General features: G+C 46.9%; 1 protein-coding gene and 1 pseudogene across 1 annotated transcript; both read right to left on the bottom strand.

The window, feature by feature from the left end:
- Positions 1 to 20827: 20827 nt before the first annotated feature.
- On the bottom strand, positions 20828 to 98852 carry slc7a14a (solute carrier family 7 member 14a). Its single transcript, XM_070882436.1, has 7 exons — positions 98549 to 98852; positions 57595 to 57831; positions 52175 to 52392; positions 48492 to 48638; positions 33796 to 34004; positions 30018 to 30895; positions 20828 to 21159 (listed from the first exon to the last, which is right to left on the bottom strand). Exons 1-7 carry the CDS (start codon positions 98850 to 98852, stop codon positions 20828 to 20830), a joined length of 2325 nt encoding a protein of 774 aa, XP_070738537.1.
- A 10038-nt stretch (positions 98853 to 108890) lies between these two features.
- On the bottom strand, positions 108891 to 109009 carry LOC139266391 (5S ribosomal RNA; annotated as a pseudogene).
- Positions 109010 to 144179: the final 35170 nt, after the last annotated feature.

The raw sequence follows: 144179 nt of genomic DNA on the forward strand, positions 1-144179 counted from the left end.
AGGACAAAGGCAGCAGGTGCATGGGAACAATATCACCTCCAAGTCACACACGCCATCCTGACTTGAACATATATTGGCCATTCCTTCATCGTCTCTGGGTTCAAAATCCTGGAACTCCCCACCTAACATCACCATGGGAGCCTGTTCTCCACATGGACTGCAGCGATTCAAGAAGGCGGCGGCTCACCACCACCTTCTTAAGGAAACTAGGGGATCGGCAATAAATGCTGGCCTTGCCAGCGATGCTCGTATACCAAGAACATTTTTTTTAATGCTTGGGTCCAGTTCCATGGGTTCTGGTCATCTTCTGATGCCTTCGCTATTCTTTATATGCTAGCTCTTCCTTTACCTAATAATGTACAGACTCATGAAATCCAATCTTTGTGTTGCCTAATTGTTGTGACTAGATTTCCCTCCTACTCCAAATTATGAGCCAAGATAATTATGTTCCCATTAGAAACCCTACAGGAATTTACATGGATTACATCGAGCAAATGTCATGTCCCGATGAACACTCAAATTGGTGTGATAAGAACTTGCGGTTATTATTTCCAGGCCCTCTAGAATAACAAACGCAATGCAAGAGAGACCTTGGTGTATAATTGCCACAATGCACTTACTCCTAACAGGAGGCCATCTAGTGTGCAATTAGGAATTTGCAAGTACCATGAACATCAGCAAAAATGACACATGTTTGATCCTGCCAATGTCCCACTTGTTTGTTGTTTTTTTCTTTTAAAATGAAATAACATGCGCGCAACAGCATCAAAAACCAACGGCGGGACACAGAAACAGCACGATGACAGTGGCATTGACACTCAGGCTGCACAATACAAATAGCACAACATATCAGAATGGGCAAATCTCTTTCAAATTACCTGGACATGTGACAACCTGATAAGTGACAATTAGATATACTTTTCTCTGGTCATTAACGTGAATGAAAATGTTGGTGCGAGTATAAAATGGATTTGCCTCTTCCACCCCCACACTCAATTTCTTTTGGTTCCTGAGCCAACATGCTTGTTTATTTTAAATGTTAATTTCATCTAGAGAATGGAATATATTTTCAGGTAAATACTTGTAAATTTCAGGCTGAGAATTGCCACACACTTCGTATCACTTAATCAACTTGATGTACAATGTGCTGCGACACATTAAAACTATTTCATGGTAAAATTAATCATTTATCCCTCGACCAACAGCTCCATTATCTCGTCATTGGTTGAGTATGGGGAGATTTAATTGAGGTATATAAAATTATAAGGGGCCTAGATAGAGTGGATAGAAAGGACCTATTTCCCTTAGCAGAGAGGTCAATAACCAAGGGGCATAGATTTAAAGTAATTGGTAGAAGGATTGGAGGGGAGTTGAGGAGAACTCTTTTCACCCAGAGAGTGGAGGGTTCTGGGACTCACTGCCTGAAAGAATGGTAGAGGCAGAAACCCCCATAGCATTTAAAAAGCACTTGAAGTGTTGTAACCTACAGGGCCATGGACCAAGAGCTGGAATGTGGGATTAGGCTGGATAATTCTTTTTCGACTGGCACAGACATGATGGGCCGAATGGTCTCCTTCTGTGCTGTAAATTTTTAATGATCCTATTTATATCATTGCTGTTTGTGAGAGCTTGCTGTGCGCAAATTGGCTGCCGCGTTTCCTACATTGCAACAATGACAACACGTCAAAAGTATTTCATTGGCTGAAAAGCGCTTTGGGATGGCATGAAAGGCGCTATAGAACTGCAACTCTTTCATTCTTATGACCTAGAAGTAGCAGCTATTGGAGAAAGATCCTCACTATTTTGTACCTTGAATTGCACTCCTCTTTTAACCCAGCATCTTTTCTTTAAAGGCAGATAAAATGAAACTCTGAAACAGCCTGACCTTACAGAGGCACAACCCAAACAGAGTGAGGTTTGGAGGGGAGGACATGATCAGCACTTTGTGGTTACGTATAGATGTGAGTTGATAAGATGGATGCAGAGAGAAATATTATAAAACAAAGAAGCTGCAAGCTAAACATAAAGAACATAAGTTTTAGGAGCAGGAGTAGGCCATACGGCCCCTCGAGCCTGTTCCATCATGCAATAAGATCATGGCTGATCTTCGACCTCAACTCCACTTTCCTGCCCAATCCCCATATCCCTCGGTCCCCAAAAGTCCAAAAATCTATCTATCTTAACTTTTAATATGCTCAACGACTCAGCATCCACAGCCCTCTGAGTAGAGAATTCCAAAGATTCCTAACCCTCTGAGTGAAGAAATTCCTCCTCATCCCAATCTTAAATGAATGACCCCTTATCCTGAGACTATGCCCCCCTAGTGGCGCTACAGCCAGGGGAAACATCCTCTCAGCATCTATTCTGTCAATTCCCCGCAGAATCTGATATATTTCAATGAGAGTATAGGCCTAATCTATTCAATCTCTCATAAAGTGAAGAATATATTCTTCATGTCCATACACCATTCCGAGTGTAGTCTCAACATCTCAGGCAACACTGTAGCGTCCAGGAGATATATTGCCTGCATCTGGCAAATGGTCACTGCCATCAAGTCTGCCCAACCACACAGACTGTCGATGCTACTTCTACATTTTTGAGCTGTCTTTGCCCTCCATAGATGCTGGCAATGGTCCACATTTAAAATCAGAAAGTCCTATTCATTGCATTTTGAAGAAGGACACTGAGGGAATTGCCCTGCCCCTGCCAAATCTGCAGCATCAGTGAAAGATTGGCACAGCGGGATCTCACTGCCACTGCAGAACCTCTCCAAATCATAGAATGATACAGAAGGAGGTCATTCAGCCCATCTTGCCTGTGCCGGCTCTTTGAAAGAGATATCCAATTAGCCCCACTCTTTCCCCACTCTTTCCCCACAGCCCTGCAAATTTTTCCTTGTCAAATATTCAACCAAATCCCTTTTGAAAGTTATTTGAGAATCTGCTTCCGCCATCCATTCAGCAGTGCATTCCAGATCATAACAACTCACTGTGCAAAAAAAAAATTCCCTCATGTCGCCTCTGGTTCTCTTAACTTTTGCTGCTCTAAGGAGAACAATGCCAGCTTCTCCAGTCTCTCCACATACCTGAAGTCCCTCATCCCTGGTACCATCCTAGTAAATCTCCACTGCACGCTCTCTAACTCCTTGATGCCCTTCCTTAAGTGCGGTGCCCAGAATTGGACACAATACTCCAGCTGGAGCTTAACCAATGTTTTATATAGGTTTAGCATAACTTCCTTGCTTTTGTAGTCTATGCCTCTATTTATAATGCCAAGGATCCTGTTGGCCTTTTTAACAGCCATCTCAACTTGTCCTGCCACCTTCAAAGTCTTGTGTATGTACATCCCCAGGTCTTTCTGTTCATGTACTACCTTTAAAATTGTACCATTTAGTTTATATTGCCACTCCTCATTCTTCCTACCAAAATGAATCACTTCAAACTTCTCTGCGTTAAATTTCATCTGCCCTGAGTCTGCCCATTTCACCAGTTTCTCTATGTTCTCCCGCAGTCCCATAAGCACATAAGAAATAGGAATAGGAGTAGGCCATTTCGCCCCTCGAGCCTGCTCTGTTATTCAATAAGATCATGGTTGATCTGATCTTGGCCTCAACTCCACTTCCCTGCCTGTTCCCCGTAATCCTTGACTCCCCTATCGTTCAAAAATCTGTCTATCTCCAACTTAAATATATTAAATGACTCAGCTTCCACAGCTCTCTGGGGTAGAGAATTCCAAAGATTCACTACCCTCTGAGAGAAGAAATAGTTCCTCATTTCCATCTTAAATGGGCGACCCCTTATTCTGAAAGTACGCCCCCTAGTTCTAGATTCCCCCGCCACGAGGAGAAACATCCTCTCAGCATCTATCCTGTCAAGCCCCCTCAGAATCTTATATGTTTCAATAAGTTCACTTCATTCTTCTGAACTCCAATGAGTACAGGCCCAACTGCTCAAACTTTCCTCATAAGACAACCCTTCATCCCAGGAATCAACCTAGTGAACTTTCCCTGAACTGCCTCAAATGCAAGTATATCCCTCCTTAAATAAGGAGACCAAAACTGTACGCAGTACTCTAGGTGTGGTCTCACCAATACCCTATACAGTTGTAGCAGGACTTCTCTGCTTTTATACTCCATCCCCCTTGCAATAAAGGCCAACATTCCATTTGCCTTCCTAATTACTTGCTGTACCTGCATACTAACTTTTTGTGTTTCATGTACAAGGATACCCTCTGTACAGCTGCATTCTGTAGTCTCTCTCTGTTTAAATAATCTTTTGCTTTTCTATTCTTCCTTCCAAAGTGGATAACCTCACATTTTCCGACATTATACTCTATCTGCCAAATTTTTGCCCTCTCACTTAACCTATCTATATCCCTTTGCTGATTGTTTGTGTCCTCTTCACAACTTGCTTTCCCACCTATCTTTGTGTCATCAGCAAATTTGGCTACACTACACTCAGTCCCTTCATCCAAGTCATTAATTTAAATCTTATTATTATCCTCCTCACTCTTTACTACATTTCCGAGTTTTGTTTCATCTGTGGTTTTCTCGGGTATGGTAGTGTAGTCTTCACATTACTGGACTAGTAATCCTGAGTTTAAATCCCACCAGGGCAGTTTCACTTGAAAAAAAAGCTGGTAACTGTAAAAATGACCATGAACCTGTTGGATTGTCGTAACAGCCCAACTGATTCACTAATCTGCTTTAGGGAAGGAAACCTGCCGTCCTTACCCGGTCTGGCCTATATGTGACTCCAGTCCCAAACCAACATAGTTCACTCTGATGTGCCCTCTGAAGTGCATTATATCAGAGCAACTAGGGATACTACAAACACTTGTATTTATCTCGCACCTTCAACATCGTAAAACATCCCAAGGCGCTTCACAGGAGTGTAATAAAACATAACTTGACACCGAGCTACATAAGGAGATATATGGGCAGGTGACCAAATGCTTGATCAAAGAAACAGGTTTTAAGGAGCGTCTTAAAGGAGGTGAGAGAGAGGAGGAGAGGTTTAGGGAGGGAATTCCAGAGCTTCGAACCTTGGCAGCTGGGAAGGCACGGCCATCAATGGTGGAGTGATGAAAATCAGTGATGCTCGAGAGGCTGGAATTAGAGGAGCACTTGTAACTAGGAGGGTTGTGGGGCTGGAGGAAGTTACAGAGATAGGGAGCGGCGAGGCCATGGAGGGATTTGAAAAAAAGGATGAGGATTGTAAAATCGTGGCGTTGCTTAATCGGGAGCCAATGTAGGTCAGCCTTGCCTAAATTCCAAACATGAAAAAAAATCATAAGCAGACTCATTGACTTAAAAAGTTTACTCCTCCCACTGCAGCAAATACTAATTGAGCTGAATTTTTCAAAAGGGACCTGGATCAATTCTTGGTTCAGGAATACAGACCTTAGGAGAGACATAACACCCGGGCAGACAATGGCTGAAGATTTTCAACCGTTATAAGCAAACCCTTTGAAACACATTTGCTCATCCCATGTGTTGTTCCTAATGATGTAAATTGCATCATTTTGCATCATTATGTCACTCATAGAAGGATATCATTCTGATTAAAGTAACACATGTTTCTTCTCTTTTTCCAAGATTTTCCCTGCAATTTTTCCCATTATAACAATCGTACTCCATTTGCAACTCTGATGCATTCATTTTCATTTGGTTCCCCCTCATCTCCGTTTCTCTTGAAGCTTGGGCTGCTTTTCATCAAATGTATTCTTGTGTCCGATAATGCAATCAAAACCCTGATCCTTGCTATTCGTAGTGCAGTGTCTTATATCTGAGCCTTGGTCAGACCCCGTCTGAAGAAACTGGGTTCAGTTCTGAGCATCGCACCTCAGGAAGGATATACTGAGCTCGGAGGGGGAGCAGCGCAAATTCACCTGAACGCTACAGAGGATTAAAGAGTTAAATTATGAGAACAGGTTGCAGAGACGAGGCGGGAGAAATTTGGGCCATTTGCGCCTCCCGTTAGCGCCCCGGGGGGAGTAGCTAACGGAGCACAAACGACTTTTCGACTAGCCACAGCGCCACTAATGACTCCCGCTAAATTCTACGGGAGTTTGGGGGTGGCAGTAACCAGTAGCTCCCGTCATCACCGTGCGCAGCGACCTGTTTCCGTCCCGGAGTGAAAATTCGGGAGTGCCCCCTGAAGCTGTGCGGTGCGCTGACAGCTTCAGGGGGCATGCAAGCCGCTCGCGGGGTGAAATTTAAAGGGGAGGTGGCGCTTTAAAAAGAAAATCTTCCAACTTACCGGTTACAGCGTCGATCGCGGGATCCGTGCCGCAATCTTGCAGCCCGCCACTCCGCTGATGCCACGGCACCCCGCTCCGGGTGGTACAGGTAGAGAGCCGCAGAGTCAGCAGCTTGGCCCTCCTCTTTAATGAAGGAGAGAGCCCTGTCTACGCGACAGCACTACACGTCCCACCGCAAAGCACTGTGCCCCTCTCAGATTCCTTCCACCCTGCTCGCACCCCACAGAGCAAGTGAAATAAGTTATTTTGCACTCCACTTGCTCTCGGGGGTGGTAGTCCGAGTATAGGTCATGGGGCGGTACTTCCACGTCTGCCGCAGGAAATTCCGCCTCACAGCAGTTACCGCCCCGAAATGGGGCGCTACGTAATTTTCGCCCCACCCCCTCCCCCCAGGTTTGTATTCCCTTGAGTTTAGAAGATTGAGGGGTGATCTAATAGAGGAGTTTATAATGATAAAGGGATTTGATAGGGTTGATACAGAGAAACGATTTTGTCTGCTGAGGGAAATCCAGAAAAAGGGTGTACAATCTTACAATTAGAGCTAGGCCGTTCAGGAGTGAAATTGGGAAATTCTTTTGCACACAAAGGGTAATGGAAATCTGGAACTGTCTCCCCCCCAAAAACTTCCAGGTCAACTGAAATTTCCCAAAAATATAAGCACTGGTGCTTGTGCCGAAACCATGAAACCGTACTTGAAACGAGATAATACCAGTGGATTTGCTAACGGCACTACCACACTCAACAAACAGAGGCAATCATTTCCCCAAAGCTCTGTTCAACCATGGCGGTGTGTCTTGCACTGTGAGCGTCTATATTTTACCAGCTTCTCTCAAGAATGGCAAAACGAGGAGGACGACAAGCTCCGGGTATGCTTAGTAAAATGGCCCCTCGCTCCGTTACAGATACTGATCATACGTTAGCTTGTAGCCTCCGCCCCACTCTAACTGATTGCAAAGACAGAAGCAGTGGGTACCACAGTATGGAGGTTATATTATAGGACTAGTAATCCAGTGAACATGAGTTCAAATCCCACCATGGCAGTTTGAGAACTAGATTATAATAAAATCTGGAAATAAAAAGCTGCTGCCAGTGAAAGTGAACACGAAGTGGTCAGATTGTCATTAGAAAGCCAACTGGTTCACTAATGTCCCTTTAGGGAAGGCAACTTGCCGTCCTGACCCGGTCTGGGCCTATGTGAGCCCCCAGTCCCACACCAACATTATTGACTCCAAACTGCCCTCTGAAGTGACCTAGCAAGCACTCAGTTGTATCAAACCACGAACAATGGTTCAAGAAGAAGGCCCACCACCATCATTGCAGGGCAACTAGAAGACGAGCAATCAATGCCAACCTTGCCAGCGACTCTCACATCCTGAAAATTGGAGAAAAAAAACTTCAAGAACATCATAAAAAGCAAATATTTTTTTCTGTTCCTCTTGGTGCAGGACATTGCATGCAATTAGAACAATACAAAATGTGCACAGGGTTTGAAAAAATACAGGTGAATATAGATATACATCGCAATAACAAGAAACATATTTCAAATATTTATTGGAAAGACACTGCACAGGCATGCATTCTAGCAAGTCAATTCATGAAAGGGAGTTAATGCAGCAGGTCGCACCTGCGAAAGGTTTCGAATCTGATTAAAGTCAATGCTTTGAGGCCACAACAATGTACATTCAGATGCAAGAAGCAAGATTGAGCCAGGGATGCAGACCTGACATACCCTTTTTAGAGGTATTATTTTAGCACTGATAGTGTTACTCCCAAGGAAAGGCAAGGCAATATGCAAATAGTGAAATAAAACAGAACTATGTTCTTCTGAATTGCTCCATATTCCTAAAGAGAGGGGGACACTTACTTCAATCATTCTTTGCACACTATCCTCTTTTACCCTCTATTTTAACAATGTCACTCTTATTTTACCTGCCATTCATACCAATAACATCACACAACCACCAATGAACATCATTGAACTTATCATCAATCAGGATTGGCTGCCCTCAGTAGACTAATCCGGCTTCAATATTCAAATGAGATGCGGCCAGACCTCCAATCAGAGCTGCCTGCTCACATCCAGCATAAAGCAGTGAAGTACATCATAAGAACATAAGAACATAAGAATTAGGAACAGGAGTAGGCCATCTAGCCCCTCGAGCCTGCTCCGCCATTCAATAAGATCATGGCTGATCTGGTCGTGGACTCAGCTCCACTTACCCGACCTCTCCCCGTAACCCTTAATTCCCTTATTGGTTAAAAATCTATCTATCTTTGACTTGAAAACATTCAATGAGCTAGCCTCAACTGCTTCCTTGGGCAGAGAATTCCACAGATTCACAACCCTCTGGGAGAAGAAATTCTTTCACAACTCGGTTTTAAATTGGCTCCTCCATATTTTGAGGCTGTGCCCCCTAGTTTTAGACTCCCCTACTAGTGGAAACAACCTCTCTGCCTCTATCTTGTCTATCCCTTTCATGATTTTAAATGTTTCTATAAGATCACCCCTCATCCTTCTGAACTCCAACGAGTAAAGACCCAGTCTACTCAATCTATCATCATAAGGTAACCCCCTCATCTCTGGAATCAGCCTAGTGAATCGTCTCTGTACCCCCTCCAAAGCTAGTATATCCTTCCTTAAGGTGACCAAAACTGCACGCAGTACTCCAGGTGCGGCCTTACCAATACCTTATACAGTTGCAGCAAGACCTCCCTGCTTTTGTACTCCATCCCTCTTGCAATGAAGGCAAACATTCCATTCGTCTTCCTGATTACCTGCTGCACCTGCAAACTAACCTTTTGGGATTCATGCACAAGGACCCAGGAGGCTGGTCTGTCGGTCGCCTTCCTATCCCTCGACCAAGAGAAGGCGTTCGACAGGGTGGATCACGACTATCTGCTCGGAACTCTGCGCGCTTTCGGGTTCGGGACGCATTTCGTCGCCCGGATCCGACTTTTGTACGCCGCCGCGGAGTGTCTGATTAAGGTTAACGGGTCCTTGACGGCGCCCCTTCGCTTTAGGAGAGGGGTGCGCCAGGGATGCCCCATGTCCGGCCAGTTATACGCCGTTTGCGTGGAGCCTTTCCTGCGCCTCTTGCGGACGAGGTTGACGGGACTGGCTCTGCAAGGGCCGGGCGTGGAGGTCGTCCTCTCGGCTTACGCCGATGACGTGCTCCTCGCGGTAGAGGATCCCGCTGACCTGCGGAGGATGCGTGAGTGCCAGGAGATTTACTCGGCCGCGTCCTCCGCCAGGATCAACTGGGAGAAATGTTCCGGACTCCTGGTGGGTCAGTGGCGGGTGGACTCCCTGCCGGAGGAGCTCAGGCCTTTTGCCTGGAGCACGACCCATCTCCTCTATCTGGGAGTCTACCTTAGCCCCGACGAGGAAGCCTGGCCGGCGAACTGGCAGGAGCTGGAGGCCAAGGTCGCCGCTCGCCTAGGGCGCTGGACAGGACTGCTCCGAGTGCTGTCCTACAGGGGTCGAGCGCTAGTCATAAACCAGCTGGTGGCCGCAATGCTGTGGTACCGGCTGGTCACTTTGACCCCTCCCCCTGCGTTTGTCGCCAAGATACAGAAGAAGCTGGTGGACTTCTTCTGGAACAACAGGAAGCACTGGGTCTCTGTCGCGGTCTTGAGTCTCCCGCTTGAGGAGGGCGGTCAGTCGTTGGTGTGCGTCAGCGCCCAGCTCGCGACTTTCCGTCTTCAGACCCTGCAGAGATACCTTTACGTCGAGCCCCCTCCTAGGTGGTGTGCTCTGGCGAGGTATTTCTTCCGCCAGCAGCTCGACCTCAATTATGACACGCAGCTCCTGTTTGTGAACTTGGGGGGTGCCAGGACCGCCCTCCGGGAGCTGCCTGTCTTTTACAGGGAACTCATCAGGGTCTGGAACAAAGTCTCCACCAAGCGCAGCTCTCCGCCGGCTGGAGTGGCGGCCGTCCTGCAGGAACCGCTGCTCGGGAATCCGTACCTCCACGGCCGAGGCTTCATGTGGCGGTCGGAAGAGAGGGCTGTGGCTGGTGAGGTGACCAGGGTCAGGGACCTGCTCGATGGCGGAGGAGCGGGCTGGATGGCGCCAGTCACGCTGGCGCGGCGCCTAAATTCTGCCAACGTCCGCCGCGCGGCCGATGCCATCGAGTCGCTAAAAACAGCTCTGGGCCCTGACTCCGTTAGGTGTATCGAGGAGGCTCAAGCACGTGGGGAGATCCCGTCCGAACTGACCCCCGTCCGGACGGAATTCCTCATCGGCGCCAAACCCCGGAACCTCCCTCGGGGGCCGGCGCCTCACAACTTGAGCCGCCTCGGGGAAATCCCCTCCGTGCCTTTCAGTTCCGCGCGGAGGGGTTTCCTGTACGGGCTGCTCCTGCACACCCTCAACTTTGCCATCCTCGCCGGCCGTCCGGACACGCCATGGCGTACCATCTTGCCGTCCGGAGGAGGCGGGGGTCCCCGATGGAGGGCACTCTACGCAGGGGTCCTCCCACTATTCATCGGGGACTTGGCCTGGAGGGTGGTGCACGGAGCAGTGCCGTGCAACAAATTTTTAAGCCGGTTCACGGACTCCCAGGCCGCCTGCAATTTCTGCGGTCTGGAGGAGTCCGTGTTCCATGTTTTTATTGAGTGCACGAGGTTGCAGCCCCTGTTCCATTATTTGAAGGGGCTGCTCCTGAAATTCTGGCTGCACTTCAGTCCCACCCTCCTGATCTTTGGGCACCCTGTGCGGAGGGGAGCGGGTAGGTCCGAAGGCCTCCTCGTAGGACTGCTCCTGGGCACGGCCAAGGGTGCCATCAGCCGGTCCAGGCAGCGGGCGGTCGAGGGGGTCGTTCAACCTGACTGCCTGCCTCTCTTCCGCTCTTACATCCGGTCCAGGGTGTCCTTGGAGATGGAGCACGCGGTGTCCACCGGTACGCTCGCGGCCTTCCGCGAGAGGTGGGCACCGGAGGGACTGGAGTGCATCATCACGCCCGGCAACCAAATTTTAATTTGATTTTACGTTTTAAAGTTTAATTTGTTTTAATTGCCGGTGCTTTTAGTGTCCCCCTTCCCTTTTATAGGGGGCACTGGGGAAAATTGTTATTTTAGTGCCCAAAAAAAAAACAAAAAAAAAACAAAAAAAAAGAAAAACACAAAAAAAAACAAAAAAAAGGGGGGAAAAAAAGGGCCTTGAAAATGTCTGGAGTGTCACCCAGGTCGGGTGGCACCGTTTATTGTTTTTATGTCTTCACAGGTGAACTCAAAAGAGTTTCATGCACAAGGACCCAGGAGGCTGGTCTGTCGGTCGCCTTCCTATCCCTCGACCAAGAGAAGGCGTTCGACAGGGTGGATCACGACTATCTGCTCGGAACTCTGCGCGCTTTCGGGTTCGGGACGCATTTCGTCGCCCGGATCCGACTTTTGTACGCCGCCGCGGAGTGTCTGATTAAGGTTAACGGGTCCTTGACGGCGCCCCTTCGCTTTAGGAGAGGGGTGCGCCAGGGATGCCCCATGTCCGGCCAGTTATACGCCGTTTGCGTGGAGCCTTTCCTGCGCCTCTTGCGGACGAGGTTGACGGGACTGGCTCTGCAAGGGCCGGGCGTGGAGGTCGTCCTCTCGGCTTACGCCGATGACGTGCTCCTCGCGGTAGAGGATCCCGCTGACCTGCGGAGGATGCGTGAGTGCCAGGAGATTTACTCGGCCGCGTCCTCCGCCAGGATCAACTGGGAGAAATGTTCCGGACTCCTGGTGGGTCAGTGGCGGGTGGACTCCCTGCCGGAGGAGCTCAGGCCTTTTGCCTGGAGCACGACCCATCTCCTCTATCTGGGAGTCTACCTTAGCCCCGACGAGGGAGCCTGGCCGGCGAACTGGCAGGAGCTGGAGGCCAAGGTCGCCGCTCGCCTAGGGTGCTGGACAGGACTGCTCCGAGTGCTGTCCTCCAGGGGTCGAGCGCTAGTCATAAACCAGCTGGTGACCGCAATGCTGTGGTACCGGCTGGTCACTTTGACCCCTCCCCCTGCGTTTGTCGCCAAGATACAGAAGAATCTGGTGGACTTCTTCTGGAACAACAGGAAGCACTGGGTCTCTGCCGCGGTCTTGAGTCTCCCGCTTGAGGAGGGCGGTCAGTCGTTGGTGTGCGTCAGCGCCCAGCTCGCGACTTTCCGTCTTCAGACCCTGCAGAGATACCTTTACGTCGAGCCCCCTCCTAGGTGGTGTGCTCTGGCGAGGTATTTCTCCTGCCAGCAGCGCGACCTCAATTATGACACGCAGCTCCTGTTTGAGAACTTGGGGGGTGCCAGGACCGCCCTCCGGGAGCTGCCTGTCTTTTACAGGGAACTCATCAGGGTCTGGAACAAAGTCTCCACCAAGCGCAGCTCTCCGCCGGCTGGAGTGGCGGCCGTCCTGCAGGAACCGCTGCTCGGGAATCCGTACCTCCACGGCCGAGGTTTTATGTGGCGGTCGGAAGAGAGGGCTGTGGCTGGTGAGGTGACCAGGGTCAGGGACCTGCTCGATGGCGGAGGAGCGGGCTGGATGGCGCCAGTCACGCTGGCGCGGCGCCTAAATTCTGCCAACGTCCGCCGCGCGGCCGATGCCATCGAGTCGCTAAAAACAGCTCTGGGCCCTGACTCCGTTAGGTGCATCGAGGAGGCTCAAGCACGTGGGGAGATCCCGTCCGAACTGACCCCCGTCCGGACGGAATTCCTCATCGGCGCCAAACCCCGGAACCTCCCTCGGGGGCCGGCGCCTCACAACTTGAGCCGCCTCGGGGAAATCCCCTCCGTGCCTTTCAGTTCCGCGCGGAGGGGTTTCCTGTACGGGCTGCTCCTGCACACCCTCAACTTTGCCATCCTCGCCGGCCGTCCGGACACGCCATGGCGTACCATCTTGCCGTCCGGAGGAGGCGGGGGTCCCCGATGGAGGGCACTCTACGCGGGGGTCCTCCCACTATTCATCGGGGACTTGGCCTGGAGGGTGGTGCACGGAGCAGTGCCGTGCAACAAATTTTTAAGCCGGTTCACGGACTCCCAGGCCGCCTGCAATTTCTGCGGTCTGGAAGAGTCCGTGTTCCATGTTTTTATTGAGTGCACAAGGTTGCAGCCCCTGTTCCATTATTTGAAGGGGCTGCTCCTGAAATTCTGGCTGCACTTCAGTCCCACTCTCCTGATCTTTGGGCACCCTGTGCGGAGGGGAGCGGGTAGGTCCGAAGGCCTCCTCGTAGGACTGCTCCTGGGCACGGCCAAGGGTGCCATCAGCCGGTCCAGGCAGCGGGCGGTCGAGGGGGTCGTTCAACCTGACTGCCTGCCTCTCTTCCGCTCTTACATCCGGGCCAGGGTGTCCTTGGAGATGGAGCACGCGGTGTCCACCGGTACGCTCGCGGCCTTCCGCGAGAGGTGGGCACCGGAGGGACTGGAGTGCATCATCACGCCCGGCAACCAAATTTTAATTTGATTTTACGTTTTAAAGTTAATTTGTTTTAATTGCCGGTGCTTTTAGTGTCCCCTTCCCTTTTATAGGGGGCACTGGGGAAAAATTGTGATTTTAGTGCCCAAAAAAAAAACAAAAAAAAAAAGAAAAAACACAAAAAAAAAAACACAAAAAAGGGGGAAAAAAAAAATGGGCCTTGTAAATGTCTGGAGTGTCACCCAGGTCGGGTGGCACCGTTTAATGTTTTATGTTTTCACAGATAAACTCAAAAGAGTTTCATGCACAAGGACCCAGGAGGCTGGTCTGTCGGTCGCCTTCCTATCCCTCGACCAAGAGAAGGCGTTCGACAGGGTGGATCACGACTATCTGCTCGGAACTCTGCGCGCTTTCGGGTTCGGGACGCATTTCGTCGCCCGGATCCGACTTTTGTACGCCGCCGCGGAGTGTCTGATTAAGGTTAACGGGTCCTTGACGGCGCCCCTTCGCTTTAGGAGAGGGGTGCGCCAGGGATGCCCCATGTCCGGCCAGTTATACGCCGTTTGCGTGGAGCCTTTCCTGCGCCTCTTGCGGACGAGGTTGACGGGACTGGCTCTGCAAGGGCCGGGCGTGGAGGTCGTCCTCTCGGCTTACGCCGATGACGTGCTCCTCGCGGTAGAGGATCCCGCTGACCTGCGGAGGATGCGTGAGTGCCAGGAGATTTACTCGGCCGCGTCCTCCGCCAGGATCAACTGGGAGAAATGTTCCGGACTCCTGGTGGGTCAGTGGCGGGTGGACTCCCTGCCGGAGGAGCTCAGGCCTTTTGCCTGGAGCACGACCCATCTCCTCTATCTGGGAGTCTACCTTAGCCCCGACGAGGGAGCCTGGCCGGCGAACTGGCAGGAGCTGGAGGCCAAGGTCGCCGCTCGCCTAGGGTGCTGGACAGGACTGCTCCGAGTGCTGTCCTCCAGGGGTCGAGCGCTAGTCATAAACCAGCTGGTGACCGCAATGCTGTGGTACCGGCTGGTCACTTTGACCCCTCCCCCTGCGTTTGTCGCCAAGATACAGAAGAATCTGGTGGACTTCTTCTGGAACAACAGGAAGCACTGGGTCTCTGCCGCGGTCTTGAGTCTCCCGCTTGAGGAGGGCGGTCAGTCGTTGGTGTGCGTCAGCGCCCAGCTCGCGACTTTCCGTCTTCAGACCCTGCAGAGATACCTTTACGTCGAGCCCCCTCCTAGGTGGTGTGCTCTGGCGAGGTATTTCTCCTGCCAGCAGCGCGACCTCAATTATGACACGCAGCTCCTGTTTGAGAACTTGGGGGGTGCCAGGACCGCCCTCCGGGAGCTGCCTGTCTTTTACAGGGAACTCATCAGGGTCTGGAACAAAGTCTCCACCAAGCGCAGCTCTCCGCCGGCTGGAGTGGCGGCCGTCCTGCAGGAACCGCTGCTCGGGAATCCGTACCTCCACGGCCGAGGTTTTATGTGGCGGTCGGAAGAGAGGGCTGTGGCTGGTGAGGTGACCAGGGTCAGGGACCTGCTCGATGGCGGAGGAGCGGGCTGGATGGCGCCAGACACGCTGGCGCGGCACCTAAATTCTGCCAACGTCCGCCACGCGGCCGATGCCATCGAGTCGCTAAAAACAGCTCTGGGCCCTGACTCCGTTAGGTGCATCGAGGAGGCTCAAGCACGTGGGGAGATCCCGTCCGAACTGACCCCCGTCCGGACGGAATTCCTCATCGGCGCCAAACCCCGGAACCTCCCTCGGGGGCCGGCGCCTCACAACTTGAGCCGCCTCGGGGAAATCCCCTCCGTGCCTTTCAGTTCCGCGCAGAGGGGTTTCCTGTACGGGCTGCTCCTGCACACCCTCAACTTTGCCATCCTCGCCGGCCGTCCGGACACGCCATGGCGTACCATCTTGCCATCCGGAGGAGGCGGGGGTCCCCGATGGAGGGCACTCTATGCAGGGGTCCTCCCACTATTCATCGGGGACTTGGCCTGGAGGGTGGTGCATGGAGCAGTGCCGTGCAACAAATTTTTAAGCCGGTTCACGGACTCCCAGGCCGCCTGCAATTTCTGCGGTCTGGAAGAGTCCGTGTTCCATGTTTTTATGGAATGCACAAGGTTGCAGCCCCTGTTTTATTATTTGAAGGGGCTGCTCCTGAAATTCTGGCTGCACTTCAGTCCCACTCTCCTGATCTTTGGGCACCCTGTGCGGAAGGGAGCAGGTAGGTCCGAAGGCCTCCTCGTAGGACTGCTCCTGGGCACGGCCAAGGGTGCCATCAGCCGGTCCAGGCAGCGAGCGGTCGAGGGGGTCGTTCAACCTGACTGCCTGCCTCTCTTCCGCTCTTACATCCGGTCCAGGGTGTCCTTGGAGATGGAGCACGCGGTGTCCACCGGTACGCTCGCGGCCTTCCGCGAGAGGTGGGCACCGGAGGGACTGGAGTGCATCATCACGCCCGGCAACCAAATTTTAATTTGATTTTACGTTTTTAAGTTTAATTTGTTTTAATTGCCGGTGCTTTTAGTGTCCCCCTCCCCTTTTATAGGGGGCACTGGAAAAATTTGATTTTAGCGCCCCAAAAAAAAACAAAAAAAAAAAAAAAGGGGGCCTTGAAAATGTCTGCTGTGTCACCCAGGTCGGGTGGCATGGTTTTAATGTTTATGTTTTTGCAGGTAAACTCAAAAGAGTTTCATGCACAAGGACCACCAGGTCCCTCTGCACCACAGCATGTTGTAATTTCTCCCCATTCAAATAATATTCCCTTTTACTGTTTTTTTCCCCAAGGTGGATGACCTCACACTTTCCGACATTGTATTCCATCTGCCAAACCTTAGCCCATTCGCTTAACCTATCCAAATCTCCTTGCAGTCTCTCTGAGTCCTCTACACAACCCGCTTTCCCACTAATCTTAGTGTCATCTGCAAATTTTGTTGCACTACACTCTGTCCCCTCTTCTAGGTCATCTATGTATATTGTAAACAGTTGTGGTCCCAGCACTGATCCTTGTGGCACACCACTAACCACTGATTTCCAACCGGAAAAGGACCCATTTATCCCGACTCTCTGCTTTCTGTTCGCCAGCCAATTCTCTATCCATGCTAATACATTTCCACTGACTCCGCATACCTTTATCTTCTGCAGTAACCTTTTGTGTGGCACCTTATCGAATGCATTTTGGAAATCTAAATACACCACATCCATCGGTACACCTCTATCCACCATGCTCGTTATATCCTCAAAGAATTCCAGTAAGTTAGTTAAACATGATTTCCCTTTCATGAATCCATGCTGCGTCTGCTTGATTGCACTATTCCTATCTAGGTGTCCCGCTATTTCTTCCTTAATGATAGTTTCAAGCATTTTCCCCACTACAGATGTTAAACTAACCGGCCTATAGTTACCTGCCTTTTGCCTGCCCCCTTTTTTAAACAGAGGCGTTACATTAGCTGCTTTCCAATCCGCTGGTACCTCCCCAGAGTCCAGAGAATTTTGGTAGATTATAAAGAATGCATCTGCTATAACTTCCGCCATCTCTTTTAATACCCTGGGATGCATTTCATCAGGACCAGGGGACTTGTCTACCTTCAGTCCCATTAGCCTGTCCAGCACTACCCCCCGAGTGATAGTGATTGTCTCAAGGTCCTCCCTTCCCACATTCCTGTGGCCTGCAAATTTTGGCATTGTTTTTGTGTCTTCCACTGTGAAGACAGAAGCAAAATAATTGTTTAACGTCTCAGCCATTTCCACATTTCCCATTATTAAATCCCCCTTTTCATCTTCTAAGGGACCAACATTTACTTTAGTCACTCTTTTCCGTTTTATATATCTGTAAAAGCTTTTACTATCTGTTTTTATGTTTTGCACAAGTTTACCTTCGTAATCTATCTTTCCTTTCTTTATTGCTTTTTTAGTCATTCTTTGCTGTTGCTTAAAATTTTCCCAATCCTCTAGTTTCCCACTAACCTTGGCCACTTTATACGCATTGGTCTTTGATTTGATACTTTCCTTTATTTCCTTGGTTATCCACGGCTGGTTATCCCTTCTCTTGCTGCCCTTCTTTTTCACTGGAATATATTTTTGTTGCGCACTATGAAAGAGCTCCTTAAAAATCCTCCACTGTTCCTCAATTGTGCCACCGTTTAGTCCTTGTTTCCAGTCTACTTTAGCCAACTCTGCCCTCATCCCACTGTAGTCCCCTTTGTTTAAGCATAGTACGCTCGTTTCTGACACAATTTCCTCATCCTCAATCTGTATTACAAATTCAACCATATTGTGATCACTCATTCCGAGAGGATCTTTTACTAGGAGATCGTTTATTTTTCCTGTCTCATTACAGGACCAGATCTAAGATGGCTTGCTCCCTTGTAGGTTCTGTTATATACTGTTCTAAGAAACAATCCCATATGCATTCTATGAATTCCTCCTCCAGGCTACCCCGTGCGATTTGATTTGACCAATCGATATGTAGGTTAAAATCCCACATGACTACTGCCGTTCCTTTTTCACATGCCTCCATTATTCTCTTGATTATTGCCCGCCCCACCGTGAAGTTATTATTTGGGGGCGTATAAACTATGCCGACCAGTGACTTTTTCCCCTTATTATCTCTATTCTCCACCCACAATGATTCAATATTTTGTTCATTGGAGCCAATATCATCCCTCACAACTGCCCTGGTATCATCTTTTATTAACAGAGCTACCCCACCTCCTTTCCCTTCTTGCCTATCTTTCTGAATCGTCAGATACCCCTGTATGTTTAATTCCAGTCTTGGCCACCTTGCAACCATGTTTCTGTAATGGCCACCAAATCATACCCATTTGTAATGATTTGTGCCGTCAACTCATTTACTTTATTTCGAATGCTGCGTGCATTTAGGTAGAGTGTTTTCATCCTAGTTTTTAAACCATGATTTTTAGTTTTGACCCCTCCTGCAGCCCTTTTATATTCAGTGGCCCTTTTTGTTTCTTGCCTTTGGTTTCTCTGCCCTCCACTTTTACTCATCTCTTTTCTGTCTTTTGTTTTTGTCTCCTTTTTGTTTCCCTCTGTCTCCCTGTATTGGTTCCCATCCCCCTGCCATATTAGTTTAACTCCTCCCCAACAGTACTAGCAAACACTCCCCCAGGACATTGGTTCCAGTCCTGCCCAAGTGCAGACCGTCCAGTTTGTACTGGTCCCACCTCCCCCAGAATCTGTTCCAATGCCCCACGAATTTGAATCCCTCCCTGTTGCACCACTGCTCAAGCCACATGTGGAGCACAATCCTGTGAGTCCAGGCCATCATTTGTTAGACCAATTCCTTTCATCACACTATCAAATGGTCAAGGCTCTTCAAGTTAAAAGTATTATTTTCTGTCTAGCAAGCAATATTCAGCTTAATATTCTTTTTTCCGAACTTTGTGCTTCTATTTCTTGTCATTATTAACACTTTCCCCCCTCCCCCGCCCCAACCCCATTGAAACAAGTGCCTTTGTATTTAAAAATAAATCTTCCAACTGGAAAAAAAAATGGATCTGAATAATGCAAACTATTGGTTTCAAGAAGACTACTGGTTTTTCTGAAGTCTAGGCTGACAGAACTAACCTTTTTCCTCAGAGCTAAGAGCGCAGTTGTGCCCAGCAACTTCTGTTTTATCACTGTGGTTTGGAAACCGCTATTTTTCCCATTTTGTAAATACATTTTATTTTGCTATACAAAGAATGCAATTTTAGGGTCTTAAAAATGACACGTGTCTTTAGTTAGGCAACTTATGTCCCAAAAAGAACTAGACTTTCTGGATGCAACTGTGTCTCAAATTCTAACGCAAGGAAGTGATGCAATTAGACTTCCTGGCTCCATCTGCATCCCAATTTCTAAAGGAAGAGTACTGTTTGCACTACAGATCAAACAATTGAGCAGGACACATATAAATGTTGATAGAAAACCAGAGAGAAATTAAAACTAGCTCATAATGTAAGCTGTGTAACTTCTGCTCACAAAAAGAATTCATATTTGAACGGTTCGCCCATGTAACCCTGAGGAAAAGGACAGCACGCATTATTACCATCAAGGAAGTATTTGTTTATGAAACAAACTGTAATGGTAAGTTATCTAAAAGCCTTTCACCCATAAAATTAGTGAAAGGTGTTGATTCCAATGTCACTGACCCCAGTTTTTGTGTACAAGGTGGTGACTCATGCTGGGCTATAGCTTCAAACCTCCTCGTCCTCTTCCTCCTGCATTCGTTGTACTTGAGTCCAGGCAGTGAGTGCCACAGCCTATTCAACTCTGGGTGGCATTGCAACCAAGCCCTTTCATAAAGTGCATGCATAGCAAGGGGCCAGTGGGTTAACCAAAAGAGACATTAGTATTTATTATATTGTCTCTTGTTTAAGCAAGCACATTGAAACCAATTCTCCTCTGGCCCATCACCACCCTGGTGAAGCTCGCTTACCTCAGCACCAACTAAGGATTGAGTCCAGGAGGCCCTGGACCTGTATAATTCATTACCACACCAGAGGGTGCATTTAAACATCTGTGAGACTGCGTGCCTATTATCAGGTCTTAACTTGAAACCTTAGCCATCCAAGTCATGAACGTATCTAATCAGAATGTCCCCTCTCACTCTGCCGACACAACACTCAATCTCCTTGCAATACTCTCAGTTGTAACACTCCCCAATATAAAGTATCTTGACCTTTGCTTCTGACCTCTCTCACGTTAAATTTAGTGTAATTATAGAATATTCACAATCACGCCTCATTACAATGTGTCAAACGGCTCTCGAGGATTGATTTATAATTTGGGTGGAATCTATTTTGTTTTTTTTTAATCAAAAAATAATGTTTTTTGGCTAGAGTTACTGATTAAAGGGGCACTGCGTTAAATATCTGGCAAATCCCTTCATATGCTTGCAAACACACAAAACACCACGACATACTGAGTCACACAGAAAGACCTCATAACCTCATTTGCCCATGACATTGTAGTAACTGCAATCATACACAATTCTGACCCTCCTCCAAAGAATAAACGTTTGCCAAACATTTATTCATGAAAATGGCACCCCTTTAATAAGTGAAGGGAATGGAGTTTGAAAAAAAAAACTGAAATAAACTGCATATTGCCTTTTTACGTCACACAACTGCATTTTGTTTTTTTAAAAAAAGAGATCATATCCAAGATTCTAGCCCAAGGGTACGAGGGTCAGTATCTTTTACTCTGGGGAATAATCTAGCTCATCGTTTGCAATCAGTGCCTCTGATTTCTCAACATACTTCCCTTTGCTTTTGGGTTTGTTATTGTAGGTCCTGTGATTTCCCACAATGTCAGGCATTGCTTGCTGGGACTGGTACCCAGTCTGCTCTGCCGGTGGCCATTCTTCTGGGCGCTGGCTGGCCAGCTCCTCGGGGTAAGCGAAGCTCTCGTCCACCGTGAAGCTGTCGTCCACGTCGTAGCGCTGGTACGTACTCTGGCTCAGGGCCTCCTGGCGCGCTCCGATTTCCAGGCTGCTGTTCCAAATTCCGTATCCGAAATAAATAAGTAAACCTGAGTGGGGGGAGGAGGAAAGAAAGGGACATGGCAAGCCATGAGCAGCCAGAAGCAGATTTAACAATAACGTTCAAAAGAGAATTGAATACATACTTGAAGGGGGAAAATTTGCAGGGTTATGGGGTTAGAGCAGGGGTGGGAGGGGGAGGAGTGGGACTAATGAGATCGCTCTTTCAAAGAGCCGGCACAGGCACGATGGGCCGAATGGCCTCCCTCTGTGCTGTACGGTTCTATAAAAAACATAAGAATTAGGAGTTGGAGTAGAAATTGTGCAAAAGGACATAGACAGGCTAAGCGAGTGGGCAAAAATTTAGCAGATGGAGTATAATGTTGGAAAGTGTGAGGTCATGCACTTTGGCAGAAAAAAATCAAAGAGCAAGTTATTATTTAAATGGAGAAAGATTGCAAAGTGCCGCAGTACAGCGGGACCTGGGGGTAATTGTGCATGAAACGCAAAAGGATAGTATGCAGGTACAGCAAGTGATCAGGAAGGCCAATGGAATCTTGGTCTTTATTGCAAAGGGGATGGAGTATAAAAGCAGGGAAGTCTTGCTACAGCTATATAAGATATTGATGAGGCCACACCTGGAATACTGCGTGCAGTTTTGGTTTCCATATTTACGAAAGGATACACTTGTTTTGGAGACAGTTGAGAGAAGGTTCACTAGGTTGATTCCGGGGATGAGGGGGTTGACTTATGAGGAAAGGTTGAGTAGGTTGGGCCTCTACTTTTTGGATTTCCGAAGAATGAGAGGTGATCTTATCAAAACATATAATATTATGAGGGGGCTTGACATGGTGGATGCAGAGAGGACGTTTCCACTGATGGGGGAGACTAGAACTAGAGGGCATGATCTTAGATAAGGGGCCGCCCATTTGAAACAGAGATGAGGAGGAATTTCTTCTCTCAGAGGATTGTAAATCTATGGAATTCGCTGCCTCAGAGAGCTGTGGAAGCTGGGACAGAGAATAAATTTAAGACAGAAATAGACAGTTTCTTAAACTATAAGGGGATAAGGGGTTATGGGGAGCCGGGAAGTGGAGCTGAGTCCATGATCAGATCAGCCATGATAGACATTGAATGGCGGAGCAGGCTCGAGGGGCTGTGTGGCCTACTCCTGCTCCTATTTCTTATGTTCTTATGTAGGAGTAGGTCATAAAGCTCCCTCCAGCCTTTCAATAAGATCATGGCTGACCTATGATTTTAAGAGTGTCTCGATTGTCAGTGCCGTTGTTCCGAAATTCTTGAGCACCTCTCACCAGTATTATTGGTAGCCTCCCAAGAATTTTGCCTCGGTAACCAGATTTGTTAGTGAGCCAACATGTTCTGCGGCCCGAGAAGGGATTGTCATTGCCCCGCTTTGCGGAAGCTTTCATTGCCTATACTCTGAAGCCAGCTCCAATCTGCATGTATCATAGAATCATAGAGCACAGAGAAAGTCCATTTGGCCCATTGTGGAAGAGCTACCCAATTTGTACCACTCCCCTGCACTTTCCCCAAAGCACTGCTGATTTTTCTACTGAAGTTCGAAATGGTTAAAACAATTGTACATTCCTGTCTGGCATAGAAATAAAAAAGGGAAGGTGGCTCAACCGTGGCTATCAAGGGAAATCAGGGATAGTATTAAAGCCAAGGAAGTGGCATACAAATTGGCCAGAAATAGCAGCGAACCTGGGGACTGGGAGAAATTTAGAACTCAGCAGAGGAGGACAAAGGGTTTGATTAGGGCAGGGAAAATGGAGTATGAGAAGAAGCTTGCAGGGAACATTAAGACGGATTGCAAAAGTTTCTATAGATATGTAAAGAGAAAAAGGTTAGTAAAGACAAACGTAGGTCCCCTGCAGTCAGAATCAGGGGAAGTCATAACGGGGAACAAAGAAATGGCGGACCAATTGAACAAGTACTTTGGTTCGGTATTCACGAAGGAGGACACGAACAACCTTCCGGTTATAAAAGGGGTCGGGGGGTCTAGTAAGGAGGAGGAACTGAGGGAAATTCTTATTAGCCGGGAAATTGTGTTGGGGAAATTGATGGGATTGAAGGCCGATAAATCCCCAGGGCCTGATGGACTGCATCCCAGAGTACTTAAGGAGGTGGCCTTGGAAATAGTGGATGCGTTGACAGTCATTTTCCAACATTCCATTGACTCTGGATCAGTTCCTATGGAGTGGAGGGTAGCCAATGTAACCCCACTTTTTAAAAAAGGAGGGAGAGAGAAAACAGGGAATTATAGACCGGTCAGCCTGACATCGGTAGTGGGTAAAATGATGGAATCAATTATTAAGGATGTCATAGCAGTGCATTTGGAAAGAGGTGACATGATAGGTCCAAGTCAGCATGGATTTGTGAAAGGGAAATCATGCTTGACAAATCTTCTGGAATTTTTTGAGGATGTTTCCAGTAGAGTGGATAAGGGAGAACCAGTTGATGTGGTATATTTGGACTTTCAGAAGGCGTTCGACAAGGTCCCACACAAGAGATTGATGTGCAAAGTTAGAGCACATGGGATTGGGGGTAGTGTACTGACATGGATTGAGAACTGGTTGTCAGACAGGAAGCAAAGAGTAGGAGTAAATGGGTACTTTTCAGAATGGCAGGCAGTGACTAGTGGGGTACCACAAGGTTCTGTGCTGGGGCCCCAGCTGTTTACACTGTACATTAATGATTTAGATGAGGGGATTAAATGTAGTATCTCCAAATTTGCGGATGACACTAAGTTGGGTGGCAGTGTGAGCTGCGAGGAGGATGCTGTGAGGCTGCAGAGCGACTTGGATAGGTTAGGTGAGTGGGCAAATGCATGGCAGATGAAGTATAATGTGGATAAATGTGAGGTTATCCACTTTGGTGGTAAAAACAGAGAGACAGACTATTATCTGAATGGTGACAGATTAGGAAAAGGGGAGGTGCAAAGAGACCTGGGTGTCATGGTACATCAGTCATTGAAGGTTGGCATGCAGGTGCAGCAGGTGGTTAAGAAAGCAAATGGCATGTTGGCCTTCATAGCAAGGGGATTTGAGTACAGGGGCAGGGAGGTGTTGCTACAGTTGTACAGGGCATTGGTGAGGCCACACCTGGAGTATTGTGTACAGTTTTGGTCTCCTAACCGAGGAAGGACATTCTTGCTATTGAGGGAGTGCAGCGAAGGTTCACCAGACTGATTCCCGGGATGGCGGGACTGACCTATCAAGAAAGACTGGATCAACTGGGCTTGTATTCACTGGAGTTCAGAAGAATGAGAGGGGACCTCATAGAAACATATAAAATTCTGACGGGGTTAGACAGGTTAGATGCAGTAAGAATGTTCCCAATGTTGGGGAAGTCCAGAACCAGGGGTCACAGTCTAAGGATAAGGGGTAAGCCATTTAGGACCGAGATGCGGAGGAACTTCTTCACCCAGAGAGTGGTGAACCTGTGGAATTCTCTACCACAGAAAGTTGTTGAGGCCAATTCACTAAATATATTCAAAAAGGAGTTAGATGAGGTCCTTACTGCTAGGGGGATCAAGGGGTATGGCGAGAAAGCAGGAATGGGGTACTGAAGTTGCATGTTCAGCCATGAACTCATTGAATGGCGGTGCAGGCTAGAAGGGCCGAATGGCCTACTCCTGCACCTATTTTCTATGTTTCTATGTTTCTATTACTGGAAAGGAATTGGCCTGGTTTGTGCCTCCCATTAGGGCCTGCAGGGGGCGGTAATGGGTTCCGCTAAGCGGCTACCGACCGGGCACGGCGAAATCAGCAACACAAGCGAACTTGCCTAACTTGTTTTCGCTGGCGCTAACGCTTACCACCTCGCTCTCTTGCGCCCCGGAGATCGTGATGTGATCCGGTGCGCAGCACCCCGCTACCGTCCCGGATGTAATATTCGCTGCTGCCCCCTGCAGCATCAACAACGGCAGCTGCAGGAGGCGTTGTCACCTTGGCTGACTGCTTGGGGAGTGCTATTTAAAGGCAGTGATGGCCAGGTAGGGCAACATTTATTTATCTCCCCATGCTGGTGCCTCCTGATTTCATTTGCCCCCTTTAAGCAAGGGAAGGAGCCTCTAAAAATGGCAGCGCTGCACGGAACATTGTTCAGAGCTCTGCCGCGACTACCTCCTCACTCACTTTGCACTCCAAGGGAAGTGATAGCACTTGATTTAGCATTCCACTTCCCGCTTGCAGCACTAAAGCAGAAGTTCCCAGCAGCAGCAAATCTTTTTCGTCCGGCGATACTTTTGTGTTCCCCGAAAAGTTAATGTGCCAAACGGAGCGCTGCGCAATTTCTAGCCTTAATTACTTTGCCATGTTTGGAACACGGCGAAATTTGCAGGTGACATTGACCATCGTAAAAAGGGTATTTGGTGTCAGCCGTGGCTCGGTGGGTAGCACTCTCGTCTCTGAGTCAGAAAGTCATGGGTTCATGGGGTCAAGCGCATAATCAAAGCTGACAATCCCAGTGCCAGTACTGAGGGAGTGCTGCACTGCCTGAGGTGCCATCTTTCAGATGAGACATTAAACCGAGTGCCTGTTCTCTCAGGTAGACATAAAGGGGCCACAATTGCCCCTGCCAGAACGGCCCGTTAGCGCCTCTGGAGGGGCTAACAGGGTGCTAAAAGATTTTCGCCCAGGCACAGTGGCCAGAGCGCCCCCACCCCCCCGGAATTGCCCTCGGGGCTCCACCGGCGGAAAATGGTTTGCACCGGGCCCCACAATTAGCGCACTGGCGCGGCGCACACAAATGGCATCATCACCGCGTGTATGACCCCCTTAACGCTCCACGCGACCCCTTTATGTCACCTGGGGGAAATTGCTCTGTAGAGCATGAGGTCGGCGTGGGACAATGTCACCGGCAGCTAACGGCGCTATAATAATGAAGTTCTTAGTTTTTTTATATATAAATGCTAAATACAGATGGAAATTGGGCCCTCGCTGTAAAAGGTAGAAATCTGACTAATATATTGGTATATGATGAATTGAACTAATGTGAATTTCAACCGCTTAAGGATCTTAGTCAGTCCAAGAATTGATGACTGCTGTCATATCCCGAGACAATTCTTGCACCTCTGTTGAAGTCTGTGTTTGGTGCAAGAGAAGGCTTGCCACCTGATAGCTGCTGCTTTTCTTGCCTCTAGGCTCAACCTGTTTATCTCCATTACAATCTGCTGCATATTTCTCCATTTGATTGATGCCGTGATGGTTGCTACTTGTCTGCACTTTCCTCTCTCCAACCTCCTCAGCTCCAAATACGACATCCTACTTGCTCCAATCCTTCCCAACCGTTAAATCTCCAAACTATTGAATTCCTCAACCGTCCTCCTTTCTTCCTACAATCTACCGACATTTATATCCCGAACTTGGTGTTCTAGAATCAATTACAGAATGATGCAGAACAGAAGGACGCCATTCGGCCCATCGTGCCTGTGCCGGATCTTTCAAAGAGCTAGCCAATTAGTCCCACTCCCAGTGCTCTTTCCCCACAAGCCTGCAAATTTTACCTTTTCAACTATATATTCAATTCCCCTTTTAAATGTTACTATTGAATCTTCTTCCACCCTTGTTTTAGGCTGTGCATTCCAGATCAGAACTACTCGTTCCTTATATCCCCTCTGGTGCTTTTGCCAATTACCTAAAATCTGTCTCCTCTGGTTACTGACCCTCCTCGTTTATTCCATCAAAACCCTTTGCAATTTGGAACACCTCTATTAAATCTTCCCTTAACTTTTTCTGCACTAAAGGCAAGGGGTGACCTAATAGAGGTCTTTAAAATGGTGAAGGGTTTTGATTGAGTAGATACAGAGGGGGTGAAATTGTCCAGGCCCCCAATTGGGGGCGGTAACTTGCTCGGCGCAGAGGTCTCGCTTCGGCCACTGAATTGGGCTTACCGCCCCTCAAAGAAAGTAGAGCGCAACCTCGCACGCTCCACCTCCTGATGGGGAGGGACCAGCGGCGCTAATGGGTCGTGATCGGCAGCACGACATGGATACTCTGCGTGACACTGAAATGCTTCAATGCCCCTCCCCTTCGCTTAAAGGGAAGGGCCACTGCGCACTCTGCAAGGCCTCTGATGGCCTCCACTGGACCACCAGGGCAGCGTGGGACTGGGGCTGCAGCACGGCCCCCAAAACAGAGTGGCGAGCTGTACGATGGCGTGGTACATGCGCGGCACGCTCACGAGCAAGTATTGGAACCAACCTGGGAGTTGGCAAAGTTGGCAGCGCGGGTCACGGGGCAATACCCCCCCCCCCCCCGCTGGGCAGAAATGGGTCAGCGCGCGGGCAATCTCCAGGGAGCCGGTAGCAGCCCGCCCCTCCCCCACGACCCCCCACCCCCCATCTCCCCCAACCCCTGCCGAAAAATGTTTTTCACCCCGTTACCACCCCCGCAAAGGCACTAATGGGCATCCCCAAAGAATATGTTTCAAATTGTGATGAAGAGCAAAACTAGAGGCCATCAACATAAGATAGTCACCAAGAACTCAAATAAGGAATTCAGAAGAAACCTCTTTACCCAGAGAGTGGTGGGAATATGGAAGTCGCTACCACAGGGAGTGGTTGAGGTGAATAGTATAGATGCATTCAAGGGGATGCTAGATAAACACATGAGGGAGAAGGGAATAGAAGGTTATGTGGATAGCATTAAATGAAGAAGGATGGGAGGAGGCTTGAGTGGAGCATAAGCACAGGCATGAACTGGTTAGGCCAAATGGCCTGTTTCTGTGCCATATATTCAAATGTAATTCTATGTAAAGATTCTTCTCTAACCACTTTCTTTTCTGGCACTCTCCTGTATTATGGATCATGGCCCTTCATCTAGTGTAAGCTGGCTGAATCTGTCAGAACTGGTAGGACACAGCTTACAAAACAACAAACGATCATGCAGTTGAAAGAGGAGAGGAAAGTACTCAACAAAAGTCCGGCCTATCAACAACACTTTGCATCTGGGACACCTTTGCCATGTCTTTTGGGAATAAGATTCATCTTTGATTTTCGATCGACCTCCATCTCTTTTTCAAAACGGGGGCAAGAATCAGTGTTGGCACAATGGAATCTGGTCCACTCTTTGCCATTACTTCCTTCTTGGCAGGAGGGCAGTGACACTGATGATGATTGAGATGTCTGGAGTAAATTGTGTATGATGCCATCTTGCTTTATTTTAAAAGAGGTTAAAGAGCAGAGGGAGAACTTCAGACGAACCATGGTGTAACTTCAAGCCCTGTATTTTTTGCGGAATGGATTTTTGCACCCCACGATATTCAGTGCTGGGGATAGAACACTCTCTCTAGGGGTGGAAATTCTTTGGGCTTCGTTTTGTGCCTGAAACGGGTGACACTCACAGAGTGCCAGGAGGCCCGAAGCCTGCCCCCGAAATTGGGCCCCGGGCCCCGTTAACATTATTCGGACGAGCTGCGAACTTCTGGTCCCACCTCCACAGGCAGCTCGCAAGTTTTACACAGATGACCATCAGGCTTCTTTCCTCACGGGCAGCAGGCAGTAGGTTAAGGTTAAAAGTTCCGGGGTGGGACGAGTGGGGTGACACAGAGGGAAGAGTACAGTTGGGCGAACACTCTGCTCCTCCTGACTCCCGAGCAAAGATTTTTGAATTTATTTTTTTGTTAAACTTATTTTGGCCGCTGAAGAATCCCAAACACAGCAGGATCTCCACTCATTGCTACCCAATATTCCCGACTGGCCTAAATCAGGCCTTAGGCCACTCCTTGGCATACGTAAAGGGCCTAATGCCTGTTTTAGGCAGCTTCCAGGGGCACCCGAAAAATGGCCCAACCCAATATTGAGTCAGAAATCTTTGGGATGGGATATTGGCCCATGAAATTGGCCTGTGTGTGTCCATTTTACACCATGAAAAGAGCCACAACAAGGTCCAATTTCTACTCCCCACTCCCAGGGCAGGTATAGTACAGGTTAGAAGCACCTTCTTCTCTCTCCTAAGAAAATGGGCAAGTCTTAACCTCAGAAGAACACCCTCACAGCACCAATATAACATTTGTGTTCACCACAACAGCTATCCTTGTGGCCTCTGCTGGTGAGATCTGTCATCTTTTGGGCACTTATGTTTTTGTCATGGCCCATAGGACCATCAAATCAGCAGATCTTACAGCACAGACTGAGGCCATGTGGCCCATCATGTCAGTCCCAACTCTTTGCTACAGCAATCCAAAACTAATCTCCCTGTCCCTATCTACAAAGCCCCTGTATCTTCCACTGCTTCAAATATTTCTCCAATTGTCCCCCTAGAAGATGCTCTGCCTCAACCACCCCCGAGGCAAAGCATCCCCCACTCTAACATGCCTCTGGGTAATGACATTTCTCCTAATCTCTTTCCTCACTCTCTTGTTAGCCAATCTTCACAAGGAGCTGAGCTGAGACTGAACCACACACTTCATTTTTAGGATGCAGCAGAGAGAAACCCATCTGTCTGAGCTGGAATCACCCAAAGAACATTATGTATAACCTAGCCATTAATCTTCCACAGTTCCAATTACAATTGAGAGGGCAATTTTCCTCAATTATCAGTCAGAGCCCTCCATTCAAAAGTAAATTTGTTTCGAATTCAAACAATAAGTACTATAATATTCCCGCCTGGTTGGCACTAATTGTTTCATAGTCACGACTGATGAGTTTTATTCAAGGGAGAAAAGAGTACATTTAAGAACATAAGAACATAAGAAATAAGAGCAGGAGTACGCCATTTGGCCCCTCGAGCCTGCTCCGCCATTCAATAAGATCATGCCTGATTTGATCTTGCCCTCAGCTCCATTTCCCTGCCCACTCCCCATTACACCATAGCCCAATTCCAGCACCAACAAAGTATTCCAGTTTAGCAGTGTTCCACCAAAGCAATTAATCCACACTTACCCACAAAGCACCAGACAGCGAAGCGGATCCAAGTTATGGTGGAGAGCTTCAACATAAGGTACATATTTACCAACATGGCAAATGCGGGCACGAAAGGGACACAAGGTGCCATGTATGGCAACCTCTTGGGGTTCTCGGGCTGCTGGAGGATCACAAAGACCAGCGAGCAGATCAGCAATGCCATCAGGATGACCAGAAGGATGGCCCACCAGCTCCGATCGTAGACGTACTCCTCCCCGAAGATGACGAAGGAACAGAAGACGAACATCAAGACGAAGAGCAGCATCACGCACGTGGTGACTGTGCGGCCGGTGACGGTGGTGGGACGGTCCATCTTGCCGGGCAGGCCAAGCTGAATCCTCATGGTGTAGTACCGAGGTCCAATCAGCTTCTTGAGCTTTATTAAGTAGATGTTCTCAGATTCATCCGCCTCTATGCCTGAGCTCACGTCCACGGTGCCGTAGTTTGGATGGTTCACGCTATAAGTGGACTTGTCTGGTTTCCCAATCAGCATCTCATTGTCCCCCAAAGATGGCAGGTTCTTAGCTCCGCACGTGTTCTTCCCAAGTCCTGTGTAGTCTTCACCCTCGCTCAGCGGGGAGCTGGCCTCCTTCTCACACTCAGCCAGCACCCCTTCCTTCTTCTTGGTGCCTTCCTCTGACAAGAACTTGACGAAGCCATCGATGTCGCTCTCGGGCTGGTACCGCAGGAGCAGGACACACACCGACACCAGGGTGTAGGCGAGCAGCGTGCCGATGGACATCATTTCAATAAGATCCCGTAGGCTGACCAGCAGGGAGAGCAGTCCCGCCAGGAATCCCGAAACGATGCAGGCCACAACTGGGGTCTCCGTGTAGGTACTGATATGGGCAAAAAACCTAGACAGCCATAATCGTAAATGTTACAGCAGAGTCATAGAATTACATAGAATTTACAGCATAGGATCAGGCTATTCAGCACAAACAATCTACACAGGTGTTTATGCTCCACACGAGTCTCCTCCCACCCCTCTTCATCTAACCCCAGCATCATATCCTTTCTCCCTCATGTGCTTATCTGGTTTCCCCTTAAATGCATCTATGCTTTTCGCCTCAACCTCTCCATGTGGTAGCAAGTTCCACAATCTAACCACTCTCTGGGTAAAGAAGTTTCTCCTGAATTCCCTATTGGATTTATTAGTGACTATCTTGTATTTATGGCCCCTAATTCTGGTCTTGCCCACAAGTGGAAACATCGGTGCTGAAATTCATGTGCACCAGAAAGCTGGGGGAACTACAAGTTTTGGAGTGGTACTTACCGCTGGAACTCCTGGTGCGGTAAGAAGATCCATTTTCAGGAATTTGAAATTTTTTCAAAGTCCTACAGGAAATGGATCATAATGGGGGCGAGCCTTAGACGCAAAGCCAGGCTGACTGGCTGAAAATGGGTCACTCGGGGCCTCCGCCACTGTCAATCAGTGGTGGAGTCGTGGTGATGTCACAGCGCATGTGCGTCACCACGCTCTCTCCCCTCCGTTAAGGGGAGAGAATCTATCATTTTTTAACTTTGGCCATTGGGCCACCAGGGAGAGTTTCGGCTGGGCCAGCGGCCTGGCACCTAAGAGGGGGTGTGAGGCTGCCCGTTGGCGGCCCGGCCAAAACCGGCGGGCAGTATTTCACCGGCCGATCGGCAAGTCAGCTGCCAAAAATGTTTCCCTTGTGGCTCCTGCAGTGGGTCCTCCCCTTTAAGGCCAGCCGCGCTGCCGGGCCGCACTCAGTAGAGATGGTGCATCGGCAGAGAAACCTGTCAGGGGCACCGGTGGCGGGGGATCGAGGGATTCGGGTGAAAATCAACGGGTAAGTATTTTTATTGCTTTTTTATTGCTTAACATTGGCGTTGCAACTACTTGGGCGGGATGGGGTGCAGGCCGAAAAATCCCCGACCTGAATTTAGGTCGGGTCAGCCTGTTGACTCCAAAGTGGCAGCCATTCGATTTTTAGGAATGGCCACCGCAAACGGGCATTAACGGCCCTGAATTTTGGCCCCATCTTCTCTACGTCTACCTTATCAAACCCTTTCATAATCTCGAAGACATCAGTCAGGTCACCCCTCAGTCTTCCCTTTTCTAGAGAAAGGAGCCCCACCTGTTCATTCTTTCCTTCTAGTTATAATTTCTTAGTTCTGGTGTATTTCTAGTAAATCTTTTTTGCACTTTCTCCAGTGCCTCTATATCCATTTTATAATATTGAGAACAGAACTGTTCACAATACTTCAAGTGCGGAGTAAGCAAGGTTCTATACAAGTTTAACATAACACTGTCATAGAATTACATAGAATTTACAGCACAGAAACAGGCTTTTCAGCCCAACAAGTCTATGACGGTGTTTATGCTCCACATGAGTGTCCTCCCACCCTCTTTCATCTAACCCTATCAACATATCCTTCTAATCCTTTCTTCCTCATGTACTTATCTTCATTCCCGTAATGGCATCTATGCTATTCATCTCAATTGCTACACGTGATCACATATCAACAACAACTTGCATTTATGTAACATGGTTAAGATAGTAAAACGTCCCAAGGTGCTTCACAGGAGCGATTATCAGACAGAATTTGACACTGAGCCACATAAGGAGACATTAGCAAGGTGATCAAAAGCGTGGTCAAAGAGGTAGGTTTTAAGGAGCAACTTAAAGGAGGAGAAAGTGAGAGAGAGATTTAGGGAGGGATTTTCAGAGCTTAAGGCCCAAGCAGCTGAAGGCACGGCTGCCAATTGTGGAGCGATGAAAATTGGGGACACGCAAGAAGCCAGAATTGGAGGAGCGCAAAGATCTCGGAGGGTTGTAAGGCTGGTAAAGATTACAGAGTTAGGGAGGGGGCGAGGCATGGAGGGATTTGAAAACAAGGATGAGAATTTAAAAAATCGAAGCATTGTCGGACCGGGAGCAATGTAAGTCAGGAGCACAGGGGGTGCTTGGTGAACGAGACTTGGTGTGAATTTTGGTTGAACTTAAGTTTACACTATCAGGATTAGACTAAGATTGTAAAAATGTCCAGCTTTTGAACTTCATCATCCCTTTGAATTATAGGCTCATCTGTTTAAATGAGATACTGAATTGCTCACAACCACAAAATGTTATAATGATTATACACTTGGGATTACTCGTTGTTGCCCGCCTATTACCATGCTGAACTGTAACTTCGAGCCAGATCTGAGGGTAGAACATTTTTCCATGACTTCCCCCTGTGTGATTTCATGAAATTCTGCTCTCGTGATGTCACATCCTCGGATGCACTGTCTCTATTCATGGTGCCACTGGAGTGGAAGATCATAGACTATTCCAGTACCATTGACTGTGCTGCTGTTTTCCCTACGTCAATGACATAGTCTAATCCCACTACCTCTGCTGGCTCCCCATACCTCTTTAACCAACTATCGAATTCCCTTTTAAATGTACTCTGCATCAACACATGCTGGAGATGCGCCCATCGTGAGACGGCCAGCCACCACATGCTGCAGCGGAGGTTCCTGATGGGAGAACCCTGGCACTTCTGCCAAAATCACAAGGGGCGGCGGACGTTCGGGCCCATTGGGTTTGTTGGTGGGACAATGAAACGTCGCGAGGAGAGAGCTGGTGTACAGAGGGGAAGGCCGCAGTGGGACAATAGCTCTCTCCTCATCCCCCGACCGGAAGAAATCTCTAAACCGTTTCCCTTCACAGTTACAAACCTCTGGATCATAGGAAGCGGGACCACCCCCCCCCCCCACCAGATGAGGAGAGGGGGGAGAGACACCAACCTGAAGAGTAGACCATCATCAGCCATGGCATAAATCACCCTGGGCATCGGGAAGAGGGAGCCCAGCAGACTGACTGTTAGTCCCGCTACCGAACCAATTGCCACAATGTACTTGGCGGCGTGGAATCCGTGCAGCACAAACATCTCCATGAGCGGAGATTCAGTGTCGATGGCGTAGTAAGGCACCATCAGCGTCAGGATAATACTGACCTAGTGAAGGAAGCATAGGATTAAATAGGATTATAAAGGATATACGACACAGAAACAGGCCATTCGGCATTTATGCTCCACTCGAGCCTCCTCTGGTCTTTCCTCATCTAAATCTATCAGCATAACCCTCTATTTTCTTCTCCCTCATATGCTTGTCCAGCCTCCCCTTTAAATGCATCATGAATCAAGCAGAAACACATGTTACTGTCAGTAGCGCAGTATGATTCACACTTGCCAACACAGAATGATGTATTGTAGGCACAGTCCGAGACAACACAGCCTAATTTCGGTCTACAAAGCAACTGAGATAGGCCCTCAACAGCCGGCAGCGAGGAGACGGATGTCACCACATCATTCTCTTTTTGACAGGACTAAGTTACGTGGAATTATCAGCACAGGAAAAGGCCATTCGGCCCAACTGGTCTATGCCGGTGTTTATACTCCACACGAGACTCCTCTCACCCTATTTCATCTCAACCCATTGGCATATCAGAACATAAAAACATAAGAAGTAGGAGCAGGAGCAGGCCATTTGGCCCCTCGAGCCTGCCCCGCCGTTCAATAAGATCATGGCTGATCTAATCTTGGGTTCAGCTCCACTTCCCTAGCCACTCCCCATAACCCTTCACTCCTTTATCGTTCACAAATCTGTCTATCTCCACCTTAAATATATTCAATGACCCAGCCTCCACAGCTCTCTGGGGCAGAGAATTCCACAAAGTCTGAGAGAAGAAATTCCTCCTCATCTTAGTTCCAAATGGGCAACCCCTTATTCTGAAACTATGCCCCCTAGTTCTAGATTTCCACACGAGGGGAAACATCCTCTCTGCATCTACCTTGTTGAGCCCCCTCAGTATCTTATATGTTTCAATCAGATCACCCCTCATTCTTCCAATGCAATTATATCCCTGCTTAAATAAGACCGAAACTGTACGCAGTACTCCAGGTGTGGCCTCACCAATAACCTGTGCAGCAGTAGCAGGACTTCTCTGCTTTTATACTCCACCCCCTTGCAACAAAGGCCAACATTCCATTTGCCTTCCTGATTACTTGCTGATATTCTTCTATTCTTTTCTCATTTGCTTATCTAGCTTCCCCTTAAATGCATCTATGTTATTCGCCTCAACTATTCCCTGTGGTAGCGAGTTCCACATTCTCACCACACTCTGGGTAAAGATGTTTCTCCTGAATTCCCTACTAGATTTTTTAGTGACTGCCTTATATTTATGAATTTTGACCTTTAGTTTTGGAGTCCCTCACAACTGGAAATATCTTCTCTACATCTACCCTCTCAAATCCTTGAATAATTTTAAAGACCACTAGCAAGTGACCCCTCGGTCTTCTCTTTTCTAATGAAAAGAGCACCAGCCTGTTCAGTCTTTCCTGATAATTCTAACCTCTCAGTTCTGGTATCATTCTGGGAAATCTTTTTTTAACAGCTTATGCTGTACAGTGTATTATCGAGTGTGTGGTGTGGTATGCTACATGGGAACAAGAGGAGGCCCTTCACCCCCTCGAGTCTGTTCCACCATTCAATCCGATCACGGTTGATTTGTACCACAGCTGCATTTACCCGACTTTGCACCATATCCCTCGATACCCTTACCTCATGAAAATCTATCGACAAGAGTAAATACTTCGGATGCTGGAAGTCTAAAAATAAAAGCAGAAAATGCTGGGAACACTTAGCAGGTCAGGCAGCATCTGTGTGAGAGAAAGAGAATTAACATTTCAGGTCGATGACCTTTCGTCAGAACTAAAAGATATTACTAATGAACGGAGCTGCATTTGCTTAAAAGCTGTTCCTCTCTGTCATCTTCCAGTTCTGATCGAAGGTCTTCAACCTAAATCAAGAATTTATCGGTCTCTATTTTGAAAATTTCAACTGACCGCCCCAGCATCCACAGTCTTCTGGGGAGAGAGTGTTTCAGATTTCCACCACCCTTTGTGTGGGCCAAGTGCTTCCTGACTTCACTCCATATATTGTAAGATATACAGGTTGGCCCTCTCTGGTCCAGCACCCTTGGGACCTGACCGATGTCGGACCAGAGAATTTTCCAAACCACGGGAGGTCAACTGGTGACAACGCTGCTGACAACGACTGTCATGTATGTAACCACAATGTAACACCACTTTATTAATATATACACACAACCTAGATGCACACCTTGACCACAAGGGGTGAACTTGTGGGAGACACTCCTTACCTGATCACACAGGTATAAAAAGGGAGCTCTCACGCAGGGTCATCGCTTTTGGAGTCCTGTGAAGAAAGAGTTTATCCCCAGAATGTGCCTCGTGTGGTTTCATATTGTAGAGTAAGGACTTTACATTGGCAACGAGAAACGGGAATTCACGACCCACGAGAATGGCCCCTGGTAGCACAGAGGAACAGTACTGTGTTGGGGAGGACTGGGACGATTTTGTCGGGAGGCTTCAGCAAAGCTTCATTACGAAAGAATGGCTGGGGGATGCAGTGGCCGACAAGCGAAGGGCTCATCTTTTGACCAGCTGCAGACCAAAGACTTACGCGCTCATGAAGGACTTACTAGCACCCGAAAAGCTGGCGGACAAAACCTTTGAAGAACTTAGCAAATTGATCGAGGAGCACCTCAAACCAGCGAGTAGCATACATATGGCCTGACAAAGATTCTATACCCACCGACGTCATGAAGGACAGAGCAGACCGGACTTTGTAGAGGACCTCCGGCGTTTGGCCAGCCTCTGTAAGTTCACAGACGCCTGCAGGGACTTCTTTATCGAGGACATCGGTCATGCGGGAATTTTCCGCAAATTAGTTGAGACTAAGGGTTTGACCTTGGAAGCGGCGGCGTTGATGGCCCAAACTTTCATGGCGGGGGAGGAAGAGACGAAAATAATATAAGCATGCAATTCTGCCTCTAACGCGGCAATGGATCAGGGAGTCAACATCATTAATGCGACTCAGAGCCCCGCAGGCAGGCGGGGGCAGTCCGAAGCAATAGATCCCAGAGCAGGACTTCAACACAGACAATGGCAGGCTGAACGGACATTCTCGCCATCACAGTGGACAATGTGGCCCGGGATGGGGCCATTGACAACCACTAATAGGGTACTTAAGAGCAGTCAAAGGGATAGTCAGCGCAGAATGCCTGACCATAGTCCCCTTATTCCCAACAATGGAACCTTTAACTCATGCTGGAGGTGTGGGGGAAAACACTCAGCTAGATCTTGCAGATTTCAACAGTTTGTCTGCAGAAACTGCAATCTCAGTGGCCACTTAGCTCAAATGTGCAGGAAGGCGGATGGACCAGAAGAGGGTTCTTTGAGGCAGAATGACTTTTGGGACAAATTGATGGACGCCGAGGTTCAGCGGGTCCATGTGGCGAATATTCACAGTTCATACACCAAAACGTCACCAATGATGATGAGGGTTTTATTAAACGGTATCTCTGTACGCATGGAGCTGGACACTGGGGCCAGCCAGTCACTCATGGGCATTCAGCAATTTGAGAAGCTATGGCCACTTAAAGCCAGTAGATCCAAATTATCACGTATTGAGACACAATTACGGACTTACACTAAAGAAATTATTCGGGTGTTAGGCAGTGCAATGTTGGCTGTCACACACAATGCTTTAGTGAATAGGCTGCCGCTCTGGATTGTCCCGGGCAATGGTCCCGCACTGTTGGGGTGCAGCTGGTTAGCCAAGATGAAATGGAAAATGGGGGATGTTTACGCAATGTCATCTGTGAAGCGAAGTTCATGCTCACAAGTCCTACAACAATTCGATTCACTATTCCAACCTGGCGTCGGGACTTTTAAAGGCATTAAAGTAAGGATACATGTCACCCCGGACGCCAGGCCAGTGCACCACAAAGCCAGAGCGGTGCCGTATGTGATGCGGGAAAAGATCGAGAGCGAATTGGACCGGCTGTTGAGAGAGGGCATCATCTCGCCTGTTGAATTCAGCAAATGGACGAGCCCTATCGTTCCCCTCCTAAAAGCGAATGGCTCTGGCAGGATCTGTGGCGACTACAAGGCCACCATCAATTGGGTGTCCCCACAAGATCAATACCCGCTCCCGAGAGCGGAGGACCTCTTCGCCATGCTGGCAGGCGGCAAGCTGTTCACCAAGTTGGACCTCATTTCAGCCTATATGACCCAGGAACTGGCCGACGAATCTAAACTACTGACCACCATCATGACGCACAAGGGACTGTTCGTCTATAACAGGTGCCCGTTTGGCATTCGATCAGCGGCCGCGATTTTTCAACGAAACATGGAAAGCCTGCTTAAATCTATTCCTGGAGCGATCGTATTCCAGGACGACATCCTCATCACGGGTCGAGACACCGAGGAACACCTCCACAACCTGGAGGAGGTGCTATGTCGACTGGACCTGGTAGGCATGCGACTCAAGAAGTCTAAATGTGTGTTTTTAGCTCCTGAGGTTGAGTTTCTGGGCAGGAGGTTTGCTGTAGATGGGATTCGGCCCACCGAATCCAAAACAGAGGTGATTCAATGAGCACCCAGGCCCTGCAACACATCGGATTTGCATTCATTCCGGAGACAGTTGAACTATTTCGGAAAACTTTCTGCCGAACCTGAGCACGTTGTTGGAGCTGCTACTCGTGCTCCTGCGTAAGGGTTGCGATTGGTTTTGGGGGGACTGTCAGGAGCGGGTTTTTGATCGGGCGCGTATCCTACTTTGTTCAAACAAGTTGTTGACCCTGTACGACCCCTGTAAAAAAATTGGTTCTGACATGTGATGCATCGTCCTATGGGGTTGGATGCATGTTGCAGCAGAGCAATGCTGAGGGTCAACTGCAACCTGTGGCTTATACTTCCAGGTCGCTCTCTCAAGCAGAACGGGGATATGGAATGGTCGAGAAGGAAGTGCTTGCATGTGTCTATGGTTTAAAAAAAATGCATCAGTACCTCTTTGGTAGGAAGTTTGATTTAGAGACGGATCACAAGCCATTAACATCCCTGTTGTCAGACAGCAAGGCTATCAATGCCAATGCATCAGCTCGCATACAGCGATAGGCTCTCACACTGGCTGCTTATGACTACTCCATCCGGCACCGTCCCGGCACTGAAAATTGCCATGATGGTCATGGCTGTCGATGCCTTTGACAGCGCAGGCTCCCCGATCACAGCCCGCCAGATCAAAATCTGGACAAACAGAGGTCCCCTCCTATCCCTGATTAAGAAATGTGTCCTGACTGGGGATTGGGTGCCCGGACACGGCGCCTGCCTGAGGAGGTCAGGCCGTTCTACAGACGGATGATGAGCTCTCCATCCAAGCCGACTGCCTACTATGGGGCAGCCGGGTACTTATGCCCAAGTAGGGCAAGGAGGCATTCATCAGGGAACTCCACAGTGAGCACCCAGGCATTGTGCTGATGAAGGCAATTGCCCGGTCATAAATTTAGTGGCCTGGAATTGATTCAGACCTGGAACACTGTGTTCGCAGGTGGCCCATCAGGCCATGGTCACACATTCATGTTGACTACGCGGGCCTATTCATGGGTAAGATGTTCCTTATTGTGGTAGATGCGTACTCAAAATGAATCGAGTGCATCATTCTAAATTCATGCACGACATCCACCACCGTGGAAAGCCTACATGCGATCTTTGCAACCCATGGCTTGCCGGACATCCTGGTTAGTGATAATGGCCCATGTTTCGCAAGCTACGAATTCCGAGAGTTTAAGTCGGGCAATGGCATCAACCACGTCAGGATTGCGCCATTCAAGCCGGCCTCCAATGACCAAGGTATGCTCAGGATTCAAGGACCCTCCCTACAATGCCGCCTATCGCGTCTCCTGCTGGCCTATAGTTCCTGACCGCACTCGCTCACGGGGGGCCCGCCCACAGAGCTACTCATGAAACGGACACTCAAAACTCAGTTGTCCCTCATTCACCCAGTCCTGACCGACATAGTTGAGGGCAAGCGCACGTCACAAAACGAGTACCATGACCGTAATGCAAGGGGGAGATGTATAGAAATAAATGATCCTGTATTCATCCTCAATCATGCCATGGGGCCCAAATGGCTTGAGGGCACTGTAATTGACAAAGAGGGGAATCGGGTCATCGTGGTAAAACTCAACAATGGTCAGATATGCCGTAAGCATCTGTACCAAGTAAAAAAAAGGTTCAGCATCGACACGGAGGAACCTGAAGAAGACCATGAGATGGAGCTAACAACACCGCCAGTGAACGAGCAACAAGAGCAATCAGAAGAATGCACAGTCCCTGCGGTCAACCCGGACAGGCCGGAATCACCACAGGAGACAGACACTCACGTCAGTGTCCAACAACCAGAGCCCCAACTGCAGCGCTCCACAAGGGAGCGTAGACCACCTGAAAGACTAAACCTATGATTCCAAATAAGACTTTGTGGGGGGAGGTGATGTCATGTATGTAACCACCACGTAACACCACTGTATTACTGTATACACACAACCTAGATGCACATCTTGACCACAAGGGGTGAACTTGTGGGAGACGCTCCTTACCTGATCACACAGGTATAAAAAGGGAGGTCCCACGCAGGGTCATCACTTTTGGAGTGCTGTGAATGAAGAGTTAAGGTCACAGAGTGACCTTGTCCCCAGAATGTGCCTCGTGTGGTTTCATACTGTAGAGTAAGGACTTTACAACGACCCCGACGCGTTCTGCGCATGTGCTGCACACAAGCCTACTGCGCAGCATTTAGTCGTCCACAATCACTGCGTTTCGTTAAAGTCCTCAGGCCCAGCTTCTGCGCTTCAGTCAGCCGCTTGCCCTTCCCTTCCCTTTCCTTGCCTGGCCTGCTTACCTCAATGAACACCAACACCTCAAAAGACCACATACATAGACACACAAAAAAAACTAGAGATCGGAGATAAAGTGGAGGATAAAGTCAAGGAGAGACGCCGACCCTTACCCATGATCCTACTCCCGGAGCCAGTCCATGTGTAAACCACAAGCAGAGCCTGACTGGTGGAAGTGGCAGCCTCCTCTCACCGAGACACGCACATACACACATGCACACACAACCCCATGAGACCGGGGGGAGAGGGAAATGATGGCTCAGCCCGGCGCTGCAGATGTAGCATTCAGAGCATGCGCGCCCACCACCAATCAGGCAAGGAGCGGTGGCCTCGGCAACGAGGAGCGCGTGTCAAACCACAGCACCAGCCAGTGTGTAACACCTCCAGCTGGCCAGGGCAAGGCTGTCAAGATTTACCATCCAAAATGCATCACACGTACTTTTAACACGTGGAGTCACAATTTTATTTCAATGGATGCCACCCACGCCAGGACTGATGCCAGACCAGGGATGTTTCCGGACTAAAGAGTCCCGGACTGGAGAGGTACAACCTGTAATAACATGCATTATAATAGAGATCGTGGATGCTTATGTTGGCCTAGTGGTTATGGATACTGGACAATAACCCTGATCTTGAGAGTTCAAGTCCTAGCTTTGGTTGTTGTGTCCCGGATCGTGGTACAGGTTAACAAGTCTCTCGGCTCATTTTCTGTCTGGGAGCTTGCTGTACAAATATTGGTTGCTGCGTTTCTGACATTACAACAGTGACTACACTTCAAAAGTACTTCATTGTCTGTAAAGCGACTTGGGACGTCCTGAATTCATGATATAAATGCAAGTTCTGTCTTTCATCTTTCTATTTTGACTGTCACTCTATTCACTACATCAGTCACATTTCACAGTAAAAAGAAACAAGCATAAATCTTCAGAGTAAGTACAAAGCTCCAATAAAGTTAAGAATCTTTTTAACTGTCAAAAGAAATGGCCATTAGAACCTGTACACAGCCATTGTCCTTTTCATAGATCTAACCCACCTACCCACCTTCTCCCCATATCCCGCAACCCCACCTACCCAACTTCACCCCATATTCCCCCCCATTACCCACATTCTTACCCTATCCCCCAACCCCACTTTCTCACCATGTCCCCCAACCCCACCTTCTCCCCATATCTCCCAACCCCACCTACCTTCCTTCTCAACATATCCCCCACTGCACCTACCCACATTCTCACCCTATCCCCCAACCACAACTTCTCACCCTATCCCCCAACCACAACTTCTCACCCTATCCCCCAACCACAACTTCTCACCCTTTCGCCCAAACCCCCTCTCCCCATATCCCCCAACTGCACCTACCCATCTTCTCCCCATATCCCTGAAACCCACCTACCCACGTTCTCTTCATATCCTGCAACCCCACCTACCCACCTTCTTCCCATATCCTCCAACCCCACCATCTCACCATATACCCCAACCCTGCCTACTCACCATGTCCCCAACCCCACCTACCCATCTTCTCCCCATATTCCCCAAACCCACCTACTCACCATATCCCCCAACCTCACTTACCCACCTTACCTACCTACCTTCTGCCCATATCCCCCACCCCATTTACACACAATCTCACCCTAGCCACCAACCTACTTTCTCCCCATATCCCTCAACCCCACCTACCCACCTTCTGACCCGATTCCCCAACCCCTCCTACCCACCTTCTCCCCATATCCCCTACCCCACCTTCTCACCCAATCCCCACCTTCTCACTATATTGCCCAACCCCATCTACCCACCTTCTCACCATATCCCTGGACCCTACCTACACACCGCTCACCATATGGCCAATCTCATCTACCCACCCTTTCAGCATAACCCAAACCCCCACCTACCTACTTTCTCGCCATATTGTTCAATCCCACCTGCCGATTTTATCACCATATCCCTGAAACTCACCTCTCTCAATCCCTTCTCCCCATGTCCCTCAACCTCACCTACCCACCATATCCCTCAACTCCACCTACCCACCTTCTCCCCATATCCCTCAACCTCACCTACCCACCTACTTACAATATCCTCCAACCCCACTTATCCACTTTCTCCCCATATCCCCCAATCTCTTCATTCTCCACACCAAATTATAAGGCCACCTCTCTGTACCCTTCTCTGTAATGTACTCTACAAATTGATGACACGTTGGGCAAAAATGCTCCACCTCATTTCCTTCGTACTCTGAGTATTCTTGATTCCTTTTAAATTACTAATTGCGGTATGTATTTTTAATACAAACTGTTATTTTAGGGCTTATCCCAATCTGTTTGATGGTTTGGCTTTAGATTTATATTCAGATATCTCAGTTACCATCGCTTGTCTGTCACACTATCGCATCTGCTCGCCTTTTGCTGGAGGGACTCCTGGCAACAGTTCAAATGGAACATATTGCTGCAAAGTGCAGCACGAATGCTGAAATAAACGTAATGGAACATTTATCAGGAACAGCCGGGGAGGCTCTCGGCCAAAGATCAGCTGTGTTATTCTCTACCCTGTCTCAGGTTCCTGCTTCACTCAAGTCTCTTGGGATCTTTAGGTTGGATATTCGGCAGGCAATGCACCCCCAGGGACACAGGCAAACCTAGGAACGGTGGGGATAAGGTCAAACGCTCAATGGGTGTTGCAATGAACCCCTCCCACTCCCCCAAACAGGCCAGCAAGAACCTTAGTTCAATCCAGCTCCATGTTCGCTGGCATTAGAGGAGAAATGGGGCATATTACAATTGGCCTCAGCGGACTGAAAGTGGGAAACCAGACAGGGATTCCATTCCCAATCACTATTTGGTGACTTCTGTTGCTAAAGAACCTAAGAACATAAGAAACAGGAACAGGAGTAGGCCATTTGGCCCCTCGAGCCTGCTCCGCCATTCAATAAGATCATGGCTGATCTGATCTTGGCCTCAACTCCACTTCCCCGCCCACTCCCCATAACCCTTGACTCTCGTATCGTTCAAAAATCTGTCTATTTCCACCTTAAATACATTCAATGGCCCAGCTTCCACAGCCCTCTGGGGCAGAGAATTCCAACGATTCACAAATCTCTGAGAGAAGAAATTCCTCCTCATTTCCACTTTAAATGAGCAACCGCTTATTCTGAAATTATGCCCTCTAGTTCTAGATTCCCCCACGAGGAAAAATATCCTCCACCTGGTATCTACCCTGTCAAGCCCTCTCAAAATGTTATATGTTTCAATAAGATCACCTCTCAGTCTTCTAAATTCCACTGAATATAGGTACAACCTACTGAACCTTTCTTCATATGACAACCCTTTCATCTGAAGAATCAACCTCGTGAACCTTCTCTAAAGCTTGCATATGATGCCTCTCGTGGTCAAATAGACTGCTGACACTATCTCGACTGACACACGAACATAAAAACATAAGAAATAGGAGCAGGTGTCAGCCATTTGGTCCCTCGAGCCTGTTCCACCATTCAATAATATCATGGCTGATCTGATCATGGACTCAGCTCCACTTCCCGTAATCCTTTATTCCCATACTTCTCAAAAATCTGTCTATCTCTACCTTAAATATATTCACTGACCCAACCTCCACAGCTCTCTGGGGCAGAGAATTCCATAGATTTACAACCCTCTGAGAGAAGAAATTTCTCCTCATCTCAGTTTTAAATGGGCAGCCCCTTATTCTGAAACTATGTCCCCTACTTTTAGTTTCCCCTATGAGTGGAAATATCTTCCCTGCATTCACCTTGTCGAGCCCCCTCATTATCTTATTTGTTTCGATAAGATCACCTCTCATTCTTCTGAACTTCAATGAGTATAGACCCAACCTACTCAACCTATCTTCATAAGTCAACCCCCTCATCTCCGGAATCAACCTAGTGAACCTTCTCTGAATAGCCTGCAATGCAAGTATATCCTTCCTTAAATACGGAGACCAAAACTGTTTGCTGTACTCTAGATGTGGCCTCACCACTACCCTGTACAGTTGTAGTAGAACTTCTCTGCTTTTATAATCTATCTCCCTTGCAATAAAGGCCAACATTCCATTTGCCTTCCTGATTACTTGCTATACCTGCATACTAACTTTTTGTGTTTCATGCACAAGGATCCCCAGGTCCCTCTGTACTGCAGCACTTTGCAATTTTTCTCCATTTAAATTATAATTTGCTTTTCTATTTTTGCTGCCAAAGTGGATAACCTTATATTTTTCCGCATTATACTCCATCTGCCAAATTTTTTCCCAATCACTTAGCCTGTCTATATCTCTTTGCAGATGGTTTGTGTCCTCCTCACAATTTGCTTTCCCACCCATCTTTGTATCATCAGCAAACTTGGCTATTTAACACTTGGTCCCTTCATCCTTGTCATTAACGTAGATTTTAAATAGTTGAGGACTCAGCAACAATCCCTGCGGCACCACACTAGTTTGCCAACCGGAAAATGACCCATTTATCCCGATTCTCTGTTTTCTGTTAGTTAGCCAATCCTCTATCCATGCTAATATATTACTCCCAACCCTGTGAACTTTTATCTTGTGCAGTAACCTTTTATGTGGCACCTTATTGAATGCCTTCTGGAAATCCAAATACACCACATCCACTGGTTCCCCCTTATCCATCCTGCTCATTACATCCTCAAAGAACTCCAGCAAATTTGTCAAACATGATTTCCCTTTCATAAAACCATGCTGACTCTGCTTGATTGAATTATGTTTTTCCAAATGTCCCAATACTGCTTCCTTATTAAGGGACTCCAGCATTTTCCCAACGATAGATATTAGGCTAACTGGTCTATAGTTTTCTGTCTGCCCCCTTTTTTAAATAGGGGCGGTATATTTGCAGTTTTCCAATCCGCTGGGACCTCCACAGAATCCAGGGAATTTTGGTAGACTACAACCAATGCATCCACTATCTCTGCAGCCACTTCTTTTAAGACCCTAGGATTTAAGTCATCAGGTCCAGGGGACTTGTCCGCCTTTAGTCCCATTATTTTACCGAGTACTATTTCTTTAGTGGTAGTGATTGTATTAAGTTCCTCCCTCCCTATAGCCCCTTCATTATCCACCTTTGGGATGTTTTTAGTGTCTTCTACCATGAAGACCAATACAAAATATTTGTTCAAAGTCTCTGACATATCCTTGTTCCCCATTATTAGTTCTCCAGTCTTATCCTCCAGGGGACCAACATTTACTTGTGTGAGGGAGCACAAGGCACTTATGGATTTCTACTGCATCATGAACCAGTGTCTTCACGAGAAACACCCTTGCATTCAGAGGCTGCAGGGAGGCCAAAGCCTGGTGCTGCCACCAGGGGGCCAGAGGGAATGGGTAGACAGGGTCTGGCTACGGTTGGGCCTGGAGGAAGTGAGGGCAGAGTCAGGCAAGTGGCCAGGACCGAGGCCAGGAGTCAAGGGGAGCCAAAGCCATCTAACACTCACTGCAGGCAGCTCCGCAATGTGGCCGCCCGGATTGGGAGGGGGGTGCGGGTGAAGAGGATGGCTCTTGATTAATGATCCGGAGACATGAGTCCAAATCCCACCACAGCAGCTGGGGAATATAAAATCAAATAGTAAATAAGTCTTGAATTAAAAAGCTAGCATCAGTGATGGTGACTGTGAAACTACTGGATTGTTGTAAAAACCCAACTGGTTCACTAAGGTCCTTTAGGGAAGGAAATCTGCTGTTCTTGACCCTGTCTGAGCCTATATGTGACTCCAGACCCACAGCAATGTGGTTGATTTTTAACTACCCTCTTAACTGTCTAGCAAGCCACTCAGTTGTATTCAAGAAGGTGGCTCATCACCACCTTCTCGAGGGCAATTAGCGATGAGTAATAAATGTTGGCCTTGCCAGCGATGTCCACAGCCCGTTAATGAATTAAAAAAAAAATTTGGACCAAGAGTGGGTAGTGTATAGAGCCAATGCAAGGGGCTTGACGGAGTTCCGATGCAGGTGACTTGTCTCTGAGAAGTAATCCTTCAGCAAATTCGCACAGGAGGGAAAATGAGTGCACTGTGTATGCAAGAGCTTTCATCTATGTGTCTAATTTTAATCATCATCAGCTCCCTCGCCTACAAGGAAAAACCATTATATTTATGGATATTTTATTGGGACTCTTGGAATTCCAATGAAAACTTGTGCAAGCTTGTTTACAACTTTGAGAAGCTGGATGTGTGTCTAACAATCTGCTATTGTATTTGGTTCAGATTGAGAGAGTATGCACGTGCCGGTGATCTGATCGCGGTCTCTAAATGATCAACGGATTCAATAAGGTAGATACAGAGACGATTTTTCCTCTGGTGGGGAGTCCAGAAAAAGGAGGCATGATCTTAAAATTAGAACTAGGCTGTACACGGGTGAGGTCAGGTAGCACTTTTTGATCACAAAGGGTAGAGGGAATCTGGAACTCTCTTCCCCCAAAAGGCTGTGGATGGTGTGGGAAAATGGAAATTTTCCAGACTGACACCAATAGATATATTGTTGGGTTTGGGTTTGGAAACAAGGCGGATAAATGGAGTTAAGATACGGATCAATCATGGTGTAATCGAATATTGGAACAGGGTCGAGGGGCTGAATGGCCTCCTCCTGTTCCAATTGTATTGTCAATGCATTGTGATTATCCTTTGGGGCGGGGGGGGGCGCACAGAGATGAACTACAAAATATTGCAAAGTTATAAAGTTCTTAAAGCGCAGAAACAGGCCATTCGACCCATCTAGTCCATGCTGGTGTTTCTGTCCCATACGAGTCTCCTCCCACTCTGCTTCATCTCATTCTATCAATATAACTTTCTATTCCCTTCTCCCTCATGATTTCCCTTGAATACATCTATGCTATTCATCTCAACTATTCCTTATGGTAGCGAGTTCCACGTTCTCACCACTCTCTGGGTAAAGAAGTTTTTCCTGAATTCCCTATTGGATTTATTAGTGACGCTCTTATATTTATGGTCCCTAGTTCAGGTCTTTCTCACAAGTGGAAACATCCTCTCTATGTCTACCCCATCAAAACCCCTTCATAATCTTGAAATCTCTTGAAATCAGGTCACCTCTCAGTCTTCTCTTTACCAAAGATGAATGGCTGACATTATCCTGGACGGTCCACATCAGCTCATTTCAGAGGATGGACCTAGCAGATATTTGGGTTGTGAAGTAATTAAGAATTATTTTCCCAGGCCTTTAGAATTGTGGATCTCTTTTATCCTCCCTCTTTCCTTCCTCTCACTGTCTCGCCAAGCTTGCTGGCACTCCCTCATTTACCTCACCGCTTTTAGCCCTTTCCATCCATGCATAATAGGCCTGGTCCCATCTGCTGAGCTGCTTGACAACAAAGGAGTCTCCCTTCCTATCCAGACTCTTCCTGGAGTCAAGCTCCATGCTTCATTCCTTATGTGTGAGCCTGGATGGTGAATGTAGGCCGGCTGTTTGACCATGGACTAGGGTTGCCAACTTTGATTGGGTGCAATCCTGGAGGATTTATCACATGACCTCTTGCCTCGAACCTCCCCGCCCCTACACTCCCGCCATTGGTCCATCCTCCAGGAGCTGTCTTCCCACGGCCAATTGGAAAAGGAACAGATTCTTTGTTATCCAATTGGCTTAATCGTGACTACAAATGTATTTTGTTAAGTGTTGGACATTTGAATCACGTTTAATGATAGAAGATTTATTTTTCACTCACAGAGACATAAGCAGTCAGGCAGATCACTAGGGAGGCAGTGATGGCATATGGAATGGAGGTGTTTGGACTCTTTGCTTCCTCTCCAGTCGTGGCGATTATGTCGAACCCAATGAATGCGTAGAAGCACGTTGCTGCACCCTGGAGCACCTGCAATCACGGATTGTAAAATAATAGATAATTAGAGGGAAAGAACCAATGCTATACAAATTAGGTACTTGGCAAGTCTTGTTTGAACCCATGCATCCAGGCCCAATGGGTGTGCTGGCCGTGGCTCACTGGGTAACACTCTCGCCTCTGACTCAGTGTTCGAGCCCCACTCCAGCGACTTGGGCACAAAATCTAAACTGACACTCGCAGTGCAGTACTGAGGGAGTGCTGCACTGTCGCAAGTGTCGTCTTTCAGTTGAGATATTACACCGAGGCCCCGTTTGCTCTCTCAGGTGGATATGAAAGGTCCCACAGCACTATTTCGAAGAAATTTAGTGATTTGTTCCCAGTGTCCTGGGCCAATATTAATCCCTCAATCAACACCTAAAAACAGATGATCTGGTCATTATCACATTGTGCTGTTAGTGGGAGCTTGCTGTGCACAACTTGGCTGCCGCGTTTCCTACATGACAACAGTGGCTACGCTTCAAATGTACTTCATTGGCTGTAAAGCGCCTTGAGACATCCTGAGCTCGTGAAATGCGCCATATAAATGCAAGTTCTTTCTTTCTTAGATTAGAATGATAGAATCTTACAACTCAGAAGGGGACCATTCAGCTCATCAAGGCTGTGCTGGCTCTTTGAAAGAGCTACAACAACAACAACTTGTATTTATATAGCGCCTTTAATGTAGTGAAACGTTCCAAGGTGCTTCACAGGAGTGTTATGCGAAGTAAATTTGACACCGAGCCGCATAAGTAGAAATTAACGCAAGTTTGGTCAAAGAGATATGTTTTAAGGAGCATCTTGAAGGAGGAAAGAGAGGTAGAGAGGCCGAGAGGTTTAGGGAGGGAGTTCCAGAGCTCGGGGAAAATTCAACAGAAGGCACGGCCACCAATGGATGTTCAAGAGGGCAGAATTAGAGGAGCACAGACATCTCGGTGAGTTTTGGGGCTGGAGGAGATTACTGAGATAGGGAGGGGCGAGGCCATGGAGGGATTTGAAAATAAGGAATAGAATTTTGAAATCGAGGCATCGCTTAACCAGAAACCAATGTAGATCAGCGAGTATAGGGGTGATGGGTGAGCGGGACTTGGTGCGAGTTAGGACACGGGGCAGCCGAGTTTTGGATCAATTCTAGTTTACGTAGGGTAGAATGTGGGAGGCCAGCCGGAGTATGTTGGAATATTCAAGTGTAGAGGTAAGGAAGCATGATGAGGGTTTCAGCAACAGATGAGCTGAGGCAAGGAAGCAGACGGGCGAAGTTACGGAGGTGGAAATAGGCAGCATTAGTTATTCTACGGATATGTGGTCGAAAGCTCATTTCAGGGTCAAATATGAGACCAAGGTTGCGAACAGTCTGGTTCAGCCTCAGATAGGAGTTGGGGAGAGGGATGGAATCAGTGGCTAGGGAACGGAGTTTGTGGTGGGGACCAAAAACAATGGCTTTAGTCTTCCCAATATTCAATTGGAGAACATTTCTGCTCATCCAGAACTGGGTGATGGACAAGCAGTCTGAAAATTTAGTCCCACACCCTAGATTTGTTCTTTCTATCTTTCAGATGTACCAGTTCAGTAAGTAAAACACCTTAAAAATCACATCAAAATTCATTAACTCGCCTGTAAATCCACAGACCCACTTGCCTTTGATGGCACATCTGGGTCCCCTGCTGAAGAGGCTAGAACATCAGCTGAACCTTGCTAGGTTGGGGGAGTAGGGAGGTGGTGATGGGAGCTGGGGAGGTGGTGGTTGGAGAGAGTGGTGCCAGGTTTCCTCCCCTGAAAGGGGGTCTGTCTAGCCAATGAAACTTGCTTTGTCAGGAGGCGCTTGTAATAATTAATAATAATTGTTTGTAAATTGGCTGCTCATTTTTTTTGTTGGAGTACTCCCAATACTGAGATGTTCCACATTGTCCAGGCCCCACATCCCTCCCCACTCACCAGTACCTGTGTCGACCAATGACTGGGTCCCAATTGAGGGCCGGGGGTCTGGGAACACTTGACTCAGGGAGTCTCCGCCCTCCATCTATCAGCCGCCTTGTTGAGGCAGATGGAGGCGCCATCCCGACAGAAACATCAAGACAACTTTGCCCTCTGTTCAAAACATGACTGGGTCCCCACCAAAGTAATGACCAGGGTGTTCCAGAATGACCAGGAATTTTCGGGCCCTGAATGCAAAAGGCATGATGCACTCGGTAAATCCATTCCTCTTGTGATGTGCAAAAGTGCCATGTACCATGTACTTCGAAAGGTAGAGCAATTCAACACGAGGGTACATTTTGTGAGGTGCTTGGCACACTGGAGCACAGATCTGGGAATTGAGACCAGGGATTCACGCACGGGGGGTTTCCAGACCTACCCTTGTTATTTTAAATTCAAGAAGGACAAGGGCAGCAAGCGCATGGGAGCACCACCACCTGCAAGTTCCCCTCAAAGTTACACACCATCCTGACTTGGAAACATATCACCGATCCTTCATCATCACCGGGTCAAAATTCGAGAACTCCCTCCCTAACAGCACTGTGGGAGCGACTTCACTTCACGGACTGCAGCGGTTCAAGGCTCACCACCACCTTCTCGAGGGAAATTAGGAACGGGCAATAAATGCTGGCCTTGCCAGAGACGCCCCCATCCCGAAACAAATAAAAACTAAAATTCTGACGGGGTTTACCAAAACCTACCCCTTGATATATTCATCGTGCTCCCAATTCTGTGAACGCTCCCAATACTGTGATGTTCCTCTCTGTGATTATTCCTAGTACTGTGATGTTCCTCTTGCCTCTGCCAACCTTTTGTTGCAGCAGTTTCGGCCATTGCGATTGCTGGGACTGCTCAGTCTTCCAGCACAGATCCAAACCGCAGGTCAAAGCTGAGTCCCGAGTGACGAGGAAAAACCAGGGAAACAGCTGCCCTGTGAAGCAAGGCAAGGCCTTCTTTGGGATAGATCCAAGCTAATAAGCTAAGTATCTATTTTGTCGTAATCATGTGGGTTCCATTTATAAAACATTGGCGTAATACGGCCGAGACAATGGCTGGTTTTGAAAAACTGCCAGAAAACCACTTAAAATAATTCAATTTCAGATTTGGGGAAAAAAAACACAAAATTGATATAAATTGGATGACGAGGCAATGCGAGCATCTGCAACCATGAAATCATTTTCCTATCACTCACCTTCTGTTGGTTGGACAGGGGAAAAAAATATATATTAATAGTTCTTTCTTGTATATAAATAATAATAATCAGGAGGTGCATTGACTCACTGAGCCATGGCGGGGGGTTCTTCCAGAAAATATTTCTGGGGATGAAATTAGTTTTCAGCAGCAGCGCAAAACTTGTGATAGCGAATTGGCAACCCCGCTTTACACTACACCCGAATTACTTTTCCATTCACTTGAATGAAAAAGACAATTGGCCACGGTGGGACAGGGGTGGCTAATTCACTATCGCTTGTTTTGCACCGCTAGCCAGAACAATTTCACCCCCATTACATCCAAATGGAATGGGCCAGTAAAGAACTGCAGCGGCTGTTACTCACCCCAGACCATCCGAAAGGTAGAAACCTTCCTCCATCCCAGTTGGCGCTGTTGATGAAGAAGAGGCCTGAGAACATGATGAAGACCCAGGCGGCCAAGTTGATGATGTTCAGCACGTTGTTGAACCCCACCGAATTCTTCACCCCCAAGGAAACGATGCTGGTTACGATGAAAGCGATGAACATTGCCAGGATGTCAGGATAGGACTCTTCTCCTTTCCCTGCACAAACAAACCACAGGAAACAGGGTCACTCGGTCACAAGGTTTACCAGAGACCAACAAGCTGCCATCTCAACTAGCTCGATCCAACTCCTCTTCCAGCAAGCTTTGGGTGCCAGCAACGCCAAACACCATGGGTCCGAGCTTGGTGAAGGCCAAGTCCCACCCCAAGTGTCGCCCAAAAGGCCGCCGATGACTGCTAAGAGACCAGGCGGCACTTTGGGCGGGAAATTGATGAAAAATGATTTAAAAGTTGGGCCGGCAGCAAATGACCGACGTACGCCTTCAAATTGGCGTGAGATAGCTCCCAATCTCGGCAGCATTGATGGGGGAGACTAGAAATAGGGGGCATGATCTTAGATTAAGGGGCTGCCCATTCAAAACAGAGATGAGGAGGAATGTCTTCTCAGAGGATTGGAAATCTGTGGAATTCGCTGCCTCAGAGAGCTGGGACATTGAATAAATTTGAGACAGAAATAGACAGTTTCTTAAATGATAAGGGGATAAGGGGTTATGGGGAGCAGGTGGGGAAGTGGAGCTGAGTCCATGATCAGATCAGCCATGATCTTATTGAATGGTGGAGCAGGCTGGAGGGGTCGTATGGCCTACTCCTGTTCCTATTTCTTATGTTCTTATTAAAGGCTCTTGCCATCGAAGTGCCACTGAGGATGGAGTCGGGCACATGGAGGGTCGAAGACGTTCAAATAAAAATGATTAGAGAAAAAAAATTACCCGGAAGACCTTCAGGGGAACCCATTAAGTTAATTTGCTGTGATAAAAATTTATTAAAATTTTCCCTTTTTTTTTCAATTTTTTCAACTTCCCATTGGGGTTAGACCAACCTCCTCGTGGTGGTCCACCCCCATTCTGCCGCCGACCCCTGACCGCACCAAACTGGCATCTCGGGAGTTGGGAGGTCACTTGTGCTATTTGGCCGTCCGCTGACGTCAGCGGGCGGTTCCAGGTGGTTCTACCCTCCCGCCCGCTCCAGCCCAAGTGCAAACTGGCACTGGGCGCAACCTGGAGAGAAATGTCGGTGGATCTCGGCGGCAGCCGGCGGCAGTGGGCAGTAAGGCCATCAATTTTGACCCTCAGGTCCTCGGAAATATTTGGCACTGAAATTCGATAATGACGCGCTGGCAGAGTTGTTGGTTCACTCTGGGAAAAGGGTTCAAATCTACTTCAGACTGATAGGCCTCCGCTGTTGTAAGGGTCCAACATTAACTGAGCCAGGTTAGTGATAAAGTGGTTCCTAGCAGGTATGGGCCCACCACAAAATTAGTACAAAGATTCCAATTTCATTCAAGCGCAGCCAGAGGGAGACATGTAATAGTCACAGATGGGTTTCCCTTCCGAGATTGGAGTTAAAGCATATTAGTGGGGCAATGTCAAGGGAGTCTCCCCAATATCTAAACTAAGAGATTTAAGGGGCAATGAAGAGAATGGACTAGAAATTGCATAGAGTCCTGTTTGGTGCACTAACTTTTCAGGGAGCGCAAAAGTATCGCCGGGTAAAAAAGATTTGCTTCAGCCAGGAACTTCCGCTTTAGTGCTCCAAGAAGGTACTGGAGCGCTAAAGGGAGTGAGAGGGGCGGTACTGGCAGAGCTCTGAGTAATGTTCAGTGCAGCGCTGTTGTCTTTACAGGCTCCTTCCCTCGCTTAAAGGAAAGGGCCAATGATGGGTTGAATGAATCTTCAGGCTGTGTTTTGGGCCACGGCACCCACGCTATGTGCAAAGCAGCCCAGGATGCACCAGAATGAGGAGATAAAGAAAATTTTGCCCTACCCAACCACCACTGCCTTTAAATATCGCTCACCCAGCAGCCAGCCGAGGTGACGTTCAGCGATGCTGCAGCAGGCGGAAGCGAATATTACATCCGGGACGCTAACGGGACGTTGTACAGCGGATGACATCACAATCTACGGGATGCAAGAGAGCGAGGCGGTAAGTGTTGGTGCCAAGGATGTTCATAGGCATCGCTGATTTCCTTAGCATCCCTTAGCTCTCCGTTATCAACCCCAGTAGGTGCTAACAGGAGGCGCAAACCAGGCCAATTTCCCACCCATAGTTTTAGCCATTGGGATGAAGTGTTAAACCAAGGTCCCATCTAAACTCTCATATGGATGGAAAAGATCTCATGAGACTATTTTGAACCGGCCAATATTTATCCCTCAATCAGCAGCACTAAAATGGATTAAAATGGATCATTCGTCTCATTGCTGTTAGTGGGGTCATTCTGTGTACAAATTGGCTGTTGTGCATTAAAACAGTGACTAAACTTCAAAATAAGTACTTCATTGGTTGTGAACTGCTTTGGGATGTCCTGAGGTCGTAAAAGGTTCAATATAAATCAAACAATCTAGGGCTCTTTTCTGTAGAAAAGAGAAGGCGGAGGGGTGACCTGATAGAGTTCTTTAAGATTGTGAAGAGGTTCAATAATGTAGACACAGAGAAGATGTTGACACTTGTGGGGAATCCAAAACTCGGGGCCATAAATATAAGATGGTCACTCATAATTCTAATAAGAAATTCAGGAGAAACTTCTTCACCCAGAGAGTAATTAGAATGTGGATTCACTACCACATGAAGTGGTGGAGGCGGATAACATAGATATATTTAAGGGGAAGCTAAATAGACGCATGAGGGAGAAAGGAATAGAAGATTATGCTGGTCGGGTTACACAATATAGGATGGGAGGAGATTCATGTGGGGCATAAACACCACATGGACCAGTTGGGCCAAATGGCTTGTACCTGTGCTGTACATATGTCATTTTATGTAAGTTCTTTCTTTTAAGTACGAGTCAGCATCTTAAGGAGAGGTGTGCAAACCATTCGTAATTAAAATTACACTGAGCAAATGCCATAACACCAAAAAAACATGGTCCCAGTGTTTCAATCAGAGTAAAAAAAAAGGACGTGTCTATTTGTATAAACTGAAATGCAGCCGTTTCTCTGATTGGCTCTCCAGACCTATTGCTGATTGGTCCCCTTGGAGGATAAGCCACACCCTGAAATTCATCCGGAACGTATAACTGGAACCGCCTAACCTTCTGAGTGACTAATTCGATCCATTTTGACTTCAGAAGCCACAGAGGATAGACCTCCCCAAAAGCCACCAAGTTCCAGCTGAAGTCCATTACCCCAGCATAAGTGCATCTCTCTGCCAGCTGAAGACCGTTACCCTGAAGACCTTACCCCCCACCAACCACCCCCCATAGATAGGGCATTGTACGTGGATTGTTAACAGGTTTACTGGGTGTGAAGTGAATACTGACAGTGTCATGACTTCTGGATTTCAACCACCCCAACGGTGTCCCTTGTAACACAAGCACTGAGCTTGAATGCAGCAGGGAGTAGGAAGAAAGTGATCGGTCTTCTCTGAGTTCCCTCTCTCTCCTCCGATCTCCTCTCCAACTGTGTCTCTCTCCTGCTACCCCCCTCGCCCCCGCCACCCCGCAGACTCTCTTTCTCTCTCCCCCCAACCTCCCTCTCTCCCCCCTCAAGCTCTCTCGCTCTCCCCATCCCCCCAAGCTTTCTCTCTCACCCCCCAAGCTCTCTCTGCCCCCCCACCCCAAGCTCTCTCTCTCACCCCACAAGCTTTCTCTCCTCCCCAAACTCTCTTCCCCCTCCCCAAACTCTCTCCCCCCCCCGCCAAGTTCTCTCTCCCCATCCAAACTCACTCTCCCCCGCACCAAGCTCCCCCCGCAAGCTCTCTCAACCCCCCGCAAACTCTCTCTCTCCCCCCAAGCTCTCTCTCTCCCCACAAGCTCTCTCTCACCCATCCCAACTCTCTCTCTACCCTCCACCCTGCCAAGCTCTCTTTCCCCCCCCAAACTCTCTCTCTCCCCCCCCCAAACCTCTTTCACCTCCCAAGCTCTCTCCTCCCCCCCCCCCCCAAGGTCTCTCGCTCCCTCCTAAGCACTCTCTTCACCCCAAGCTCTCTCTCTCCCCCACCAAGGTCTCTCTTTCTCCCCCCCGCCCCCCCCCCGCCAACCAAGGTCTCTCCCACCCAAGCATTCTCTCCCCTGCCCCCCCATGCTCTCTCTCCTCCCCAAAATCTCGCTCTCCCCTCCAAGCACTCTCTCCCCCCCCCCCCACCCCGCCGCAAGCTCTCTCTCCCCCGCCTCCCCAAGCTCTCTGTCCCCCTCCAGCTTTTTCTCCTCCCACCAAACACATTCTCCCCCCAAACTCTCTCTCTCCCTCCCAAGCACTCTCTCCCACACGCCCCCCAAGCTCTCTCTCCCGCCCCCAGCTCTCTCTCTCCGCCCTCCCCAAGCTCTTCCTATCCCTCCCCACAAGTTCTCGCTCACACCCCAAAACTCTGTCTATCCCCCCCAAGCACTCTCTCTTCCCCAAGCCCTCTCACCCCCCCTAAACTCTCTCTCTTCCCCCCCCCCCAACTCTCTCTTCCCCCCCCCCCCCCCCCGCCCCAAGCTATCTCTCCCCGCTTTTCACTCTCCCCGCCTGCTGACCACTCTCTCCGGGGGCTGCTCTCCCTGCCTGCGGGCCGGGCAGCTCTCCCGGAACTGGTCCTGCCCATCTGCTGCCTGATCGGAGGCTCCATGGCTGCTGATGGATCGGAGGCAGTGGAGGCAACATGTGGGGCTGGGTCCGACCAGCTTTGGAGGGGTGAGGGGGCTGGAGAGGAGGACGCATGTGCAGAATGGGGTTAGTTGGAACTATGCTGAGGTGGGGCGGTGTCGGTGATATTTGTCCTAACTCTTGCTTCTGCGCATGCGTCTGCGTAAAAAAAGACTTGTATTTATATAGCGCCTTCCATGACCCTCAGGGCATCCCAAAGCACTTTACAGCCAATTGATACTTTTTGATGTGTCGTTACTGTTGTAATGTAGGAAACGCGCACAGTAAGCTCCCACAGTAAGAGCAATGTGACAATGACCGAATAAACTGTAGTGGTGAAGTTGATTCAGGGATTAATATTGGCCAGGACTCCGGGGATAACTCCCCAGCTTTTCTTCGAAATAGTGCCATGGGATCTTTTGCATCCACCTGAGAGAGCAGACGGGGCCTCGGTTTAAAATCTCATCCGAAAGACGGTACATCCGACAGTGCAGCACTCGCTCAACACTGCACTGGCATGTCGGCCTAGATTTTTGCGTTCAAGTGTTTGGAGTAGGACTTGAACCCACAACCTTCTGACTCAGATGTCGTTGATCCAGCAGTGCTTGTACTGACCTACCTAGTCCATTTAAAGTGCCCACGTAGTCAACTATCCAGTGACTGATGGTGTGGTTGGCCAGTGAGTCAAACATGCTGCTCAGAGCACTGGCACCAGCTGCTGTGCCAATCAGATACTCCAGAATCAGGTTCCACCCAATGAAGAATGCCACAAACTCCCCCACGGTCACGTAACTGTAGGTGTAGGCTGAGCCGGTGGTTTTAGGCACTCGCACGCCAAACTCAGCGTAACATACACCTGGAAGAGAAAAGAGCAAATACCTGCATAAACATGGGGGAGCAGTCTACATCAATGCAACCTTTAGTCCAAACATAAGACTAAATATAAGAAAGCCCAGGATGTGAGAAGGTCATTCAAGGCAACTCCATCCACAGAGCATGTCCAACCTACCCGATCATGGATTCTATCAAACCATTCAATATCCTTCCACAGCCCATGTACTCTCTACACTACCATAGACTCTACCCACCCCTTTACTCTCCTCCCACAGCCCAGGTACATGCTATCCTATCATGGACTTTACCCACCCATTTACTCTCCTTCCACAGCCACTGTACACTTTACCTTTGCGGCCCCCGGCCTGCGAGCACCATCGGAGCAGAGCAGGGAGTGGAAGGAGCAGTGTGGCGGCATACCACTCCAGGGAACAGCACGTGCTGGAGCAGGAGAGCAAAGGCAGTGAAGATGGTGACTGGATTGGACGTCACCAAGATCCAGGTCACTGATTGGAGCGTGGGCAGGTACGGCAGGAACAGCGAGGTCGGGGCGAAAGAGCGGCGAGAGATTGTAGAGGGACGTGATCGGGGCCAAGGAAAGGCGTGAGTTCAGGGCCCAGAAGAGGCACGGGCCCAGGGGCAGCACGGGCCAGCCCACACTGTGATAGGTGTGTGTACTAGTTCCGTGCAGCAGAGCTGGTCTCCAGTCGTCTTGGATAACCCTTGCCACTGAACCAAGACCTAGCTCTGTCAAGCCCATGTGGTTTGCAATGGCCACCACACGTTAAAAAATCCATGCACAGGCATCTTCCACCCTCCAAGATTTAGTTCAGGACCTGGAATATTAGGTCCTTCATTGAAACACCTGAGAACTTTTTGGCGTGGAAGCAAGTCATCCTAGACTCGAGGGACTGCCTATGATGATAACACATTATCTTATCACAAACTCGACCCATGCATTTAATCTCCTTCCACAGCCCTTGTACAGTCTCCCCTGTCATGGACTCCCCCCACCCATTGAATCAACTGAGGGAAAATTTGTGTAAATATTTCTTGAATCCCAAAGAAAAGCAAGCAAAACTCCAGACTAAATAGGCAAAATAAACCTAGAAATGTTGAAAACCTGAAGCAAAAAGGAAAATGGTGGAAATACACGGAAGATCCATCAGCAGCTAGAAGGAAAAAGGATGGATTTCAGGTATAGATACTTCATCAGAACTAGTCACTGGAAGATACACATCGTATAAATAACATAAGAAATAGGAGCAGGAGTGGGCCATTTGCCCCTTGAGCCTGCTCCGCCATTCAATAAGATCATGGCTGATCTGATCATGAACTCAACTCCACTTTCCTGCCCACTCCCCATAACCCTTTATTCCCTTATCACTTAAAAATCTGTCTATCTCCACCTTAAATGCATTCAATGACCCAGCCTCCACAGCTCTCTGAGGCAGAGAATTCCACAGATTTACAACCCTCTGAAAGAAGAAATTCCTCCTCATTTCCATTTTAAATGGGTGACCCTTTATTCTTAGATCCTACACCTGGATCATGCCCCCTTAAATCTTCTTTTCTCTAATGGCTGATAAAAACCCTGGGTCTGTGGTAGACTCATTGTTAGAGATTGATTGCTGTGATTAGTCAACAACTCCATTATCATTGTATCATACGACTAGATAGACTTTGGTCTTTCTTCCTCTAGCAACTCCGATATTCTCTACACTCTATTAGAGAGATATAAAAATACAGTTCGTGAAGGCCTTCTATGTTACTCATACTTTCTCATCCATTGCCCTTTGGCTGTGCTCTTTGACAGAATGATATCAGCAGAAGCAAGGCAGCTGGATGCTCACTCTGCCTCTCGGATAGGGTTGGAGCATGGTGTGAGGTCAGCAAGAGATGGGAAGTGTAATCATTGAAATGTGACATGTAGAAATGTTTAAAAATTGACATCAGGGATTGCATCTTTGAAGCCTCCAGTCAAGGCTTTTATAGTGAGAACTAGGACATAGGTGTAAAAAAGCAGTGTTTTTGTTCATTCAGCAGGATAAGGGTTACTCCCTGTGTCACTGTATGGTGTCACTGTCCATTCAGCAGGGTAAGGGTTCCTCTCTGTGTTATTGTATGGAGTTGTTGTTTATTCAGCAGGGTAATGATTAATGATCCAGTGACGCGAGTTCAAATCCCACCACGGCAGCTGGGGAATTTAAATTCAATTAAATTAATCTGGAATAAAAAGCTAGTATCAGTAATGTTGACCATGAAACTACCGGATTGTCCGTAAAAACCCATCTGGTTCACTAATGTTCTTTAGGGAAGGAAATCTGCCATCCTTACCCGGTCTGGGCCAATATGTGACTCCAGACCCACAGCAATGTGGTTGAATTTTAACTGGCCTCTGCCACTCAGTTGTATTCAAAAAGGCGGCTCACCACCAATTTCTCAAAGGCAATTAGGGATGTGCAATAAAGGCTAGGCCTTGCCAGCGACACACACATCCCGTAAATGAATTTTTAAAAAAGGATTACTGACTGTGTAACTGTATGGAATTGCTGTTCATTCAGCAGAGTAAGGATTACTGACTGTGTAACTGTATGGAGTCACTGTCTATTCAGCAGGATAAGTGTCACTGAGTGTGTATGGAATTGCTATTTAGTGAATCGAATATGGATAGTTACTGTGCACCTGTACAGATTTTAGTGAATCAGGTCTGGCTATTCATTATGTACCTGTATTGAGTTATTCAGAAGGATAAGGATTATTCCCCGTGTAAATGTTATTGACTTATTGGATCGAACAGCCTTAATACTAGTTCTAATGAGTCAGGAGTAAATAAAACCCTTCACAAGGAAAATTGGGCAGCAGGCCCATGAATCTGTCTGCACAATGCGATCTGAATTTATTTCATTAGGCAGAGTGTTCACTAAAAACTCCCTGTGCAAATCAGAAGGCAAATAATTCCACCAAGGCAGGCAATGGGTCTCATCTTTTACCTTCTGTGATTGTATTTAGAAGAGGAAGGCAAGCACTGATGCCGTTAATCCCTGGAGGTTGCTGTCACTAATGTTTGGACAGATGAACAGCCTTTCTCAAAGCTATATCTGGCATCGACGTTTCATCCCGAGGGTGTTGGCACAACAGAACTCTGTCAGCCGCAACTACGAGTGCGTGGACTTACAACAGCAGATCGCTCAGGGCGCAGATTTACATAGGCACTCGTCGTATGTGTTGTGGTTACATTACTGAGCTAGTAATCCAGAAGAGCGTGGGTTTGAAAACCACCACGGCAGCTCTGAGAATTTGAATTCAGTGTCAGAAATTAAAAGCTGGCCTTTTAAACGCATCCAACTAACATTGCAGCTGACATCATCGGACCCGATCTGCATATTTAACGAGACCTTCCTGAATGTGTACCAGTTGTCTACGCATAAGAGCATAGGTGCAGGAGTAGGCCATTCGGCCCTTTGAGCCTGCACCACCATTCAATATGATCATGGCTGATCATGCAACTTCAGTACCCCATTCCTGCTTTCTCTCCATACCCCTTGATCCCTTTAGCCGTAAGGGCCACATCTAACTCCCTTTTGAATATATCTAACGAACTGGCCTCAACAACTTTCTGTGGTAGAGAATTCCACAGGTTCACAATTATCTGAGTGAAGAAGTTTCTCCTCATCTCGGTCCTAAATGGCTTACCTCTTATCCTTAGGCTGTGACCCCTGGTTCTGGACTTCCCCAACATTAAGAACTTTCTTCCTGCATCTAACCTGTCCAATCCCATCAGAATTTTATTTGTTTCTATGAGATCCCCTCTCACTCTTCTAAATTCCAGTGAATATAAGCCGAGTCGATCCAGTCTTTCTTCTTATGTCAGTCCTGCAATCTCGGGAATCAGTCTGGTGAACCTTCACTGCACTCCCTCAATAGCAAGAATGTCCTTCCTCAGATTAGGAGACCAAAACTGTACACAATATTCAAGGTGTTACCTCAGCAAGGCCCTTTACAACTGCAGTAAGACCTCTCTGCTCCTATACTCAAATCCTCTCGCTATAAAGACCAACATGCCATTTTCCTTTTTCACCGCCTGCTGTACCTGCATGCCAACTGATGTACCATGACACCCAGGTCTCGCTGCATCTCCCCTTTTCCTAATCTTTCACCATTCCAATAATATTCTGCTTTCCTGTTTTTGCCACCAAAGTGGATAATCTCACATTTATCTACATTATACTGCATCTGCCATGCATTTGCCCACTCACCTAACCTGTCCAAGTCAACCTGCAGCCTCTTACCATCCTCCTCACAGCTCACACTGCACCCAGATTAGTGTCATCTGCAAACTTGAGATATTACATTCAATTCCGTCGTTCAAATCATTAATGTATATTGTAAATAGCTGGTCCCAGCACTGAACCTTGCGGTACCCCACGAGTCACTGCCTGCTGTTTATTCCTATTCTTTGCTTCCTCTCTGCCAACCAGTTCTCTATCCACGTCAATACATTAGCCCCAATACCATGTGCTTTAATTTTTGCACACTAATCTCTTGTGTGGGACCTTGTCAAAAGCCTTTTGAAAGTCCAAATACACCACATCCACTGGTTCTCCCTTGTCCACTCTACTAGTTACATCCTAAAAAAATTCTAGAAGATTTGTCAAGCATGATTTCCCTTTCATAAATCCATGCTGACTTAGACTGAACCTATCACTGCTTTCCAAATGCACTGCTATTACATCTTTAATAATTGATTCCAACATTTTCCCCACTACCGATGTCAGGCTAACCAGTCTATAATTTCCTGTTTTCTCTCTCCCTCCTTAGAATGTTGGAAAATGATCACCAATGCAACCACTATTTCTAGAGCCACTTCCTTAAGTACTCTGGGAGGCAGACTATCAGGCCCTGGGGATTTATCGGCCTTCAATCCCATCAATTTCCTTAACACAATTTCCTGACTAATAAAGATTTCCTTCTGTTCCTCCTTCTCGCTAGGCCCTCGGTCCCCTAGTATTTCTGGAAGGTTATTTGTGTCTTCCTTAATGAAGACAGAACCAAAGTATTTGTTCAGTTTGTCTGCCATTTCTTTGTTCCCCATTATAAATTCACCTGATTTTGACTGCAAGGGACCTACATTTGTCTTCACTAATCTTTTTCTCTTCACATATCTATAGAAGCTTTTGCAGTCAGTTTTTATGTTCCCTGCAAGCTTACTCTCACACTCTATTTCCCCCCTCCTAATTAAACTCTTTGTCTTCCTCTGCTGAATTCTAAATTTCTCCAAGCCCTTAGGTTTGCTGCTTTTTCTGGCCAATTTATTTGCCTCTTCCTTGGATTTAACACTATCCCTAATTTCCCTTGTTAGCCACGGTTGAGCCACCTTCCCCGTTTTATTTTTACTCCAGACAGGGATGTACAATTGTTGAAGTTCATCCATGTGATCTTTAAATGTCCGCCGTCAACACTTTAAGTATCATTCGCCAGTCTATCCTAGCCAATTCATGCCTCATACCATCGAAGTTACCTTTTTATTTAAGTTCAGGACCCTAGTCTCTGAATTAACTGTGTTACTCTCCATCTTAATAAAGAAATCTACCATGTTATGGTCACTCTTCCCCAAGGGGCCTCACACAACAAGACTGCTAATTAATCCTCTCTCATTACACAACACCCAGTCTCGGATGGCCAACTCTCTAGTTGGTTCCTCGACATATTGGTCAAGAAAACCATCCCTAATACATTCCAGGAAATCCTCCTCCACCGTATTGTACCAGTTTGGTTAGCCCAATCTATATGTAGATTAAAGTCACCCATGATAACTGCTGTACCTTTATTGCACGCATCCCTAATTTCCTGTTTGATGTCATCCCCAACCTCACTACTACTGTTTGGTGGTCTGTACACAACTCCCACGAGTGTTTTCTGCCCTTTGGTCTTCCGCAGCTCTACCCATACAGATTCCATAGGTTGACATCGGGACATGGCGGGAAGACTGCGGATCGCACAGGGAGTAAGTCACTGTCCTCGTATTATTTGCGCCACCCCCCACCCCCTGCCCCGCCCTGCTTCTCACCAGGCAAAGGGAGTTAAATCAGAGCCTAATGTTTGTGTAGGAGTGATTAGTGTCATTGTAAAAGTACCTTCACCACACGGACTGCAACGGTTCAAGAAGGAGGCTCATCACCACCTTCTCAAGCGGTAACTAGGAATGGGCAATAAATGCCGGCCTTACCAGCGACGTCCACATCCCAAAGAATGATAAAAAGCAAGTATGACTGGGTCAATCTCCCTTCGCCATCCCCCACACACAGCCCCCTTCCTCCTTCTGCTGCAAACTGGTAAAATTCTCTCCCCGATATTTTGTGTTAGTTTTGATGACTTTGTAAAGGCTTGTGAATGGGTTTAGGAATTTGTTTAAACTAATCCACACAGAGAAAAATAAATTTCAGCAACTGTCCAGACTCACACCATAAATAATGAGCACATCTGGAGCTGGTTCTAAAGGGCTGCTTGCGCTAATCAAAATATACCCCAATATCACCAGCTCCTTAGAAAGGAGGGAAAGCATGAACGAGGGAGACTAGATCTTTCCTTCAGAGTGAACTTTAAGCTCTGTAAGTGCCAAAATTTCATCAGCAAGTATAACCTTACTTGATTTTCTAGTCACCTTAGACAAATAGAAGTGTTTTGAGTTCCTTCTGAGGACCTGAGCATCATCAGCCGATTGTCTGAGCTATCACAGTGACTGCATTTATTTGCTGTGATTTTATTAAGGAGCGTTTCTTAAGAACATAAGAAATAGGAGCAGGAGTAGGCCATGAGGCACATCAAGCCAGCTCCACCATTCAATAAGATTCTGGCTGAACTTCTACATCTACACTTTCCTGCCCGATCCCCATATCCCTCGATTCCCTTAGTGTCAAAAATCTATCGATCTCAGTCTTGAATTTACTCAACGACTGAGCATCCACAGCCCTCTGAGGTGAAGAATTCCAAAGATTCACAGCCCTCTGAGTAAAGAAATTCCTCCTCATCTCAATCTTAAATGGCCGACCCCTTGCCCTGAGACTATGTCCCCTAGATCTAGACTTTCCAGCCAGGGGAAACAAATTCTCAGCATCTACCCTGTCAATCCCCTTCAGAATCTTGTACATTTCAATGAGACCAATTCTCATCTTCTTAACTAAAGTGGGTATAGGCTCATTCTACCCAATCTCTCCTCATAGAACAACCTCTCATTACAGGAATCAATCTAGCGAACCTTTGTTGCACCCCCTTAAGGCAAGTATATCTCCGCTTAGGTAAGGCGACCAAAAATGTACACAGATTCATCCCAAATCACCCAATCAACTGTGGTTCAGTGAGTAGTGCGATTCGCCTCTGAGACAGAAGGTCGTGGGTTCGGGACAGACTCCAGAGACTTGAGACCATAATCTAGGTTGACACTCCCTTTGCAGTGCTGAGGGAGCGCTGCACTGTTGGAGGTGCCATCTTTCAGATGAGACGTTAAACCGAGGCTCCATCTACTTTCTCAGGTAAACGTAAAAGATCCCACGGCCACTATTTGAAGAAAAGCAGGGGAGTTCTCCTCGGTATCCCTCAATCAACATCACTGAAAAACAGATTATCTGACCATTTATCTCAATGCTATTTGTGGGAACAAGCTCTACCAAAATAGACTCCTGCAACACCTACATTACAACAGTGACTGCACTTCAAAAGTACATCATTGGCTGTAAAGCGCTTTGGGATGTCCTGAGGTCATGAAAGGCACTATATAAATGCAATTTTTTCTTTAAATGCTTCTTTTGAAGCTCAGTTTATTGAAGTGAATCCATGTTATTGATACTTGTGCTTTCACATTATGTTTCCCTCTATGGCCTCGCCCTTCATTGTCTCTGTGGTCTCCAACCCCACAACCACTCAGATGTCTGTGCTCCTTTAATTTTGTTCTCTTGAGCATCCCTGATTATAATCGATGAACCATTGCTGACCGTGCCTTCAATTGCCTAGGCCCAAGCTCTGGAACTCCCTCCCTAAATCTCTCCGCCTCTCTACCTCTCTTTCCTCCTTTAAGACACTCCTTAATGCTCCAACTGTGTCAACTGTGGCTCAGTGGGTAGCACTCTCGCCTGTTGTGGGTTCAAGTCCCACTCCAGGAACTTGAGCATATAAATCTAGGCTGACAATCCAGTGCCGTGCTGAGGGAGTGCTGCACTGTTGGAGGTGCCGTCTTTTGGAAGAGATGTTAAACCGAGGCCCTGTCTGTTTTCTCAGGTGGATATAAAATATCCCATGGCACTATTTCGAAGAAGAGCAAGGGAGTTACCCTGGCCAATATTTATCCCCAATAACATAACAAAAAAAAACAGATTATCTGGTCATTATCACATTGCTGTTTGTGGGAGTTTGCTGAGTGCAAGTTGGCTACTGCGTTTCCTACATTACAACCGTGATTATACTCCAAAAGTACTTGATTGTCTGTAATGCGCTTTAAGACGTCAGGTGGTTGTGAAAGGCGCTATATAAATGCAAGTCTTTCTTTCTTTCTTAAAACATACCTATTTGATCAAGCTTTTGGTCACCTACCCTAATTTCTCCTTATTTGGCTCGGTGTCAATTTTTTTTTTAAATCACATTTTACTCCTGTGAAGTGCCTTGGGACATTTCACTACGTTAAAGGCGCTATATAAATGCAAGTTGTTGTTGTTGTTTCAAACTGCAAGCATCAGTAAAATGGATCCACTGTATTGTTGAGTGTGTGCCAGACTGGAATGCATTGGGTACCATTTCCAGCCTGAAATTCAGCTCAAACACAGCACCTCCTCTGTGCCACCCCATTTTACATAGAATTACATAAAATTACTTAGAATGTACAGCGCAGAAATAGACCATTTGGCCCAAATCATCTATGCCGGTACTTATGCTCCACACGAGCCTCCTCCAAGCCCCTCTTCATCTCACCCCATCAGCATTTGCTTCCATTCCTTTTTCCCTCATATGTTTATTTCGCTTCCCCTTAAACGCATCTATGCTATTCACCTCAATCACTCCCTGTGGTAGCGAGTCCCACATTCTCACCACTTTCTGGGGAAAGAAGTCTCTCCTGCAATCCTTATTGAATTTATTAATGACAATCATATATTTATGACCCCTAGTTCTGATCACCCCCACAAGTGGAAATATCTTCTCCACATCTACCTTATCAAATCCCTTCATAATTTTAGACCTCTATTTGGTCAACTCCCAGTATTTTCCTTTCTAGAGAAAAGAACCCCATTTGAATTATTAGATCTGAAATAATTATAGAGACTCTCCCCCTAGAGCAGGCATTATGCTGCAACTAAGTCACACCATACATAGCAATGGAGTGCTCGCTACTGGGAAATTACTCCAGCCCCCAGCACTGACATCCATCACTTGCAGAACACAGAAATTCATCGAAGAGCAAACACTGTGGGGCGTTCGACAGAACTGGAAGTATATTCTGCCCCGGGCTGATGACAAACAGAAAATTTACTGCTGTTCATGTAAAATAAAATGTACCTCACAGAACAGTCAGTGAAAAGGAAAGTCTATCAATTTTGCTTCCTTGACTAGGTAAAACAGCATTTGACACATCAATTTCTTTTACATTTCAAAAGTGAACTCTGCAGTATTTTGGCAGTTAATCTTGTGTCAGATATTGGCGAACTTTGTCGAAGAGAATTTAGTGTGTGGTGCAAAAATGGCTTTATCAGAAAAACAGGCCATGGGATCAAAAGCAAAAGAGCTGGGAATACAGGGATATGATTGGGTGGGGGGGGCGGGGGCGGGTGTGGGGGGGTTGTCAGGGTGGCAAGAGATCATTAGAGTTGGAGGAAGGTTAGTGTGGATAGACCGTTTGGACTGAATGGCCTGTTTCTGTGCTGTAGGTTTGATACAATTCTATTCTGATGTGGTCGCTAACTCCTTTGTCCTCATCCTCTCCCAACCTGTCTCAACCCTGACTTACCCCCAGCGCCTCCCCCGCCCCCCCCCCACACTCTCCTGCTCTTTACAACCACAGAGCTATCCTGTACTTTCGACCTTTGCCCTCCAGCTACCTTTCCCACAAAAAAAAATCGCAAATTGATATCAGAATAAAACCTAGACGTATTCTTGCTGGAACTCTGGTCGAGCACAGCCTCTATGACCTCGGTTTCCTTCACCCCTCTTTCTCTTGTGACTCTGTGGCCTATTAATTCCTCTGATTCCTGACGTATGGCGTTGATCTGTCATCTTGGCTCCTCAACACTTATTTAACCCAGAAGGGGGTGAGAGATAGTTGGGTGCTTGCGCCTCACTGCCGTTTGTGAAGCTGCTACACTGAGTTGTGAATTCCACATTCCGTAGTGACTTTCAAGAGGCAATTGGACAGGTTCTGGAAGAGGACTAATTTGCAGGGTTATTGAGAAAAAGCCAGGGTGTGGTACTGAATTAGGCAACTGTTTCAATGAGCCGGCACAGGCATGAAGGGCCAAATAGCCTCCTTCTGAAGCTATGATTCATTTACCACCTGCTCAAAACAGGCATCACAGATGGCCTGGGTGCAAGTGTAATCATTCGTATGAGTGACTGAGTGCCTTAGAATGGGGAAACCACATTTACATCTTAAACTGGAAGATAATGTTAAGAGAATGATCTGTTCCGTAGAGTGCAGATAAAGCTCCCTCCATTTTTCTATATTGAGCATGTGAAGGGTCAGGGTCGTTAGCCTATGACCTTTAACTCCATCCTACACCAGCCAGAGGCTCCAGAACATCAGGCTCAATGTATTTATGAGATTCTCCGTTTCTTGGCCTCGATGATGCCATCGTACACTGCTTCACCAGGGTGCGATGCCCAATGGTGAGAGGATATGGGTTCACCCACTCCCTCCATGAACTTCCACTCATCTTAGGAACACAGTAACAGGAGTAGGCCATTCAGCCCCTCGAGCCTGCTCCGCCATTCAATGAGATCACGGCTGATCTGTGACCTAACTCCATATACCCGCCTTAGCACCACATCCCTTAATACCTTTCTTTGGTTGAGAAAAATCTATCAAACTCAGATTTAAAATTAACAATTGACCTAGCATTAATCGCCGTTTGTGGAAAAGAGTTCCAAACTTCTCCCATCCTTTGCCTGTAAAAGTGTTTCCTAATTTCACTCTTGAAAGATCAGGCTCTAATTTTTAGACTATGCCCCCTAGTCCGAGACTCCTCCACCAGCAATAGTTTTTCTCTCTCTACCCTATCTGTTCCCCTTAATATCTTGAAAACTATGATTAAATCACCTGTTAACCTTCTAAATTCCACGGAATACAACCCTAATTTGTGTAATAGCTCCTCGTAATGTAACCCTTGGAGTCCAGTTATCGTTCTGGTAAACCTACGCTGCACTCCTTCCAAGGTCAATATATCCTTCCTAAGCTGTGATGGACTCACAGGGTTACAACATCTAGCCATAGTGTAAAATGGCAATATCGCATTGACTGCCCGCGATACACGCCGACTGATATCCTTCCTATTGTCTTCAAAAGTTGGAATAAATAAAAAATAACCTCAATTCACAGTGGAACTAGAATTGAAAAGCTGGGATGTTATGTTAAACTTATATAGAACCTATGCTGTAAAGTCTATTTCATTCTATGCAACAAGAGAGAAGGGATTGTGATCAATGCTGAGGCACCATTAAATATTTGTCGAAGGTTTTTGGGTGGAATGTAGTCGGTGTCAAGGATTTGGAAGGGAAAAAAGAACATTTCAAGCTTGAACTCTGGCTCATTTTTCTAAATTGTAAACATTTTAATATTTAATTCTCTCATTCTTTCAATTGGGCATTTTATTAAAATGAATGTTTCAACATTGGGGCTGAATTCACAGCCCTACGGGCGTGTACGAGGTGCACACTCACTCGTAGGGGCCCCGCAAGTTCCGGGTTTAGACATGCACTAGCGATCAGTCAATGAATCCACTTGATAAATCATATGAATCTAACAGAAATGGGTCTCCTCGGAGAATTGGGCAATTTGCTCGTGAAATTCTTACGCCGGGTAAAAGCAGGCGTAAGACCTGCTTTTATCAGTGTAAGACTTTTAAAGGACAGAAAAATATATATTTTTTAATGATTTAAACATTTAAAAAAGTGAAGGTAAGTTTATTTTAAGACCCTTTAAAATATGTAAATTTATTTTTCAAAAAAATTAATATATTTTTCTTAAATAATACATTAAATGCCTTTTTATTAATTTTAAATATGTGATGTTTTTAAAAAATATTATTTTGAGTGTTTGTGTATTTTGGGGGGCATTTCCATTCATACTTATGTGATTCTGTATGTACAGAACTCACCACGAGTATGAATGGGAATAACGCTACTTGGATTGGTTGGGCCGGCCCATATGATCCCAGGGATGTGTGTGAAGCACCTGCGCCCCTGGGATACACGGGCCTCTAAGCAGGCTTTCGCGGAGAGGTCCAGGATCACAAGTGTCCAAACCTCCTGGACCACCAGGTAAATTCGTAGATATTTTTCAGATTGAAGGCATCCGCTCACGGGAAACCTCCGACCGCAATTTTAGCACAAATGGAGATTGAATAACAGAATATCCCCGGAGATTATTAGGTCTGAGTCCACAGCATAGGTGGGGTATCTTTAAGGATGTGTTTATTTGCACTAACTGAAAGGCAGCCATTTCTTTGATTGGCTCTCCATTATCACATGACCTATTGCTGATTGCTCCCCTTGGAGGACAGAAACATAGAAACATAGAAAATAGGTGCAGGAGTAGGCCATTCGGCCCTTCTAGCCTGCAACGCCATTCAATGAGTTCATGGCTGAACATGCAACTTCAGTACCCCATTCCTGCTTTCTCACCATACCCCTTGATCCCCCTAGTAGTAAGGACTTCATCAAACTCCTTTTTGAATATATTTAGAGAATTGGCCTCAACAACTTTCTGTGGCAGAGAATTCCACAGATTCACCACTCTCTGGGTGAAGATGTTTCTCCTCATCTCGATCCAAAATGGCTTACCCCTTATCCTTAGACTGTGACCCCTGGTTCTGGACTTCCCCAACATTGGGAACATTTTTCCTGCATCGAACCTGTCTGAACCCATCAGAATTTTAAACGTTTAAACGTCTCATTCTTCTGAACTCCAGTAAATACAAGCCCAGTTGATCCAGTCTTTCTTGATAGGTCAGTCCCGCCATCCCTGGAATCAGTCTGGTGAACCTTCGCTGCACTCCCTCAATAGCAAGAATGTCCTTCCTCAAGTTAGGAGACCAAAACTGTACACAATACTCCAGGTGTGGCCTCACCAAGGCCCTGTACAACTGTAGCAACACCTCCCAGCCCCCGTACTCAAATCCCCTCGCTATGAAGGTCAACATGCCATTTTCTTTCTTAACCGCCTGCTGTACCTGCAAGCCAACCTTCAATGACTGTTGTACCATGACACCCAGATCTCGTTGCACCTCCCCTTTTCCTAATCTGTCACCATTCAGATAATAGTCTGTCTCTCTGTTTTTACCACCAAAGTGGATAACCTCACATTTATCCACATTATACTTCATCTGCCATGCATTTGCCCACTCACCTAACCTATCCAAGTCACTCTGCAGCCTCATAGCATCCTCCTCACAGCTCACACTGCCACCCAACTTAGTGTCATCCGCAACTTTGGAGATACTACATTTAATCCCCTCGTCTAAATCATTAATGTACAGTGTAAACAGCTGGGGCCCCAGCATAGAACCTTGCGGTGTCCCACTAGTCACTGCCTGCCATTCTGAAAAGTACCCATTTACTCCTACTCTTTGCTTCCTGTCTGCCAACCAGTTCTCAATCCATGTCAGCACACTACCCCCAATCCCATGTGCTTTAACTTTGCACATTAATCTCTTGTGTGGGACCTTGTCGAAAGCCTTCTGAAAGTCCAAATATACCACATCAACTGGTTCTCCCTTGTCCACTCTACTGGAAATATCCACAGAAAATTCCAGAAGATTTGTCAAGCATGATTTCCCTTTCACAAATCCATGCTGACTTGGACCTATCATGTCACCTCTTTCCAAATGCACTGCTATGACATCCTTAATAATTGATTCCATCATTTTACCCACTACTGAGGTCAGGCTGACCGGTCTATATTTCCGTTTTCTCTCTCCCTCCTTTTTTAAAAAGTGGGGTTACATTGGCTACCCTCCACTCGATAGGAACTGATCCAGAGTCAATGCAATGTTGGAAAATGATGGTCAATGCATCTGCTATTTCCAAGGCCACTTCCTTAAGTACTCTGGGATGCAGTCCATCAGGCCCTGGGGATTTATCGGCCTTCAATCCCATCAATTTCCCCAACACAATTTCCCGATTAATAAGGATTTCCCTCAGTTCCTCCTCTTTACTGGACCCTCTGACCCCTTTTATATCCGGAAGGTTGTTAGTGTCCTCCTTAGTGATTACCGAACCAAAGTACTTGTTCAATTGGTCTGCCATTTCTTTGTTCCCTGTTATGACTTCCCCTGATTCTGACTGCAGGGGACCTACGTTTGTCTTTACTAACCTTTTTCTCTTTACATACCTATAGAAACTTTTGCAATCCGTCTTAATGTTCCCTGCAAGCTTTTTCTCGTACTCCATTTTCCCTGCCCTAATCAAACCCTTTGTCCTCCTCTGCTGAGTTCTAAATTTCTCCCAGTCCCCGGGTTTGCTGCCAATTTGTATGCCACTTCTTTGGCTTTAATACTATCCCTGATTTCCCTTGATAGCCACGGTTGAGCCACCTTCCCTTTTTTATTTTTACGCCAGACAGGAATATACAATTGTTGTAGTTTATCCATGCGGTCTCTAAATGTCTGCCATTGCCCATCCACAGTCAACCCCTTAAGTATCATTCGCCAATCTATCCTAGCCAATTCATGCCTCATACCTTCAAAGTTACCCTTCTTTATGTTCTGGACCATGGTCTCTGAATTAACTGTTTCATTCTCCATCCTAATGCAGAATTCCACCATATTATGGTCACTCTTCCCCTAGGGGCCTCGCACAACGAGATTGCTAATTAATCCTCTCTCATTACACAACACCCAGTCTAAGATGGCCTCCCCCCTCGTTGGTTCCTCGACATATTGGTCTCGAAAACCATCCCTTATGCACTCCAGGAAATCCTCCTCCACCGTATTGCTTCCAGTTTGGCTAGCCCAATCTATGTGCATATTAAAGTCACCCATTATGACTGCTGCACCTTTATTGCATGCATCCCTAATTTCCTGTTTGATGCCCTCCCCAACATCACTACTACTGTTTGGAGGTCTGTACACAACTCCCACTAACGTTTTTTGCCCTTTGGTGTTCTGCAGCTCGACCCATATAGATTCCACATCATCCAAGCTGATGTCCTTCCTAACTATTGCATTAATCCCCTCCTTAACCAGCAATGCTACCCCACCTCATTTTCCTTTTATTCTATCCTTCCTGAATGTTGAATACCCCTGGATGTTGAGTTCCCAGCCCTGATCATCCTGGAGCCACGTCTCTGTAATCCCAATCACATCAAAATTGTTAACATCTATTTGCACAGTTAATTCATCCACCTTATTACAGATACTCCTTGCATTAGCACACAAAGCCTTCAAGATAAGCCACACCCTGAAGTTCCTCTGGAATGTGTAACTGGAACCGCCCAGCCCAAGTTCTGAGTGAATTTCCAATTTCTAATTCGATCCATTTTGACTTCAGAAGCCACAGAGGTTAGATCTCCCCAAAAGCCACCAAGTTCCAGCCAAAGTACCTTACCCCAGCGCAAGTGCATCCCTCCGACAGCTGAAGACCCTTACCCCAGCACAAGTGCTGCCTCCCATAGCCGAAGACCCTTACCCAAGCGTAAGTGCATGATCTTAACCCCCCCGCCCGCCATAGATGAAGCATTGTGTGCAGATTGTTAACAGGTTAAATGGGTATGAAACGAATAGTAATAGTCTTCTGACTTCTGGATTTCATCCACCCCAATGATGTCCCTTGTAACACACGCACTGAGCTTGCACACACCAGGGGGTTGGAAGAACGTGATCCGTCTTCTCTGAGTTCCCTCTCTCCCCTCTGATCCCCCCACACCTGTGTCTCTCTCCCCCCTCCATGCTCTCTTTCTCTCTCCCCCACCTGGCACAAGGCTCTCCCTCTCTCTCCGCACCCCCCCCCCCACTCCCGCCCCAGGCTCACTCTCTCTCTCCCTCCCCCCCGCCTCCAAAGCTCTCCACCCCCAAACTCTTTCTTTCTCTCTCTCCACCCCCACCGCCCCTAAGGCTCTCTACCCCTCTCCCCCCCCAAGGCTCTCTCTCTCCCACCCCCCCAGGCTCTCTTTCTCTCCTCCACCACCACCTCACCCCCCCACCCCTCCCCCCACCCCCCGTGGCTCTCTCTCTCTCCAACCCCCAAACTCTCTCTCTCTCCACCCCCCAATCTCTCTCTCTCTACCCCCACTCCCCCACACAAGGCTCTCTCACTTGCTCCCCTCCCCCAAGGCTCTCTCCATCTTACTCCAGCCCCCAGGCTCTCTCTCCCCCCTCCCCCCAAGGCTCTCTCTGTCTCTCTCCACCCCGCAGGCTCTCTCTCCCCCCTCCCCCAAAGACTCTCTCTCTCTTTCCACCCCCCTGGCACTCTCCCCCATCCCCACCAAGGCTTTCTCCCGCCAGGCTCTCTCTTTATCCCCTCCTCCTCCAAGGCTCTTCCTGCCCCCCAAGCTCTCTCTTCCTCTCCCCACCCCAGGCTCACTCACTCTCTCTCTCTCCCCGTGTCTCCCTCCTCACGGAGCACTTTACGGTGCCGCTTGACTCTTCACTCAAATTGCCGCTGAATGAGAAATGAACTGTTCCTGGCCACCTCGCTTCTCTCTCTCCCCGCCGCCTGCACTCTCACTCAAACGGCCGCTGAGAAACAAACAGGTCCTGGCCGCTCGCTGCCTCTCTCTCCCCGCCCGGTCAGAGGCTCGGTGGCTTGCGGCTCGGTCGGACAATTGAAGAACAACGTGATCCCACTTCCGGTATCAGTTTCGGGCAGGGACGGGGTCTGGAGGAGGATGCAAACACTGAAAATGGTTCGTGGAAATTGCGCAAGGGGGCGGGGGGTGGGGCGGCAGAGTCGGAAGACGCATGCGCAGAAGCGAGTTACGACAAATAGTCACTCCATACCTTTATCCTAACACTCCCAGTGGGAAACTGACGGGATCGGATGGGATGTTGGTTTTAAACCCGCCCGGTTTTAATATCCACTAAAGTCGAAGAATAATAAAATGGGGCGGTGTAAAATGGCCATCTAACCCGAACCCGTCTGTTTCCCGTCTGCCTGGTTCAGTTAAAGTGACCCCCAATATTTCAATGTAACACCAACTGACGCAGGAGCCGGGAACGGATTTCGGGAAATTCCGTGCTCCCAGCCCAAGGTTATCCAATTATCCGGGAAAAGAACAGAAAGAATTTGCTTTTATATAGCAACCTCAGGACATCCCAAAGCACTTCACAGCCAATGTTTTGAAGTGTAATCATTGTTTTAATGTAAGAAACGCGGCAGCAAATTTGCACACATCAAGCTCCCACAAACAGCAATGAGATAATGTCCAAACCAACTGTTTTAGTTGAGGATAAATGATAGTCCAAGACACTGGGGAGAACTCCCCTGCTCTTCAAAATAGTGCCCTGAGATCATTTACAGCCATCTGATAGGGCAGACAGCGTCTCGATTTAATGTCTCATACAAAATACAGCACCTCCAACGGTGCAGTGCTCCCCCAGCAACCTCCTGACTCAGAGGTGAAAGTACTACCATTGGGTTACAGTTGACACTTTTATAGAGGGACCGGAGAAGGTGCAAAAAAGATTCACAAGGATGATACCAGAACTGAAAGGTGATAACTGTAAAGTCCTTACTCTACAGAATGGAACCACACGAGGCACATTCTGGGGACAAGGTCACTCTGTGACCTTAACTCTTTATTCACAGGACTCCAAAGACGATGACCCTGCATGGGACCTCCCTTTTTATACCTGTGTGATCAGGTAAGGAGTGTCTCCCACAAGTTCAAGGTGTGCATCTAGGTTGAGTGTATACAGTAATACAGTGGTGTTACATTGTGGTTACAGACATGACATCACCTTCCCCCCCCCCAAAGTCTTATTGGGATTATAGGTTTAGTCTTTCAGGTGGTCTACGCTCCCTTGTGGAGCGCCGCAGTTGGGGCTCTGGTTGTTGGACACTGACATGAGTGTCTGTCACCTGTGGTGATTCCAGCCTGTCTGAGCTGACTGCAGGGACTGTGCATTCTTCTGATTGCTTTTGTAGCTCGTTCACTGGCGGTGTTGTAAGCTCCATCTCATGGTCTTCTTCAGGTTCCTCCGTGTCGATGGTTAACCTTTTTTAACTTAGTCCAGATGCTTACGGCATATCTGACCATTGTTGAGTTTTAACACGAAGACCCTATTCCCCTCTTTGTCAATTACAGTGCCCTCAAAGCCATTTGGGCCCCATGGCGTGATTGAGGACGAATACAGGATCATTTATTTCTATACATCTCCCCCTCGAATTACGGTCATGGTACTCGTTTTGTGACTTGCGCTTGCCCTCAACTATGTCGGTCAGGACTGGGGGAATGAGGCACAACCAAGTTTTGAGTGTCCGTTTCATTAGTAGCTCTGCGGGTGGGACCCCAGTGAGCGAATGCGGTCGAGATTAGTAGGCCAGCAGGAGACGCGATAGGCGGCATTGCAAGGAGGGTCCTTGAAACCTGAGCATACCTTGCTTAATGATTTGGACCGCATGTTCCACCTGGCCATTGGAGGACGGCTTGAACGGTGCAGTCCTGACGTGGTTGATATCATTGCCCGACTTAAACTCTCGGAATTCGTAGCTTGTGAAACATGGGCCATTATCACTAACCAGGATGTCCGGCAAGCCATGGGTTGCAAAGATCGCACATAGGCTCTCCACAGTGGTGGATGACGTGCATGAATTCACAATGATGCACTCGATCCATTTCGAGTACGCATCTACCACAATAAGGAACATCTTACCCATGAATGGGCCCGCATAGTCAACATGAATGCGTGACCATGGCCTGGTGGGCCAGGGCCACGGGCTGAGCGGGGTCTCCCTGGGGGCATTACCCAGCTGGGCACACATCGTGCACCTGCAAACACAGTGTTCCAGGTTTGAATCAATTCCAGGCCCCAAACGTGTGACCGGGCAATGGCCTTCATCAGCACAATGCCTGGGTGCTCGCTGTGGAGTTCCCTGATGAATGCCTCCCTGCCCTTCTGGGGCATAACTACCTGGCTACCCCATATTAGGCAGTCGGCTTGGATGGAGAGCTCATCCATCCATCTGTGGAACGGTCTGACCTCCTCAGGGCATGCTCCGTGTGCGGGCGCCCAATCCCCATCAGGACACATTTCTTAATCAGGGATAGGAGGGGATCTCTGTTTCTCCAGATTTTGATCTGGCGGGCTGTGATGGGGGAGCCTGCGCTTTCAAAGGCATCGCCAGCCATGACCATCTCAGCGCTTTGCTCCGCTGCCCCCTCAGTGGTGGCCAGTGGAAGCCTGCTGAGCGCGTCAGTGCAATTTTCAGTGCCGGGCTGGTGCCGGATGGAGTAGTCATAAGCAGCCAGTGTGAGAGCCCATCGCTGTATGCGAGCTGATGCGTTGGCATTGATAGCCTTGCTGTCTGACAACAGGAATGTTAATGGCTTGTGATCCGTCTCTAATTCAAACTTCCTACCAAAGAGGTACTGATGCATTTTTTTTACACCACAGACACATGCAAGCGCTTCCTTCTCGACCATCTCATATCCCCGTTCTGCTTGACAGAGCGACCTGGAGGCATAAGCCACAGGTTGTAGTTGACGCTTAGCATTGCACTGCTGCAACACGCACCCAACCCCATAGGACGATGCATCACATGTCAGAAGCAATTTTTTACAGGGGTCATACAGGGCCAACAACTTGTTTGAACAAAGTAGGTTTCGCGCCCGATCAAAAGCCCATTCCTGACAGTCCCCCCAAAACCAATCGCAACCCTTACGGCTCCAACAACGTGCTCAAGTTCGGCAGAAAGTTCCCAAAATAGTTCAACAGTCCCAGGAATGAACACAACTCCGATGTGTTGCAGGGCCTGGGTGCTCATCGAATTGCCTCTGTTTTGGATTCGGTGGGCCGAATCCCATCTGCAGCAACCCTCCTGCACAGAAACTCAACCCCAGGAGCTAAGAACACACATTTAGACTTCTTGAGTCGCAGGCCTACCCGGTCCTGTCGGCGTAGCACCTCCTCCAGGTTGTGGTGGTGTTCCTCGGTGTCTCGACCCGTGATGAGGATGTCGTCCAGGAATACGATCATTCCAGGAATGGATTTAAGCAGGCTTTGCATGTTTCGTTGAAAAATCGCGGCCGCTGATCGAATGCCAAACGGGCACCTGTTATAAATGAACAGTCCCTTGTGCGTGGTGATGGTAGTCAGTAGTTTAGATTCGTTGGCCAGTTCCTGGGTCATCCGATTGATGGTGGCCTTGTAGTCGCCACAGATCCTGACAGAGCCATCCGCTTTTAGGACGAGAACGATGGGGCTCGCCCAGTCGTTGAATTCAACAGGCGCGATGATGCCCTCTCTCTCAACAGCCGGTCTAATTCGCTCTCGATCTTTTCCCGCGTCACATACGGCACTGCTCTGGCTTTGTGGTGATGTGTATGACTACTTTATGTCCTTTGAAAGTACCGATGCCAGGTTGGAATAGTGAATCGAATTGTTGTAGGACTTATGAGCACGAACTTCACTCCACAGATGACACTGCGTGAACATTCCCCCATTTCCAGTTCATCTCGGCTAACCAGCTCCTCCCCATTGCCCAGGACAATCTAGAGCGGCAGCCGATTCACTAACCCATTGTGTGTGACAGACAACATTGCACTGCCTAGCACCGGAATGATTTCTTTAGTGTAAGTCTGTAATTGTGTCTCAATACGTGCTAATTTGAGTCTACTGGCTTTATGTGGCCATAGCTTCTCAAATTGCTGAACGCCCATGAGTGACTGGCTGGCCCCAGTGTCCAGCTCCATGCGTACTGGGATACCATTTAATAAAACCCTCATCATCATTGGTGGCGTTTTGGTGTATAAACTGTGAATATTCGCCACATGGACCTGCTGAACCTCGGCATCCATCGATTTGCCCTAAAAGTCATCCTGCCTCAAAGAACCCTTTTCTGGTTCATCCGCTTCATATATTAGTCTGGTTGCAGACTTCCTGCACATTCGAGCTAAGTGGCCACTGAGATTGCAGTTCCTGCAGACAAACTGTTGAAATCTGCAAGATCTAGCTGAGTGTTTTCCCCCACACCTCCAGCATGGGTTAAAGTTTCCATTGTTGGGAACAAAGGGACTATGGCCAGGCATTCCGTGCTGACTGTCCCTTTGACTGCTCTTAAGTACCCTATTAGTGGGTGTCAATGGCCCCATCCCGGGCCGTATTGTCCACTGTGATGGTGTGAATGTCCGTTCAGCCTGCCATTGTCTCTGTTGATGTCCTACTCTGGGGTCTATTGCTGCCTGGGGAGTGTCGGACTGCCCCTGCCTGCCTGCGGGGCTCTGAGTCGCATTGATGATGTTGACACCCTGAATCATCGCCGCGTTGGAGGCAGAATTGCACACATATATTATTTTCGTCTCTTCCTTCCCCACCATGAAAGTTTGAGCCATCAACGCCGCCGCTTCCAAGGTCAAATCCTTGGTCTCAATTAATTTGCGGGAAATTCCCGCATGACCGATGCCCTCGATAAAGAAGTCCCTTAGCATCTCCACCATGCAGGCGTCTGTGAAGTTAGACGCTGGCCAAACGCTGAAGGTCCGCTATGAAGTCCGGTATGCTCTGTCCTTCACAACGTCGATGGGTGCAGAATCTGTGTCGGGCGATATGTATGCTACTCGCCGGGGTTTGAGGTGCTCCCCGATCAATTTGCTAAGTTCTTCAAAGGTTTTGTCCGCCGGCTTTTCGGGTGCTAGTAAGTCCTTCATGAGCGCGTAAGTCTTTGGTCCGCAGCTGGTCAAAAGATGAGCCTTTCACTTGTCAGCCGTTGCATCCTCCAGCCATTCTTTCGTAACGAAGCTTTGCTGAAGCCTCTCGACAAAATCGTCCCAGTCTTCCCCAACACAGTACCGTTCCTCTGTGCTACCGGTGGACATTCTCGTCACCAATGTAAAGTCCTTACTCTACAGTATGAAACCACACGAGGCACATTCTGGGGACAAGGTCACTCTGTGACCTTAACTCTTTATTCACAGGACTCCAAAGACGATGACCCTGCGTGGGACCTCCCTCTTTATACCTGTGTGATCAGGTAAGGAGTGTCTCCCACAAGTTCACCCCTTGTGGTCAAGGTGTGCATCTAGGTTGAGTGTATACATTAATACAGTGGTGTTACATTGTGGTTACATACATGATAATAACTATCAGGAAAGGCTGAACAGGCTAGAAAAGCAGAGGCAGAGGGGTGACCTGTAGAGGTCTTTAACATTTTGACAGTTCAATAGGATAGATATAGAGAAGATGTTTTCAATTGTCGGGGAGTCAAAAAATATTGGGCTATGAATATAAAATAGTCACTAATAAATCCAATCGGGAATTCAGAAGATATCACCAGAGAGTGGTGAGAATGTGGAACACACTTCCACAGGGAGTGGTTGAGGCGAATAGTATAGATGCATTTAAGGGGAAGCTGGATAAACATATGAGGAGAAAGGAATAGATGGATATGCTGATAGGGTGAGATGAAGACGGGTGGGAGGAGGCTCGTGTGGAGCATAAACGTCGGCATAGACCGGTTCGACCAAATTGCCTGTTTCTGTGCTTTTAAACCAGATGTATTTCTATGTAATTTGCAATGAAATTCCCCAGAGATGCCGCACCCCCCATGTTTGATCAGCCTCACAGTTGGCCGTGAGCCATCAGCACAAGCTGCCTACGGATGGACAAAATTAAATTAGGATCCTCAGTGCAATAAGAAAGACGTGATTGTGAAAATTGTCACGCTTCCTGCTTCTAAATAGAGTCTCAAGTGGTTGTCTTATCTCTCCTGTGGAGCTGTTCCACTGCCTGGTATTATTGGTAATCACACTGCTTTTTCTATTAAACTTATGCAGCTCATTCTGCAATTACAGGGCTGCTATAGTTCTCACTTTCCAAATAGAATTTCAGGCTCTTTCTAAGAAGTCACAGTGGTGCAAAGCAGTCACACAGAATGAAAGAAAGAACTAACTCGCATTTCTATAGCGTCCCTCATGTGCTCAGGACGTCCCAAATCGCTTCTCAGCCAATGAAGTACTTTTGGAGTGTAGTCACGATTGTAATGTAGGAAGCATGGCAGCCAATTTGCGCACAGCAAGCTCCCATAAACATCACTTTGATTATGACCAGATCATCTGTTTTAGTTATGTTGGTGGAGGGATTACTATTAATAACGGGGAGAACATCCCCTGCTCTTCTTTGAATGGTGCTGTGGGATCTTTTATATCCGCCTCAGGCAGATGTAAAAGATCCCACGGCACTATTCAAAGAAGAACAGGGGAGCTCTCCCAGGTGTCCTGGGCCAATATTTATCCCTCAATTAACATCACTAAAAACAGATTATCTGATCAATTATCTTATTGTTTTTTGGGATCTCGCTGTGCATAATTTGACAGTTTTGTTTGCCTACTTAACATGCATAACTACACTGAACTGTGAAGTGCTTTGGGGTATCCTGAGGATGTAAGAAACACTATATACATGCAATTGTTCAATACATGCAGGTATCCAAAACTCGGCAGCCCGTGTCCTAACTCACACTAAGTCCCGCTCACCCATCACCCCTGTGCTCGCTGACCTACATTGGCTCCCAGTTAAGCAACGCCTCAGTTTCAAAATTCCCATCCTTGTTTACAAATCCCTCTATGGTCTCACCACTCCCTTTCTGTGTAATTTCCTCTGGCCCCACAACTCCCCCGAGATGTCTGCGCTCCTCAAATTCTGCGCTCTTGAACATCCCTGATTATAATCGTTCAACCATCGGTGGCTGTGCCTTTAGCTGCCTGGGCCCTAAGCTCTGGAACTCCCTCCCTAAACCTCTCCGCCTCTCTACCTCTCTCTCTCTCTCCTTTAAGATGCTCCTTAAAACCTACCTCCTTTTCTTCTTCGGTGTCAAATTTTTGTCTTACAACACTCCTGTGAAGTGCCTTGGGATGTTTTACTATGTTTAAGGCATTAAATAAATACAAGTTGTTATTGCTGTTTCTAAACATCCTTAATGACCGTGCTTGTGGTAACTGGTTTCAGACCGGCATTTTATTGGCGCTCCTGGAGAATGTTATCATGTTATCCACACACACTCCCAGCTGTGGCTAGAAACCAGCAAAGTGAGGTAGAAACGTTTTGTGTAGTAAACAACATAATTGCAAGGAGCAGAGAACTGCAACAAGGAAAGGAAGAATCAGAGCCATGGGGAGAGTGCAGGACAGTGGGATTAGTTAAAGATTGATGCTGGGCTATGGGGAGAGTGCAGGATCAATGGGATTAGATTAGGATTGATACAGGGCTATGGAGAGAGAGTGAGGTAGTGGGATTAGTTTGAGGATTGATACAAGGATATGGAGAGAGTGTTGCAATGAGATTAGTTTCAGATTGATACTGGGCTATGGGGAGAAAGCTGAACAGTGGGATTAGGTTAGGATTGATACAGGGCTATGGGGAGAGAGCGGGTTAGTGGGATTAATTTGGGATTGATACAGGGCTATGGGGAGAAAGCGGGACAGTGGGATTAGTTTTGGATTGATACTGGGCTATGGGGAGAGAGTTGGGCAGTGGGATTAGTTTGGGATTGATAGAAGGCTATGGGGAGAGTGGGCAGTGGGATTCATTTGGGATTAATGCAGGGCAATGGAGATTGATAGAGGGCTATGGTGAGAGACTGGGTGGTGGGATTAGTTTGGGATTGATACAGGGTGATTGGGAGAGAATGGGACAGTGGGATTAGTTTGTGATTAATATAAGGCTATGGGAAGAGAGCGGAGGAGTGGGATTAGTTTTAAATTGACACAGGGCGATGGAGAGAGCAGGACAGTTACACTAGTTTTGAAGTGCCAGTGCAGGCACAATGGGATGAATGGCCTCCTTCTGTGCTGTAAACGTATATGGTCCTATGGGACTAGGACAGATGTCTCATTAAATTGGCGTTGGAAGTGCAGAAACATTCAGGGAGATTGAGTGCGATACCAAAGATAACATATTTCCCAATTTGGAAAGCAATTTCCAGCAAACATGGTTCCAGCAAATTAGTGTGCCAGCTGCCTCCAGCAGTGTCAAGTTAATATGCTGCTAATTAGCAATGCAATACTTGCTCAAACTTTAATGCTTCAGTCAAGGGGCTTTAGGGGGGAGGAACTTAACACAATCACAATCACTAAGGAGGTGGTACTCAGTAAGATAATGGGACAAAAGGCAGATAAAACCACTGGACCTGATGGCTTGCATCCTAGGGTCTTAAGAGAAGTAGCGTCAGGGATTGTGGATGCATTGGTTGTAATTTACCAAAATTCCCCGGATTCTGGGGAGGTCCCAGCAGATTGGAAAACTGCAACTATAACACCCCTATTCAAAAAAGGAGGCAGACAAAAAGCAGGTAACTATAGACCAGTTAGCCTAATATCTGTAGTTGGGAAAACATTGGAGTTCATTATTAAAGAAGCAGTAACAGGACATTTGGAAAAGCAAAATTTGGTCAGGCAGAGTCAGCATGGATTTATGAAGGGGAAGTAAATTTGCTGGAATTCTTTGAGGATATAACGAACAGGGTGGATAAAGGGAAACCAGTGGATGTGGTGTATTTGGACTTCCAGAAAGCATTTGGCAAGGTGCCACACAAAAGGTTACTGCACAAGATAAAAGTTCACGGGGTTGGGGGCCATACACTAGCATGGATAGAAGATTGGCTAACAAACAGAAAACAGAGAGTCGGGATAAATGGTTCATTCTCGGGTTGGCAATCAGTAACGAGTGGGGTGCCGCAGGGATCAGTGCTGGGACCCCAACTATTTACAATCTATATTAACGACTTGGAAGAAGGGACCGAATGTGACATAGCCAAGTTTTCTGACGATACAAAGATGGGAGGAAAAGCAATGTGTGAGGAAGACATAAAAAATCTGCAAAAGGACATAGACAGGCTAAGTGAGTGGGCAAAAATTTGGCAGATGGAGTATAATGTTGGAAAGTGTGAGGTCATGAACTTTGGCAGAAAAAAATCAAAGGGCAAGTTATTATTTAAATGGAGAAAGGTTGCAAAGTGCTGCAGTACAGCGGGACCTGGGGGTACTTGTGCATGAAACACAGAAGGATAGTATGCAGGTATAGCAAGTGATCAGGAAGGCCAATGGAATCTTGGCCTTTATTGCAAAGTGGATGTATAAAAGCAGGAAAGTCTTGTTACAGCTATACAGGGTATTGGTGAAGTCACACCTGGAATACTGCATGCAGCTTTGGTTTCCATATTTATGAACGGATATGCTTGCTTTGGAGGCAGTTCGGAGAAGGTTCACTAGGTTGATTCCGAGAATGAGGGGGTTGACTTATGAGGAAAGGTTGAGTAGGTTGGGTCTCTACTCATTGGAATTCAGAAGAATGAGAGGTGATCTTATCGAAACATATAAGATTATGAGGGGGCTTGACAAGGTGGATGCAGAGAGGATGTTTCCACTGGTGGGGGAGACTAGAACTAGAGGGCATGATCTTTGAATAAGGGGCCGCCCATTTAGAACTGAGATGACGAGAAATGTCTTCTCTGAGGGTTGTAAATCTGTGGAATTCGCTGCTTCAGAGAGCTGTGGAAGCTGGGACATTGAAAAAATTTAAGACAGAATTAGACAGTTTCTTAAACGAAAAGGGGATGAAGGGTTATGGGGAGCCGACGGGGAAGTGGAGCTGAGTGCATGATCAGATCAGCCATGATCTTATTGAATGGCGGAGCAGGCTCGAGGGGCTGTATGGCCTACTCCTGCTCCTATTTTTTATGTTCTTACGTATGAAAATGGCTGAATTAGTAGGAGAATGTTTGAGGAGGTGCAACAACAAATAAAAGTTGAGCAACAAAGATTGTCTGAGACATGGGGAGGTAAATTGTGAGGAGTTAAAGAAGTTGAGCTTGCTTTTCTTTGGGAGAAGTCCTTGACAGAGTATTCCATACAATGAAGGAAGTTAACAATGCTGACCATTATTTTCTCATTAGTTTTTCTTGGGATGTGTGTGACACTGGCAAGGCTACTAATATTGGTCATCTCTAGTTGCCCTGAGAAGTTGGTGGTGGGACTTCTCCTTCAACCGCTGTAGTCCTTGTGACGGCACTCCAATTCCAGGATATTGACCCAGCGACGATGAAAGAATGATGATATGTACAAGTGTCAGGATGGTGTGTGACTTGGATGAGAACTTGGGAGTGGCGATGGTCCCAAGTTGTTGCTGCTCTTGCAATTCTCAGAGGTAAAGGCCGTGGGTTTGGGAGGTGCTGTCGGAAAAGCCTTGGTGAGTTGCTGTCGTGAATCTTGTAGGAGGTATACACTGCAGCCGGTGATGGACTGGGGCAACATTGAGCCCAGTGACGTGGGAACCAATCAAGTAAACTATTCTGTCTTGGATGGTGTTGACCTTCTTGAGTATTATGGCAATTGCACCCATCCAGGTAAACAGGTGAGTATTCCGTCACACTTATAGGATCATATTATCATAGAATCTTACAACACAGAAGGAGGCCATTCAGCCCATCATGCCTGTGCCAGCTCTTTGACAGAGCGATCCAATTAGTCCCACTCCTCTGCTCTTTCCCCAAAACCCTGCAAAATTTTCCTTTTCAAATATATATCCAATACCATTTTGAAAGTTACTATTGAATCTGCTCCCATCACCCTTTCAGGCAGCACGTTCCAGATCACAATAATTCACTGCCTAAAACAAATGTTTCCTCATCTCCCCTCTGGTTCTTTGCCAATTCCCTTAAATCTGTGTCCTCTGGTTACCGACCCTTCTGCCACTGGAAACAGTTTCTCCTTATTTACTCTTATCAAAACCCTGGAAAAAGTTGGATTGAAGGAAATGGTGAGGCAGGGGTTGGGAGGGATTACAATCTATTACAAGGAGATGTTGCTGGGCATGTTGCTAATTATTCTTGTGTTCTAAGGTACCAAAGCTTCTTTCTCACAATGCAATGCTTATCTCTTTATTACCATCTGACATGGCGCACTTTGCCAGATGGCATCGGACAAGGAACTTTATTAGAGTTAATCGCCGTCATCTGTCACCAGTTCTTCTTCGAGATGCAGGTAGGTGACCAGTTGAATGCAAGTTTCCCTAAAAATAATGCTGAGGGATTTTCCTAATGTAGAGAAACCAAAGCCCACCATGATTCAATGATTCTGTGCTGGAGACCCCCAAGGCTGTACAGAGCGATAGAGGCAAAGAAATGGGGATCAGGTGACACTGTGTTGCTGTTTTAGCAAGCCTGGGCATTGTGGGAGAAAGAGAAGGTTGAGGGAGATGAGAAGTCCTGCGGGTCTGAGGTCCTGGGGAAGAATCAGTTGGAGTCGGAGGAGAAGGCGCAGAGTGTTGCTTTCAAGAAAATTATGATTATGCAGCTTGGGTGGAACAAAAAGTTCAGATCACCACGGGTTGCCATCGCATCGATCGTATAGAGAGACAAGAAGAGATGCGATGGAGAGAGGTTGGAGGTTAGAGGTCAGAGAGGGACCTCTAGAGGAAAAGAATTGTGAGTGTGTGTGTGCACGTGTGTGAGCGTGCGTTACCATGGCAATATTGAGTCAGCAGACGGGAACTGAGCTGGACGTTCACACAGAAAGACACCATCTGCTAAAGGAAGCTGTTTGGGCAGAGAATGACAGACATAAAGTACTGAAGGAAAGCTTCGATGTGATTGCGACTGTTTAACCCTTAGACTGCCAGCAGCTGCCTGGATTTTCAGCTCCTACTCTACACGAACATACAAAAGTGACGAGCAGGAAAAGACCAATTGCTCCATCAAATCTGCCACATTCTAAACACTTTCTCCATCCTCCCCAGCGAAGAGGCCAATCGGGAGAAAAATACCCTGGAAAATTCCTCTCCGATCCCCTCAGGCGATCGATGATGCTCAAAATGGTACCTGTGGTACTCATACTCCTTAGAGGCCAGGAGTAATGATATTGCTTAAAGTTAATGCTTCATCTTTAAAATATAAAACGTCGGGGGACAAATTCGAGTCGTTTGCACTAATGGGGCGCAAACGACTATTTTCTCGGGCACAGCGCCGCTGCCAACTCCCGTGAAATTCGGCGCGAGTTTAGTGGCGCCGCTAACCGGAGTGTCGCCGTGTCGGCGATGACAATGGAATCACTGTGCGCAGTGACCCGTTTTCACCCCAGAACAAAAATTCGGTACGTCCCGTGAGGCTATGGCAGGCGATTCCCGCGACAGCTACGCAGGGCGCGCGCCGGGCTGTAGGCCGCTCGCGGGGTGAAAATTAAAGGGGAGGTGCAACGGTGAAAAATAAAAAAATGGCTGACTAACCGGGCGCGGCCTTTGCCACTGCAGGTCGCGGGGTCCGTGCCGCGATCTTGCCCAATATAGCCCGTGGGGTGGGTCTTCTGCGTCTGGCGCAGTAAGTCCCGCCTCGCGACTGTTGCTGCCCGAATATTCAGTTGCTAAAATATCCCAAGCACATCGGGTCAAAAAATCCCCATGTTGGGCAGAGGGGGTACAGCGGGAGGACCCCCACCACAGGCTGGGAATTTTGGGGGATCGAACACAAATCTATTCAGTTTTCACTAATGCAACCTGAGGCCCTGATTCCTGTGGAGAGGGTGGGGGCCATGCTTACCTTCTGCCCACACATCTTTTATCTGTGGGGGGCTGGGTTACTGCAGGATTTCTGGTCGGTATGTCTTCCCATGGCCGGGCATGGAATCCGTTCTGGGCTCCAAATGTGTCGGCTGTGGCTCAGTGGTTCGCACTCTCTCCCCTCTGAGTCAGAAGGTCGTGGGTTCAAGTTCCACTCCGGGGACATGAGTCTATAATCTAGGTTGGCATTTGAATGAAGTACTAAAGGAGTGCAGCACTGTCAGAAATACCTCCTTTTGGATGAGACTTTAAATCGAGGCCCTGTCTGCCCTCTTAGGGCGACGTAAAAGATCCGACGGCATTCTTTCGGAGAAGAGTAGGGGAGTTCTCCCTGGTGTCCTGGCGAATATTTATTCCTCAAGCAACATTATTAAAAGCTCAGACGATCTGATCATTATCACATTGATGTTTGTGGGAGCTTGCTGCGCGCAAATTGGCTTCCGCGTTTCCTACATTACAACAGTGACTAAAGTTCAAAAATACCTCATTGGCTGTAAAGTGCTTTGAGACGTCCAGTGGTCGTGAAAGGTGCTTCAAGTCCTTTCTTATTTTCCTCTGCGAGGCTGTAAGTTTGACAACAGGTGTTAAAGGTGGGACAGTCAGCCATTTGTATAGCACCTGAATCACCATCTCCGAACTTCTCAAAATGCATTGCAGTCAATAAATTACCTCTGAAGTGCAGTGGTGGTTGTAAATACAGCAGGCAATTTGTGCACAGTAAGATCTCACAAACATTAAAAGAGGTGAACGACTGGTTAATCTGTTCTTTGGTAAAGGGAAGAATTGCATCAGAACATCTCGCTTGTCTTCCCCAGTTAGTGCCATGAGATCTTTTACCACCGCTACATGGGGACTGTGTTTAACATCTGATCTGAAATACACCACCTCTGACAATGTAGCGCTCCCTCTGTACTGCTCATGGATGGTCAGCCTAGATTAAAGCAGGTCAGATCCAGCTAGCCGAACGAAAGAGAGCTCAAAAGAAATCAAGGTAATATCAGCCCCAGGCCAATCTGACATCCGTGCCATGTGTGTTGGGGAAATCGTTCCTTACGAACATCGGACTTTACAGTCATAACAACTGCATTAAATTGGAGATGAGTCATAGGCTGTCGTTATCGACAACAATGGACAAACAATCTTCCTCACCATCATCGTAGGCTCAAATCTGGGGTGGGGGAGGAGGGGGCTGAGTTTTAAACCCATGACGCAGTGACTCAGAGGCGAGAGTGCCACCAACAGAGGCAGCTGACACCTGAAGTATCTACATGGCGACTGAGAATCCAGACTTCTTCCAGAGCAGTTGTGCCATAAGTAAAGAAGCTTCTTTACTCAGAGAGTGGTGAGAATGTGGAACTCGCTGCCACAGGAAGTGGTTGAAGCGAATAGTATAGATGCATTTAAGGGGAAGCTGGATAAACACGAGGGAGAAAGGAATGGGAGGCTATGCTGATTGGATGAGGTAAAGCAGGATGGGAGGAGACTCGTGTGGAGCATAAACCCCGACATGGACCAGTTGGGCCAAATGGCCTTTTCTGTGCAATATGTTCTTTGTAAGTCTATGTAAGTTGAGGGTCAACATTAAGTCATTCTGGTCAGAGAATTTTGACCTCAGAATAGAGGGGAGGAAAGAGTTACTGCACAGTACATGCTCCTCAGTTCTTTTCCTTCTTATTCAGCATATTATATATATTTTTCCAGTTTCACCCCTTATCATGAACACTCCAGGGTTACAGTTCCAAAGGTGCATGTCAGTCATTTACACTTCATCCAAGTATCCACTGATGGTCAGTGAAGCTAAACGGTATGGGAAGAAAGCAGAACAGTCGAACATGATCCTAACCCTCATCAATGGCTTATCAGCAGGAGCCAACTGGACCATCGTATCATGGAAAGAGGCAGCACAGAAGGAGGCTATTCAGTCCATCATACCCGTGGCAACTCTTTGAAAGAGCTATCCAATTAGACTCACTTCCTCATAGCCCTGCAAACCTTCCCCTGCAAGTATTTATCCAGTGCATTCCAGATCATAACAACTCACTACAATAAAAATGTTTTCCTCATCTAGTCGCTAATTCTTTTGACAATTACCTTAAGCCTGTTTCCTCTGGTCATCGACCCTTCTGCTGCTGGAAATAGTAACTTGCATTTTTAAAGTGCCTTCAATGTAGAAAAATGTCCCAATGCTCTTCATAGAAAACACTGACACGGAGCCAAATAGGTATTAGGGCAGATGACCAAAAGCTTGGTCAAAGAAGTAGGTTGTAAGCAGCGTCTTGAGGGAGGAGATGTAGAGAGATTTGGGGAGGGATTCCAGAGCTTCGGGCTTAGGTGGCTGAAGGCACAGCCACCAATGGTGGGGCGAAGGGAGTGGGGGAGCAGGAGCAGGAATCCCATTGGTTGATTTTACCCTTCCCTCGTACAGAAACACTCAGACTCATCGGCAGGTAACTCATCCCAGATAGAAGCTGAGACCTTCGACCTTCCTGCTCTGTGTGACTCAGAGCACATTATGTTATTAATTATGTGCGTCACTGTTTCTAGAGATTGCAGGTCATGATGTTAAATATCAGTGAAAAGCACGACCAACAAAAGAACTCTGATAGGACATGGAACAGATGACTCATATCAATAATTCAGGTTTCTAGACTGGATACGTTATAAATACATTAATTAGACAGGCCGAGCGTTAATAGATTGCCATTCTGTAGTGTGGTTTGGGATTAAGGGCAAGGTTTACTGTATTGTTCTACCGGGTTCCATTCCATGCCTGTGACTTTTCTCTTGCATGAAATGTTTCTCTATCAAGTTAAGACAATCCGAGTGAAAGGCGAGGAGAGGACGGGCCCGGGGATTGACATCTTACTGGGTCATCACTGCACCCGGCAGTCAGAGCGGATCCATTTCTGCACTCCGGATTGTAGAATTGGTGGGGGAGTGGGAGGGATGGAGCAAGACGAGGATGGGGGGGGGGGGGGTGCGGAGGGCTGCATGAGAAAAGGCACCTCCTCTAGACTGAATAAAGGGAAAGAAGTAGAATAGAACAGAACTGTTACTTGTGGACTTGTATTTACTCTGTACAGCCACCAAAGAGCTCATCCTCTGGAGTCCCAAGGGAACCCATAATCCCTTGGGAGCACAGGTATTTAAGGAGGCTTCACTGGTTGGAGAGGCACTCTGGAGACATGCAACAAAAAACTAAGGTCACACTTTACTTTGAGCTCACAGTATTCAGTCTGACTCTTTCTCCATACACAATAACTGGCGACGAGATACAGATAGCGAACCTAAAGATGCAGAGAACAGTGGGCATCCTGGGAAAATTTTCGAAAGGAGATGATTGGGAGACTTTTGTGGAGCGACTCGGCCAATACTTTGTGGCCAATGAGCTAGATAGGGAAGAGAGCGCTGCCAAATGAAGGGCGATCCTCCTCACCGTCTGTGGGACACCAATGTATGGCCTCATGAAGAATCTGCTCAATCTAGCAAAACCCACAGAGGAATCATACGATTATTTGTGCACACTGGTCTGAGAGCATTTGAACCGATTCTACACGTACAAGAGGTCTGAAGGTCAGGAAGTGACGAGTTATGTCGCCGAGCTAAGACACCTTGCAGGACATTGCGAATTTGAAGGACATTTGAAGCACATGCTCAGAGACTTTTTCGTACTTAGCATTGGCCACGAAACCATACTTCGCAAACTTTTGACTGTAACGATCTCAACCTTATGGCCATAGCGATAGCCCAGGCGTTCATTGCCACCAGTGACAATACGAGGCAAATCTCTCAGCACACAAGTGCTGCTACAAGTATTGTGAACAAAGTGATGTTGTTTTCAAATCATAACGTAAAGGGCAGGTCACACATACCTGCAGCTGCACGTCCGCAGATGACTCAAGAGTCCACCATCAAGGGTGATGAATGCAAGGCCATTAACACCTTGTTGGCGCTGTGGGGGTGATCATCGTTTCCATTCATGCTGATTCAAAGAGTACATTTGCAACGGCTGTGGAACAATGGGACACCTCCAATGAGTATGCAGGTGAGCTGCTAAGCCTGTTAAACCTGCAAACCACCATGTTGCAGAGGAGGACAGATCCACGGAGGATCACAACAAACCAGAGCCTCAGATAGAGGAGGCAGAGGTACATGGGGTGCACACATTCACCACGAATTGTCCCCCAATAATGCTGAATGTTGAACTAAATGGACTCCCGGTGTCAATGGAGCTGGACATGAGTGCGAGCCAGTCCATCATGGGCAAAAAGACTTTTGAAAGATTGTGGTGCAACAAGGCCTCAAGGCCAGTCTTAACTCCAGTTCACACAAAACTAAGAACTTACATGAAAGAACTGATTTCTGTAATTGGCAGTGTTACCGTAAAGGTCTCCTACGATGGAACGGTGCACAAGCTACCACTCTGGGTGGTACTGGGCGATGGTCCCATGCTGCTTGGCAGGAGCTGGCTGGGAAAGATATGCTGGAACTGGGACGACGTCTGAGCACTATCGCCCACTGACGACACTTTGTGTGCCCAGGTCTTAAACAAGATTCCTTCACTGTTTGAACCTGGCATCGGGAAATTCCAAGGAGCAAAAGTGCAGATCCACCTAATTCCGGGGGGCTCGACCCATCCATCACAAGGCGAGAGCAGTACCGTACATGATGAGAGAAAGGGTAGAGATCGAGCTAGACCGGCTGCAACGAGAGAGCATTATTTCACCGATCGAGTTCAGCGAGTGGGCCAGTCCTATTGTCCCGGTCCTCAAGGGAGATGGCACCGTCAGAATCTGTGGCGATTACAAAGTAACTATCAATTGTTTCCCCCTGCAGGACCAATACCCACTACCAAAGTCCGACGACCTCTTTGCAACGCTGACAGGAGGAAAGACGTTCACAAAGCTGGATCTGACTTCAGCCTACATGAAGCAGGAACTGGGGGAATCATCGAAGGCCCTCACCTGCATCAACACGCACAAGGGTCTTTTTGTTGATAACAGTTCGCACGAAACTAAGAACTTACACGAAAGAACTGATTCCTGTAATCAGCAGTTCTACCGTAAAGGTCTCCTACGATGGAGCGGTGCACAAGCTACCACTCTGCGTGATACCGGGCGATGGTCCCACGCTGCTCGGCAGGAGCTGGCAGGGAAAGAATCGCTAGAACTGGGATGACGTCCGAGCGCTATTGCCCGCTGACGACACTTTGTATGCCTAGGTCTTAAACAAATTTCCTTCATTGTTCGAACCAGGCATCGGGAAATTCCAAGCTTGTGCATCGCTCCATCGTAGGAGACCTTTACGGTAGCACTGCCGATTACAGGAATCAGTTCTTTCGTGTAAGTTCTTAGTTTTGTGTGAACTGGAGTTAAGACTGGTCTTGAGGCCTAGTTGCACCACAACCTTTCGAAAGTCTTTTTGCCCATGATAATCCAATCAGTGGCGGTGATATTCCAGAGAGACATGGAAAGTTTACTGAAGTCGGTCCCGCACACCGTGGTCCTCCAGGACGACATCTTGGTCACAGGTCGGAACACAGTTGAGCACCTGCAGAACCTGGAGGAGGTTCTTAGTCGACTCAACCGCATGGGGCTCAGGTTAAAATGCTCAAAGTGCGTTTTCCTCATGCCTGAAGTGGAGTTCCTGGGAAGGAGGACTGCGGCGGACGGCATCAGACCCACCAACGCGAAGACAGAGCCAATCAAGAACGCACCGAGGCCACAGAATGTGACAGAGCCTGTGGTCGTTTCTGGGACTCTTGAACTACTTTGATAACTTCTTATCGGGTCTCAGCACACTGCTATAACCACTACATGTCTTACTATGGAAAAGGAGGCAAATGGGTTTGGGGCAAAAGCCAAGAAAATGCCTTTGTAAAAGCGAGAAAATTGTTATGCTCAAACAAATTGCTTGTGGTGTATGATCCATGTAAGCGTTTGGTACAAGCATGTGATGCGTCGTCATATGGCGTCGGGTGTGTATTGCAACAAGCTAATGATTTCGGGAAACTGCAACCAGTTGCTTATGCATCCAGGAGTCTAAGGCTGAGAGAGCCTACAGCATAATTGAAAAAGAAGCGTTAGCGTGTGTCTATGTGGCAAAGAAAATGCATCAATACCTGTTTGGGCTAAAATTTGAATTGAAAACTGACCATAAGTTATTTATATCCCTGTTTTCTGAGAGTAAAAGGATAAATACCAACGCATCGGCCCTCATCCAGAGATGGGCGCTCACGTTGTCCGCACACAACTACGCCATCCACCACAGGCCAGGCACATGCTCTCAGTAGGCTGCCATTGCCCACCACAGGGGTGGAAATGGCACAGCCCGCAGATATAGCCATGGTTATGGAAGCATTTGAGAGTGAGCAATCACCCATCACTGCCCGGCAGATCAAAACCTGGACGAGCCAGGACCCCTTATTATCCCTAGTCAAAAGCTATGTGCTTCACGGGAGCTGGTCCAGTGTCCCAGTGGAAATGCAGGAAGAAATAAAGCCGTTCCAGCGGGGCAAAGATGAAATGTCTATACAGGCAGACTGCCTTCTGTGGGGCAATCGAGTAGTGGTCCCCAAGAAGGACAGAGACACTTTCATCAATGACCTCCACAGTACCCACCCAGGCATCGTAATGATGAAAGCGATAGCCAGATCCCACGTGTGGTGGCCCGGTATCGATGCAAACTTAAAGTCCTGCGTGCACAGATGTAATACATGCTCACAGTTAAGCAATGTACCCAGGGAGGTGCCACTAAGTTTATGGTCTTGGCCCTCCAAACCATGGTCTAGGGTACACGTCGACTATGCAGGCCCGTTCTTGGGTAAAATGTTCCTTGTGATTGTAGACGCGTACTCCAAGTGGATTGAATGTGAGATAATGTCGGCTAGCCTGTCCGCTGCCACTACTGAAAGCCTGCGGGCCATGTTTGCCACACACAGCTTACCCAATGTCTTTGTGAGCGACAACAGGCCATGTTTTACCAGTGCTGAATTCAAAGAATTTATGTCCCGTAACGGAATCAAACATGTCACATCTGCCCCATTTAAACCAGTGTCCAATGGTCAGGCAGAGAGAGCAGTGTAAACCATCAAGCAAGGCTTGAAGAGGGTAAGTGAAGACTCACTGCAGACTCGCGTATCCTGAATCCTGCTTAGCTACCGCATGAGTCCCGACTCACTCACTGGGATCCCACCTGTTGAACTGCTCATGAAAAGAGTACTTAAGACAAAGCTCTCGTTAGTTCACCCTGATCTACATGAACAGGTAGAGAGCAGGCGGCTTCAACAAAGTGCATACCATGATAGCGCAAATGTGTCATGCGAGATTGAAATCAATGATCCTGTATTTGTATTAAATTATGGACAAGGTCCCAAGTGGCTTCCTGGCACTGTCGGGGCCAAAGAGGGAAGCAATATGTTTCGGGTCAAACTTTCAAATGCACTCATTCACCGGAAACACTTGGATCAAATGAAACTCAGATTCACGGACTATCCTGAGCAACCCACCTTGGACCCCACCTTTTTTGATCCCCCAACATACACACCAGTGGACCACGAAGCAGAACCCATCATCCACAGCAGCCCTGCAGGGCCCAACACACTAGACAGCCCAGCAAGGTCAACAGCACAGCGAGGGCCCAACAAATGATTCAACAACACCAGCTTTCATACCGAGACGATCAACCAGGGCAAGAAGGGCCCCAGGTCGACTCACATTGTAAATAGTTACACTCTTGACTTTGGTGGGGGGGGAGGGGGGAGTGCTGTTATATATGTGGACCTGTACTTACTCTGTACAGCCATCAGAGGGCTCATCCCCTGGAGTCCCAAGGGATCCCATAATCCCTTGGGAGCACAGGTATTTAAGGAGGCTTCACAGGTTGGAGAGGCACTCTGGAGACCTGCAATAAAAGACTACGGTCATACTTTACTTTGAGCTCACAGTGTTCAGTCTGACTCTTTCTTCATTCACAACAAGAACTATATACCTTTAAGATAAAGCAGCGATCTAATAGGGATACACAGAAAGAGCCCATTGATCCCTCTGGACAGGTCAACAGGAGCTGACAATGCAAATCCCATGTTTTTTTGCACTTTCACCGAACCTGTTACTTACTTCCTTTTCAAATATCCAGCTCCCTTTTATCAACAACAGCTTGCATTTATATAGTGCCTTTAATGTAGTAAACCATACCAAGGCGCTTCACTGGAGCGTTATAAAACAAAATTTGACACCGAACCACATAAGGAGGTATTGGGATAGGTGATAGGTTTTAAGGAGGATTTTAAAGGAGGAGAGTGAGGTAGGAAGGTGGAGAGGTTTAGGGAGGGAATTCCAGAGCTTAGACCCCAGGCAGCTGAAGGCACCAATGGTGGAGTGATGGAAATCGGTGATGTGCAAGAGGCCAGAATTGGCGGAGCGCAGAGATTTCAGAGGGTTGTAGGGCTGGAGGAGCTTACAGAGATAGGGAGGGGGGTGAGGCATAGGAGGGATTTGAACATAGGGATGAGAATTTTAAAATCGAGGCATTGCCGGACCGGGAGCCAATGTCGAGTCAGCGAGCACAGGGGGTGATAGGTGAACGGGACTTGCACGCGCAGCAGTGTTTTGGATGAGGTGAAGTTTGCACAGGGTGCAAGGTGGGAGGTCAGCGGGTGAGGGGAGGGGAATTTCCTCAGGATTACTCCCGCTACTCCACTGTAACTCCAGAGGAAACTCTGTTCCTGCACATCAACAGGGGTTTCTGCCAAAGTTAATGGGATTAACCACCGAGAAAATTCACTCCCAGACAGGAGTAATTTGAACCCACCCTGTCCAGCGGAATCTGGGTCGGCAGTGCAGTTGAAAATCATCTCTGAAAACCTACTGCTCCATTCCTGTCCACTGTCACTTTAACTGGGCCCTTCTCTTAGGCATCAGAGGCTCCCGCCTAACTCAACTATTTTAGTTATATACTTTAATCAAGTGCCCCCTGATTAAAGGCGGGGGATACTCCAAAAACTTTTCAAGTGTCCCTATTTTTGTTTTTTTTTAGGGCAAAAAACACAAATTATACAAGTGCCCCCAGACTAAAAAGGGGGGTTTTAGGGGGGTGGCAGTAAAACCGACAAACATAGACAAATTAAATTTTGATACTAACAGATCAAATCAAAATTTGGTTGCCAGGGGCGATGATGCACTCCAGTTCCCACCTGACTCAAATGACAGCCTCATGAACAAGTGCAAATTTGGGTCATATGTTATCGTCAGAACCCCAATGGTATTTTAACGGCTGATTGCCTGAGGGCTGTGATCAGTAAAACCTGGTGGAGAAAGAGCGGGGTTTTATATATCTTCATGAGGCCAACAGGAGCAGGAGTCCTTCAGGCCCCACAAGGAAAGTCACCACCATCCCTCCATTGCTGAAAACCCAGGAAGCATAGACTTAGCTTATATTCCTTTAAGTTTAGAAAGTTGACAGGTTACTCCACCCTCACTCGCTGTCCATTCACTTGGGCTGAGCCAGAGCAAGAGAACATAAGAACATAAGAAATAGGAGCAGGTGTGGGCCATACAGCCCATCAAGCCTGCTCCACCATTCACTACGATCATGGCTGATCATCGAACTCAACTCCATTTTCTCACCCGATCTCCATATCCCTTGATTCCCCAAGAGTCCAAAAATCTATCTATCTCAGCTTTGAATATAATCAATGACTGAGCATCCACAGCCCTTTGGGGTAGAGAATTCCAAAGATTCACCACCTTCTGAGTGAAGAAATTCCTCCTCAACTTGGTCTTAAATGGCCTACCCCTTATCCTGAGACTATGAGCCCTAGTTCTAGACATTCCAGCCAGGGGAAACAACCTCTCAGCATCTACCCTGTCAATCTCCTTCAGAATCTTTTATGTTTCAATTAGATCATCTTTCATTCTTCTAAACTCGAGAGTATAGACCCAATTTACCCAATCTCTCATAGAAACATAGAAACATAGAAAATAGGTGCAGGAGTAGGCCATTCAGCCCTTCGAGCCTGCACCACCATTCAATAAGATCATGGCTGATCATTCACCTCAGTACCCCTCTTCTCATAAGACAGTCCTCTCCTCCCAGAAATCAATCTCGTGGATCTTTGTTGCACTGTCGCCAAGACAAGAGAAATCTTGGTCTCCCGTTCAATCCAGAGCTGAGCTGCGAAAGCCATGTCCTCAAGATGGCTACTTCCGCCTCTGTAATGTTTCCCATCTCAGCCCGAATCTCCACTCAACCCATAACTATGAACTTGTTCCCGGCAGACTCAATTTCTCCAATGTCCTGCTTGTTGGCTTACAATACAGAGAAACTATTTCCTCTGGTGGGTGAATCCAGAACAAGAGGACGTAAACTTAAAATTAGAGCTAGTCATTCAAGAGTGAAATCAGGAAACACTTCTTCACACTCAGAGTAGTGGAAATCTGGAACTCTCGCCCTGCTAAAGGCTGTGGATCAATTGAAAATTTCAAAACCGGAGACCAATAAACTTTTGTAAAGCTGTCAAGGGATATGGAGTTAAGGTGGGTAAATGGAGTTGAGGTACAGATCAGCCGTAATCTGATTGACTAGTGAATAGACTGGAGGGGTTGAATGGGCTCCTCCTGTTCCTATGTGCTGCCTTCCACTGAGATCAATTAATTCAGCACAACTCAGGAATCGAACCTGGTGCCATCCTGGTCTACAGGGCTCAGTACCACATTGGGCAGGGACTCCACCACCTGAGATTTGGAAAAGACGCAGTCAATGTTTAGTAATTCTCTCGCTCACCTGATAAGATGGAGGCCACTGCTGCGATGATGAACGACACAATCACACCGGGTCCCGCCATCTCCTTGGCCACCAGTCCCGATACCACGTACATGCCGGTACCTACACAGCTGCCGACTCCGAGAGATACCAAATCGACTGTGGTGAGCACCTGGGCCAGCCTGGAGTGACCCGTTCCGTGCTGCGTGGAATCTTCGAGCATAGATTCCACCGGTTTTGTGCGAAGAATCCGCGAGTGCAACGCCACCCATGTTGCGCCCCAGTGAACCCGCCGGGGGTCCAGGTATGAGAGGACTCCGCTCATCGCAGCGAGGGGTGGGGGGGGCAGCAATCCTGTTGATGTGAAGGGTCTCGGTGCGATTGGAAGGGTCTTCAGCGGAGAATCCAAATGTCAACGAGGGAGAACCCAGCCATTCATAGGAAGGTCATCTGAGCCTTTAGGAACATTGTACTGAAGTTCAGGTGAATGTTGGCCAATGGAATCTCGTTGAACCTGATAAAAGAGCAAGTTGAAGACAGAATTCTTGAGAAAGTGTTCAGAGAAAGTTTCCTCAAGACTGATCAGAAATATTAAAGAGAGATTGCTTATCCAGCAGCAACTTTGCATTTATAAAACTTGGTGTGGCACTGAGTTACATGCAGTGTAAGGTGTGCGGCCTTCTCTACCAGTCCCACTCAGACCGGGGCTGGCTTTCTCAATGTAAGGTCTAGTGCATGCGCAAAACTGTTAATACCTTAATAAGGCCGCGCACCCCCCAAAACATAAGAGGGAACATTGATCACATGTAGGCCAGACCAGGTAAGGACGGCAGGTTTCCCTATCTAAAGGACATTAGTGAACCAGTTGGATTTTTGTAACAATCCAACAGCTTCATGGTTATTTAATTCCTGGTACTGTCCCCACAAATGATCCAATTTATTGGAATTAATTGAATCAGAGAATGATACAGCACACAAGGAGGCCATTCGGCCCATCGTGCCTGTGCCGGCTCTTTGAAAGAGCGATCCAATTAGTCTCACTCCCCTGGCCTCTCCCCATAGCCCTGCAAATTTTTCCTTTTCAAGAATATATCCAAATCCCATTTGAAAGTTACCAGTAAACTTGCTTCCAGATCATAACTACACGCTGCATTTTTTTTTAAATTCCATTTCTCCCCTCTGGTTCTTTTACCAATTACCATAAATCTGTGTCCTCTAGTTCCCGACCCTTCTGCCAGTGGAAACCGTTTCTCCATATTTACTCTATCAAAATCCTTCATGAATCAGAAGGTTGTGGGTTCAATTCCCACTCCAGGTTCTTGAGCACATAAATCTAGGCTGGCATTCCAGTGCTGTGGTCAGGGAGATGCCGTCTTTTGGATGAGATGTTAAACTGAGGCTCTGTCTGCTCTCTCAGGTGGATGTCAAATATCCAGGGCCACTATTTTAAACGAACAGCAGGGGAGTTATCCCGGTGTCCTGGCCAATATTTATTCCTCAATCAACATAACAAAACAGATTATCTGATCATTATCACTTTGCTTTATGTTGGAGGTTGCAGTGCACAACTTGGCTGCCGCATTTCCCACATTACAACAGTGACTACACGCCAAAAGTACTTCATTGGCTGTAAAGCGCTTTGGGATATCTGGTCGTCATGAAAGGCGCTAATTAAATGCGTCTTTCATTCTTTATTTTTCTCCCCTTGACCTTCTCTGCTCTAATTTCAGCCGTGGCTCAGTGGGTAGCACACTCACCTCTGAGTCAGAAGGCCATGGGTTCAAGTCTCACTCCAGGGACTTGAGCACATAAATCTAGGCTGACACACCCAGTGCAGTACTGAGGGAGTGCTACACTGTTGGAGGTGCCGTCTTTCGGATGAGACGTTAAACCAAGGCCCCATCTGGTCTCTCAGATGGACATAAAAGATCCCATGGCACTATTTCGAAGAAGCACAGGCGAGTTATCCCCGGTGTCCTGGCCGATATTTATCCCTCATTCAATATCACAAAAACAGATTATACAGTCATTATCACATTGCTGTTTGTGGGAGTTTGCTGTGCGCAAGTTGGCTGCTACGTTTCCCACATTACATCTGTGACTACACTCCAAAATTACTTAATTGTCTGAAAAGTGGTCATGAAAGGTGCTATATAAATGCAAGTCCTTCTTTCTCTCCAAGGAGAACAATCCCAGCTTCTCTAGTCTCTCCGTGTAATTGAAGTCCGCATCCCTGGTACCATTCTAATAAATCTCCTCTGCATCCTTTCTAAGATTTTGACATCCTTCCTAAAGTATGGCACCCAGTATTGAACGGAATACTCCAGATCAGACCTAACCAGTGTTTTATAAATGTTCAGCATCGCATCCTTGCTTTTGTACTCTCTGCCTTATAAAAAAGCTAAGGGTTCAGTATGCTTTTTGAACAGCCTCCTCAACTTGGCCTGCCACCTTCAACGATTTGTGTACATACATCGCCAGGTCTCTCTGTTCTTGCATCCCTTTTAAGATTGTACCATTTAGTTAATTTTGCCTCTCCTCACTCTTTCTTTAAAGGGATGTGCAGTTGGTGTCTTGGCCAAAGAGGGTAAAGATTAGTCAGGACTCCTGCTACTGATCACTATCCAATGACTTGTGCTGTAAGTGCACTTGTATTGATATTGGATCAAACTAAGTTCGAACTATCTCCAAACTAGGGTGGCCAACTCTGGTTGGACTGTATTCCATAAGGTTCCATCACATGACTTCCCTTATCTAACTGCCTCACCCCCACATTGCTGCCATTGGACACCCATCAAGTCAATCCTCTTGGAAATCGATCAGTAATGGCGGCTACAATTCCCATGATCCTCCGCACTCCAGACATCCCCCTACCCGCACAGTGAGAAAGCGAGGTAGTAAGGGCAGTCAGCACTGGTGATACCTGTGAGTACTGACTGGTTATGTTGTGGTGGTGCTGCGAGTGGTTATGATCTGGAATGCACTGCCTGAAAGGCTGGTGGAGGCAGACTCGAGCATGGCTTTCAAAAAGGAATTGTATAAGTAATTGAAGGAAAAATATTTGCAGGGCTATGGGGAAAGGGCGGGGGAGAGGGACTAGCTGAAGTGCTCTTGCCGAGAGTCGGTATGGGCTCAACATGCTGAATGGCCTCCTTCTGTGCTGTAACCATTCTTTGATTCTATGATTCTACCTAACCCCAGTAGGACTCAGTACTGTTAGGAGGGGAGGGGAGAATACGAGAGGGGGAAATAACCAGCATGTTTTCACTCTGTCATTGCAAGAAGTAGCATCAGGTACCAACTTGAAGTTCATTAAAATACTTTTGGAGCTGGATTCCATTTTAATCAGAATACTCAAAACCCTCAAGTCTCTAAGAGTAAATGCTGAACAAGAGAGCAAACGACACCTCATGGACTCTGACCTACATAACGGAACTCTGACATGGAAACAGGTAGGTCAGCAGCGAGCTGTGATGTCAATGATCATCTTGAACTAGAGAGGATGTAACATGACACGGGACGAAATCGAGTCATGTTCTCATTTCAAGCCGTACTCTCTGATTGCATTAACTGTTCTGAGCTGGATAATGATTAAAAAAAATACTTTAGCACATCAATAATGTAAAGACACTTCATAGATGAAAGGAGAAGATATTGGCAGAGAACCAAAGTTGACTTGTCATCGCAGGTAAGGTGATGCCTTAGTAATAGTACTGGAGAAATTAATAGGACTAAAAGCCAACAAATCCCCTAGACCTGATGGCCCACATGCTGGCATTTTAAAAGAGGTGGCTGCAGCGATAGTAGATGCATTGGTTTTCATCTTCCAGAATTCTATAGATTCTAGACTGGCTCCCATGGATTGGAAGGTAGAAAATATAACCCCGCTATTCACGAAAGGACGGAGAGAGAAATCAGGGAACTATAGACCTGTTATCCTGACATGAATAGTAAGGAAAAGGATAGAACCTATTGTTAAGGATGTGGTAACAGAGCACTTAAAAAATCTATGATTGAGCAGAGTCAACACGGATTTATGAAAAGGAAATCGTGTCTGACAAATCTTTAGTGCTTTTTGAGGTTATAACTATGAAAATAGATAAGGGGGAACCAGTGGATATACTGTATTTGGATTTTTTTTAAGTATTCAATAAGGTGCCACACAAGAGGTAATTACACAATATTAGGGTTCATGGGATTGGGGCAATATATATTAGCATGGATTGAGGATTGGTTAACAGACAGAAAGCAGAGAGTAGGAATAAGCGGGTCATTTTTGGATTGGCAGGCTGTGACAAGTGGGTTACTGCAAGGATTAGTACTTGGACCTCAGCTAATCGCAATCTATATCAATTATTTAGATGAGAGGACCAAGTGTAATTTATCCAAGTTTGGTGACGATATAAAGCTAAGTGGGAAATAAGTTGTAAGGAGAATGCTAATAGGCTGCAAAGGGGATATAGACAGGTTAAGTGAGTGGGCAAGGACATGGCAGATGGAATATAATGTGTAAAAATGTGAATTTATCCACATTGGTCGGAAAAAGTAGAAAAACATAATATTTTTAAAGTTGAGAGATTGGGAAATGTTGGTGTTCAGAGGCGCCTGGGTGTCCTTGTACACAAATCACAGAAAGTTAACATGGAGGTATAGGAAGTAATGACACAAGAACATAAGAAATAAATGCTGGAGTAGGCCATTTGGTCCTTCGAGCCTGCACCATCATTCAACAAGATCATGGCTAATCTACCTCAACTTCACTTTCCCCCACTATCCCCATATCCCTTAATTCCCTTATTTCCCAAAAAGGCATCAACCTCTGCCTTGAATATACTCAACCACTGAGCATCCACAGATCTCTGGGGGTAGAGAATTCCAAAGATTCACAACCCTTTGAGTGAAGAAATTTCTCCTTATCTCAGTCCTAAATTGCTGACACTTTATTTTAAGACTGTGACCCCGTATTCTAGATTCCCCAGCTAGGGGAAACATCTTCTCAGCATTAACCCTGTCAAGCGCCTTAAGAATTTTATATGTTTCAATGAGATCACATCTCATTAAACTCTAGGCCTACTCTACTCAATCTCTCCTCATGGGGCAATCCCCTCATCTCAGGAACCATTCTAGTGAACATTTATTGCACTCCTTCGAAGACAAGTATATATTTCCTTAGAGAAGGAGACCAGAACTCTACACAGTACTCCAGGTACAAAAACAAAACTCTGCGGATGCTGGAATCTGGAATAAAAACAGTAAATGCTGGAAATCTCAGCAGGTCAGGCAGCACCTGTGGAGAGGAAGCAGAGTTAACGTTTTGGGTCGATGACGAAGGGTCATCGACCGGAAACGTTAATTTTGCTTCCTCTCTACAGATGCTGCCTGACCAGCTGAGATTTACAGTACTCAAGTTGTGGCCTCATTACTGCCATGTATAATTGCAGTAAGACTTCTTTACTCTTATATTCTAATCCCTTTGTAATAAAAGTTACCATACCATTTGCTTTCCTAATTGCTTGCTGTACCTGCATGTTAACTTTCTGTGATTCGTGTGCAAGGTCACCCAGGTTAGTCTGAATGCAAACATTTCCCAGTCTCTCATCATTCAAAAAATATTCTGCTTTTTAGTTTTTCCTACCAAAGTGGATAACTTCACACCTCTCACATTGCATTCCATTTGCCATGTTCTTGCCCACTCAGTCAACTTGACTATATCTCTCTGCAGCCTCTTTACATCCTCATCACAGATTACTTTCCCTGCTAACTTGGTATCATCAGCAAAATTGGATAGATTACTCTCAGTCCCTTCATCTTAGTCATTAATATAGATTGTACATAGCGAGGCCCAAGCACTGATACTTGTGGTACACCGCTAGTTACAGCCTGCCAACCTGAAAAAGTCATGGTTATTCCTACTCTCTGTTTTCTGCCCTTTAACCAATCCTCAATCCATGCTAATATATTACCCCCAATTCCATGAGTCCTAATTTTTGTGTGATAACCTCTTGTGTGGCACCTTGTCGAATGCTTTTTGAAAATCCAGATACATTACATCCACTAGTTCTCCCTTATCCATCCTACTAGCTACATCTTCAAAAAAACTCTAACAATTAGAAAAGCAAATGTTCTGTTGGCCTTTATTACAAAAGGATTTGAGTATAAGAGTAAAGGGGGTGAAATTGCCCACCGCTGGGAATGGGGCGCGCCTACCGTGTTTCTGTTGATTTTACTGGCGCGGTTGAAGCGGTGGCCTCTTGAGCGAAATTCCGTTCTTTGGCTTTTTTTGTTCAGTGGACCGAAAGTCAGGCATAATAGGGACAGATATGCGGCGGTAAGTGGAAGTTCGCAGTCTAGAGGGGCGGAAGTTGGGGGCGGGTGTAGTGGTCGCCGCTGTCAGTCATCAGCGAAGCGCTGATGACGTCATCACGGGGCCGCTTCAATTCTTTAAGTTCAGTCCACTAAGCCACCAGGGAGGGTTTCAGCCAGGCCCCTGCAGCCTCTTAGCGTCCTCTTCACAGCTCACACCGCCACCCAGTGTCATCTGCAAACTTGGAGATATTACACTCAATTCCTTCATCTAAATCATTAATGTATATTGTAAATAGCTGGGGGGTCCCAGCACTGAGCCCTGCGGCACTCCACTAATCACTGAGGCAGAGGGTGGGAGTAGATGGGTACTTTTCAGGATGGCAGGCAGTGACTAGTGAGTGGGGTGCCGCGGGGTTCTGTGCTGGGGCCCCAGCTGTTTGCATTGTACGTTGGTGATTTAGACAAAGGGATTAAGTGTGGTATCTCCGGGTTTGCGGATGACACTGGGTTGGGTGGCAGTGTGAGCTACGAGGAGGATGCTATGAGGCTGCAGAGTGACTTGGATGGGTTAGGTGAGTGGGCAAATGCGTGGCGGATGAAGTGTGGTGTGGATAGGTGTGGGGTTGTCCACTTTGGTGGTAAAAACAGAGAGACAGACTATTATCTGAATGGTGACAGATTAGGAAAAGGGGAGGTGCAGCGAGATCTGGGTGTCATGGTACATCAGTCGTTGAGGGTTGGCATGCAGGTGCAGCGGGCGGTTGGGAGGGCGGGTGGCATGTTGGCCTTCATGGCGAGGGGATTTGAGTGCGGGGGCGGGGGGATGTTGCTGCGGTTTTGCAGGGCCTTGGTGAGGCCACACCTGGAGTATTGTGTACAGTTTTGGTCTCCTAACTTGAGGAGGGACGTTCTTGCTATTGGGGGAGTGCAGCAAAGGTTCGCCAGACTGATTCCCGGGATGGCGGGACTGATATATCAAGAAAGACTGGATCAACTGGGCTTGTGTTCACTGGAGTTCGGAAGAGTGAGAGGGGACCTCATGAAAACGTTTAAAATTCTGACGGGTTTAGACAGCTTAGATGTAGGAAGAATGTTCGCAATGTTGGGGAAGTCCAGAATCAGGGGTCACAGTCTAAGGATAAGGGGTAAGCCATTTAGGACCGAGATGAGGAGAAACTTCTTCACCCAGAGAGTGGTGAACCTGTGGAATTCTCTACCACAGAAAGTTGTTGAGGCCAATTCACTAAATATATTCGAAAAGGAGTTAGATGTAGGGGGATCAAGGGGTATGGCGAGGAAGCAGGAATGGAGTATTGAAGTTGCATGTTCAGCCATGAACTCATTGAATGGCGATGCAGGCTCGAAGGGCTGAATGGCCTACTCCTGCACCTATTTTCTATTTTCTATTCTATTCTGAAAAGGACCCGTTTATCCCGACTTTCTGCTTCCTGTCTGCCAACCAGTTCTCTATCCACGTCAGTAAATTACCCCCAATACCATATGCTTTAATTTTGCACACCAATCTCTTGTGTGGGACCTTGTCAAAAGCCTTTTGAAAGTCCAAATACACCACATCTACTGGTTCTCCCTTGTCCACTTTACTAGTTACATCCTCAAAAAATTGCAGAAGATTTGTCAAGCATGATTTCCCTTTCATAAATCCATGTTGACTTGGACCGATCCTATCACTGCTTTCCAAATGTGCTGTTATTTCATCTTTAATAATTGATTCCAACATTTCAGCATCAAAAAGTCTTACTGCAATTATGTAGGGCCTTGGTGAGACCATACCTCGAGTAATGTGTGCAGTTTTGGTCTCCCTTATTTAAGGAAGGATATACCTGCCTTAGAGGGAGTGCAATGAATGTTCACTGGACTGATTCCTGGAATGGGGGGAAATATCCCTTGAGGAGAGATTGAGTACACTAGGTCTATATTCTTTAGAGTTTAGAAGAATGAAAGGTGATCTCATTGAAATGTATAAAATTCTTAAGGGGATTGACATGGTAGATGCTGGGAGACTGTTTCTCCTGGCTGGGTAGTCTAGAACTGGAGGGTCACAGTCTTAGAATAAGGGTCAGCCATTTAGGACTGAGATGAGGAGAAATCTATTCACTCAAAGTTTTGTGAATCTTTGAAATTCTCTGCCCAGAGGGTTGTGGACACTCAGTCATTGAGTATATTCAAGACAGAGATCGATAGATTTTTGGATACTAAGGGAATCAAGGGATATGGGATCAGTGCGGGAAGGTGGAGTTGAAGTAGAAGATTAGCCATGATCTCATTGAATGGTGGAGCAGGCCTAAAGGGCCAAATGGCCTACTCCAGCTCCTATTTCTTATGTTCTTAAGCCACAGAGATGGGATGATTGGAATGAAATGAAGTGTGACAGAAGGCCCGATCTGAATTGATATGGTTGATAGTTGGGCCACAGGCCATCCTTGGTTAATCAAGGCGGATTTGAATAAGAACACAATTCATGACTCAAGATCGCAAGAAAATTGCTGATGAGGCAGTCCATTTGGCTCATCTCAATTCATCCATCCAGGGAGGTCCTATAGACTCCTCACTGCAGAATCCAATTGTTTGTTAAATGTCTCCAGGGTATTTGCTTCCAATTGATCTATGCAAAAGTCCATTCCATGTTTTGATCACTGTGTATGAAGAGGAATCCCCTGATACCAGTCCTAAAGTTACCTTTTACAACTTTGAACCTGTACCTACTCCAGAAGTTTGATGTGAAGTAATATTCAGGGTTAACTTTTCCTGTCTTCCTAACTACTTTATACACATCCGGAAGATCACTTCTCATATGTTTCCTGAAAAGCCCGATTTTCTCCGATCTTTCCTCATAACTCCGACCCCTGACCCTGGGGATTATCCTCGTGTCTGTTCTCTGCACTGCCCCGAGTACTTGAATCTCTGTTGGAGACCAGAACCTACACAAGTCCTCAAGGGGCAACTCTTTTGGAGGGGGAACAAAATAAACATTAGATCAAGTGCCCCCCCCCCCCCGATCTAGGGGGCACTCCAGACACTTTTAACTGCCCTCTTTTTTTAATATTTTTTGTTTTTTGTGGGTTTTTTTGTGGGGTGTTTTGTGATTTTTTTGTGGGGCATTAAAATTATATATTTTACAAGTGCCCCCTATAAAAGGGGAGGGGGACACTAAAAACCCGGCAATTAAAACAAATTAAACTTTAAAACATGTAAAATCAAATTAAAATTTGGTTGCCGGGGGTGATAATGCACTCCAGTCCCTCCGGCGCCCACCTCTTGCGGAAGGCCGCAAGCGTACCGGTGGACACTGCGTGCTCCATCTCTAGGGACACCCTAGCCCGGATGTAAGCGCGGAAGAGAGGCAGGCAATCAGGCTGAACGACCCCCTCGACCGCCCGCTGCCTGGACCGGCTGATGGCACCCTTGGCCGTGCCCAGGAGCAGTCCTACAAGGAGGCCCTCGGACATACCCGCTCCCCTCGGCACAGGGTGCCCAAAGATCAGGAGTGTAGGACTGAAGTGCAGCCAGAAATTGAGGAGCAACCCCTTTAAATAATGAAACAAAAACTGCAACCTCGTACATTCAATAAAAATATGGAACACGGACTCCTCCAGACCGCAGAAATTGCAGGCGGCCTGGGAGCCCGTGAACTGGCTTAAAAATTTATTGCACGGGACTGCTCCATGCACCACCCTCCAGGCCAAGTCCCCGATAAATAGTGGGAGGACTCCCACATAGAGCGCACCCCCGCCTCCTCCGGACGGCAAGATTGTACGCCATGGCGTGTCCGGACGGCAGACGAGGATGGCAAGGTGGAGAGTGTGCAGGAGCAGCCCGTACAGGAAACCCCTCCGCGCAGAACTGAAAGGCACGGAGGGGATTTCCCCGAGGCGGCTCAAGTTGTGAGGCGCCGATTCCCGAGGGAGGTTCCGGGGTTTGGCGCCGATGAGGAATTCCGGCCGGACGGGGGTCAGTTCGGACGGGATCTCCCCACGTGCTTGAGCCTCTTTGACACACCTAACGGATTCAGGGCCCAGAGCTGCTTTTAGCGACTCAAAGCCTACTGCACCTGATATTCCCAGGCAGTCTCCCATCCAAGTACTAACCAGGCCTGACATTGCTTAGATTCCAAGATCAGACAAGATCAGGCGTTTTCAGACTAGTGTGGCAGTAGGGCAAGGGGCACTCAGACCAGAGCCCCGTACAGCTGCTCTGTAATTATATAACGGCTATGCTATCCCCAAGCGACGGATGGGTCATTCTCTGCATCAAGTCACATGGTGAAATAACACTGCTTAACCCCATGAGTCCCAAACCGGCAAAATACATAATGGTGGAGACACTGAGCAATTCAAGACAGAATGAGCTTGCCTTTATACAGATTTCGGAACGTCCCAAAGCACTTTACAGCCAATGAAGTACTTTTTTGAAGAGCAGTTACTGTTCTAAATGTAGCAGCCAATTTGTGCACAGCAAGCTCCCGCAAGCAACAATGTGTGCATGACCAGATGATCTGTTTTTTTAGTGATGTTGATTGAGGGATACATTTTTTGGCACAAGACACCGGTGAGAACTCCCCCGCACTGCTTCAAAATAATGCCGTGGAATGTTTTACATCCACTTGAAAGGGCAGGCGGGGCCTCCCTCGGTTTATCATCTCACCTGAAAGGCAGCACCCTCTACAGTGCAGCGCTCCCTCAGTACACTGGGATGATCTCTGGAGTGCGGCTTGAACCCACGACCTTCTACCTCGGAGCCGCGAATGTTAGCAACTGAGCCACGGGCTGACACCTGAAGATACCCAGGCATAATTTTCATGGCTTTTGGTGAGAGTTCAACAGCTCAGCAGGGTGATGACATGAGTTAGGCAGTGGAGGAGGGGGGGTCCGTGGTTAGAATATCGAGGACACAACCTGAGCACTGAGTCTTCACGTATAATATACCAGGGCCACACTCCTGGAGTGCGGAACAAGAAAACAGAACGGAGCTTCATTACAATCTTAACACCAATGGTAATGAGATATGTTAATTCTAAGCACAATCTCTCGTGCTTCTCGCCGAGATTGCATCAGACTGGCCGGTTTAAAACTGGCCTCATAAACAAAACAATGCTGACAGGGAAAATGAAAGTATCTATAACTTGTGGCTGTTGGAATTTGACGGAAGTTGAAATGTGTTCGTGGCACAGGGGATTTCTGCTGTTCTCTTTGTGTCTGTCTATACTTGTAGGTTCTGGGCCAAAAGTTGCGGCTGAGATTTTAAGTTATACCACTTTCAATTTCCAACGTGGGCATTCCATTGGGAATTCCATTATTTTTGTGTTATTTCAAAGAAGAGGAGGAGGAACGGATGGATGTCAGACTGGTGATATTTCACCTGATATGGACTAGCTTCCTCTGCTGTTACTCATCATCTCATATCTCATAATAGGAGAAACTCCTTTTACTTGCAGGAGGGTTGGTAACCAGAGGAAACCGATTTAAAATAATTGGCAAAATAACCCAAGGCGACATGAGGAGAAATGTTTTTACGCAGTGAGTTGCTGCGATATGGAATGCACTGACTGAAAGGGTGGTTGAAGCAGATTCAATAGAAACATTCAAAAGGGAACTGGGAAAATATTTGAAATGAAAAATAATTCAGGGCTACGGAGAAAGAGCAGAGGAGTGGGACTAATTACGGAGCTCTTTCAAAGTGCCGGCACAGGCAAGTTGAGCCGAATGGCCTCCTTCTGTGCTGAATCATTCTTTGATTCTATGATTATAAAGGGTCTGTATGCCTGTGCAGGATGTAGTTGTACATGGCCTTGATGAGGCCACACCTTGAGTATTGTGTACAGTTTTGGTCTGGTCTCCTAATCTGAGGAAGGACATTCTTGCTATTGAGGGAGTGCAGCGAAGGTTCACCAGACTGATTCCCGGGATGGCTGGACTGACATATGAAGAAAGACTGGATCGACTAGCATTATATTCACTGGAATTTAGAAGAATGAGAGGGGATCTCATAGAAACATATAAAATTCTGACAGGATTGGACAGGTTAGATGCAGGAAGAACGTTCCCGATGTGGGGAAATCCAGAACCAGAGGTCACATTCTAAGAATAAGGGGTAAGCCATTTAGGACCGAGATGAGGAGAAACTTCTTCACTCAGAATTGTGAACCTGTGGAATTCTCTACCACAGAAAGTTTTGAGGCCAGTTCGTTAGATATATTCAAAAGGGAGTTCGATGTAGCCCTTACGGCTAAAGGGATATGTAGAGAAAGCAGGAATGGGGTACTGAAGTTGTATGATCAGCCTTGATCATATTGAATGGTGGTGCAGGCTCGAAGGGCTGAATGGCCTTCTCCTGCCCCTATTTTTGATGTTTCTATGTAAACTATCCCATAGCACTATTTAAAGAATAGCAGAGGTGTCCCACCCCAAACCCCCTCCCCAATGTGCTTGTCAACATTTATCCCTCGATCACCATCACCAAGACAAATTATCTGGTTGTTGATCTTATTGCTGTAAAACCATGCTGTGTGAAAATTGGCTGCCGTGTTTCCTACATTACAACATTGACTGCACTTCATCGAGCAATTCTTCCACTGTGAAGCACTTTGGGATGTCCGGAGTACAATATAAATGCAAATTAATTTTGTTCTTTCTTGCTCACTCTTACTCTGAGCTTCATCCAGTGAACCCAACTCATGGAACCTTCCTAACAGCCCCTGGTCAGAGGTAACTGCACTGGTGCTCTCCACAATCCCTACAGTTGGGCCCGTGACATGCTGGTCTTTGGTCTGCCACTCAGGCCTGCAACTTCTTCAGGGGACCTATAGAAACAGTTGAGTCGAATTTTTAAATGAGATGCAGCCCATGTACCTGTGTGTCCCATACTTCAGACTGTGCTTTATGCTGTGTGTCCCACACTCTCTGGTTATGCACGTGCATATTATCGTCCTTTGAGGGAGAGTGTGTCCTAAGTAAAGGAAGAGCATCTGGGAGAGTGCTGAGCATCTCGAGTCTCACAGAAACCAAACACAGGCAGCGGAAGGAGCGTGCGGCAAACCAGACTCCCCACCCACCCTTTCCTTCAAGCACTGTGACAGAGACTGTAATTCCTGTACTGGACTGTTCAGTCACCTAAGAACTCACTTTTAGAGTGGAAGCAAGTCTTCCTCAATTTCAAGGGACTGCCAATGAGCATGATATCGTATGCATGCACACGTATTGATTTATGTGCACCGCATGCATTTGTGTGTGTGTTTTTGCATTTGTGTGTGCATGTGCTTTCATTTGTGCACACATGTGCAGATTTGAATTGTTACGGGTTTGTGTGTGCGTTTTTGCGTGTGTGCGTTTCTGCATATTTGCACATGTGTGTGTGTGATTTTGTGTGTGCGTGTGTGTTGGTTATGTGAGTCACCAGGGTCTCGCTCTTGTGTGAGCTTTCAGAGATTGCACTGCAGCCCAGCCTGCTGTGACTCAGGTTCTTCTTGTGATTGAATGCACATTAACTATGGGCACTGCATTGAGTCAATGCTCAGAGGGTGTGGGAGTATGTATTGTGTCCATATCCATTCACTGCACATTTAGAAAGAAAGACGAGATCTGATCATCATCACATCTTATATAAGGAGACTCTCAAATGTGAAGGTTCCCACTCCACTCGGTTTGTCGTGCTGATACATCCCTTTTAATGGGGTCCTAATGCTTTTATTAAAGGGATTTTCCAAAGGGGTCCTGATGTGGATACAGATTCTGGGGGCTGCTGCAGATTTGTAGCATCCATCAAACTCTGATACCCAGCTCCTGAGCTCAACGATCGGACTGTCCTCTTGCTAGACACAGGGCAAGAAGGGAGAGGGAAGCCACTCTGAGACCGTTTAATTCAGATTCCTAGCAGCTTTTTTCAAAAAGGAAGAATCAGGTGCCAGCCCTTAATGGGAAAGAGAGGAAATAAACACGTTTCAATAATTGTCTCCCTCACAATCCAGTTAAGCACCCCCGAGAACATCCACCAACCCCCGCCCCAAACCCCACTTCAAACCCGAGCCCCAATTTTCCCCCCGAGCCATACCTCTCCCTCCTCCAATCCCCTTTCCTCCGCCAGATCCCACCTCTCCCCCCCGAGCCCCCCTCAAACCCCCGGAGTCTCACTTCAACCCCCCTGAGCCCCAGTTTCCCCTCCAAGCCCAATGTCTCCCTCTCCTGAGCCCCTCTCCACCCCCAAGCCCCACCTCTTCAACCCCCCAAGTCCCACTTATCCCCCTGAGCTACACTTTCCACCCAGAGCCCTTCATCTTCCCCCCCCCCCCCCCCCCGAGCTCCTTTCTTCCCCCAAGCCCAACATCTCCTCCCGAGCCCCACTTCAACCCCCCCTGAGCCCCACCTCTCCCCGGGAGAGCAACATTATGGATTACCCCCTATAGTTGATGAGTCACTGACAGCCCTGCAGTACATCCTCGGTGTGGCCAGTCTTCACACGGCAGCTTCGTCAGCGACCGTCAGCAAGCTGTTCAACTATGGAGGTCATCACAACCGAGTCCAATCCTGTCCTCAACCAATAGGCACCAGAGCACCTTCCAGTAGGATTCATTGGACGGAGTGTAAATCCTGGCTGATCTTTCCCTTCCCTGATGCAGGGTGGGGGGGTGGGGGGGGGGAGTGATGTTGAGTCTAACAACAACAACTTGTATTTATATAGTGCCTTTATTGTAATGAAACGTCCGAAGGTGCTTCACAGGAGTATTACTTTTTTTAAATTTACACCAAGCTGCAAAAGTAGAAATTAGCGCAGGTGACCAAAAGTTTGGTGAAAGATGCATGTTTTAAAGACCGCCTTGAAGGAGCAAAGAGAGGTAGAGAAGCAGAGAGGTTTAGGGAGGGAGTTCGAGAGCTTGGGGCCCAGGCAACAGAAGGCACGGCTACCAATGGTTGAGTGATTATAATCAGGAATGCGCAAGAGGACAGAATTAGAGGAGCGCAGACATCTCAGGGTTGTGGGGCTGGAGGAGATCACAGAGCTAGGGAGGGGTGAGGCCATGGAGGGGATTTGAAAATAAGGATGGGAGTTTTGAAATCGCGGCGTAGCTTTACCAGAAGCCAATGTAGGTCAGCCAGCACAGGGGTGATGGGTGAGCGGGACTTGGTACGAGTTAGGACACGGGGCAGCTGAATTTTGGAGCAACTCTAGTTTAGGTCAGGTAGAATGTGGGAAACCAGCCAGGAGTACATTGGAATAGTCAAGTCTGGAGGTAACCAAGGCATGGATGAGGGCTTCAGCAGTGGATGAGCTGAGGTGGGGACGGAGACGGGGGATGTTACGGAGGTGGAAATAGGCGAACTTAGTTATGCGACGGATATGTGTTCGAAAGCTCATTTCAGGCACCAAGGTTGCGAACAGTCTGGTTCAGCCTCAGACAGGAGTTAGGGAGAGGGATGGAGTCAGTGGCTGGGGAACGGAGTTCGTGGTGGATACCGAAAACAATGGTTAACGGAGAACTGTTGATTCAGCACAGACTGGAGACGGATGCCAGGGCTTGGTCTGTGGGTCTCAGTCCCATCCCGGGGAACGCACTGAAGAAGAGAAGGCCCTGACCCCAAAAAACAAAAACCGACGGAAATAAATCTCAGAGAAACAAATATCAATAAATAGTCTCGCCTGGTTAGTCTTCAGTCGCAGGTATTGTGGCCCAGAAAAGACTCTGTGTCAGCACAAAGCCACGGGTACACTGAGAGCTGGAATATCAGAATAAATTAACTAAATATAATCATCTCAGACAAAATTTGACAACTGAGGATTCTCCTATTAATAGCTGGCGTGTGTGACAACCCTTACATTGCCTGCATTCTTGGGCCTCTATTGCCCAACTCACATTCCGGTGACTACATTTAGAATTATCCTGGAGCAGGACATGACCGTGATGCACAGCCAACTTTCTGTATGTTTATCCCTGCTCCGCCCTGCATGAAACTGGGTCACACAGCCGGGCATTCAACCGGGGAGCACAGCGTCATGTCCAAGGCTGGTGCTGACCTTACCCAACACCCACACATACACATTCTGACACAAGACTCCCAAAGCAAGCGCTCTACTCAGAACTCCTACACGGCAAGCGAGCCCCAGGTGGGCAGAGGAAACGTTTCAAGAACATCCTCAAAGCCTTCTTGATAAAATGCAACATCCCCACCGACACCTGGGAGTCCCTGGCCAAAGGCCGACTTAAGTGGAGGAAGAGCATCCGGGAGGGCGCTGAGCACCTCGAGTCTCATCGCCGAGAGCATGCAGAAAGCAAGCGTGCGGCAAACCAGTCTTCCCACCTACCCTTTCATTCAACCACTGTCTGTCCCACCTGTGACAGAGACTGTAATTCCCATATTGGACTGTTCAGTCATCTGAGAACTCACTTTTAGAATGGAAGCAAGTCTTCCTCGATTTCGAGGGACTGCCTATGATGACGATACACATACTGAGTCCCAACCGGGGTCCCTGGATTGTATTCATGGCCAATGTTCCTGTTCATTTTATTTTGGGTGCGCGGCCCCTTTAAGCGGCTGCACGACCTATTCAAAATACCGCAGATGCGGGTTTTTTCTCAATGAAAAGCCGATGAGCCGGCTGCGTGCGAGGTCCAGAGAGCTGCACGGTGGCACAGCTTAAAGGGAACTTTACTCACGAGTAGGAACATAGGAATAAGAGCAGATCATTCAGGATCAGCCTAACCACCTCCCCTTAACATTCATTGGCATGACCATTGTCCAATCCCCCACCATCAACATCCTGGGTGTCACCATTGACCCGAAACTGAACTGGACCAGCCACATAAATGCCATGGCTAAAAGAGCAGGTCAGAGGCTGGGTATTCTGTAACGTGTATTATTAACTAAGGAAGGATATATTTGCCATAGAGGGAGTGGACCGAAGGTTCACCAGACTGATTCCTGAGATGGAGGAATTGTCCTATGAGGAGAGATTGAGTAGACTAGGCCTATATTCTCTAGCGTTTAGAAGAATGAGAGGTGATCTCAATGAAATGGACAAAATTCTTACAGGGCTTGACAGGGTAGATGCAGGCAGGATGTTTCCTCTGTCTGGGGAGTCAAGAACCAGGGGTCACAGTCTCAGAATAAGGGGTCGTCCTATTTCTTATGTCCTTATGAGTGAAAGCCTCTCTATCGCCTGTGCAGATCTGTACCACAATACCATTTACGCGCCTTTGTTCCATATCCCTCATGCCGTTACCCAACAAAAAAATCAAACAATCTCAGTCTTGTTGGTTTCAACTGAACCCCAGCATTCGTAGCCTTTTAGGGGAGAGAGTTGCGGCTTTCCACCGCTCTTTGTGTGAAGAAGTGCCCTTGAATGTCCTGGCTCTAATTTTAAGATTGTGTCCACTTGTTCTGGACTCCCCCAGCAGAGGAAATAATTTTTCTGTATCGACCCTATTGAATCCTTTAATCACTTTAAACACCTCAATCAGATCACCCCTCAACCTTCGAATCTGAAGGATATATAAAACAAATTTATGCAACCTGTCCTCATAGTTTAACCCTTTGAGCCCCAATATCATTCTGGTGACTCTGCACTGCACCCGCTCCAAGGTTAATATTCCTTCCTGAGGTGCGGGGCCAGAACTTAACGCAGTATGCAGATGGGATCTAAGAAGGCTCTATACAACTGAAGCATCTTTTCCGCACTTTTGTATTCCATATTCAGATAAGGATCAACATTCAATTAGCCTTTTTGAGAAGATATAGTACCGCAGGTGCTGCAGGGCTCAGTGCTGGGGCCCCAGCTATTTACAATATATATTATTGATTTAGATGAAGAAATTGAGTGTAATATCTCCAAGTTTGCAGATGACACAAAGCTGGGTGGCAGTGTGAGCTGTGAGGAGGATGCTAAAGGCTGCAGGGTGACTTGGACAGGTTGGGTGAGTGGGCAAACGCATGGCAGATGCAGTATAATGTGGATAAATGTGAGGTTATCCACTTTGGTGGCAAAAACATAAAGGCTGAATATTATCTGAATGGCGGCAGATTAGGAAAAGGGGAGGTGCAACGAGACCTGGGTGTCATGGTACATCAGTCATTGAAAGTTGGCATGCAGGTACTGCAGGCGGTGAAGAAGGCAAATGGTATGTTGGCCTTCATAGCAAGGGGATTTGGGTGTAGGAGTAGGGAGGTCTTGTTGCAGTTGTACAGGGCCTTGGTAAGGCCTCACCTGGAATATTGTGTTCAGTTTTGGTGTGCTAATCTGAGGAAGGATGTTCTTGCTATTGAAGGAGTGCAGCGAAGGTTCACCAGACTGATTCCCGGGATGGCAGGACTGACATATGAGGAAAGACTGGATCGACTGGGCCTGTATTCACTGGAGTTTAGAAGGATGAGAGGGGATCCCATAGAAATATATAAAATTCTGACAGGATTGGACAGATTAGATGCAGGAGGAATGTTCCGGATGTTGGGGAAGTCCAGAATCAGGGAACATAGTCTAAGGATAAGGGGTAAGCCATTTAGGACTGAGATGAGGAGAAACTTCTTCACTCAGAGTGTTGTTAACCTTTGGAATTCCCTACCGCAGAGAGTTGTTGATGCCAGTTCATTGGATATATTCAAGAGGGAGTTAGATGTGGCCCTTATGGCTAAAGAGATCAAGGGGTATGGAGAGAAAGCAGGAAGGTGGTACTGAGGTGAATGATCAGCCATCATCTTATTGAATGTGGTGCAGACTCAAAGGGCCAAATGGCCTACTCCTGCACCTATTTTCTATGTTTCTATGTTTCTGAGCACTAGATTTCAGTGATTTTTAACTAGGTACGATAGTGTAGTGGTTATGCTTCTGGGTTAGTAATCAGAAGCCTGGACTAATGGTCCAGCAGATCCCTTCCCAGAGTCTGAACATTTGAATTCAGTTTTAAAAATCTGGAAATTCAAGAACAGCAAGTAATCAAGAAGACAAATGAAATGTTGGCCTTTATTGCAAGGGGAATGGAGTATAAAAGCAGGGAAGTCTTGCTACAACTGAAGACCACACCAAGAGTACTATTTAAGGAGGGATAAACTTGCATTGGACGCAGTTCAGAGAAGGTTCAACAGGTTGATTCCTGGAATGATGGGGTTGTCTTATGAAGAAAGGTTGAGCAGGTTGGGCCTGTACTCATTGGAGTTTAGAAGAATAAGAGATGATCTTATTGAAATGTATAAGAATCTGACAGGGTAGATGCAGAGAGGATGTTTCTCCTCGTGGGGGAATCTAGAAATAGAGGGCATAGTTTCAGAAAAAGGGGTCGCCCATTTAAGATGGAAATGAGGAGGAATTTCTTCTCTCAGAGGGTCGTGAATTTTTGGAATTCTCTGCCCCAGAGAGCTGTTGAGGCTGGGTCATTGAATATATTTAAGGTAGAGATAGACAGATTCTTGACCTATAGGGGAAGGGTTATGGGGAACAGGCAGGAAAGTGGAGCTGAGGCCAAGATCAGATCAGCGATGATGTTATTGAATGGCGGAACAGGCTCAAGGGGCTGTATGGTCTACTCCTGCTCCTATTTTTTATATTCTTAAGTAAAAAGCTGGTCTCAGTAAAAGTGACCATGTAGCTGTCAGATTGTCGTAAAAACCCAACTGGTTCACTTATGTCCTTTAGGAAAGGAAATCTTACCTGGTCTGGGCCTATATGTGACTCCAGTCCCACACCAATGTGGTTGACTCTGAAATGGCTTAGCAAGCTACTCAGTTGTAACCCATTTCATTTTAAAGTATGGAAGATGCTGTGCATGACTTCTTTTAATGTGGGGTGGCCGTTGTACACCAGCTACCTCATGGGCTTGGCAGAGCAAGGTCTTGGTCCAATGGCAAAGCACCGCTACTCGAGATGGACAATAAATACTGGACTTGCCAGCAATGACCACGATCTTAGAATGATTTATTTTTAATTGTCCAGCAGGACAGCTAAATCTCTCTGCTCCTGCGCAGCTCCTCGTTTCCTGCCATGAACAGAATGTTCCAATTTGTGCTTCTGTGATCCAAATGACTTCACATTTCCCCACATTGAACTCAATCTGCCACAGTTTTTCCCACTCACTTAATCTCGGTATCCCTTTGTGACTTTCTGCTGCCATCCACACAACTTATTGTGCCTCCCAACTTAGTGTTGTCTGCAAACTTGGATAAACAGAACTCTATTCCTTCATCCAAGTCACCTGCCCTGTCCTGAACGAGGGATGTTGCCGGATGAGGGGAAGTCATGTGTTTAGGTGGACTGCGCCTTTAAGTGCTGTTGCTGGGGTAAGTATGTGTGTGCGCCGATTGGTTGGACCAACTGTCAGTTAGTCAGTCAACCAATCAGTGTGCAGGGGGCTCAGAAGAGCCGGCAGACCCAAACAGCCAGCGGGCCCCAAAGAGCCGGCCCAGCCCACGAGGGAGCACTGTGGGGAGGAGTGGCCAGCCCGAGGACTGTGGCTGCGGGAGTTCCAGCAGGGCAACGAGGGTGAAGCAGTCGATTGAGGAGAAAGATTATATTAATGAGTAAGATTTCGACAGTCGCGTTCTGCGCATGCACCACCTGGCGGCTGGGAATGGTGGACGAGGGGTGGTGCCGGATAAGGGAGTCCAGATAAGAGAAGTTCAACCTGTATTGAAAAGCTGAGGCCTCAGTACAGGTCCCTGCAGAAAACCACTTGTCACATCCCACCAATCAGAGAATGTTCCCTTTATCCATAATCACTGTCTCCTACCTCCCAACCAATTACCAACTCATGTCTCAAGGTTACCTCCAAATCTGCGCACTCTCATTTTTGCTATTAATTTCTTGTGCGGAACTCTATCAAATACTTTTTAAAAGTCCATCAGGACAACATGGACAGATATTCTCCTATCTATGTTGATGACCGTCCTAAAAAGTTCAACTAGATTAGTCAGAACATGAGAGGTGATCTCATTGAAACATACACAATTCATACAGGGCACGACAGGGTAGATGCAGGGAGGATGTTTCCCCTGGTTGGGGAGTCTAGACCCAGGGGGTCACAGTCTCAGAATAATGGGTCGGCCATTTAGAATTGAGATGAAGAGACATTTCTTCACTCAGCGGGTGCCGAATCTCTGGAATTCTCTACCTCAGAGGGCTGTGGAGGCTCAGTCGTTGAATATATTCAAGAAAGAGATTGATAGATTTTTGCATATTAAGGGAATCAAGGGATATGGGAATCGCACAGGCAAGTGGAGTTGAGATAGAAAATCAGCCATGATCTCATTGAATGGTGGCGCAGGCTCGAGGGGGCAAATGGCCTACTCCTGCTCTTATTTCTTACGTTCTTATGACCTATCCTTCACAAATTTAGGCTGACGCTCTCAGCTCAGCTCATATTGTAAACCACGGTTACAAAGATATGTTTTTAAAGATGAAGGGTGAAGTGGAGAGGGTGGAAGGGGGAATTGTTCAGGGAGGGAGAATCAGAGGATGGAACCAATATGGCTGGAGGCTCTCAATCAGCCCCATTTTTAAAATGGATGATTTAGATAAATCAATAAATAAATAATATTTACCCTTAAAAATTACTCTTGAAAATCAATATACAAATTTGAGGAAACAAAAGGTGAGAAGGGTGTTGTCAGGGTGTAATAAACAATTAATTAAAGAGAAGCTACCTCTACAAATGGCCTGAGCAATTAAATTGCTCATAAATTATTCTATTTGACAAACTTGTGGAACATGTTTTTCATCTTATTGAGTGCATTTAACAGCTGATAGAAAACCGCTGGCTTCAGTTAGATTCCCGGCAAACCATGTTAGGTTTTAGCCGGCAAGCCTCATTAACAAAACCCTGGCTGACTCACGAGAGGAAATTTGGGGAAGTCCTTGGCCACCAATCGGTGCTCAGGTAAGAGGGGAGAACCGCGGTTCAAGGGTCTCATGTTAGGGAATGGGGGGAGCGGGGGCAGGTCTGAACTTTCCTTGTGGGGCCTGGTGGGACCTCGCCTAATCCTCCTGGCCCCACAAAGGAAAGGAAAGTACTTACCTTTAATAACCTCTTCTGCTTCCCATCTTCATTGTATCATACAGCACAGAAGGAGGCCATTGCTGCTTCGCTGAAAGACCTATCCAATTAGTTCCACTCCAACCTGTTCTTTCCCCATAGCCCCGCAAATGTTCCCCCTTCAAGTATTTATCCAATTCCCTTTTGGAAGTTATTATTGAATCTGCTTCCACCGCCCTTTCAGGCAGCGCATTCCAGATCACAACAACTCGCTGTGTAAAAAAAAACTCATCTGCCCTCTGGTTCTTTTGCCAATTACCTGAAATGTGTGTCCTCTGGTTACCGACCCTCCTGTGACTGGAATCAGTTTCTCCTTATTTACTCGATCAAAACCCTTCATAATTTTGAACACCTCAATTAAATGTCCGCTTATCTTTCCCTGCTCTAAGGAGCACAATCCCAGATTCTCCAGTCTATCCACGTAACTGAAGTTCTTCATCCCTGGTACCATCCTGGTAAATGTCCTCTGCACCCTCTCTAAGGAATGTTATTACCTGGGTACTGCTCGCTCGTACTGTCCTCAGTAACCTCAGTATTGGGGTAGATTTTGATGTTCGGGTGTGCAATTGGCATTGTGGACAGGCCGCCCTTTTCGATTTGGAAAAGAAAATCAGGCATTTTCAATAGTGTGCAGCTGATCCAGAATGCCAAATGTTACACCCGGGCAGGAAATTGACAATCTGCCCCACTGAAAAAAATAACTGCACTGGGAGAGTGGCAGAGAATTCTGTTTCTGATTGCTCCATCCAAAAAATATAATTACAAGAGACTGATTGCTGGAAGTACTTAATCTATAACCAACAGCCCATATTAATCTCACTAAAGACATACTTCTAGTTCAATGCTGATGGTTAATCCAGAGTGGAAGCCATTAACCACTGCTTGTTGTTCCTTTTTAAAACAATGCCGTTGTTGACATAAAATGAAAAGCGTACACTTCAGAACCGTTCGTAAATACCGAACATAATGGCGCCACAAGTTGCTGTAAGAACAATGCTGTGTGAACGATGCTCACCATTATTGATGTGTAAATCATCCAGCAATTTGTGGCCAGTAAGAGATTCCCCGTGAATAGCGAATCGCCACAAGCTGCTGGACCATTCGCCCCACCCCACCATTAGCTTCACGAAAACAGCATCTCGCCCTTTATCTCCTTGTGAGTTTCATGAAGATGCTGCATTTGCACATTAATTGCCCATTAAATTCACTGCAGAGAGTTAAGTCTAGTAAGTAATTAATCCGTAAAAGTAACCTTTTAACAATGTGATCATTGTTAATACTTGCCAATCAACCTCTCTGGCTCAGAAAGTAAACCATTATAATTGTGGAGTCTCATTCCTTCAGGTTATGAATTGTTGGAGATTTAAAAAATATCACATTTTTAAAAAATGTTCTTATCTTTACTTTCGGTCTCTTTTCTCTTTCTTAATCCAATCTTTCTTTGCCTCTCTTTATCTCTTGCTTTGACATTTAATTCACCCTCGTTCTCCATCCTTCCATTGTTTATTTCCTAATCCTTCAATCTTATTGGTTAAGCAGAAAGGCTGTTTGACCTGTTGTTCACTAAGGTCCCAGATGCCCTGTTGGCCTTGTTGCATCATTATCAGCTCGCACTTACAACAAATTTGTGCATAAAAAATTTAAAAACTTAAATGTGCAATTGTAAATCTAACTAATGGGGCAAGCCACAAGATGCCAAGCTCCAGCAAAATCCGGTCCAATGACGTCATTCAAATAATTACAACTTGCCAGTATATAAGGAGCGACACCGGATAGTTGACATTGGATAACTGCAATAGTCTTTAGGTCTTTAAGCAATGGGAAGGAACCATCACCCCAAGGTTGCCTCTCTTCAACCCCCCCCCGGATTGCAGGTCAGTAACTCCTGCTGGAAAATGCACATGTGTTTTATTGGGTGCAGTTGACATCAGGTTTGGGTACGATGCCTTACACAGTGAAATAGTTGCCTGGCACTTACTATCCAAGTCACCATGAAGGATCTTTACTTGCGTCAGGTACCAGACAACTCTTGACGCATTTAGGGTTAGGGTTAGGGTTAGGAAGCCACAGTATAAGCTTTAACAGAGTGTAACCACGGCAGGTATTCTTGTTGAATGAACTATTTCTCACAATCTGCCTACATTTCTGTTTATTTATGGAGTGGAGATGGGTCAATGCATTTGCTTTTCAGTTTTCGATCATGTTTGATGTTTTGCTTAGTTGGAGTTTTTTTTTTGCTGAGAACAAGAGAAGAGGGGGGAGGGAGGGAAAGGGAGGGAAAGGAAGGAAGGAAGGAAGGAAGGAAGGAAGGACTGACTGACTTTTTAAGTGTAGTCACTGTTGCAATGTATGAAACACAACAGCCAATTTGTGCACAGCAAGCTCCCACAATAAATGACCAGATAAATTTTACTGATGTTGGTTGAGGGATAAGAACTCCCTGCTCCTGTTTGAAATAGTGTCATGGGATCTTTTACGTCCACCTGAGAGGGCAGGTGGGGCTTTGGTTTAATAGCTCATCTGAAGGACGCCACCTCCGATAGTGCAGCAATGCCTTAGTACTGGTACTGAATTGTTGTATGTTAACTGCAGCAATTTCAGCACTATGGAGAGTGATTCAATGAGGTGAAACTGAAAGCTTGAAAGTAGCAAGCAATGATGGACAGTTAACCCCCACCCCCGCACCTCCCACAAACAAAATGCCCAGAATTATAACCAAACAGAATGGGATGAGTGGAGGCAGAGTTAAGGAGAGGGGATTGATTCTTGCAATGCTGTGCACCCAGCAGGGAGCCCTCCTCACGAGGTGACTATATCAGTAAATCGCAATGACAAGGCTGTTGCCCTAACTCCAATCCACACTTCCTGTGAGGACAGCTCCCCATACTGGGAGTTCAGAATCGTAGTATATTTAAACCTATAACTACAGTGTGATAATATGCTATGGAGCTGGAAGTGGGCAGTGTGGTGATAGGAAGGACATGGGTTCAGAATCTCAGCTCAGTGTCAAACAGGACGCAAAGGTTGTAAACAATGGTTCAGTTTGAGACAGTGGCAAGGGAGATGGATGGAATCAGTGTCTAGGGAAAAAAGTTATACCATAACATCACACAGCTGTAGTTCCAGGCTGTAATTTTCTTTTTAAATGCACATAAAAAGGGAATTGGAAATATACTTGAAAAGGAAAAATCTGCAGGGCAATGAGGAAAGAGTGGAGGAATGAGACAAATTGGATAGCTCTTTCAAAAAGTCAGCACAGGCACGATGGGCTGAATGGCCTCCTTCTGTACTGTACATAGTGAGAGAGGAGGTATTAAGGTTCTTAGCTTTGAAAGTGGATAAATCCCCAGGCCTGGATGAAATGTATCCCAGACTGTTAAGAGAAGCAAAAGAGGAAATAGCAGAGGCTCTGACCATCATTTTCCAATCCTCACTGGCTACAGGTGTGGTGCCAGAGGACTGGAGGACTGCTGATGTTGTACCTTTGTTTAAGAAGGGAGAAAGGGATAGACCGAGTAATTACAGGCCAGTCAGCCTAACCTCAGTGGTGGGAAAATCATTGGAAAAAATCCTGAGAGACAGGATAAATCTTCATTTGGAAAGACATGGATTAATCAAGGACGGTCAGCATGGATTTGTTGAGGGAAGGTCATGTCTGACTAACTTGATTGAATTTGTCGAAGAGAGCAGTGTATATGATGTAGTGTATATGGATTTTAGGAAAGCTTTTGATAAGGTCCCACAGACTGGTCACAAAAGTAAAAGCCCATGGGATCCAGGACAAAGTGGCAAGTTGGATCCAAAATTGGCTCAGAGGCAAGAAGCAAAAGGTAATGGTTAATAGGTGTCTTTGTGACTAAAAAGCTGTATCTAGTGGGGTTCTATAGGGCTTAGTGCTGGGTTCCTTGCTTTTTGTGGTATATATCAATGATTTGGACTTGAATGTTCAGGGTATGAATAAGAAATTTGCAGATGACACTATAACAGGCTCTGTGGTTGATAATGAAGAAGAAATTTGTGGATTGGGCAGAACAGTGGCAAATGGAAGTCAATCCAGATAAGTGTGAGGTAATGCATTTGGGGAGGTCTAAAAAGGCAAGGGAATACACATTAAATGGTACGACACTGAAAAGTGTAGAGGAACAAAGGTGACCTGGGAGTGCAGGTCCACAAATCCCCAAAGGTAGCAGGCCAGGTAGATAAAGTGGTTAAGAGGCATATAAAATACTTGCCTTTATTACTCGAGGCATGGAATACAAGAGCAAGGAGATTATGCTTGAACTGTATAAAACACAGGTTAGGCTGCACCTGGAGTGCTGTTTGCAGTTCTGGTCACCACATTAGAGGAAAGATGTGATTGCACTGGAAAGGGTGCAGAGGAGATTTTCAAGTATGTTGCCTGGACTGGAGACTTTTTGCTATGAGGAAAGATTGGAGATGCTGGGTCTGTTTTCTTTGGCACAGAGAAGGCTGAGGGGAGACATGATTGAGGTGTACAAAATTATGAGGGGCCTGGACAGAGTGGATAGGAAGGACCTGTTTCCCTTGGAAAACAGGTCAACAATTAGGGCACGTAGATTTAAAGCAATTGGGGGGAGGTTTACAGGAGATATAAGGAGAAATTGCTTCACCCAGAGGGTGTTGGGGATCTGGAACTCACTGCCTGAAAGGGTGGTAGAGGCAGAAACCTTCACCACATTTAAGAAATACTTGGATGTGCATTTAAAGTGCCATAACCTACAGGGCTACGGATCAAGTGCTGGAAAGTGGGATTAGGCTGGATAGCTCTTGGTCGGCCGGCGTGGACATGCTGGGCCAAAATGGCCTCTTTCCATGCTGTAAATTTCTATGATTCTATGATTCTAAAATAAACCTGTACTGTCTTATTGTCTGTGGTAAATGCAAGATTTATAAAAATTACTTCCATTTTAATAAAGATAACTTAACAACTTGTAGGATGATTTTTGTGAAGCAGCATTAGTCTTTAATGAAATGGGTAGTATAACAAAATGAAGCATTTTAAACTTCCTTATGAGACAAGCTGAAGGTATTACTGATGTTCCATTATCTTCAGTCGCCCACTACATTTTAATAGAAAAATCATTACAACTCTCTCATCCACTATGGTTGGCAAAGTGTAACTTAGGCAAAGAGATCAAAACGTTGGGAACATAGTTAAAGGAGGAGGCCCTTCAGCCCCTCGAACCTGTTCCTCCATTCAATTGAACCATGGCTGATCTGTATCTTAACTCTATCTATCTTCCTTGGTTCTGTAACCCTTAATACAAGATCAATTCCTGATCTGTTCTGACTGAGTTGATAGATTCCATGGCAAAGGATTGAGGATGGGGGTGGGAATGCTATGATTGTTATCAAATGGGCTCTGTCAATAGCCTGGCTGTAATGCTGTAGATCTGTATGTCAGAGCTAGCCACTCTGACAAGTTGTTTCAGAACAACTGGGACACTGGCATCTAAGCCACAGTGGCAAAGATTGTCCAGGTGTGTCCTACCTACAAATCTAACTTGGCCAATGCGCTGCAGCCCAATCATAAATAAAGTGATGGATGGAATCATCAATAGTGCCAGAAAACAACACCTACTCACCGATGACCTGCTTAGTGATGCTCACTTTGGGTTCCAGCAGAACCACGTGGCTGCAGATCTCTTCACAGTCTTGATCCAGACATGCAGAAGCTTATTGGGCTAGTCAACTCAACACCTTGGCTACAACAGCAGGGCAGAGGCTCTGTACTCTGCTGAGAGGCTCATCTCCTGAGCCTCCAATGCCTCACCACCATCTATAAGGCTGGGGTCAGGAGTGTGTTGAAATATTCTCCTGGATGGGTGAAGCTGCAAGTGCACTCAAGATGTTTCAATGCCATCCAAGACAAAGCAGTTAACTTGATTGGTGCCCCTGCCATAATGTCAATATCCAACCCTCTATCAGCGGCAGACTGTGTCTGCAGCATGTATCCAACGCTATTGTGTGGGAGCAGAATCAGCACAAAGACTGCAGTGGTTGAAGAGAAGAGCCACCTGCAGCTTCTCAGGGCAATAACTATAGGCTTGCCACCATTGCACGACAAGGTGTCAAATACTTTCTCCATTTTGTCACGAGTTTCATGTTTCTAATCGCGAATATGTCGCATCGACTGCAGCAACATCCAAATGCATCCATGCAAATGAAGATGTGAGTTAGTTTGAAGTGGTTAACGATGACTTGTGATTTGTGGACCAACTACCTTTATTAGCCACGGGCCAGCTTGGTAAAGTTATCCCTACTGGGATGGAGCTGAGATTCTGCATCAGTGCACAGTGATAATGGGTAGACAGGTTGGGGTGAGGGGGAGGTAGCATTGCAGAGAGAGCTGGAACACACGCGTAATGATTCACAAGGATAAAACCTGTCACCCAGCACTAAGCCAGGTTGCTGCGGGTGTATACACGGTAGTTGAGAGTAATTTGCATAGATATCAGAGAGAGTATGTCCAAGATAGTTGATACAGATTAGTCAGACAAGATCTGAAGGGAGCCATTTAAAAATTTAATTTGTACAGAAAACCACAGGAGATCGGGGAGCATCTTGATCCAGATTCAAACAACAATAAAGTGGCATTATTGATAGACGGTTGGGGCTGGGGTGTCAAAATGTATAATGTCAGAGTGTGAATGATCCAAATATGATCAGTATGCAGGAACTGTGGAGAAACAAGTGGTCAAGGAAAATGCAAACACAATCTAGCCATCAGCTTAGCCCAAACCTTTCAGTCAAATTTTTCATTCACTCCCTTCACATAGAATTCCAGTTCAATTTGCAAGCTGATGGGTTATGTGTGTCTATTAGAGAACCTTGTAAAAGGGTATACATAATGAGCTCTCTCAGGAACTGAACTCGAGCACTGAACTAATTACATACGTAAAGCCTTCCCTTGTAGCTGTTCTGTATAAATCCAAAGAATGTATATGTGTATGTATGTATATACACATTCAGATATATTCTTACAGAGTTTGGATTTATACAGAGTAGTCACATGGGAAGACTTTATACCTGTAATTATTTCAGTGCAGAGTTCAGTACCTGAGACAGCTCACACTTTAGTCGTTTGGGAACTCAACAGAACTAAAAAAAAATGCATTTCTATAGCGCCTTTCAGGACCACCGGGCATCTCAAAGCGCTTTACAGCTAATGGAGTACTTTTGAAGTATAGTCACTGTAGGAAATGCAGCAGCCAATTTCCACACAGTAATCTCCCACAAATAGCAATGTGATAATCTGTTTAAGCGATGTTGGTTGAGGGATAAATATTAGCCAGGACACTGGGGATAACTCCCCTGCTCCTCTTCAGGATAGGATCTTTTACGTACACCTGAGAGAGCAGACAAGCCTCGATTTAACATCTCATCCAAAAGGCAGCCAGTGCTGCACTCCCTCGGTACTGCACCAGGAGGGCCAGCCTAGATTAGTGTGCTTTGGAACAGGATTTGAACCCACAACCTGCTGATTCAGAGGCGAGGGTGCTACCCACTGAGCCATGGCTGAAACTGAAGAAACAATCTTCAAACATTTAGGCACTGTTCAGCCCGTACAGGGAAACAGGTTCTTTTCCGGATCATAGGAGGCGGTTCAATTGATAAAGAATTAGAATGGCAGTGAGAGTGATCATTGAAGATAGTGCAGAGAGTGAGCGAGAAGGTGGAATAGACCCCGGCGAGATTCACAATATTCACTGCAGTGGCGACCAGCGAAACACATACTAAAACCAAAAAGAAATCTTAACACTCAAACTATAATTGTACCCCAAAGAAACGGCAATACCAAAGAGTCCTGCCCTTGCCCGGGTATTATCGATGGTCCCTACCTTTTCGCCCACCCAACAATTTCTTGTCAAAGTAAAGTTAATTGGCGTCCCGTCTTTCAGGACTGGGGACAGCGCCTGGCCGCTGTGGGGAGAGAGAGCGAAGGGAAGCGAATCGGCCGGGAGTTACCAGGGACCCGCCAGTGTTTGTGTTGCCGAGTCCACGCAGTCCTTCCTTGCCCAAAGGGGCCCTTAAACAGGGTTGAGAGAAACGGAGGAGGGTAACGCCTCACCTTTCCAATCGTGACATTTGCTCGCTGGTGAGGCCGGACCGATGTGTTGCTTGGGCTAATGCCTACAAACTTCAGCAATGTCACGTTCGCCTCGTCAATTGCAATCCCTGGTTGTTTCTTTTGTCTGCTTTTGAATGAAATTATCTTTCAATTCTTCCCAGTACTTGAAGAATCCGAACAATTTTTGTTGTGTGCTGAAGTATTGCTGTAAACTGCAATATGGCAAGGTATGACGACATGTACTGTAGGACTGAAGGTTTGTTGCAGGATCGCACAGTCCGTGCAGAGAAAATCTACGTGATCGATAACAAGGCGGCAGGTGAATCCAAACGGGCTGTGTGTCCCTTAAACCGATGCACGGAGTCTAACACATGCCATTTCTATATTCTATAATAACAATTTATGTCTTTTTTTACAACACACACACACAACATACACACAACTCCGCTCGCCTGAGTCACAATCCGCTGATGGAACCGAAATGCAGCGAAATGAAAATGGTTTGGAAAATCCATTAATACTCACCCCCTGAATCGCTAGGCAAGGATTATTTCAGCAAACAGTCCCCATTTCTGGACTGACTCGGGGTCGCTTTGAGGCTGGAGAGATCGAGGGAAGCGATCTGATCTCGCAAAACACGCTGAATTATTCAGACTCGGGATTCACGTGATCCTCCCCAATTCATTATTTAAATCCCGAGCTCCATCAGCAGTTCTGCGTCAATGACCGGGCGACCCAACCCACCGAAGCTCGGGAACAAGGCACAGTCCCTCGCCTCCATCCGACTGTGCAACAACAGGGCGCCTTGCGGTTACTGCAAGCTCGGTGTTTGGGGTGAACTGAAATCGATGCCTTGGATTTCAGCTGCTCTTTTCATTTAGAACAGGCCCACAGTTCATAGCAAACATTTGGTAATATCGGTCGCTTTTACACATTGCTGGTATATGCGAGTGGATTGCACTAATAGGAGAAAGAGGCCAATTCTTTGTGTGTGTGTATGTGTGTCATATATAATATATAGAGAGAGAGAGAGAGAGAGTGCGTGTATGTCTGTATACTTGTGCATGCGTTTATTTCTGTGTATGTGTATCTGTGTGTCCGTGTCTGCGTCTGTCTGTGTGTGTGTGATTTTATTTATATATATATATATATATATATATATAATACTGGGATTGTTTCTTTGGAACAGAGGTGGCTGAGGGGAAACCTAATTGAAGTGTATAAAATTATGAGGGGCCTAAATAAAGTGGATAGGAAGAACCTGTTTCCCTTAGCAGAGAGATCAATAAGCTGGGGGCATAGATTTAAAGTAATTGCTCGGTGGATTAGAGGGGATTTGAGGGGGAATTTTTTCACCAGAGTGTGGAGGGAGTTTGGAACTCACTGCCTGAAAGAGTGGTAGAGACAAAAACCCTCATCACATTTTAAAAAGTACTTGGATATGCACTTGAAGTGCCGTGACCTACAGGGCTATGGACCAAGAGCTGGAAAGTGGGATTAGGCTGGATACTCTTTTTTTGGCCAGCACCGACACAATGGGCCGAATGACTTCCTGTGCCATAAATTTCTACGATTCTATTCTTCTTTCAATATGTGTGTGTGTGTGTGTGTGTGTGTGTGTGTTGGGCAAATATTGGTTACCTTTTTGAGAACTTACTGTTTTTTTAATTACCTAAGATGCATTTATCTGCTGATCCATGTCTGATTGTAAACTCCAGCCCATCTCTCATCTGGTCTCATCTCTCGACATCCTTCCTAGCACAGAGAGAGTTCTGTGCGTGTGTGTTTACGTGGTGTTAGACCACCACTTTTAGAAATGACTGATTTTATAAGAAATAAGTATGATCATGGCAGATCCTCGATCTCAACTCCACTTTCCTGCCCTATCCCCATATTCTCTATCGATCTCTGTCTTGAACTTAATGACTGAGCATCCACAGCCATTTGGAGCAGAGAATTCATAAGATTCACAAGCCTCTGAGTGGAGAAGTTCTTTCTCATATCAGTCTTAACAAGCTGATCCCTTATCCTCAGACTGTGCCCCCTAGTTCTAGACTCTCCAGCCAGGAGAAACAGCCTCTCAGCATCTACCCTGTCAATCCCCCTCAGAAGCTTATATGTTTCAATGAGATCTCTTTTCATTCTTCTTTTACTCTAGAGAATATAGGCCCAGTCTACTTAATCGCTCCTCATAGGACAGCCCTCTCATCTTAAGAATTAACCTAGTGAATCTTTGTTGCACCTCTTAGGGAAATATATCCTTCCTTAGGTAAGGAGACCAAAACTGTACACAATACTCTAGGTGTGGCCTCACCAAAGCCCTATATAATTGCAGCTAATGGCTAACATACAATTTGCCTTCCTAATTGCTTGCTGTACCTGCATGTTAACTTTCTGCATACCAACATTTACTAGTCTCTCTCCTTTTTTTAAAAAAAAACAATCTTTTGCTTTTCTATTCTTCCTACCATAGATAATTTCACATTTCTCCACCTTCTTCCCACTCACTTAACCTGCTTGCATCCATCTGCAGATGCTTTGCATCCTTCTCACAGCTTATTTTCCCACCTAGCTTTGTATTATCACCAACCATGGTACATTACACTTAGTCCCCTCATCTAAGTCATTGATATAGATTGTAAATAGCTGAGACCCAAGCACTGCTCCTTGCAGCACCCCACTAGTTACAGCCTGCCAACCTGAAAATGATTGGTCCCACTCTGTTTTCTGTCGGTTAACTAATCCTCAATCCAAGCTAATATATTACGCCCAATCCCATAATTTGTAATCTTGTATAATCTTTTATGTGGCACATTATCGAATGCGTTTTGAAAATCCAAATACACTACACCCACTGGTTTCCCCTTATCTGCCCTACTAGTTACATCCTTAAAAAAAAAAATAATCAATTTGTCAAACATTGTTTCCCTTTCATAAAACCATGTTGACTCTGCCTAATCATATTCTAAGTGCCCTATTACCACATCCATAATAATAGATTATAGCATTTTCCCTACTACAGATGTCAAGCTAACTGGTCTGTAGTTCCCTGTTTTCTCTCTCCCTCCTTTCTTGAACAGTGGGCTTACATTTCCTCCCTTCCAATCCACTGGGTCCATTCTAGAATCTAGGGAATTCTGGAAGATCAAAACCAATGCCTTGACTATCTCTAAAGCCACCTCTTTTAAAACCCTCGTATGTAGGCCATCGGGTCCAGGATGTGTCGGCCTTTAGTCCCATTAATTTCTCTGGTACCTTTTATTTACTAATATTAATTTGTTTAATTTTTGAACACTTCGCTCTTTCGCACCAAAGATCCCTCTGCACTGTTTTAATGGAGACAGTTAATCCTCCCACGAAGGTAGCACAGAGAGGATTTCAATATGACTGCCTTTCACTGTCAGGAACATCTACACCCTCAAATTATTTAAAGAAGCTCTGGAAGTAGTATTTATGTCATAGGACTGGAGGATGATGAGTGTTATAGTCCCATTCAATAAATGGGAAAGAGATAAGCCAGGAAATAATGGGCCACTCTGTCTCACCTCCTGAAGGTGAATGTTGAGGGTCCCATGCTCACCTGTGACCTGCCCTGTGTTATTTTTGTTAGGCAAAGGGTATTAAGGGACCAAGAAATGATAGGCAAGGAACCAAGGTGGGTGGGTGGTTGGAGTTAAGATAAACATCAGCCATGATCTAATTGAATGGCAGAACAGGCTTGATAGGCTGAATGGTCCCCTCCTGTTCTTCTATCCTTCCTTACTATGTGTCTATTTGTGAGGGACACCACAATGGATACCTGTTAGGTCAGGTTTTTCCCTGGGGTTTCCATGGTTTTCCCTGAGGAAGAGGGGTTACAAGGCCTTTGGGCCATGGAAATGAGGGGTTGATGGTTGGGAGGGTGGTGGGGGAGGCAGTGCACAGTAATGGGGCCTCTTCATGATCTTCCTTCGGGTACATCAGGCAGGTATAGTTTTGGATGGACACCGGAAGTAAACTCGGGCAGAGCCAATTATGGAAAGCTGGGAGGCAGCCTGCACCTGGGGAGAGTTGGGCCAAAGCATCTGACCTAAGCCCAGATCTCCAGGTGGGCCCAGGTCCACCTGACCTGTATCCAGATGAAGGTGGGCAATGGAAATCAGGGCTCGAGTATGTATAACACAGGTTAAATTGGTGAATATTTGGAAAGGTGCAAGCTAATCAGGACAGCCTGCCAGATGGCTCAATTGAATTTAATTTATTTTGAGGAAACAACAGAGTGCAGCGATAAAGGAAATTAAATGGACACTGTACCTAATACCAAAAATTATGGGATGTGGTATTGAAAGGAATGACAAAATAACCAGAGCAGAGACAAAGGAGAATTTTTCTTACGCAGCGAGTTGTTATGATCTGGAACGCGCTGCCTGAAAAGGTGGTGAAAGCAGATTCAATAGTAACTGTCACAAGGAGATTGAATGTATATTTGAAAAACAAAAATTTTCAGGCCTATGGGGAATGAGCGGGGGAAGTGAGACTAATTGGATAGCTCTTTCAAAGAGCCGGCATAGGCACGATGGGCCGAATGGCCTCCTTCTGTGCTGTGTGATTGTATGAATGTAGCTATTTGGATGAGAGGATGGCAAAGAGACAGAATGTAAAAAGAAAATGGTTGATTTTTGGACTGGATGGGATGTGAGTAGGGATCTGCCCTTTGAACCCTTCTGTTCCCAATTTGTATGAATGATTTGCAGATAAGCACAAGAGAAATGATTTGAGGTTTGTCGGTAATTTAAAAAAAAAATCTTCATTCTCGTGATGTTGGTGTTGCTGGCAAGACCAGTATTTATTGCCCATCCCTAATTGTCCTTGAGAAAGTGGTGGTGAGCTGCCGCCTTCACCCACTGCAGTCCATGTGGTGAAGGTGCTCCCACAGTGCTGTTAGTGAGGGAATTCCAGGATTTTGACCCAGCGATGATGAAGGAACGGCCAACATGCAGCTGATGGTGTTCCCAGGAGCCTGCTGCTCTTGTCCTTCCAGCTGTGGAGGTCATGAGTTTGGGAGGAGCTACTGAAGAAGCCTTGGCGAGTTGCTGCAATGCATCTTGTAGATGGTACACACTGCAGCCACAGTATCCTGGTGGTGGAGGGAGGGAATGTTTAAGATGGTGGATGAAATGCCAATCAAGAGGGCTGCTTTGTCCTGGATGGTGTCGAGCTTCTTAAATGAAATGTAAAATTAAGAGGTAGGAAAACTGTGAGGAAGATTGCAGGAGGACACAAAACAGGTTTAGTAGGGTTTGGGAATAAAGACTTGTACCCTGTAAGATGAGATTCTTAACATAGTGCAGTGACAGAGATTCCACTTTGCATGGAGGGATTTCCTGTACAGTTTATTCCTGCATGCACTCAGCTTCCTTGACCTCATCTTCTGCCAGGACATGCAGTGGTAAAATGTATTTTCCCAGCAGGAGATGACCATGGAAGCTTTGTCTTCGAGGATCCTCTCCTGCATGGTCGGGGACAAGAGTGGTGAGCGTTGGTCCAGGCTTTGAATAACAACATCCCTCTCAGCCTCACTTCATGGATACCCAGGGCGCAGGTGTGGCCCACTGTTGCTTGCCGTGCCTGAGGTTGCAGCCCCTCTGTCACTCTAGGTGTGGCCTCACCAATACCCTGTACATTTGTAGCATTTAAAAGGCATGTCTTCAACTCTTGGTTCAAACGAAGGACAGTTTGAAGAAAAGTGGTAGCAAGTTATGAGGAGGACACAAAAATAATCTGCAAAGGGATATAGACAGGCTAAGTGAGTGGGAAAACATATGGCAGATGGAGTATTATGTGGGAAAGTATGAGGTTATCCTCTTTGGCAGGAAAAATAAAAAGCAAATTATTTTTTAAATGGAGAAAATCACAAAGTGCTGCAGTACAGAGGGACCTGGGGGTTCTTGTGCATGAAACGTAAAAAGTTAGTATGCAGGTACAGCAAGTAATCAGGAAGGCAAACGGAATGTTGGCCTTTATTGCAAGGGGGATAGAGTATAAAAGCAGAGAAGTCCTGCTCCAACTGTACAGGGTATTGGTGAGGCCACACCTAGAGTACTGCATACAGTTTTTGTCTCCTTATTTAAGGAGGGACATACTTGCTTTGGAGGCAGTTCAGAGAAGGTTCACTCGGTTGATTCTTGAGATGAAGGGGTTGGCTTATGAAGAAAGGTTGAGTAGGTTGGGCCTATACACATTGGAATTTAGAAGAATGAGAGATGATCTTATTGAAACATATAAGATATTGAGGGGCCGCAACAAGGTAGATGCAGAGAGGATATTTCCACTCGTGAGGGAATCTAGAACTGGGGGTTATAGTTTAAGTATAAGGGTTTAGTACTGAGATGAGGAGGAATTTCTTCTTTCTGAGAGTCGTAAATCTGTGGAATTCTCTGCCTCAGAGAGCTGTGGAGGCTGGGTCATTGAATATATTTAAGACGGAGATAGATTTTTGAACGATAATGGAGTGGAGGGTTATGGGGAGCGGGCAGGGAAGTGGAGCTGAGCCCAAGATCAGATCAGCCATGATCTTATTAAATGGCAGAGCAGGCTCGACGGGACCAATTGGCCTATTCCTGCTCCTATTTCTTATGTTATTATTCCCGTCTCTGTCAGAAGGTTGAGGGTTCAGATCCCACTTCAGAGACTTGAACACAAAATCTTGGCTGCTCCCAGTGCAGTATCAAGGGAGCGCTGCACTGTCGGAGGTGCAGTCTTTAGGATGAGACATTAAACCAAGGCCCCGTCTGCCCTCTCAGGTGATTGTAAAAGATCGCAAGGCACTATTTCAAAGCAGAGCAGGGGAGTTCTCCCTGGTGCCCTGGGGCCAATATTTATCCCTCAACCAAGGCCTAAAAAAAACAGATAATGTGTTCATTATCACATTGCTGTGTGTGGGATCTTGCTGTGTGTAACTTGGCTCCGCGTTTCCTACATTACGACAGTGACTACACTTCAAGCAGTACAACATTTGGTGTAAAGCGCTTAGCTTTTTATGACATCCTGAGGTCATAATAGGCATGTCCTGTCTTTCTTTGTACCCCGGTTTCTAAATCTGCAGGTATCCTGTAATAGGGCATTTAACACAGCCTTTCTCCCGCTGCCAACTGGCATGGTGTTCAGACCCCACTATTGCAAGATGAGGATTGCGATAAAACCCATGGTTGAATAGCTCGTCGACACTGATGGCCTGAGTGTCTGTTCTCTGGTACAGCCGGTTGTATCCCAAGTGTGAGCCGGGGAGAAGGGCAGAGGAGAGTGGGGTAATAGAAAAAAACAAAGCATTATTTTCCGGTAAACCATTGAAGAGAGAGACGGCAGCTTGAAAGAGAGAGAAAATGTCGCAGTCCCAATGAAGGAAAGGTTCGAGCATGGAGATATGAATTTGCTTTTTCACCAATGCGCACAGCCGCCAGACGGTTCAAGGAGACCAGACAGGAATCTGTCAGATCATTGCACCAGTTTGAACAACAAAACTGAGCTCCCCTTCAATTTAGAATTAGTGAAACTGAGTTGAAATTGACGGACAGGCCTGATAACAGGGGAGAGGTGCAGAAGCTGTGACAGCTTGTGCCCTGCTCATAGCTCTTTGGATGGAAAGCAGCACTTTACCAAACACTTAATCTTCGCACAATTACACTGTTTAGGAGCCTGCTTCACTTCATGCAAGTGAGTTCGATTGGAGGGCCATCATTTGATTTATGATTCATGGCAGGATTCCATACAACAACAACAACAACTTGCATTTATATAGGGCCTTTAAATAAGACGTCCCAAGGCGTTTCGCAAGAACAATTATCAGACAAAAAATTTGACACCAGGACACGAAAGGAGATATTAGGACAGGTGACCAAAAGCTTGCTTATAGAAACATAGAAAATAGGTGCAGGAGTAGGCCATTCGGCCCTTCTAGCCTGCACCGCCATTCAATGAGTTCATGGCTGAACATGCAACTTCAGTACCCCATTCCTGCTTTCTCGCCATACCCCTTGATCCCCCGAGTAGTAAGGACTACATCGAACTCCTTTTTGAATATATTTAGTGAATTGGCCTCAACAACTTTCTGTGGTAGAGAATTCCACAGGTTCACCACTCTCTGGGTGAAGAAGTTCCTCCGCATCTCGGTCCTAAATGGCTTACCCCTTATCCTTAGACTGACCCCTGGTTCTGGACTTCCCCAACATTGGGAACATTCTTCCTGCATCTAACCTGTCCAAACCCATCAGAATTTTAAACGTTTCTATGAGGTCCCCACTCATTCTTCTGAACTCCAGTGCATACAAGCCCAGTTGATCCAGTCTTTCTTGATAGGTCAGTCCCACCATCCCGGGAATCAGTCTGGTGAACCTTCGCTGCACTCCCTCAATAGCAAGAATGTCCTTCCTCAGGTTAGGAGACCAAAACTGTACACAATACTCCAGGTGTGGCCTCACCAAGGCCCTGTAAAACTGTAGTAACACCTCCCTGCCCCTGTACTCAAATCCCCTCGCTATGAAGGCCAACATGCCATTTGCTTTCTTAACTGCCTGCTGTACCTGCATGCCAACCTTCAATGACTGATGTACCATGACACCCAGGTCTCGTTGCACCTCCCCTTTTCCTAATCTGTCACCATTCAGATAATAGTCTGTCTCTCTGTTTTTACCACCAAAGTGGATAACCTCACATTTATCCACATTATACTTCATCTGCCATGCATTTGCCCACTCACCTAACCTATCCAAGTCACTCTGCAGCCTCATAGCATCCTCCTCACAGCTCACACTGCCACCCAACTTGGTGTCATCCGCAAATTTGGATATACTACATTTAATCCCCTCGTCCAAATCATTAATGTACAATGTAAACAGCTGGGGCCCCAGCACAGAACCTTGCGGTACCCCACTAGTCACCGCCTGCCATTCTGAAAAGTACCCATTTACTCCTACTCTTTGCTTCCTGTCTGACAACCAGTTCTCAATCCATGTCAGCACACTACCCCCAATCCCATGTGCTTTAACTTTGCACATTAATCTCTTGTGTGGGACCTTGTCGAAAGCCTTCTGAAAGTCCAAATATACCACATCAACTGGTTCTCCCTTGTCCACTCTACTGGAAACATCCTCAAAAAATTCCAGAAGATTTGTCAAGCATGATTTCCCTTTCACAAATCCATGCTGACTTGGACCTATCATGTCACCTCTTTCCAAATGCGCTGCTATGACATCCTTAATAATTGATTCCATCATTTTACCCACTGCCGATGTCAGGCTGACCAGTCTATAATTCCCTGTTTTCTCTCTCCCTCCTTTTTTAAAAAGTGGGGTTGCATTGGCTACCCTCCACTCGATAGGAACTTATCCAGAGTCAATGGAATGTTGGAAAATGATTGTCAATGCATCCGCTATTTCCAAGGCCACCTCCTTAAGTACTCTGGGATGCAGTCCATCAGGCCCTGGGGATTTATCGGCCTTCAATCCCATCAATTTCCCCAACACAATTTCCCGACTAATAAGGATTTCCCTCAGTTCCTCTCCCTTACTAGACCCTCTGACCCCTTTTATATCCAGAAGGTTGTTAGTGTCCTCCTTAGTGAATACCGAACCAAAGTACTTGTTCAATTGGTCCGCCATTTCTTTGTTCCCCGTTATGACTTCCCCTGATTCTGACTGCAGGGGACCTACGTTTGTCTTTACTAACCTTTTTCTCTTTACATATACTTATACAGGTAGGTTTTAAGGAGCGACTTAAAGGAGGAAAGAGAGGCAGAGACATTTAGGAAGGGAATTCCAGAGCTTGGGGCCCAGGCAACTGAAGGCACGGCAGCCAATGATGGAGCGATGAGAGTCGGTGATACGCAAGAGGCCACAATTGGAGGAGCACAGAGATTTCAGGGGGTTGTGGGGCTGGAGGAGGTTACAGAGATAGGGAGATGGGTGAGGCCATGGAGGGACTTGAACATGAGGATAAGAACTTTATAATTGAGGCGTTGCTTCGCCCCTCCCCCCACTGCCCCCGCCCCCATTAGCGTCTATGCCTGGGACCCTCAAGAAAAATGTGGCAATAGTTTCCCCCTATTCCCCCCTGAAATGGGATAACTGCCCTGAAGTCCCTTGCCCACGCCCACCTCACAACGGTGAAGGGTGAACCTTGGAACGACCTCCTCTCTCTCTTGTTTATCCCCAACAAATTACCTCCTGAAGCCCCGAGCCCAGGCTGAGTATATGCAACCTGTCCTCATATAATTTAACCCTTTAAGCTCTGTGATCATTCTGGTGAAACTGCGCTGTACCCTTTCCGAGGCAAATATATCCTTCCTAAGGTGCGGTACCCAGAACTGAACTCAGTTACTCCTGATGCTGTCTGACCAAGGCTTTGTGCAACTGAAGCATCCTTTCATTCCCATTGAATTACAACCCCCTTGAGACAAAGGCCAACATTCCATTAGGCTTTTTGATTGTTTTGTGTGCCTGTGCACTAGCTTTGAGTGATTTGTGTACCTGGACTCCCAAATGTCTTCTTTCCTCCACAGCGCCTTGTCAAAATATTCCGATTTGTGTTTCTCCTTTTCCCCTGGTGCTAAGGAGAGCAATATTGGGGTCAAGGAGACCTTGACACCAGCAGAGGGAGGATGCGGGGGAGGGGAAAGAAATGAGAATTGGAGGGAAAATGTAAAATATTAAAACTGAGTTAAAAGTTGCTTGACTCTTCGATGAAAAGCGGAAAACTAAATGGGAAAGTGGAGAGACTTTGCTAGTACACTTTCAGGGGCAAAATTGCTCCTTTTTATAGCCTTGTTAGCGCCTCCGGGGGACGCTAATGGGGAGCAATGGCATTTTCACTTGGGGGAGGGGGTGCGTTACCGTTTCCCAGGAAATTGCCCCGGAGATTTGGAGGCGCCCTCCCGGCAGTGCCATGCCCCGCGATTAGCGCTCAGGGCCAGCGCGCAACCGTTGATGACATCATTGCCATGTACGGCGACCCCTCACTGCCCCAAGCCGACACCTTAATGCCCCGTGGGGGAAATTTCCACTTGGGCTGCGAGGTTGGTGCGGGCAGATGTCAACAACAGCTTTGCGGGTCGCGAAGCTGGCGGATATCCCCCGCCTTGGCGCCTCTTAAAGGGGAGGCCATTGGCACCCTGGGCTGCCATCTTTATTCATCATCAGACTCTTGAGTCGGCCCGACTATGGTGTAGTCCCAGCTGCCATCGTGCAGCCGGGCACACCGTTTTGGCTGCCGGACTGGTGGCCCGTTCGATCACGTCCCTGGTTGCCGAATGGCGGCCGCCCAAGGGCCTGCAAAGTGCGCAGTGGCCCTCCCCTTTAATGGAAGGGGATAGAGATTGTAGCACGGAGCATCCATGTCGTGCTGGCCTGCTCCACGCGTCGCAGGACTTAGCACCACGCTACTGCCCCAGGAGCACCCCCAGAGACTGCACTCCGCTTCCTTTGAGGACCAATTCCACGTTGGGAGCGGGACTTTCGGACTGGGCCTGAAAATCCCGGCCCAAGAAAGAACTTGCATTTCTAGAGCACCTTTCACAACCTCAGGATGTCCCAAACCACTTTACGGCCAATGAGATATAGCCACAGTTGTCATGTAGGAAACAGAACAGTCAGTTTGTGCACTGCAAGCTCCCACAAACAGCAATGTGATCATGACCAGATAATCTGTTTTAGGTGTTGGTTGAGGGGTAAGTTATTGGTCAGGGCATCGAGGAGAACTCCCCAGCTCTCCTTCCAAGGGGAGTGATTGTTGTTGGATTGGTCAGTCAGTGCTCTCTCCAAACTAACAGTTACATAACATGCGTATGTACAGTACATTACATTTTGTCACTGAGGGTGGTGTAAGAGGCACTCTCCCAGTTCCTCACAGACACAGATAGGAGGTAAGCTTTGTCCGTTTTGGCTCCTTCACCTTTCAATGAAATTAATACTGGGGCATGGTTCTTTGAGCATCAGGTACCATCTGGTATCTCATTCAATTGACCATTCTGCATATGTGAGCCAGGTGAGCAAGGCTATTTAACCAGTAATTGTCAGCTGTGGCTCAGTGGGCAGCACACTTGCTTCTCAGTCGGAAGGTTGTGGGTTCAAGTCCCACTCCAGGGACTTGAGCACATAAATCAAGGCTGACACTCCAGTGCAGTGCTGAGGGAGTGCTGCACTGTCAGAGGTGTCAATTTTCCTAAGAACATAAGAAGGAGTAGGCCACCTGGCCACTTGTGCCTGCTCTGCCATTTAATAAGCTCATGGCTGATCTGATCAAGGTCTCAGCTCCACTTCCCTGCCAGCTCCCCATAACCCTTTATTACCTTATCACTCAAAAATCTGTCTATCTCCACCTTAAATATATTCAATGATACAGCTCTCTGGGGCATCTTTTGGATGAGACGTTAAACCGAGGCCCCGTTTACTCTCCCAGGTGGACATAAAAGATCCCATGGCACTATTTTGAAGAAGAGCAGGGGAGTTATCCCCGGTGTACTGGCCAATATTTATCCCTCAATCAACATAACAAAAACTGATTATCTGGTCATTGCTGTTTGTGGGAGCTTTATGTGCGCAAGTTGGCTGCCATATTTCCTACATTGCAACAGTGACTACACTTCAAAAGTACCTCATTGGCTGTAAAGTGCTTTGAAACATCCAGTGGTTGTGAAAGGCACTATATAAATTCAAATCTTTCTTTCTTTCCAATAGTGCTGTGGTATATTTTACCTCCACCTCACCGCCAGACGGGCCTCCGTTTAACATCTCATCCCAAAAATCGTTCTTCCTCAGCATTGCACGGGGAATGTCGGCCTGGATTATGTGTCTCAAGTCTCTTGGGTGGGATTTGAACCCACGACCTTCTGACTTGGAGGTGCACTGATCCACGGCTGACACCTGCAGCACCCGTGATGTGCCGACGCCACAATGAAGGCAGATGATGTTGAAGAAGCTGCAAGTACTTCGGCAGAAATTTTACTCAACGGTCTTCTTTGCCAAAAAATGTCAACAGTGCCTTATTCAGGGATCCGTGAGGGCACTTGAGCTCAAGGGGATATTGGAGGACAATAATGTAATGATGATTGGCAACTTAGTGTACTTACAGCACCAGAGGCAGATGGAATGTGTCCAAGAGCACTTAAATAAATGAAAGTTCAAATAGCTGTTGCTATGACGGAGATGCATGGAAGGCACATCCTATTATTCCTTCCTCTGTGAGCTATTGGCCTGCTTACATCATCCTCAGTGGGGTGCCACAGGGATCAGTGCTGGGACCCCAATTATTTACAATCTATATCAACAACTTGGATGAAGGGAGCACAAAGTAGCCAAGTTTGCTGATGATACAAAGAGAGGAAAAACAATGTGTGTAGAGGACACACAAAATCTGCAAAAGGATATAGACAGGCAAAGTGAGTGGGTAAAAATTTGGCAGATGGAGTATAATGTTGGAAAGTGTGAGGTCATGCACTTTGGCAGAAAAAATCAAAGAGCAAGTTATTATTTAAATGGAAAAAGGTTGCAAAGTGCTGCAGTACAGCGGGACCTGGGGGTACTTGTGCATAAAATACAAAAGGTTAATATGCAGGTACTGCAAGTGATCAGGAAGGCCAATGGTATCTTGGCCTTTATTGCAAAGGGGATGGAGTGTAAAAGCAGGGAAGTCTTGCTACAGTTATACAGGGTATTGGTGAGGCCATACCTGGAATACTGCGTGCAGTTTTGGTTTCCATATTTAAGAAAGGATATACTTGCTTAGAGGCAGTTCAGAGAAGGTTCACTAGGTTGATTCCGGGGATGAGGAGGTTGACTTATGAGGAAAGGTTGAGAAGGTTGGGCCTCTACTCATTGGAATTCAGAAGATTGAGAGGTGATCTTATTGAAACACATAAGATTATGAGGGGGCTTGACAAGGTGGATGCAGAGAGGATGTTTCCACTGATAGGGGAGACTAGAACTAGAGGGCATGATCTTAGAATAAAGGGCTACCCATTTAAAACTGAGATGAGGAGGAATTTCATCTTTCAGAGAGTTGTAAATTTATGGAATTTGCTGCCTCAGAGAGCTGTGGAGGTTCGGTCATTGAATAAATTTAAGACAGAGATAGACAGTTTATTAACCGATAAGGCAATAAGGAGTTATGGGGAGTGGGCAGGGAAGTGGACCTGACTCCATGATCGGATCAACGAAGATCGTATTAAATAGTGCAGGCTCAAGGGGCCGTAGGCCTACTCTTGCACCTATTTCTTATGTTCTTATGTTCCACAATCCTGCCTGGAATCGGGCGTGATTGCAACGGAGCATGTGCTTGGTGTAACCTCCTATCCCCTCGTCATCAAATCTCCTATTTCCCCTCTGATGGCTGAGCACCGATTAATACCTATTGAAAAAAAATTAATTCTCGGGACATGGGCGTCGTTGGCAAAGCCGACATTTATTGCCCATCTCTGGCTGCCCCGAGAAGGTGGTTCTTGAACAGTTTGATACAACCGAGCGGCTTGCTGGGCCACTTCAGAGGGCAGTTAAAGTCAACCACGTTGGTATGGGACTGGAATCACATATAGGCCCAGAACGGTTAAGAACGGCGGGTTTGCTTCCCGAAAGGGACATTCGTGAACCAGTTGGCTTGTTACAATAATCTGACAAGCTTCATGGTCACTTTTACTGATACCAGCTTTTTAAACATCTGGAGTCTGAAATTGATCAACTTACTGCCCACTGCCGCCGACACTCCTCTGCAACATCCGCCCAGCACCACTTTCAACATAGCCTGGAGCAGGCGGGAAGGGAGAGTCACCAGGAGGTGACATCAGCGGACGGCCGATGCACGTAAGTAGACTCCCATCTGCTGAGATGCCAGATTGGTGCAGGCTGGATCGGCGGCAGGACGGCGGTGAACCGCTGCGTGCAGACTGCTCTGTCCTCAACGGTACATGTGAAGGTGGAGGAAAACGGGTCAGTGGAATGTGTTTAAATTATTTCTTTACAGGGACCTACCTGGATGGAGTCCCCTGAAGGTCCTCAGATGTTTTGGTGTTTTTTTTTTGTTGAGGCTTTTTATTTTTAGGTCTTTGACCCTCCGTGGGCCCGACTCCATCCTCGGCGGCACTTGGGCGGCAAGCGCCTCTGCCGCCGAGAATGAGACCTCCCGCCCGCCGCCGCCAAAATTGGCGCCGTACATCGTTTATTTGCTGCCCGCCGACCTTCGAGGGACCTTGGCGATGAAAACTCCGG

Source organism: Pristiophorus japonicus, chromosome 6 (assembly GCF_044704955.1).
Source record: "Pristiophorus japonicus isolate sPriJap1 chromosome 6, sPriJap1.hap1, whole genome shotgun sequence".
Classification (NCBI taxonomy): domain Eukaryota; kingdom Metazoa; phylum Chordata; class Chondrichthyes; family Pristiophoridae; genus Pristiophorus; species Pristiophorus japonicus.

Excerpts from the sequence above, each read along its gene's own strand:
- slc7a14a (XM_070882436.1), bottom strand. The coding sequence starts at position 98,852 with ATGAGCGGAGTCCTCTCATACCTGGACCCCCGGCGGGTTCACTGGGGC. Across the intron at positions 52,393-57,594 it reads GGGCACTTTAAATGGACTAG|GGAAAGGAGAAGAGTCCTAT; the intron begins GTAGGTCAGTAC and ends TTGTTTGTGCAG. Across the intron at positions 21,160-30,017 it reads CGCTGTCTGGTGCTTTGTGG|GTTTACTTATTTATTTCGGA; the intron begins GTAAGTGTGGAT and ends CCCCCCACTCAG.